The following is a 118,368-nucleotide window of genomic DNA, read 5'->3' on the forward strand; positions in this document are numbered from 1 at the left end:
TTAAATAAATCGACAGTTCATATTTAATGATTTAAAACATCACTTACTTCGTGTCTCTGCTCGCAGGCACTGTGGTGTTGCCGCAGCCGCTGTAATCTCCTCCGAAATCTTTCTGTCATTCTTCTTGTCACGTTTCGCGGAAAGCGCGCTCTGATATGGCCTATGTATACTCCACATGACGTAATGCTGCCGCAAAAAAGCATAAAACCCACACTATTCGCGTCCATACTACATCGCTGTTAGTATGCAGTTCGTTGAAAATCTAGTGCATTTGCAAATTCCAATTAATTTATGTGGCAGTTGTTGCTGAAATCCAAACATCGTATGTACTGTTTATTTACGAACGACTGCTGTGTAATTGTGATATGTTTATTTTATAAGTAATAAATTAATACAGTTTTTTAAAAGATATGTATTTTTTCATTGGCCAATCACAAAAATCACCAAACCATCCAATCAAAAATCCAGAGTTGTACTCTTCCAGCCAATAGAAAATAGGCTGCAGCACACGCCACTATCCTTTAGGGGGAGCTCAGGAGAATGAAGAAAACACAGTTTCGTCATGATTTGATATTGGAATGAGGACGTCTGAGAAATTTGCACAGCACAATGCCCAGCCCCCCTGGGGTCTAAACTGAGAAAAATAAAGTGAGGACCAAGATTTTGTCCTCACTTTACCAAAAGGTCCTCACTTAAAAGGTGTTTTGTCACATTTCAGTCCTCACTAGTATAGCAGTACAAACACACACACACACACACACACACACACACACACATCCTCACCCGTCTGTTTCTCTCTTCTCCACTACAAGAGTCCCAAATTGGGATCCCATCTGAAAAAACAGGGAGGCTCAGATAAGCGCATCGGCTTTGAATGATGCCGTTACGTTGATTCAGCGTCGATACAACGTTGAAGATAGCCAGGTGCCTGCAGCGTAAGCGGAGATAAGCTAACAATCGCAGACCGGACAAACGTTTGCTTAATGTAAGGCATCACGCTGGAATCTTGCTGGCCTAAACGTTTTTAACCAGATAAAAAGAAGCTAGGCTGGAAAAGTGGGGTGCTTTTAAAAGCGGCGAATGGCACAATGATAAAGTGCGTGCGAGTTTTGTGTGTGTGTGTGTGTGTGTGTGTGTGTGTGTGTGTGTGTGTGTGCGCAGAAAGGCAAGAATTTTTTTTTTGAAAAAGGGACTTAATGACGGCAATCACTGTAAAGAAGGTGCGAATTGGAACTGGCAGCAAGATCAAATCACAACGCCACAGGAGAGAAGGAACGAGAGAGAAAGAGAGAGAGAAAGAGAGAGAGAAAAAGAGAGAGAGAAAGAGAGAGAGAGAGAAAGAGAGAAAGAAAGAGAGAGAGAGAAAAAGAGAGAGAAAGAGAGAGAGAAAGAGAGAGAGAGAAAGAGAGAGAGAGAGAGAGAAAGAGAGAGAGAGAAAGAGAGAAAGAGAGAGAGAGATATGTACTGTCTTTAAGAAAGGGACAGAGAGAACAAAGAAGAAAGGAAGGACAGGAAACCACTGCGAACTACAATGAATCATGAGAAACAAACAGACAGAAAATCAGATGAAAAAGTAAGACCTTTACGAGTAGAGTTCACCCAAAAATGAAAACTAGCTAATGATTTACTTCATATGAGTAGATTTGGAAGGACAGTGTCTGGAAGGGAGTGAATCATGCATCTTATTTAAACCAATGCAGATTATTCACGGAAATTAATATGCGGAACAGAAAAGGAGTGATCACTTATCACTATAAAATGAATACATTTTAAATAAATAAATAAATGACAATATACACAACCTATACATAAATAAAATATATGTGTTATGATGGAATTCTGTGCACTCCCCTTATGGTCCGGGTCAAATTGACCCGCATTGGATTCAATACAATTCCTCAAAAATCACACTATGAAAAACAACAAAGATTCAGGTACAAACTGTAAACTTTTAATATCAACATTTGTCAAATATTCCAAAAAATATATATCTGAAGATATGATTTAATGAAAATGTTTTTTAACCATTTTTTAAAACTGTTTTGCTTTGACAAAATTTGAATATACATTATATTTATATATATTTGAATATACATTTTTTTTTTTACTTTTTTTTTTTTTTTTTTGCTTAGAAAATCATAACTGAACAATTAATCAATTAATCTGAGCTAATTTTTCCTGCAGTCTATGTCGAAGTCTCAAGATATTTCAGATATCTTGAATATATAATTGAGAGCTTATTTTACTATCTGTGTCTGTCAAAGATTTTCATTTGTAATTTGCAATTAACTCTGAACACCATGATGTAGCTTTTTCAAGTGTGTTTGGTTTGGGCTAGAGCACTTTTAGATACACTTACACTTTAGAACTGGAGTTGATGCCCAGTTGATACATAAAATAAATGTTTTTATGTTGTGTCTGTACAGTTGCTTTTGAATAGCCTATGGGGGTCAAATTGACCTGCGAACATCACAGACGTAATAGTAATTTTGTTTGTATATGTCAAAAAAAACACCAGCATGTTGAAACTTTGCATGCATGTTCATGAAGATAAATGCAAAAAAGTCACAAAATATCAAAAAAAAAAAAAAAAAGATTTAATATTATTTCAGGTAGCTTGAAAAAATAAATGATAGGTAATTTTTACCATCTGTGGCCGACAAAATATTTTTATATCAAGAAAAAAAACATAGGTTAACCAGTATTTTCAGCAACTATAAAATCTAAACGGGTCAAATTGACCCGCAACATAACACAAGGGTTAATAAAAATAATAAATATACATAAATAAAAAATAAATATCTTTAAAAATAAAAAATTATCAATATATATTTTGTCCCCTCAAAGTCTGCTTTATTTTTCATTTCAGTAAAAGTATTCAAGAAAACTTGTAAAACTGATTAATTAATGAATATGACATAGAAAAATATATAGTAAATTTAAAAGAGTAAATTTCAGGGGAAAAAAGGCAAAAACTACAATACAACAAAAACTGTCCGTATTGCACTTGTAAATGATCAGGAAAGTTATTAGTCATAGACACCTATATGTTTTTTTAATATATAAAATGAATAACTGCTGTGTCACCTCAGAATGACATTAAATCCCTTTGGTTCTCACGTTGTATAGGGACATGCAAATGTGATTTGATCGGAGAGTCAGAGTCAGAACATTTCCAGTGAAGGAAGTCGTACAGCTCTAGGACGAGGGCGAGTAAATTAAGCTTGAGGATTTCTTTTTGGGTGAACCATTCCTTAAAATAAGTCAAAATGTAACAGAGAGGCCTAGATGAGAGTGAAAGAAAGAGAACAAACGGGCAGGGAGGTTAAAGCCAAAGTCAATTGAACAACTAATGTGAATCGATCAGTTTCCTCTGCCTTGCTCTTAGGGGAGGGAGTGACATTTTACTGGCATATTTTATTATTGAGAGGAGAAAGAGCAGCTCCTTCTCAACTACTGCACTCACACCACGCTGACAGCTGGGCTTTTCCGGGGGAAAAAAAGACGAAACTAGGTGTGTTTGTCTGTCAATGTGTGCGTGTGTGTCTGAGTGTGAGTGTGTGTAGTAGATATTAGAATTATTTATTACGACTGAGTGAAATCTGGTAGCCCTCAGAGCCAGCCTGGAGCGAAGACGAGAGGAATGATGGGGGGTGTCTGGGTGCGAATAGAGCTCAATTAAAAATTAAAGCCCTTTAAAACGAGATCCACCCTGCTGCCAGGGGCATCGCTCCCAGAGGACGAGGGAGAGAGAGAGAGACAGAGAGAGACAGAGAAAAAATCTTTTCTTTAGTTCCCCTTCATATAGTTTTTTCCTCCAATGGTTAGTCAATAAGGCCTGTACACACAGTATGGAAGCTCAAACCTGCAGAAAAAAGTGTGTGTGTGTGTGTGTGTGTCAACTTGAAAAAACTAAAGTTTGAAGGAGACGCCGTAAAGACGAGCAAGAGAGAAAGTAAAAGAGATGGTAAAGAAAAGACAAAGGCAGAAGAAAATGGAGGAGAGAAATATTTGTGAATGCACGCATGTTCAAGGATGAATGCTTCAAAGACAACACAGATAATAATCCCTCACACACACTCTCACAGGTGCTCGCACACACAAACAGAGAAAATGAGAGAAGACGTACGTTCACAAACACACCACTCACTCTCTGTCGTGTGTGATCAAGTGAGAAATTAAATTTTTCTGATGAAAAACTTGTCATCCTTTCCCCTACTCCCCCCTTTTAATTTATTCACTTGTTTATCAAACGTTTGTTTCACTGGCACAGAAAAATGAAAGCCACGCAGCCGTGTGGACTATGTAATGGAGATACTCCGATTATCAATAGCAGTTAAAGTTAAAGCTGGAATGAACTGATTTTAAAACTCTAGGCATCACGTGCAGACTTTGCAAATGGTTACGGAGAAAAACTGGGTATCATACAGTAAACGACTGAGGATCAGACACTACCAGACTTTCAGAAACACGCGCCTCGTTGCTGGAAGATGCATGACAGTTGAAACAAACATTAATTTGTGCAGGATAGGGTGTAATTTGCGGGTGGGATGGATGGGACATGTCCCCACCACTTTTTCTCAGGATCGATATTGTCCCCCACCACTTTTTGAAACATTATGATGTACCTAATACAAATAAATAAAACATCTCCAGTTAACTAGTTTAGTTTGTTATTAAATAAGAGACGATCTAGCGCTGAAATGTGTTGTTTTTTAAATCAAGCTGAGCGCTCGTTGCCGCTGCTATCATTTGCATGGATACAATATATGGATAGTGTTCTCTTGTGGCTCGCGCACAGTCTTCACTCTTCAATCTTTCGCCGTTGCGGAGACTCTCTATTCGTTATAAAAACTATACGAGTGCGGATTAGAACCAAGAACCTCTGACACGCTTGGCAAAAGTTTTAACCACAAGACCATTAAAGTACACAAGCAAAATCACGGATCTGTGCATTAATTCACGTGAAAATTCTCGGCACTAACAATATTAGTAGATTTCATTAAAAGACTGATTAAACCCAATGTAACGTTACTATTGAAATTGATTTCTAGACATCGTAATGTTATTTTTTTCCTAAAATTGTTATCGTACATATACCCCCCTGTAGCCTGTAGACAATCAAAAGGATGTGACATTTACACTCCCGAGAGCCTCTCTTCCGTTCAATGACACATGAAGCGAATGATTATACAATGTTCAGGATAATGCAGAAAGAGCCATTCTGTACTATAATGTCAGTGTGTCATGCAAAGAAAATAGATTAATTCATACTGTCACACATAGCCAGATCTATATAGTCTATAGACTCAAATATACTTTATAATCAAACTATCATAACACTGTAATTTAATGACCTTTTTTAATGATGTGGATATGTTGTGCATATCCACATCGCTATGATCAGATGCTTTCTTAACTGCCGTTTTCTCACTGCTCATTGAGAGGAAAGTGTGCAGCACATATTTATATATTCATCTAAACGTCGCTCTCAGAGGAGTCTGGATGTTTGTTAACAGTATCTCACAGCAAAGGTATTTCAAACTTCTTTTTACCCCTAAGCGAAGAAAGAAAAATAAACTTTGCCGTGAGGATAGAGGCAATGAATCACATTCAGTCTCTTGTACGTTACGCGTGCACGAGTGCGTTCAGTAAATTGCTAATCTGCAGTTCACATAACGGCCACCGGTGTCGCTAATAACAAGGTTTCTGATTTCTAAATATAGCCACTTTAAATAAAGTCCAAAGCTGCCGTTTATACTGAACCTTCAAAATGTACCCATGATGTTCAAAAAAGTATTTTAAACCGAATGTTCTATGTCAAAAGTGCAGTCTAGGTTTTTGAAGCAGAGCCTAAGTGTGTATGAAGTGGCTCAGTTACCCCTTTTCAGCAATCTTGCCTGGCAGCAGCAGTGCACAAAACGTTACCCGTCGTCTCTGCAGATTACAACCGTCTCACTCCGCATCTTTCTTCCTCCCCCCCGACACACACACACACACAAGTGAACATATGCAAGGACCATGGAAAGCAGCAGTGGATCTTGCACTTGTGAGTGCGTTCTGCTATCGTTTCATTTCGCAAGGCATTGTTACCCTGGTAACAGCCACCGCACAGTTTTTAGTTCAGTGTCCTTAAACATGAAGAGCACTTCACTTGGTATAGGGAACTGAGGTGTATTGACGTAAATCTTTGAATGTGATGTTTGTGTGTTTGTCTATCTGTGAGGCATTTAAATATTGACCATGCACGTCACAGCCTACAGTAACTGTCGCTCTCACACATCAGAGAGAAAGACATAGTGTGTGTGAAACCGGTTTTGTTCCTGATTGACCTACACTGTCAGCATCTTACCAACACCATCATACTCAGATCAAAAGGGACAGGAACACGATGTGTGCTCTATTAACTCTTCTGAGGCAAAGTGTACGAGAGGGATCTGAAGAGCTGGCCCTAGAGTGGTCTCAAGGTATACATATGTTTATCAGTCCACCAGGAAAATTCATTGTGAATAAGCCCCTGTTTAGTCCTGGTATTAAGATGCGTTTTGGTTGATCGGATCACAAGTAGATGAGGGAGAAACCTTCCTGTTTACACCTGGTGTTTTAATCCAACTCTTTTGTCCACTTTCAACCACTTCTGATTTCTGTGAAGTAGAGGGTGTATGGGCAGGGTAAATGTTTGGGCTTTTTCAGATCTAATGGACAAAATATGCTCATGCAATTTACATATGAACGCACACGGAGACGATGGAAAAACATATAGAAAGCAGGTTTCGTTTCTGCTCTGACAGCCGCAAAATCACGCTGAACGCTGTGAGTGTGTGTTAGAAATCAGGAATGGTGAGAGAACATTGTGCTTGAAACGTTTTTCGTCTTCAAACCAAACTTGGGTCTCCAGCCAACAAAGTTTAAATGTTTACGCATCAGGTCAGTAGGAGGAGAGTAGACGGTCTTTTGTGGCTGTTTGAACACATTCGACGACATTAACGTTTACACTACGAAAGCAATCCAGTTGAATGTGTTTTCAACTACCTCTGGAAGTGGAAAGTGGACATGTTCAAAACGTTTTATACCTCGTTTACACCTGTATTTAGCGTCGTCCACTTGTGATCCGATCGACCAAAATGCATCTTAATACCAGGAGTAAACAGGACCTAAAATATGTGAGTGTTTTTAAAGAACAACTATTCACTCAATTTGCTAGAATTCATAGAATTAAATCTCTAAAGAATACTTAGTTTTGTTTGAGGTACTAGGTACCCAAAAAACTGATAACCAAGACCAAAACTGTATACGCCAAAGCTGTTATGTTGTAAATGTTCTGCACAAAGGTAACGGCTGAGAAGATTCAAGATTTGTAAGTTATACAAACTTGTTGCTCATAAAGAGGAAAACCTGAAAACCATACTTGAGTAAAAATACAGATGCCTTACACCAAAAATTACTTTATTACAAGTTACAAGTCATCAATTCCAATAAGACTTGAGTAAAAGTCTTGAAGAATCTGATTTGAACAGTACGCAAGTATTTTACTCATACTGATATAGGCACAAAGATGTACTAGTCCTCAAAGCCTAAGAGACATGCCAGTGAAAGACAGGCAACAGTTGAATTGAATTGTGAGGAGAACAATTGCATGTTTATTTTCTAAAATCAATTTAAAGCAAACCCCTCAATATTGCAATAAATCCAAGTCGACACAAAGCCTCCGTATACAAACACTCAATCCTCAGTTAAGCTCAAGCGATCAAAAAGGGCATAAGTAAACCAATATCTTTCAAAAAGTTCTCAATATAACAGATAAATAAAATAATGTTAAGTAAAATCAAAGGCTACTTGCACTGGACGTGCTGGTTTCGACCTCATCATCGACTGCAGTCCTAATCTATGAAACTATTGACAGTTACCTGCTAATGCACTCACATTCACGTAAAGGTGTACCTTCAATGCCCTGTACATGCCGATATCGCATCGAAATATCAAAATAAACTGCTACAGAAAAGGTTAAGTGCGATGCAAAATATAATGAGTAATTGCATTACTCATGACAAATGTGAGTAAAGAGTACATAAGAGTACATACTCAGTAAAAATACAATGTAGCCAAAAAGATACAGTAACTGGGGTCTGAGTACCAACAGAGGGGGCCAAAAAGGGGTTCTAGAAAGTTACAAATACATTTGAATTAAGTATGTAAATTCAAGTATGTTAAAATGTTTATCATTTTTAAACATTTAACAGTACAGATAATACATTCCAGATAATATTTTAACACTGTATTTTAAATTAATTAAATGAACACATAAAATGGCATTTATAAAATATTTATAAAACTTAATAATATCACATTTTTTACAGTATAAATAAATTTGCTTTTTTAGGAAGCGGGCTCCAAAATAATGTTTTCTCAGAGATGCCATAGAAGAACCGGGTTCCCCAAAGAACCTTCAGTGAACAGTTCTTAGAAGAACGCTTTTTTTTCTTAGTGTGAGAAACATTTGAATGAACTGAAGAACCTTTTGTGCAATGGCAAGGTTCCATGGGTGTTAAAGTGTTGGTGATCCAACAGTTAACGATAGCCGTCGACTTTCATTGTAGGAAAAATGAAATGGACAGTCTGGTTACCAACATTCTTTAAAATATCTCCTTTTGTGTTCAACAGAAGAAAGACACTCGTACAGGTTTGGAACAACATGACAGAGAGTAAATGATGACAGAATTTTCATTTTGGGGTGAACTATCCCTTTAAAGGTTCTTTATGTAACCACTGATGTCAGTAAATAACCTTTATTTTTAAGAGCGTTCTTCGCAAAAGGTTAATCATATTTGGAGTTCTTAGCATCAAAATGTTTAAAAATCCCAGCATTTGGGTAAGTCGCTAACAGAAAGTTGGATAAAGGGGGAACAAACACACTGTGGGTGCTACTTGGCCAGAACAAACCAAAAATTGGACCAAACTTTACACCGACAGTTAAAAACCTGGCTTTGCGAGAAGCATGAAGTGCCAGCTCTTCTGTACATCTCCTCATTTTTGCATTCTTGCTTTAAATAAACATCATGTGTCTCAGGAACACACTTCAAGCCATAACTTGCTTTCCTGTTCTCCGGCGTCTTCGTTGTCTTTCCTTCAAACCGTCTACCCTGCCAAACACGTGTCTGTCTATTATTCCCACGCCCACGTTCTCCCAGCATGCACCAGGCCCTGTTGCAGTGGGTGACTCTATGCAAACATACGCCCCCCCGCATAGCGCCACACTTCAGACTGCGTTTCGCCACTTTATAAACAGTGGGTGAACGGAGGCGGGGCCTGGGTTTTTGACGGACAGCTGCGTAGGCTGCGGCCTAAGACATGTTAAAGACCGCTGGGCTGCAATAGAGCTCGTTGACACGCTGATTGGTGGGGATGTTGTCGTTAAGTGGCTGTATATGTGTGTGTAGGTGGACGGCTCCATGTCCGACATGCTGCTCCTGTTTAGATTGGACAAGCCTTACACCCACAACATCCATGCCTGTCACTCTCCGCTCCCACTCCGGCCACAAGGCCTGACGAACAGGAAAAATCCCCTCCTGCGCCCCCTGTCAGCCGATAGATCAAGTCTGATTGACATCTTGTTTAAATGAGTTATAGAGCAGTCCTGCTCCATTGATCAGTAGACATTAAAACCACTAATCAATAGCTGGTCGTGGTGAAGAGAATGATGAGGGTTTTTTACCCAGCTTTACCAGTTCCTCTAAGGTCTCTAAGGTCACTCATGGAGTCATAACAACTACTTAAGCCATCAATCACATATTGAACGGCTGTTAAAAGCCCACAGCCAACAGCCAACATCACCCATCGTCTTTCTCTGCCCTGATCCCAGCTGGGATGATCTAATGGACATATACACATGATATATGACAGCCAGATTTATCAACCAATCAGTGACATGTCTGTGCTTTATGTAAGCCAATCAGAATGATTTATCAAGCCATTACTCACTGCTTAGTTATGCATCAGCTTAAAACAGAGGTCATTTATATGCGTTTTATATTTTATATTACATAAAATACATACACACACCGTGTGTGACCGAACCGTGACATCCATACCGTGACAATGTACCATTACACCACTAATATATACTGTGTATATACAATATGTATATTATATTTAAAATATCATGATTACAAAAAAGAAAATTTTTGTTTATCTTTAAATATACACAGTCATATTATTTTTATATAAGATACATTACATATACAATATATTTTTATGAATATATATCTCATTTCATATTAAAATATTTAAAAATGTTGTTTTTAATCATTGTTATTTAAATCAATGGTATTGAATATTTGCAGCTGAATATTGTAGCTCTGAGAGTGAGACATGAAAATACCCAGACTAATCTCTAAAGGGAACGAGGGAACTAATTAAGAACCTGCACATAAAATCTCTACTCGTTTTCATGATCTGTCTATTTACATCTGTCTATTTACATCAGTTTAATTCGGAAAATAAAGTGTGAGAGGCAAATCATCCCCTTATGGTCTTTTCTTTCACCCGGCACCTTATCTTCTTGGTTTAAACACAGAGCGTGACTTTTCTCCTCAAATGCTCGAAATGCAGTGAGTGAGAGGAATTGACATCTTAACACAAAGAGCAAAATAAACAGAATAACCCTCATCGTTATAATTATCTACTGCCCTGAGGCTCAACTATGAATTATTCATTTAGTAGGTAATTAAATGCATGTGTGAGGGGTGCAGTGACAGTACGTCGCAGCGACGTAACATTGATATGTGACGTTAAGGAAATAAATCTTTGTTTCCTGCAATCACACCCAACAGTCAGCTCCACGCAGCACGGGGAAATATGAATTATTCTCATTGTTCACAATTGTATTCACGTACAATAGCACCGAATATTTATGACTACCAAGTTTCATATCTTTGCAGAATAAGCCAAGCTATTCGGGTCTTGATTGCTAATATTATGGAAAAATTGTGGTCTATTACAGCCAGACAAAAGGTCACATGGGCCTCTTTTCGTGGTTTAATGCTTTGGTTTAGTCTTCACCACACATATATGACATAACGTCATCTCGCTCAGTCCACGGTGTCCAATACCATAACTCAGAAATATTACCATTAGTCACTACTTTTATATTGTCCTCAATAAAAGAAAGAGTATGTGAATAGAGAGCCTATTACGTTCAGACGTGTGTATGTGTGCGTGTCCAAGACCACTAATATCACGGTCTGGTCTGTACTGTAATAACATTACACTCCATTCACTTTATTACACATTACAGGGATTGTGGTCAGATTAATTTTGCCCTAATGGCATTTGGTGGGTTTACTAATCAGTCTCTAGGGAAGATTGTGTCTTCTGATCTCCTAGCACACACACACACACACACACACACACACACACACACACACACACACACACACACACACACACACACACACACACACAGCATCGGTACAAATCATGCCATCAACAACATGGAGAATCTTGCATCAGACCAGCCAAAGCATTAAAATTCTCCAGGGGCCGGTTGCACCAGCTGTGTGTAAGTTACAACTTAGCCTAGATTTGACGTAAATGGGAACTAAGTTACAACTTACACTCAACTAAATATTTTGCATTGCACCATTAAACTTATTTGAAGCATAACTTGTATAAACTTAATATTTACGAAAGCCTCCGATCAGGAGTTTAGGAGTGAAGTTCTTTGGAAAACCAGGGTCTTTAAAAAACTTGGTTCTGTATATGTTGAAGTCTACTTTTAAAAGTATGATTTCTAGACCTGTCATGTAAATTAATAAAATCTTAAAACTCCATGGACATTTTTTATAACAAAGATAGTATATTTATGTAGTTATCATAAGCTCTAAAATATTTTATAGAGAAAGAAATTGTTAGTAAAAAACAATTCTTAAAAATTGTTACCCTTCATCTTTTTCCAGTAAATCATCAACAACGGGAAAACGAATGTAAATTCATTGGTTAAAAAAGTAAGAATTATGAGAAAAGATCTTAAAACTTCTGGAATCCTGTCATTTCATTTACAAAACCTAGGATGTCTGGCCTTTGAATATTTTTGTCTACAATGGGGGCCTTGGAGTCTACAAGGTTGAGAACCACTGATCTATCAGGACTTTAAATCTTCAAACAAAACAAGTTCGCTTTTCTAGATAATTACATTTACTGATGCAGTCGTCAATCCCAAACACTGACAGTGTGAACATAGCCTAAAGTGATCAGCTGTGATTTTCAGCACGTTTTTCTTGACTTATAATTTGACCGCACAGCCAAAAGTGAACATGTTTACACAAACCTGGAATAAAAATGCAAAACAACCACATTACAGAGATGAAGGATGCCACATGCTAAATGAAACATGCATACAACATGATGAAGCCAAATGATGAACACAATGCTACTTTTAAGTGTTTATAGTTATATATAATATGTACTGCTTCATATGCCTTTTTTGAATAGTAGGGAGTTTACACCTTAGTCAGGGCAGACGCCATATTGAATTTTACATGGGAAAATACTATGGAAGTCAATGGGGTCCATAAACTGTTTGGTTACCAGCATTCTCCAAAATATTATATTTTGTGTTCAACATGAAAGAAATTCATTCAGGTTTGGAACAACATGAGGGTAGGTAAATTGATTTTTCGGTGAACTATCCCTTTAAAGTCTTTACAATGTCATGCACTGTATAAAGATCGTAAGGTTCAAAAACTCACAACTTCTTCAAAAAACTGTTTTATGGAATTTTTGTCAAGAATCTGCATTAGCCTGACTAAGATCTATACAGTATATACTGTGCATTGTGCAGTAAACTAGTATTCCAGTCTAAACATTGTGCATTTCATGCCAGAATCAAATTCAATAGAATTTCACTGGCGGTGAGTCTGGAATGGCTTAGTTTGTTCAGAGCACCTTCACACCTTCCACAGTAACCACAGCGCATACCTTTATTACCCACACACGTATCTAATGAACGTGAAGGTGTAAGATGATAATTGCAGCTGCATTCCAAAATTAAAAAAGGATGTGGCATGTCAAATCTCTCTTACATGAAACTCAAGGACCCACATAAACATTTGCAATAACAAAACAAGTCTCCACATGCACACAAATGTATCTCGCCATGAACAATTGGAGACACGAACACATAGAGGGTAACAAGCTCAAGGTTGAGCACCCTAGGGTCTCTTGGGTGGGTCTGAGACTCAAGACGGCTAATGTTCTTGGCTCTAAATCTTCATTACCGATTCCACCAACAAACCCTCACAGCCCTCGGTCCAGCTGGGTCTCCCGTACCGACAGACTGGCAGACTTTAAGATGCCCAGGTGGCACAGGAAGCCCTGGAACGATGCCTAGCTGAGCGGACGCGTGCAAATACACACATTACCGACACAGCGATTATAATACATTTTGCACACAAACACAAACCAAAGCGCCTCTCCACCTTAGCGCAATTAGCGCAGCACACATTGCTCGAGGCGCGAGAGGAAATGAGTTTTTTTGGGAGGCGTGGGGAAGATGGGGGAAAGGAGAGAGGGAGTGCAGGAGGATTAGGTAGGCGGTGGGGGTTATGCTTGGAGGAGGAAATATAATGCATGGTATGGTAGTATGTACTCAGTAAGGTAATCTCTTGGCGCCCGTAAAAAAAAAAAAAAAACTCTCCAATCCTCACACATACCTGACTCCATCTAGTGATCACGCTTCCCGGCCCTCACGTCGCATCTCTCGCGCTGTCACGCCTAATTACAGGGGAAAACGGGATGATGACAAAGCAAAATGCATTATAAAAGTGAGCTGCACTTAAACAGGCTAATTAACTACTGTCAGCAGCCTTTTACACATGCGACAAAGCACCGGGTTTAATGGGATTTAATTAAAATTTATCAAAAGGCAGTTCATTACAAACACTGTTTCCACATTATGAATCATACAAATTTCAACAAATAAATGTGTCACGGAAAGGACGCAGAGTTATTTATGGCGTGTAATACCGGCACACTGTGCAAAGGAACTCTTCCAAATCCAGAGTGAGATTTTGGGTTAGGACTGCTACTGTCAAACTATCACTGACACATCTGCCCGAACCGTTAAATGATCTTATGGGTTAGCCGAGTACATGTGAGATCTTGCACTCACTATCTCTGCAGCTCAGATGCTCAACCCAAATCTTATACATGCTTTAAATCCACTTTTAAAGGAACAGATCACACAAAATTCTGTTGCCGTTTACTTGCACTCATGTTCAGGGCCTGTGTCATGAACAATCGAGTATGCCTTGGAGCCCCATAGGGTAGCCATTTGTAATGCCTGATTAAACAAAACAAAAAAAACCTGTACAAAAACATATCATTTGCATTGGTTATTGGATAAGCTACAAGGCTAACTGCTAGTATGCTGAGTGGCCATCTTGCAAATCAGAAGCTAACAAAAAACACTAAAAAAACAATTGATTTCACAACCTATAGCTTCAGTTATATAAGACTATACACTAGATACCATTTAAAGGTTTAGAGTCACCAAAGAAGCATTAAATTGATCATAAGTGACAGTAAAAGCATGTATAATGTGACAAAAGACTTCGGTTTCAATAATGATCAAGTGACTCTAAAGACTGGAGTAATGATGCTGAAAATTTAGCTTTGCATCACAGGAATATATTACATTTTTAAATATATTAAAATAGAAAACAGTTATTTTAAACTGTAATAATATTTCACAATATTACTGTTTTACTGTATCTTAGATCAAATAAATGCAGCCTTAATGAGCATAATAAGAGACTTAAAAAATAAAAAATTGTGCCGATGACAAACTTATGAGCAGTAGTACATGTAAAAATGTAAAAGATACTAATGGACATATAACAGTTCAGACAACATAGCATCATAAAGCGATTTTCTGAGTTTTCTAATCAGGCACTGGATAGAGTACGCATTACATTAAAGGTGGGGTATGTGATTCTCTTTTTTGTCCATTTTTTTCAAAATCACTTGAAATCCTATTCCTAACCCACTTACAGCCACTGAGTTAGAAGCACTGAAATGAAAATTAAGCAATTTAATCATCTGTGGAACGGGCAGGACTCGAAAAACTCCAGCCAATCATTTCCAAGACCACCTAGAACCATTGGACAGTAAGTTCGTCAATCAAACGGTCGTACCATACCCCCATCCCCCCATCCCCCCATCCCCCTCCCTCCACATGAATGGGTGGAGTCAGGGCCAGCGTTGGAGGAAAGAAGGTAGGACCATTTGAGTTGTGTATTTTCAAAATCTGCCGGCCGTTTTGCAAATCCCATACCCTACCTTTAAGCTAACATATACATCATAATACACATCATTAAAGAAGCAGTAATCCTTTTGAAAAGATCTATAGTATGATACGCAGGGCTACACACACATATGTGTACAAAGGAAAAATATATATTCTATAGACATGAGTGACAATGAGCTGAGACGTGTTTGGCACATGGTACTCACAGCTCGTTTTATATCCTACTGAAATGAGGGAATGTCTGCTGGCCTTGTGCTGTGAGGACCCTGGTGTTCAGCTTACTTTGGCAGTATTGGGGTGCGCAGCCTGAGGCTTTGGAGGCCCCTGGCAGTCCGAGGTCCTGGGGCGTTGGGCCCACTGGCTCGATCCGTAATCCAGCTTTGCACATGTTCAAAACCCTATGACTGACTTTCTGCTGGAACACAAAAGATGTTTAGAAGAATGTTTTGAAGAATATTTGTCACTGAATTATTCATTCAACAGATCGCCGATTCATCCAGTAATGAAACAAGTGAAGTATGTAATTATGAGTGAGTCATTGAATCATTCATTGTTTAAAAAAAAAATGCAATTCATTCAGATTAATTTTAAACATTTTCAATAGGCTGCAGCAATTAACATTTAGTCAAAACCTAACCTACCTAACGTAAATTACGTTATTTTGTTTCGTGATCTCTGTTTGAAACAAATAATCGTGATTCTCAGTTTATCCAGAATCATGCAGTTATCCCACAAAACATTTCAGCAACCGACTAATTACTCACAACTCTAGTAAAACATAAATATGCCAATAAAATGAAAGTGGCGAGCAAGTAATGACTGAGTATGAGTCAGTAATGGCCGTCCTAATGAAAAGTATTGGCTGGGGAAGAGAAAGGAAAAGTCATTAGTGTTTTTCACAAGTAAGAATGGAGGGAGGGCCTGACATTTGACAATCTCCTCTCTGTCTTACACTTTCCCTCTGTCCTGTTGTGTCCTGATGGCAGATGGATACTGCATGACAACAAGGTTATGAGGTCACAACCACACGGGGGGCATGTGTGCGTGCACTTGTGTGTGTGTGTGTGTGTGTTCCCTGCCAGTCGGGTACATGGATGAATGTGAGCATTACATGTGTCAGCAGACGGGTGACAGCACGGCATTCATTAATAAAAACAAAAAGAGTTTAGCTCCAGTAGTGCAGAAGAGGGGCTCGAAAAGGGGGCGCACGGAAAAATGGGTGGGATAGGTTTCACAGACAGGCCTGAGTGTTCAATACTGACACGGTTGTGAGCTTTCTCTATCACTCTCCCTCTCCTTTTCTTGCTCCCTGACAGAGCCAACAAAGAGCTCACACTCCAGTCTATGCTGAGGTAAGCCAGATCATAATGAAGCTGAGGTCTCAAAGGGGATTCCCTTGTGTGGTGGCAAATCTTAGTCTGTGTGTGAGCGTGTGTGTGCAGCTACACACTATGAAAGTATGTACCCCTGAATATTATGTCTCCAGAAGTACGTTCAAACATCTTGGAGTGTTTAGTAGCTATCCAAACTCTCTCTCTCCATCTCCATCTGTCTGTTCACTGTTGAAAGGACCAGGTTTTCCTATCAGGCTACTCAACTAGTAAGCCTAAGTCACTCATTGCTGTACTAGTACACCAACTAGACCAGTACCAAAAATTCATTCCAGTGATAGGTCACCAAAAAAGGAGAAGTCTGTCATTTACTCTACGGTTTTTGTCCATGCAATGAAAATCAAAGGCAGGGCTAAACAATTAATCTTAATAAAACCGAAATCCTGATGTGGCTCAGCGCCATCCTTTGCGATTTGATAACTGCGCTGTGTTCTTTTACACGCAAGCAGCTCGTGATCCGGTGTTTTCAGCGTATCAGACTAATCTCTGCATCTGCTCTGAGTTTGGGTCGCTTATAAAGTGCATTTGGGAAGGCAACATGCGCCAACCATCTTCCCACAATTTTAATGAGAAACGCTTATAAATTGGTTGTCAAAGAAGAAAAGCTTTTAAGGGCTCTCTGTGGTTTTCCTCCAAAATAAAAGCTTGATGGTGTAATATTTGAAAGTGAATTAAGACAGCTGTAAATATTTCTATTGGACTTTTACAGCTGTATTACAAAAAAAATCATATAAATAAATTAAAGTGCTGTAAAACTGATTAATCGCATCTAACATAAAAGTTTGTTAATATATACAAATATGTCTGTGTGTGTATACTATATACAGTATGTATACATTTTATCATAAAAAATAAATAATAATAATAATAATAATAACTATTCATTTATTATTATATTCTTTTCTAAACAAATTGATATAATATCACCAAATGTTTGGCAAAATTGTGCAGCCCTACAAACAAAAAAGCAAACCTGGAGCTTTAAAAAAAATTGGACCCCATTGACTTTCTTTGTGTAGATCTTCTTTTGTGTCCCACAGAAAAAGGAAATTCATACAGGCTTGGAATGAAATGAGGGTGCGTAAATGGTGACAGAATTTTCACTTTTGGGATGAATTATCCCTTTTAAATTCAATGGACATTCAGTAATAGTATGTTTAAATGCTCAGCCTCCCTCCTGAAATATCCGTGTCTGTCAGCACACAGGACTGAAGCCCAGTTTAGTATTATAGCTGTGTGTGAAGGAGACAGAGAGACACATTATGCTGTTCAGAGACCCTGCACAGCCCCGGACCCTCGCGGACTGGAATGCTGAAAATGAACAAATTAGGAGTGGATGGAGGTGTACAGGGGGTGTAGTTACGATTGGTAAAAAAAAAAAAAAAAAGTGCGATCAGTTGTTTTTGGACATGCATCATTTTCCCTGCAAAGAAGCCTGGCAGCTGCTGCGTGAGCAGGAGGGGGGTGATGGGGTAGATGGGAGAGTTTGGGAGAGTTTGTGCTTGTGGACGAGAGAGACCGTCCTTCAAGCATTGTTTGGAGAGAGAGAGGAGGAGGGGATGGAGAGACTGAAATCAAAATGAAAAGGGAAGGAGGGGGTGTTACACAGAGACCACCTGTTTTGTTAAAGAGACAAACAAAAACATGCTTTGAACTGATAAATGACATCAAAACTGTTCCCTTAAATCATTACTAGTGATGCATGGGGATTGGAACAAATCCATAACCATAAGCATTAAACTGGCGTGTAACTCGTTCAATAGCATTTATGCTACAGACAGGAGTGATACCTCATGCATGTGTCAAGTTGACGAGAGGTGTGCTATTACTTCTCTAAGCAATCACAAACTAAACTGTGCCTGCTCTGAGACACCTCAGCTTCTAGTATAAAAGTTGATAGTTATAATTGCTGTGTAAATGCACTTGTGCCACCTCTGAGCATCATTAAACAGTCTGGGTAAAGATACCTAATTGCTACTTCAGAGGGGCCTCTGTGTCACCTCTGCATTTGGCAATAGGGACTTGGAGATATGTTTTCATTATTATGTAGTCAGAAAGAAAAACATTATTTCTGGACCATGATAACTGCAGGTAAGGTATTGAGTGCGTACAATTTTTTTTAATGTTTTTTTATTTCTTTTATGCTCAGTAAGGCTGCATTTATTTGATCAGAAATAGAGTAAAAACAGTAGCCTAATATTGTGAATTATTATAATTTAAAATAACTGTTGCCTATTTTAATATAACTTAAAACTTAATTTATTCTGTGATGGAATACATTTTCAGCATCATTACTCCAGTCTTCAGTGTCACATGATCCTTCAGAAATCATTCTAATAACGAATGCTGATTTGCTGCTCAAGAAACATTTCTTATCATTATCAATGTTGAAAATAGTTGTGCCGTTTAATATTTTATGGAAACCGTGATACATTTGTGAATAGGATTCTTTGATGAATAGACAGTTCAAAATAAAAATAAATTATTTGAAAAATGTAATTAATTGTAACACTTTTTTACTGTCACGTTTGATCATTCCAATGCATCCTTGCTGAATCATTTTCTTTAAAAAAAAGAAAAGAAAAAACACGTATACCAACCTCACACTTTATGAACAGTAGCGTACATTTATGCCAATCTACATTTATGCAGGCCACTATCTGTTAGTTTTTATACATAAAGTGCAAGGATTGATAGGTAATCTTTAGGGGTCGGAGACCTTAAAGGAATAGTTCACCCAAAAATGTTCATTTTCTCATCACGTACTTACCCTCAAGTTGTTCCAAACCTGTATGAGTTTCTTTTTTCTGCTGAGCACAATGTTGGTAACCAGACAGTTGACGGTTGCCATTGACTTCCATAGTAGGAAAAAAAATACTATGGAAATCAATGGCTACCGTCAACCATCAACTGTCTGAGTGAGTAAATGATGACAATTTTTATTTGTGGGTGAACTCTCCCTTTAAGGCTGTCACCCGAATATATGAAGGAAATGTTAGGTTCAGTTCAGCTAGGCTGAAGAGATTTAGGTTCTGATCAAAACGGGACCTTAAAGTAAATCACATCACACACACTCCTGGATGGTGGACATATATATCTGCCTCCACCACAGAGATCGATAAAGCCAAGTGTGTGTGTGTGAGAGAGAGGATCGAAAAGAAAATTACAGAGCTGCCCACATCTCCTGAAAACACACATTTTGAGGCAAAGCGTGACGGAACACCTTTGTCTGTCTCTGGCCCAGCTGCACAACCTGGACACACACACACACACATTCCTTCTCTGAATGCAGCATTTGGCAGTATTTGAAGCTGACACTGCTGATGTCATTTGCAGCAATGAGTCATTGGGCCCACACTCCTGCTGTGTGTACTGGGCCCCACACACACACACACACACACACTTCCAGAACCGAACATGAGCCCATCTATTTGCTTCCCTTGGCATCGGAAGTCGTATATTTATGAATGTGCCCAGACAAAACAAATATCCCTCATCTCTTTTTCTCTTCTTTTTTTAATTGAAACTCTATTTCTCCCTTCTCTCACTCTCTCTCCGTCGCCCTCGCCGGTTTAGCAAGCTAGCACGACTCATTGGCCCTCTGGACACACTCTATTCTGCCACTCTATTGTCGATCCGACAGCCTTTGTTGTATGGAGAAAAAGAGACCCCCGCCGTTCTTTCTGCCTCACACACACACACACACACACACCCACACATACTACACGCACATTCCACAAGCACAGAGGTCAAAGGGTGCAGCTGCCTCAATAAAGCAACGGGAGTGTGTGTGCGTGTCTTAAAAAGAGAGTAAGTGGGGGAGTGAGGGAGGTGGCGGATTCATTTTTACTTTTTTCCTCTTTTCTGGGCTGAAAGAGCGAGTGAGGGCGGGAGAAGAACAGGGCAGCTATTCTGCTGCTGAAGGACTCTTATCATTCGGGGAATTTTTGAGAAAACTTTTCAAATTGAATTTTGAGGCTTTGTGGGGTCCGTTATTGTCTTATTGTGTCCACTCGGCTAACGATTTTGTCTCGTTTTCCCGTGACATCTTTTTCCAGTGTTAACGAAACCCCACAGAATTGAACACTTTTCCTGTGAGACTTGAAAAAAAAAAAAAAATGAAGAAATCCCTCCAGACGGAGGCCGTATTGATTTTTGTTGTTGTTGTTGTGCTATCTCAGGGTGTTGAAGTGTTAAAGCAGGGTGAGACTGACCTCAGGTCACTGGGCATCAAAACAGGTTGCTGGGCCGTGAGATGGACGCTTGGTTTAGAAACCGCATGCTAAGCGGACGCTCTAGAGGCAGTGTCCTCCTGTCCAACCTGAAAGATACTAAATGATAATAGGGTTTAGAAACAGACAAACTGAACATACTGAATGACAGAAAACAAACAATAACAGATAAAAAGGGGGGGAAAGTAGTTCTGTTGGCTTCTCAATCCCTTCACTCATTCATTGTGACTAAAGTTTGATGGCAAAATACAGTAATATTGTGAAATATATATATAAAAAAACTGATTCCTATTTTCAAAATGTGATTTATTCCTTTGATGCAAAGCTAAATTTTCAGCATCATTACTCCAGTCTTCAGTGTCACATGATCCTTCAGAAATCACTCTAATATGATGATTTGCTGCTCAAGAAACATTTAATATCAATGATGAAAACAGTTGTGCTGTTTAATACTCCACCAAAAAACCATTCAGGATTCCACAAACCATTCTTTGATGAATAGAAATTTCAACAGCATTTATTTGTAACATTGCAAATGTCTTTACTGTTGCTTTTGATCAATTTAATGTGTCCTTGCTGAATAAAAGATTTATCTTTTAGAAAAACAATCTTACTGACGCCAAACATTAGTGTGCAACAAGGAAAAACTGTATTCTATCCATCAAGAACTGACTGGACCTTGAAAAGTGGGTGTTTAATACCAGAATGTCAATTCTGACATTAATCATAAAGGATTAATGGTATGTTTACACGACGATGATGTACTAAAAATAGTTTTTCGCGTACAGGCGACAACGCTGTCAAAGCGATCCCCGTTCACACGGATCCACAGAAACGACTAAAACGCTGTATTATTCATGCCAGGCCAGTAGTTGGCGATGTCACTTTGTAATGAAACACTACACGTCTATAGACTGAAAAAGTAACACGCATGCTCATGATGTCACCGTTTTCATAAATTCACGTTTTTGTAATTTACGTTGACAATAACCGGCTTTGAAACCCCCAGGCCTCCAAAATGCATTGTCATGAAAATAAATGGCTAAAATGTATAAAAACTTTTCCGTTTTTAGTTGAAAACAGTGTTGTGTAAATGGCCCCTGAGTTTTCGTCCAAGGAATCAGGCCATATTTATTTGAGCCTCTACCAACTGGGACACAAGATGTGCAGAATGAAGGTCAAGTTCACCCTTGAGAGCATATTGATGTATTCAGCCTCTGCTGTAACCTTTACATTTATGCAATTACATAAATTGATCTACAGTGCATTTAAGGAACACATTTTATTAGTGCATGAGTTCTCGGAGACTTAAACCCATAACTTGGGTATTGCTGCTGCACTGTTAAAAAAAAACAGTTGTTTCAACTTAAAAAAAGTAAGGGTACCACTTTATTTTACACTTGATTTTATCATTTCAATAACTGGGTAATAACTAAAGTCCCTTTAAGACGACCTTGCGGACGTGCAAGTGCAGCTCCTTGCTCTTTGAATGGGGAAACACCAAAAATGTTCGCCAAGCTTATGATTAAATTTCATATTTGAAATCATCAATGAAATCTGACAATAACTGTCTAATAAATTTTGCTTCTAAACGCTCGAATCATGACAGAAACGACATTAATTCAGGCTGGATCAAGCTAATGCGCATGCACTTTTCCCCATTCAAAACAATACGAGTGACGCGTCTTGTGTTATTCTATAGTCTTTGGTAATAACTAGGTACTAAACCTAAATCTAACCCTAAACCTAACCTTAACCCATGTAGTTACCTTATATTACCAGTACTTTCAAGTACACGCAAGTTCACATAAAGTGCAACCAAAGTAAATGTTCATGCTGCCTTAAAATGTTGAGTTTAGTCAACTCAAATATCCAAGTTGTCACTTAGCACGACTTCACATTTCAAGTTGACTTAACTTCAAATTTTAAGGAAGCACACTAGTTGAAACAACGTTACCTGAGCTCCAGGAACGCTTTAGACTGTAACCAGTTTTAAATTACGGCTTGGCAAGATTATAAAAATGCTAAATAATAGCCTAGAACCATGTCTAACTTGTAGCTATTAGCCTAAACACCGGTCTTAGTGACATCAGACGAAAAGGAAAGTCGATTAGAGACAGAGCAAGACTTTTACTTATTTTGAACCACTGATCACAGAGTACACGTTGTTCCGAAGAAGACCAGACACTTGAGGCAAAAGGACAATTTTGATTTCTCCTCGACTCGAATAACAAAAGAAACCAAAAGTATCAAAGATGAAAGAAACACTCTAGATACAATGTGAATGAATGATGGATGAGATCATGGGACCACCATGCAATTTTCTGTGTGAATATCCAAGGGCAAACGATTACCCATAACTCCCGGCGATGTTTCCGGATGCTATCATATAGATCTGAGGGGTTTGCGAAAGTAAAGTGGTAGAGAGAACATGAGACTGTGTGGGTGTATGAACTGTATTGTGTCGGATACTCGGCTGGTATCATTTTGTGTCGTGTTAATAAATTAATCATCTGAAATGAACACCCTTTAACGACCCCCCCCCCCCCTCTCTCTCTCTCTCTCTCTCTCCCCAGTTCTGTTGCTTTATCAGCGTCATTTTTGCCAGCCCAGCTGCACTTGTCATCGGCCCCATTATTAACTGTACCAGTTTGTTTTTCTCTCTCCTACAACATAAAAAATGCAAGGCTTTATCGAGAGAGGGAGGAGAACATGTCGAAAGAAGGAGAAGAAAGAGAGAGGGAGGAGAACATGTCGAAAGGAGGAGAAGAAAGGAGTGAGAGAGAGAGAGAATGCCGCTGTCAGAGATCAGAGCTGTGGTGGCTGAGACCGAAGCAGAGATTAAGCAGAGGGGTTCCTGGTGACGACTTAAAGACCCGTCTTTTCATCAGTCGCTTCCAGTCCACGCTGCCTACAGGTGCAATCAGAGACACTTGACTTTCAGCCCTCACCTTTCCTCACCTCAGCCTTTAGAAAGGAAAACCGGAGGGGAGGTGGCCTGTACTTCATCCTTCCCTTTCCTCTTGTTTCTCTCTATCGCTCATTTTGCGCATTTGATATGCAGATGACCGGCCGGCTATTCAAATGGCCAAATTGCAGGTGGCTAGGAAACCATATCTCGCTCTCTCTGACCTTCAGGAGGGTCCCCATAGCAACGCCGTCTTAAGGCTCCCGTGGCGACATTCAAGTCAAGCGCGCCGGTCTTCTGGATTTTTAGCCTTGCCGCCAAAACCTGTTCAAATCTGATTATAGAGGATTATCTCCTAATTGATTTCACTCCAGGCCAAGTTTGAGTTTTTTTTTTTTCTTTAATAACACAACTGAAACTGTGCTCTACTTCACAGAAAAGCACAGCTGTTGGCAGGAAGAAAGCATTATGTGTATTAATTCATGTTAGGTGTATTAAAAAGACTAAGTTACAAGCATATGTTTGTAAATTTGACAGACAGACCAACCCAAATATAAGTATACATAATTATACAAGGCAAAGACATATATGCGTGTAGTGTGTAGTAGAATTTATAAATTATATGTGTAAACATTTTCTTTAATTATAATGGTTTGTGTAAAAGATTGACTGGAGTTATGAAATTGCAGATCAAAAGTCTTGAGAATTAGCACCGTGCTGGGCCTGTGATGATAACTTTCAAATTTAATGCTTTAATGGCTATGATCCTCAGAAACTGCAAATAAAAAAATCCATTCAACAGAGGTATTACGGCATTGATATCATTATGTGAGACATTGGCCTACCTTGACAATATTTAGTATAGATCAAAAAGAATCAAGTGTCGCGCGCCTCATAAAATGACGTCATCAAAACAACCAGCTATCATTCAACTGTCATTGTCCTTGTGAAACACAGGAGATAATATTTATCTCACGCACCACAGTACTCTACTCACATTAATGGGGCACTGATGTTCTTGTGAGATCATGATGTCCTAGTACTTTGACTCGAGGCGCAGCACACAATGAATGAACATCAGATTTTGCACCAGATTTGGGAGAAAGCCTAACGGCTAACTTGGATCACGTGTGCCTTGATAACCAATCACATTACCGCCTCGTTCAGAGTAATCATCCCTGTCGCGGAGGACATTGAAAGGAAATTCAACACAGGTGATTCATGTTTCTTAAATATATTAAAATATAGAACTTTAATACAGGTGCGTTTGAATTGAGCAGACCGATCATGTAGTCTGAAAATTCTTTTGGTGTGATTTCAAACTGATTTTTTATTTATTTATTTTTTAAAGTGTATGCTATGTTGTTGCAGTAGGTTGTAAGGCCGCAAATGTCGATGCATTCATTAAATAACTATTAAACTGAATAAAATGTCTAATTGGAAAAAATATATATCAAATTAAAACTGTACCAAAGTTTAATTTTATTAAAAAAATAATTTTCTCTAAATAATGTGGTTATGAAATTCAATACAGCCTATCTTTCAAAGAAAGCTTAGCATTATTTGGTGTTTTTCCTTTTTTTTGTGGATTTATATGTTGCATGTTTTAGAGTTTAGCATATAATTAATATAAGTTCGAATAATCCTGTGTGTTCAACTGGAAAAAAGTAACCACTTAGAGACAGCAATGAGATAAAATGAGCTCAAACCTTTCTGGTTAAAATTCTTCTTTAAAACCTATTCATCTGAGCTATGCAATCCACATTCATTTTATCACTCAACTGACTGTTCGTAAGCAATTGCCATTTTATAACCAAAGAAAACATTGAGAAATTATAAGTTGAGAAATTCCCTGAGCAAACACTAGGCAATTAAACATTCCTCTGGGTCATTAATAGCATACAAGTTCATTTTAGAAAAATGATTACACAATAAAAGATGACCGCAGAAGCCTATAAGGACATTTTTAAATGTTTTTCTTTCTCTCCCTTGTGATCCAGAACCTTCCCTTTCGCACCTAAATCTTGTTACACCAATGAGAGGATTGGGGCTCGACATAAGCATTCCCAGGCCAATAATACAGTCCTCGCCTCAGCATCACCTGTAACTGCGTGCCAACCTCGCGGGGACAATCACTACCAGATTTCGTGAGTTTTCATAAATATGAAATTGTTGCCAGAAGGCAATGGTTGCTTTGGCAACTGAATGGTTTTTCGGAAAGCATACAGAAGGATCTAAAGGATAGCAATAAAAGAGAAAGACAGATACAGTCTTAAATAAATAATATGAGAAAATATATTTCTGTGTGCTTAAAGAACACTCTCATTGCTCTACTGGCAACGGATGGCGACTGTAAAAGCCAGTGTTTTACTTTATAGAAGATGAAATACCAGGACTGATGGTAGTGTGGAAAGAAAAATGAAGGGCTTTAAAGGGACAGTTCACCCAAAAATGACAATTCTGTCATTATTTATTCACCCTCATGTCATTCCAAACCCATAAGACTTTCGTTCATCTTCGAAACACAAATGAAGATCTTTTTAATGAAATCTGAGAGCTTTCTGTCCCTCCATTGACAGCTACACAACTGACACTTTGACGCTTCAAAAAGTTCATAAAGAGACTTGTATTCACATCTAAACATTGATCAGTGAACATAAACAGAAGTTCAACCGAACCTGCTTGACGTGTGAAAACAAACCTCATTGGTTCTTGCTGAAACTCAAACGTGATGCGTAACACGAGAATGAACCTCATTGGTTTTCACACGTCAAGCGAACATGCTTGAGCTTCCGTTTGCCACGACTGATGTGTGTGTTGATGAATGTTTATATGTGAATAAAAGCCTAAATTAAATCTGTTCATCATATAAAGCGATCGAGTCTCTTCAGAAATTTTGGACTAAACCGCTCAATTCATATGGATTAGTTTTATTAACTTTTTGAAGCGTCAAAGTGTCAGTTGTGTAGCTGTCAATGGAGGGACAGAAAGCTCTCAGATTTCATCAAAAAGATCTTCATTTGTGTTCTGAAGATGAACAAAAGTCTTAATTTTAATTTTTGGGTAAACTATCCTTTAAATTGTTCTCATGTTCAGTGCAAGTCCACAAAACTCAATGCATACAAACACGAGCACAGTAAAGAAAATCCAAGAATGCGTTGTAAAGATTTTTTTTGTGTGTTTTTTAATCAACATTTCTTCAAAGGAATGTATTAGTTGTTTAACCCTTTTAAAGGCATGTATGCAGGAGGGAAAACAAGAGAGGGGTCGTGAGAGGGGGGGAGATGGAGGAATGGACACAGAAAAGAAAACATCACACACAAACATGGTGTTTTACAAACGTCTGAACACATCACTGGAGAGGAATGGAGGTCTTTAAAGTGGCCGCCACCCGCTGGCTATTGGCACAGAGAAACACGTACACACAACTGAAGCGTTCTCTAAAAAAATACACACTTTGTGGTTCCGTCCCCGCTTGTGTCTGCGTACAGAATACTGGTCCCAGCGTTCGTGGCGAAAGCAAGTGCACAAAGAACCGCTCGATGTGAAAGACAGAAGATGGACCTTTCTGGGGCCAGATGTTCGATAAACGAGACCTAAAAAAGGGAGGATGGTGAGCAGAGAGAGTTCGTGTCTCCTCATGTGTCCTCGAACGTTCCCCTTCCACGTCGGTCCGTCTTCGAACGATGTCCACGTGTGTTTCGGACATATACGCACACCTGCACGCACACACACGTATCCAAGTCCATGTGCACAGGGGCAGAGACATGGCTTACGCTGATTGTTTTAGTAAATGCAACAGAATTCGAACAGAAACCGAACGCTTAAATATGTATGAAACAGCTCACGAATACAACAGCGCCGAACAAATGAAACACCTCCACATTTTAGGCATCTTGATATTGAAGTAACAAAATCCAAATTTGCGTGTAAGAAGAAAACATCAATGTGACAGGAAAACAATGTCGTCTTTTTTTTTTTCTCACAGTCTTGATGCACCAGAGTGATACAAAACTAAATGCTTTTTGAGAGACAAATATTGAAGCTTTCTAGGCAGATTGAAAACAGTAACAGATTGTTCAAGTCCCAACGTCACAAATCACATCTGCAAAATAAGACCCCTAACATATTTGGGTATGAATGGCTTGTTATTATGTGCGTGTGTGCGGTGTATTTCTTAGCGATAACATTCTTTTACACGCATACAAAACACACTGTGACAATGGCAGTGAAAAAGAACACAATTTGTACTCCCTAAGGCCAGAAACATATTCTACGCAAGTATGCGAACACGGATGCTAATGCCTGGTCAACACATTGAACAAACGTGAACGAAGCTTAGCTGTTTTCAGACTAGCATACTAGCTTACTACTCTTACTATGGAGCCCTGCTCATTGCATGCAAAACAAGTGGCAGTGAATTTAGAATTTCTTCCCATGACTTATTCATTTTGAGGCCATGTTTTATTAATTTGCATCATTTTTAATTAAATTGTGGTCATAATATTAATAAGATATTTAGTTTTTCCCCCTGCATGTCATTCCATAAAGCTCATTTTTCTCTGCTAATTAGCTAAAGCTAGAAAAAGTCTGCACTCATAATAGTAGCTTATTAGTATGCCATTTTGAATTTCAGAAGAAATAGTACATACTATATGATATAACTAGCCTAGTGAGATTGGCTGCGTCCGAAATACTCTCTTGAATAGGTACTTATTTTGAATAAGTAATTATTTCACAGCCGCTAAAAAAGTATGTTCTGGTATGAGAGTGTGTAGTATGAATGTAATCCGGATGTACTACATTCACTATGTTGTGATTATCATGTGACCTAGAGCGTAAGTTGTGTTTCATAAACATATTCACTCGCTTCACTGCCATTCATAAATCCTCTCCTGTGGCCTCATGGGATAGTAAAGTGAAGTCGGAAGGTCATCCGTGAACTTTCTGCCTACTCTTTTACGAGTGAATTCTGACATACTTCTTTGGTCACATACTGTTTTTCATCTACTATATAGAAGGGAAGTATGCAATTTTGGATGCAGCCATTGTTTCCCAAACTATTGATCTGCCGTGACAGAGAAAACTGACCGTAGAAGAAGACAGTTTATGCTAATACTTGCTATAGCGGCCACTTTGAGAATGCAATTGAATTCTGGCACATTTAAAATCACTTAATAATTGAGTTCTGGCACATTGCGGGATGCAACGACGTGCTAGGAGCATTTGCATTCACATACTTGCATAGAGTATGTTGCAGGCCTAAGAGAGAGATTTCATTGGCACTAACTGAGATAAACACACAGCTAGTTACAAAGCTGCAATGATTGTGTGTGTGTGTGTGTGTGTGTGTGTGTGTGTGTGAGAGAGAGAGAGAGAGAAAGGCAAAGAGAGGAGAGAAAGAGAATGCGAACGAACAATGCTAATCACGACGTTTGTTGGGGTAACCAGCATATACGCCCAATCAGAATGGCTTTTGATTGAGATTTGGAGGTGTGCATGTGTGTGTGTGTGTGTGTGTGTGTGTGTGTGATGAAAATCTCTTTACAAGAGCTTTTCTGTGTGCCATGGCCATTGAGCCGATCTCCGAGTGTGTGTGTGTGTGTGTGTGTGTCCGAACACGTCTACATTAAATTGAGACGAGCCCGCAGATACTCAAGAATTTGAAACGAGTCTAGAAATATTTCCACTTCACTTCATGTGAACAAAAAAGAGCACTGTGTGTCTGTAAAAGAGTAATTCTGTGTGTCCATCTATCCTGTTGTCCATCTGAGAGAATGAGTTCCTTTCTTCCCCTCATCTGTCTCTTTGTACCTCAGAAGACCACTGCGCCCAGATCTGCCTCTTCCACAGTTTCAGACGAGTTTAATAAAAACCTCTCTCTCTCTCTCTTTCCTCCTTTAAGCATCTTTCAACTTTTCTTCTCTTCCTCCACCTCCACCTCCCCTATTTTTTTCTTTTAATGTGATTCTTCCATAGTTTCACAGTCGTTCTAGAAGTTTCCTCGCTCGTGCGTTTGCTTTCCCAACAGGCGGTGTTCGCATTCTTTTCTTTTTATTTCACCCCCCTTCCATTTCTTGCCTCCTCTCTGGGTTTTTTCCCTTATTTCCAAGCGTCTTTAAAAATAATAATAAAAAAGCGTTCTCGGATTGTTCTACCTCAACACATTCACAAACGAGGTCTAGCTTCAAAACTACATCAGAGTACAAGGAGCTATAAAAATATATGTGTAGAACGGAGGAGACTCCTGGGAAAGAGGAAAACGAGGGGGAACCAAACAAACTTGGTGTCTGCAACACAATGAAAAGCATTAAATTAATTTACAACTCAAAAAGGGAAAGAAACAAGGTCAGCATGTCATAAAAAAAAAAATAGGAAAACAAAAATTAGGCCTAGCAAACTGTAACTTTACATGAAAAAAAAAAAATCTAAAAATTATTTTACGGAGTATTCATATATAATTATAATCTATGTGTTGAAAGCGATAAAAAAACTTTTTTGATGTTCGCTCATATTTTTGTGTTTTGGTTTTGAAACAGTCTAACAAACACACGCGCCCTTGCTCACGCTAACACTGTACTCAATCACACACTCATCCACGCACAAAAACACTTGCGAGTTGTATTGAAGCCCGCCGGTCGCAACGTGTGCGACTGCAGTGTTGGAATATTTATCCTACACACTCACAAAATACACACGTTATTAAAATATACAAGATTCTCCACGCCACTACAACTCCACCAATCAAACACATGGGTCCTAGATCACGTGACTGCAGCCCTGTGTGACGATTGGCTGAATTAATGGCCCCTCCCCCATCACGAAGGAGTTTAATACAAACTAGATTGCTATTTGTGAGTAGATGTAGCATTCGAAGTCAGAGTTCACGTGTTGTCTTTGTAGGTTTGGACAAGTTTTCCTTTTTTTCTTTTTTCTGTTTTTATAGTCTGTTTTTTGCAAGTACATCAGGAAAAGTTTTGATGCTTGTGCTCCAGAACGCCTCCCACAAAAGGAGTCTATGTTTTTTCAGTTGGGCTGAATCACTCCAGGAGGTTTTCTCTAGCTTTAAGAACTTTTCCCCATGTGGGACGTTAGAGAGAGGGAGGCCCTCACAACAGGACATCCTCTCTCTCTCAACAAAAGGCCGAAGTTGGGGGGAGTGACGAGGAATGATAACACACACGCAGACACACTCCACCAGGAATGGTTAGTGTGTCGGAGAAATGCGTGTGAAGGTAAAAGGATCTACGGGGATGCAGACTCTGGGGGGCGGGGCTTGTGGGGCGTGGTTTAGGTAGTCGTTTAAGGTGGGTGTGGTCTTGGCGGATGTTGTCGGTAAGGTCGTCTCCGGTTCTCATACTTTATAGTAGATGTTGGCAGGACTCTGAGGAGGCATCTCCTGTACGATGTAGACCGGATGGCCGTAGTCCCCGCTCACTTTCTCGTAGTGCGGGCAGTAGGCGGAGTCAGAAGTCCGCAGCGGGATGATGATGTCGCTAGGCTCGGAGCCGTTGTTGTTGCCGCCTCCTACGCCCCCACCGCAGCCCCGCTTGGGCGAGGTCAGGGAGGACAGGGAGAGGGGAGGGTGGTGCGATTCTGAATGCTTGGCATGTCGGCGCCGGTAGCACACCACGCAGATCACGGCGGTCACGAGCAGGAGGAAAGCCGAACCGCCGGCCGCACCTGCGATAACAGCGATGTTGGAGGGAGGGAGGGGGCCGTTTTCTCCACCGGGACTTCTGGGAGGAATTCTGGGATGTGTGTTGTTTCCAGCACCTGCAAAACAAAGTGAAGAATTTGATCAATTCCAGATATATAGGGCCCTATTTTAACGATTTAAGCGCATGGTCTAAGTGCACTCAGGGCGAGTCCGAATCCACTTTTGCTAGTTTAATGATGGGAAAAATGGTCGGCGCGCCCAGTGCATGGTCTAAAACGGTTGTCCCTATTCTCTTAATGAGCATTTGGTGTGTTTTGGGCTTTACATGCAATAAACCAATCAGAGTCTCATCTCCTATTCCCTTTAAAAGCCAGTTGCGCTCGTGCTATGGCAGATTCGCTATTTACATGGTGGAATTTGCAGCAGAAAGACTGAACGCTTCTCTAGCGAGGAAACGGATCTGCTCGCGCTCGAGGTGAAAGCGCGTGAGCAGACCATCTACGGGACAAAGTGTACGCGCGTTGTGGATCCGCCTACAGGCGCATATTACTAACGCGCTCTTTAAATAACAAAAACATTTTTGCACCATTGACTTTAGACCAGGTTTTTATTGGTCAATGGCGCAGTCTATTTCTGTTGCCTCAAAATATCAACGCGCCAGAACACACCTTGTTTTCAGACCAGCACGCCCATGGACGCACAAATGCATTTGCTATTCAAATAACGTGGTGCAGGACATGAAAATGATAACTGCGTCAGGCTGAAACTAGCAAAAAACACTTACGTCGTGCCAGGTGCCATTTTTGCACTGGGTGTATTATAGGGCCCATAGAGAGACTCCATATATATGCAACCTGCTCCATCATTTTGAATCATTATGACTCAGTAATAAATGATTTAGATATAATAATTTAAATGGTGGCTGTCATAAAAACTCTTTTGCTTAAAGCATTTTTGAATAGAGGTTAGAGATTTATTCTAACAGACTATCATCCAAATTAATACTTTCACTCAACAAGGACGCATTAAATTGATCAAAAGTGACAGTAAAGACCTTTATGCTGTTACAAAAGATTTCTATTTCAACTAAATGCTGTTCTTTTGAACTTTTCTGAACTTTTTATTTATCAAAGAATTTTATTTATTTTTTTACTTATATGGTTTCTATTCAACGGTAGTGTACATTGCTAACAGGTAAAAATAAGTAAAAATAAAATGCATATATTTAATATTAATGATTTTATTGATAAGCATTTTTTTAGCTAACTAACAAGCTATGGACGCTGAATTAGTTCCAGCAATGCAGCAATCTGTCACACCACATTTAAGTGACAAAACAACATTTATGCTCTGAATATCATAATAAAAAGGGCACAAAAATAACCTATTTTCATGCAACTTCCAGCAAAATGATGGAAGTCACATGTTGCTTCCTTGAACAAACTTCACACAAGTCCTGTAAATTGACGGCCCTTGGCTAAGCAGAGTTTTCTGAAGTTCAGTGCTTTTTGTCAGGGAAACTTTCTGGATCGCATTTGGTGATGACACCCATTAGTGAGATGACCACCTTTAACTTGTTCCCGTATTGGAGTGTGGACTCAGAGAAGTGCCCTCTGACACTTACATGAGTATTAGTCTGATGTAGCGGGTTCATTAGCGCAGCCACATCCTGCCCTCTGGCATCGCCTATCTCTCTCTTCCTCGCCATCTGATGGGCTAGTTAATGACTTTAACCAATCAAATGGAACAAATTAAACGGGACCAGTCATCTAACCCCTTGATTGGCTTGTTCATGTCCTTAACAGATCAGACTGAACCAATTAGAGCCCTCCGTGTTCACTCGAACTGTCAGAAATCGGAATAAAGTTGTTGTAATAAAGGATGTTGTAAAGTACTGGACTTTTCTATGAACTCGCTGACCAGTGACTCAGATCACAGTGAGTCAAGGTGGATTGGGTTTCCGCAAACATGCGCGTTTTGGCACATGTAAACCGGTGGTCAGCCGCTGTGGTCTGGCAGTGGAGACGTGAACCACAATCATCAGACCGTTGAGTTGAAAAAATGTGTATTTGGATACAGCATTAAGTCCTGTTCACATCAAGTACGAAATGCAGAAGTGACACAAATGGCAGACAAAAGGTCTATTCAAATGGAGAGTAAACTGGAAAAACTTCCCATAATCAGGCAAAGTTTTGTCTCCAGTATGAATAGTTTCATAGAAGTGCTCCCTTTTTTAATTCAAAGTTGTTGTTTTTTTTTAGTGAATATCCATGCTGAATATTTCCTCTGTGTGAATAGGCCTTTACAGTACTTGCAGACGAGGCTTCACCATGAATTATTCTTAATACAGCAAAGTTTTTTTTGCTGCCGAAAGTTGTTTATCGTTACAGATTTTTTGCCCTAAAAGCTGTTAAACACTCAGAGGACACACCAGGGAGCAGCAGCTCTAAATGTTCTCTTAAAAAACATAATACTGTAAATAACCTTTTTTTTCTACACATGGAAACATGAGCTGTGCTTTATGTGCTGCAGCTTTACACATCGAGTATTTAGCCTCTTCTATGAACAACAGCTGAGAGAGCATTTTAATAGATGTGGGATCTATGAGGCTATATTAGTCATTTATCTTTACATAACGGGATTATGGCGTGTGGGAGGCATTTCGCAGGGGAAATGAAAGCCAATCTAAACGCTGTGGCTTGATTGGGCTCTTTAAGATGAAGAACCTGAGCGAGTACAAAACCTCACAATAGAGATGTGCTAGATAACCACCACATGGTCATTCTCAAAGGTCAACTGGCTTACTATATAAAGACTTTATTGCTTGGTTTCACAGACAAGGCGAAAGCCTAGTCCAGACTAAAATGCATGTTTGAGCTGTTTTAACTGAAAGCAACTTGCACTGACATATCTTAAAATATGCCAGAGCTTTTGTTTTGTCTCAAGGTGCACATCAGGAATGTTTTTTAAGGAACATTTATAAAAACTACTTAAGTGGCCTAGTCCTGGCTTAGTCTATGCCCTATCTGTGAAACTAGGCCTATAGGATATTAAAGAGACAGTTCTTTAAAAAAAACCTGTAGGAGTTTCTTTCTTTTGTAAGTCCAAGCTGTTGTTTTGACACGCTAAATGACGCTAAATGAATGTAAACATATGACTTGGGAGGTATATTCAAAGTCTTCTGAAGACATATGATAGCTTTGAGCTTTAATTTAAGGGATTTTTGGAATGAAAATCTTGCCCTCCATCGCCACATCATGTTTGGTTGCAATTTGGTGACAACAAATTAGCTTGAAATGGCAAATTAAATTAATTTTCTTAGAATAAATACTTCTGGCTTCTTGATTGCAACATTTGAAACATGCTTTTTCCGGAATGCTGCTTTGAAACAATATGTAGTGTATTGTGAAAAGTTTTGAAATGAATTGAAATTGTGGTGTTCACACAAATCATTTGTATGGCTTCAAAAGACAAGAAATATAGGAGTTGTATGGACTATTTTCATGTTATTTTTGACAGCCCGTAGTCATTGTATACTTTTAGTGTATGTATGTTTAGTAATTGGCAGTTTGAAGATTCATAAAAAAAAATTAACATTTTGTGTTTCACATAATAAAGAATTGTTATTTTGGGGGTGAACCGTTCCTTTACGAAGGCTCACTAAAGCTCACGGGCAATGGGAAACACAGATTGGAAAGGTACAACCGGTTTGATTACACACACACTTTTAAATACAAGACATGGAACAAATGTCCATTGTGCTAAGTTAGCTGGACATGGCTGATGTTTCAGTGCGTGTATATGTGTGTGTGCAGTTGTGATCTCTACGGGAGACAATGAGAGCCCCTGCCGAGCGAGGGAATGGTCGGAAATACAGGGATCTGTCTGCAGGCGCTCTCAATTGGCCCATCATTATTCTTGACACAATTCTCTCATTTTCTCTCTCCATCCCTCACTCCTTTCCTCCACCTCCACCTTCGCTCCATGTCTTTATGACTGTCCGTGTTATTTGTGCTCGTAATGACCTGCAGCCCCCAAACCCACCTATACACTCCACCACTCCAACTGATGATAGATAGATAGAATGACAGAACGATAGAACGATCGATAGAACGATAGATAGATAGATAGAATGACAGAACGACAGATAGATAGATAGATAGATAGATAGATAGATAGATAGATAGATAGATAGATAGATTGAATGACAGAACGATAGATAGATAGACAGATAGATAGATAGATAGAATGACAGAACGATAGAACTATCGATAGAACGATAGATAGATAGATAGAATGACAGAACGACAGATAGATAGAACGATAGATAGATAGATAGAATGACAGAACGACAGATAGATAGATAGATAGATAGATAGATTGAATGACAGAACGATAGATAGATAGACAGATAGATAGAATGATAGAACAATAGATAGATAAATAGATAGATAGAATGACAGAACGACAGATAGATAGATAGATAGATAGATAGAATGACAGAACGATAGATAGATAGATAGATAGATAGAATGACAGAACGACAGATAGATAGATAGATAGATAGATAGATGAGACACACTGTAATTTTGTGTGTATATCGAAACGAAAAAACAGAATAAGACACGAGTCACCATTCTTGTGCTCCCAAATGTCATACGAGTGCAAACAAAGAGCGTGAGTAATTTTCTCATTCTATCATCATACACTAATCATCCTCCTCACCCTCCCATTTTCTGTGTCTTTCTTCCTCTCAGGACCAACTAAACCCGGGCCGCTAAACTAATGGCATTAATACGTCTCCGAAACGATCGCTCTCTCTCCTCCTCTCATCCTTTATCCTTCCCTGAGCGGCCATTACCTCCACCGCATTCTGCCTCCGGTTTACAGCTCAGGCCTCCGTGGAAGAGCAGAACAGTGGAAAACAGGGGGAAAATGAGGGAATGTGAGGAGGAGAGAACAAACAGAAGGGTGGAATATATCAAAAAGAACCCGAGCGCCAAGACGCCTGTTTCTCTCTATCCATCTGTCGCTTCCTTCCCTTGTTCCTTTGGTTAGTTCTGTTCTTTTATTAATGTTGTGTCTGTTTGGGATGAGCCGTATCCTCATGATACCGAAGGCAGCTGTGTTTACCTGGATTTGGGTTGTTGATTCGGCCCGCGGGGTCAGGCTTGGGAGATTTGGCCGGCAGACCATACTGACCTATGGACAAACCATTGAGAAAGAGTTTAGTAATAATAATGATTCAGAAATTGTAGTAACATTTCACAGTATTACTCTTTTTACTGTATTTTTGATCAAATAAATGCAGCCTTGGTGAGCATAAGAGACTTCTTTCAAAAACATAAAAAAAAAAAAAAATCTAAATTATTCCAAACTTTTGACCGGTGGTGTATATATCAACTCTATTCAGTACTGAGCAAGTTTACATTAATTCATATGCAAAGATGTTTACCAATCATCAAGACGGCTATTTGCATAAGTATTTCTAAAGGTCACAGAGAGGGTCCAGAAGGTCCTGTAAATTTAAATTACAAACTTTAGGGAAGATAAAAAATAATAAAAGTGCAGAGTGTGGTCGCTTTAAGATGTTTCACACCATAATGTTGCTGTTGAGGGGCTACCACTGAGGTTACAAACACTTTAGACAGCAGACAGACATTTCACACACACACACACACACACACACACACACACACACAGAGAGAGAGTCATCTCTGAGCTTATGGTGAGCTGTCACACTTGTCAAAATGCCATGACAGTCTGTGTGTGTGCGGGCACATCTCATCAGATATCTCCAACCGAAGCGGCTTTTATTTAGATGACAAACAAAACAGACGTGACCTTTCAGCCACGAAGCAGATAACAACTACAGTGAGAGAGCAAGAGTGAAAAAGAGAAACAGAACGGGATTTTTATGGAAAGTCAAAAATGTTTCTGGGAAAAAAATAATAATGCTTTATTTATAGATGGAGACAGGAAAAAATAAATAATAATAAAAAAGAAAAACAATAAAATGTTTCATAGCTATGTTGAATCCTCTTTCATTGAACAGTGTAGTGTGATAGGCATGACTGATAAATAACAATAAACACACTCTAAACTAAACAGACACGAGTGTGTGTGTGTGTGTGGTATACAGTTACGGCTCACGGAGTTGTGTCCACAGTCTGTTGGGATTCACTTACCGCTGTTGTCCTGAGTTTAATAATAAAAACTAACAAGGGTACGACAGAGTTTGTGTTTGTGTGTAAACAACAGCTATTGGTCACGAGCGTGGTCATCTGTGCCACTGAGAGAAACGCAAATCCAGCATCCGTAACTGTTTCAGGCGAACAACCCCCTGGCTTTGTCTGCCGATACGCTCCCGAGAGTGTGTGTGTGTGTGTGCGCGTGTGTGTGTGTTACTCACTCTGTCCCACTTTCAGCACCACCTTCATGCCCCGTGTAGCACAAACTCCTCCTCTCATGCTCTCCAGCCCCTGACGCGTCCCGTCTGATGTAGCTGTGAAAGAAAAGAAGAGATTTTATTATTTTTATATCATACACAAAGCAATAAATCAACCATTCAAAAAAATATATATATGTCTTAATGTTTTTATTTAGTCTTTTATGACATTTTCTCAAGTAAAAAAATAAATAAAATATACACAGAAATATATATTTTTAAAAAGAGATAAATATTTGAAATGCAACACTGCATTAAATATTCAGCATTGTTTTCATAGATTGTATCCTGAATATACTTCTATTTTTGTCTTTTTTTTTACAAGTGTATTTGTGTCTCACTGCAATAGCAGATTTTTTCACTTGTTTTAAACCTGTTTTTTACTTAAAACTAGTAACAAAATCTGTCAGTGCAGACAAAATACATTTGTATTAAAGATACGTACATTCTCTGAACACAAGTCTTAATATCTTATGCAGTGTTGCTTCTCAAGTGCGTTTCTCTCATTTTAAAGGGAAACTAAACTATTTAAGATTTTTTTGCAGTCTGTCTGAACTGATACTTCCACAAATATATCCAGAGATATTGTGCATATAACCTAGTAGAAGTAAGTAGTTATTTTGAATTTAAAATTATATTCTCAATCCAAGTTTGAGTAAAAATGTGGCAGTCTTACAAGACAGATGTTAACAATAGCAGGGCTTTTTCCCGTAAAATGAATTTTTGTCCCGCCAAAGCTTTATTTGGTAATCTAATGTGATATTTGAGATAACTGCTGTACTTGTGATGTCGGCATAGCAAGCTCTATTTACAAGCTTAAAGGTGCAGTATGTAAGAATGACAACTAGTGGTCGAAATAGGTACTGCAGTCGAATTAAAAATATCGGACATCGTCGTTTCTCCCGCCTCCTGCTCCTCAGACTGGACGGCGCTCACACGGGTTGCCAGTTTGAGCACACGCAACAAGAACGAGCGCAATGGACACAGACCAAAGCAAAAACAAACATTCCAGCCTGGAAACGCAATTTCAAAGTAAAATAACTGGCTGTAGAAGAGTTTTTCAGTGAAACGAGTATGTGGACTTAGCATGTTTCCTCAATATATGCAAACAGATTATGGTATTTTTATGCTTTAGTAGAGTGAAAAAGGTACATACAGCACCTGTAAGGCGTTGTGCTCTGGTTGTATAAAGCACATTTTGGCAAATTGTCATCTGAGTATTATATGCATACAGAAAATGTACCCAGTGTTCACTGTGCATACAACCTGTATGCTAACAAAAACAGTACGTGTATGCTGTCGTGAACAGACTCTCAGACACAGATCTGATACTGTAGTAATAGTTCCCACTGACACACATATATTTGATCTAATGTGGATTAACACGTAGAAATGTCACTCTGCATCATGGTGCTGCTCTAATGAGGCCTAATTTCCGGTCCCAGAGGAGGTCATTTAACTTCCTAAAACGCCTTTAACTGCATCCATCACTCACACACACACAAACTCGCTCAATCCAGGACTCATTTCACTTCCTCCAGAACGCTGACAGGATTTTGAGGAATGATATTGTGGACCTGCAGTAAGTGGGCCAGCGATGGCCGGTCCTGATGTGGAGTGGGCTACAGGTGATGCTGTGTGAGATGCATGTGGGCTGAAGTGAGCTAAGAGAGGACGATGGCTGGTTACATGTGGGCCAAAGACAGGACAGGACAGCTTGTCCTTGGTAATAAGGTCTGGCCATCTTAAATGAGAGAGAGAGAAATAATGACCTGATGTAAGTGAGAGTGCCAGATCTTATTTACTGAAGGATGGAGTGAGAGAGAGACTGAGAGAAAATGAAATGGAGGTCAGACACACCTCTGTCCTTCATGTGAATAATATTTAGTGTCTTATGATTCATTCATTTATTTGACTTTTTGAACAATTTTTTCTGTTTCTGAAATAAATAACCCTGGGCAGCAAAATAACATTCCTACCAATGACTGACGGAGGGTGTGAAAAAAAAGAGACCTTCACACTTTCATCCCGTGCTCTCAGCCTCATCGAAAGATGGTCAAGGTTAACTGTAACCCTAAAACATCTAGATATTCTGAGACAGTCTGTAAGATGGAGAGAGAGAGAGAGAGAGACACTGATGCTCTGTGACAAGCTGTTGCTGATGTGATTGAGAATAGAGATGATAGGAGGTGATGGAAAGACCAAATGTGTGAGTGGACAACAGAAAAGAAAGAGTGGAGAGAGAGAGAGAGAGAGAGAGAGAGGGAATGTGAATGTAAAGGTGAGGTACTGAAAGGTCTTGGAGCAGAGAAAAAGAAAAGAGGAGAAACAAAAGGCAAACAAGAACAATACTTGTAAGTAGCAAAGCTGAACCTTTGGCAATCCTTTAAAGATAAATGGAGCACAGAGAGAGAGAGAGAGATATAAAGAGGTAAAAATGGGATGAGAGAGGCTGATGGAAACACGAGGACTAGAGAGGGAGAAAGAAAGAATAGAGACAGGATGAGTAATTGAGACTATGATCGGCAGTGATGGCGGGATGAGGAGAAATGGAGGATGGAGAGGCGGAGGAACACCATTCTCCAAGTCTCATAAAACAGGAACAGAAAGAAACGAAGGGCAGAAGTCATGGAGAAACATCGCAGTCTTTTGTTCTTAATGACTGTGTGTATTTTATTCACATCAGTGTGTGTATTTCTCCACGATGAGAGTGAAACATTTGACAGTAGCAGCTGCATGTCACAAAGATTCAAGAGAGAAGAACTGATAAAAAGAATGACGTGTAAAGGCCAGAAGAGCGATTTATTGAACAAAACAAGGAACAAATGCAGACGAGGAGGCTCTGAGTGTGTGTGTGTGTGTGTGTGCGTGTGTGTGTGCATCTCCCACGCATGTGTTTATGTAAAGGGGTTCTGGGATGCCTCTTGTCGCACTAATGATGGTGATAAAGCGCAAGTCAGTCAGACGTGTGTGTTATGTGTGGGCGTTATCCCACGGCTATTATTGTGGAAGCACATTTGTGTGTGTGTGTGTGTGTGTGTGTGTGTGTGTATTTGTGTTGCATGCATGTTAGATATATTTTTCACGGCAGAGTCTAAATCATCATAAATATTCAAATCTGTGAGTTAAAGGAATATTTTGGAATTTGATTACCATAGACAAGCATTTTAAACCTCATAAATGAACATCCGTGTAAAAATTACGCTTTCATTTTCTCACCCTCATTTCATTACATATATGCATAATTTTATTTTTTTCCATGCAACATAAAAGAAGAGTGTTAGCAGAGTGTTCACGCTGCTCTTGCTCATACAGTGAAAGTAACGGGTGAAAAATGACCATATCAGCATCGTGAAAGTACTTCATATGACAATTTTTAAGTCTTCTGAATCCATAGATTTCGTGTTAAATACATAACATTTTAATATTAATTTAAATATTTGCAGCAAATCCAGTAATGTTATCGTTAACAAAATAAAACTATTAAAAATTATTTTTGTTCATTGAAATAAAGCTAAAAGAAAAGAAAATTAAAATATTAGATGAAAAACAAAAGAGGAAGTGCAAAATTAATAAAACTAAAACTGAAATAAATATGCATTAAAGTTAAATATAAATATAAAAAAGTAATAATGACAAAAGCACAAAGTAAAAATAATATTTTGTTTTAATGAAAACTGAAAATATACAATTAAAGCTAATTCAAAATATGAATAACAACAAATAATTCTAAAAAGACACACTTGAAATCTCATGAATATTCATGTGCATTGAAATATGGCACATCGAGACGTATCACAACAGCTTTGACATCAGGGATTGATTATAATGTGCCTTGAAACAGTTTTGAATATGCAAATATTTAAATCACACTGATGGGATTTAAGAGCTATGACAGAAGGTAAGATTTTCAATCAATACTTAAATTAGGATCTTTTCTATTGAATGTTTATGTTTCCTCCCGCCCACTTCCATTTAAAACTACATATATATATATAGAGAGAGAGAGAGAGAGAGAGAAAGAGAGAATCACATGTTTTTTTGTTTCAAAAGTGATAACGATTCTCCCATGATTCTGAACAGACAACTAAACAAATAGTAATTTAATTTAATTAATTCAATAATTCACCTGAGGTTCTGAAAAAATGTTAATTACTGCAGTCCATTTAAAAATGTTTAATTAATCTGAATGAATTACTTTTTTAAAAATCGGTTTGAATGAATGATTCAATGACTTCACATCTCCCATTACTGGATGAATCAGCGTTTTGGACTTGTTTGAGCGTTCGCTGTGATCGTACTTGTCAAAGGTTTATTAGACATAGCCGAATCATTGCCGTTTAGGAATGAGATCACGTATGTGTTTGAACCGAGACAGTGATCTTTTAACGATTAATCGTGCAGCTCTAATATAGGCTAAAAGCATGTTTCCTCCTTGTTACAGACCGAGGAACGGGTCAAAATGAATGATCTTGGCAATCAGCAACATTTCACAGATGCTGTCCATAGACAATGAGCAGTAAATAACCCCTAATTTTCCATTAAAAGCACCCAAATCTCAAAACATCCATTATTGAGCTGTAAAACGTGAAGTTAGAACTCAGTGTGTGAGTGTGAAATACAATGTGTTTTTTCTTTTTCTTTTCTTCTTCTCAGTACTGAACCAAGAGAGATTTGCACTGCTGTCCTCGGCCAACTATTTCCACCTTTGGCTCACACTTCATATTTCCTGAAACTAAATAAGACTCAATAAATCACCAGCAACACATTGGTATGGTTGATTTAAGCCATTAATGAAGCCCTCATAAGCAATTAAGAGAGTGCCGACAGCTAAAGGAGAGAAGGATGGTAGAATTTACCAAAAAAAAAAGAAAAGGTGCTACATTAGACTCAGCGCCGTCACGAAATCATAATGTTTTCCATTTACTTTAAAAGCAGGAGAAACACTGCAATATTCGTGCGAGGCACAATTCATGCCGTTATCCACCAAAACAACATCAATTTAAGAGGGAAAATGACTGCTGATGTCGTAATGATGGCACTTCTCTTAATGTTTCTGAGCGTTCTGATTGGTCAGTTTATGACGAGGCACAAGAGACAACGTTTCGCTGTAGACGACTTTCACCCTGACGTGTCTGACAAGACCGCGATGTCATTATAAATAGCTCTGTGTGAGTGTATGATAAAGAGCCGCGTTTGAAAGCCTACAGGCTAACATGAGATTGTGTGTGTGTGTGTGTGTGTGTGTGTGTGCGAGCAGGACAGATTAAGGAGCCTCTTGAGGTATGTATACGAGTATATCACACTGACAGTCTTGGCAATGGTGCATAATTGCAGCTCATAATGTCCCAGATGATCACACACACACACACACAGTAACACTAGAATACAGTCGTCAAATGCAAACATGTTTAAAACATAAATGACATATGAGAGTGTATATATAATCTACTCCCAAAACACACACACTCAAGCAGGGCCGTAGAAAGGAATTCTGGGCCCCTTGACTGTATATTGAGCTGGGCCTCAAAATGTAAGGACAATACATGTGCTCTAATTTTCTGATCCCATCAATAATAAAGTATTACAAAACTGAATATTTCTCTTGGGAGACAACGGATTGAAATATAAAAAAAAAAAGCTCAGTTTGTGAATGAAATATTTAAGGAATGTTGCTGGTTCAATACAAGTTCAGCTTGAGTGACAGCATTTGTGGTATAATTACCACACACACACAAATAAATAAATAAATGACTTTGCACTTTGCATTTTACACTACTGTTCAAAAGTTTGGCGTCAGTAAGAGGTTTTTTTCTGTAAGAAAGAAAAACATTACTTTTTAATAATTTTATTCAAGAACGACATGTCAAAAGTAAAAGTAAATACTTTTACGTTGTTACAAAAATATATTTCAAATAAATGCAATTTTGTAACTTTCTATTCATCAAAGAATCCTTAAAATAAATTGGCTTTTATTTTTATACTTTTATTTTTTTAATGTTAATTTTAGTTTAATTTCTCGTAATTTCATTATGCGCTTTTATCATTTTCTTAATTTTTTTAATACTGCTATTTAGGTTTATTTTATTTTTATTTATTATTTATTTCCAGATGATAATCTGAGTGCTTCAACTTAAACTTGTTTGAGTTTATTGCCACGGCAACATTTCTCATTTTCGTTTAGTTTCAGTTTTTCCAACTAATATTAAATTAAATTTTTATTTCAGCATCATTTCAAATAACAGAAATGTTTTTAATAGGTTTAGTTTGAGTTAATAATAATAAACCTTGTAGGGACTAGTGGAAATAATGTTTTGTGGTCATCAACATTATGGCCGTGTTTACACCTGATACTAAGATGCTTTTGGTCGATCAGATCACAAGTGGACGACGCTAAATACAGGTGTACACAGCTAAAACTTTTTGAGCTTGTCCACTTACGACCACTTCCAGAGGTAGTGGAAAACACATTCGACCGGATTGCTTTTGTAATGTGGTCGACTGTGTTCAAACAGCCACAAAAGACCGTCTACTCTCCTCCTACTGACCTCATGCGTAACATTATGGGAAGCGGCTAGACAGACGGGATTTAAACTTTGGCTGGAGACCCAAGTTTGGTTTGAAGTTTGGTTTGGTTCTCATCATTCCTGATTTCTAACACACACTCACAGCGTTCGGCTGTCAGAGCAGAAACTAAAGCTGATGCTCTCCGTGTGTTTTTCCGTCGTCTCCGGTCGCATTCATATGTAAATTGCGTGAGCTTATTTTATCCATTAGATCGAAAGATCTGAAAAAGCCCACACATTTCCCCACCCATAGACCCTCCCCTCGAAGAAATCAGGACAGAAGTGGTTGAAAGTGGACAAAAGAGTCGGATTAAAACACCAGGTGTGAACGGGAATGTGTCTCCCTCGTCTACTTGAGATCTGATCGACCAAAACGCATCTTAACTCCAGGTTAAGCTCAACTTGTACCAAATACCAAACTCGCAATATTCCTCATATTTTGACACAAAATGCATTGCTGTGGGCTCCTCTGGATCTGAATCATTTCCACCTTTGACCCCATTAGCCACAGCCCTGCATGATCTTTCCTGTATGCTCAATGACATTTTCATTTGTGGCCAGTTATTCACGTTTCTACCCATCGAGACAGATTACGGTCATTTCTTCTCTCGGGCACAGGGCAGCCAGCTTCTTCAGAGGGACCAGACCACAGACACGCAAGGACCACACACACACTTCCTCGTCTATACACACTCTTACAGTCCCAAAGCATGCATGACACCACACGCACAGACAGCGCATGCTTTTCCACGCTGTAAATGTATGCTGTAGTGTGTTAGAGCGGGAGTGCGTGAGGTTAAAGGCTCCAGTGGTCGAGTATGAGAGAAGCCTGGTATACTGGAGGCCTGCCAGACAGGCTTATGAACCACTAGAGAGAGTTTAACCTCTGACCTCTTAACCATTCCTTCTCTAATACTGCTCATGCCTCCGCCAGCCCATCAGCCTGTATGAGTAAACAAACGACATGAATCAAAACTCCAGCAGAGCAAGTGTCCGAGAGAAGAAAAGCAGCTTACGAGGGCAGGGGTCACAGAGAGGGAGAGATCTGAAAAGTCCCTCATCGTTTCTCCAGATAAGGTTGATTTGAGTCTATAAATAAGCGTGTAAACAAATAAAGCATTTGGTGGCTCATGTAATGAGATCAGACAGCTCTAATCCTGTTCAGACTGTAAAATCTGCTGGACTGTAAATCAGCTGTGGGATCTACTGTATGAATATCAACACCATCAACGCTCATAAAGCCTCTAAATGTATTACATAGAATACAAAACAGATTAAATATGAAGAGATGACAGAATACACAATGAGCTTTGATCCTGTTCCCTTTCTATACTTTATATAAATTAAAAACGACTCTAAATATATATGAAACATATGAAAAAAGAACTGGAACAAGGACAAAATCGGCCTGATTCTGAGATGGCGAACGGGAACATGGTTTGTGAAACATTAGCAACACACTATTAGCTGTTTGATAACGTAGTCAAGCAAAAGGATAATCATATTAATTACCGTTATGTGTTTGACGTTGCAGAGAGCATCGACTTGTAGACGAGCCTGTATAATTCACTCTTCCTCTTCTTCTGAAGAATCAGTTTCTGGTTTAAACATATATTGCTGAATTAAACCAGTATTTCCACTTGCCATTGTGTAGCGTTTACCACAGTAAAGCTGACCGAGTGGATTAGGTACTCTGAGCTGGTGTGAGTGAGTGGAGGCGGGGCTAATTTGCATATTTATGGATCCGCATATACTAAATGAAGCAAGGGTGTAGAGTTACATTCAAGCTTTTTTCAATTTGATTATCAAAGATGGGATAAAACTAAGGATGCACCGATATGAACATTTTGGCCGATACCGATAACCGATAATTCTTTATATTTGAAAGCCGAAAACCGATATATATTGGTTGATAAATCTAAATCCACATTTTTATATAATTTTTGAGAGCCTGATTACAAAAACAAACGTCTCAGCATTAAAAGCCATGTCCCAAGCACATAATTATAATAATGTTTTTCTCATTTTAATTTTATGTAGCCTATGTGACAGATTTGCGCTGCATGTTGCACTTAACTGTATTTTCCTTTTTTGAAGTGATTTCGATCATATTTCAAGCAATTCAAAACCATCATGTTGAACAGTGCACATCTGAAGTGTCTCAGCTGAAGGAAATAATACATTATTTATCGGCTTTAATATATTGGCCAAATTTTCTTATTGGGACGATAACCATAACATTATAAATGAACATATATCGTCCGATAACGATATTGTGGCCGATATATCGTGCATCTCAAGATAAAACTTTTGCCTGCAGGGGGACTTTAATAGTTATACCGTTAAAGAGCTTAATGATGATGAGCCAAATTATGTAACTGTTAATAGAAGTATATAATATAACTATTGCGCATAACTGTAGTTTCAAGTATTTATAAATATATACTGTATTACATTGTGCATTATATGCAAGACGTGCATAAAGCGTTATGAATTCTTCTTCAATGAATAAAGAATATCATAATGCATTATATATACTCTGGCTTAAGTGCTACAGTACCAACAAGCCTCTCCAGACACCAGCAATCTAGAAAACAACACTTCATCTCAGAACAGAGAGGAGAGGAGCAAGGCATGATGGGATATCTCTGCAGGACTCCTGGGTTATGTGGGGTTATGAAGAGCGTCATCGGTGCTCCGGCACGGCTGACAGTGAGGATGAGGTCGGAGAGGAGGAAGGACATCCAGCTTAACTGGGTCATGGCTGTGGGCAACAGATCTATGCTTTACTGCAACAGGAATCTGGATGTATCTATATCTGCTTACACTGAGTGGGTTCAATTCAGAATAGATGAGTCATGACTGCATGAGCCTAAACATCCAGTGCATTTTAATTAAAGAAAGACAAGAGAAAGAAAGAGTGAGAGAGGACTGGAGGAGATCAAAGTATTTGATGCTCAACTTTTCCTTCTGGCCACCTGATATCTGTATATCATCTATCTATCTATCTATCTATCCATCTATCTATCCATTCATCGGTTTGTCTGTCTGTCTGTCTATCCATCTGTCTATCTATCTATCTATCTATCTATCTATCTATCTATCTATCTATCTATCCATTCATCGGTCTGTCTGTCTATCTATCTATCTATCTATCTATCCATTCATCGGTTTGTCTGTCTGTCTGTCTATCCATCTATCTATCTATCTATCTATCTATCTGTCTGTCTGTCTGTCTGTCTGTCTATCCATTCATCGGTTTGTCTGTCTGTCTGTCTATCCATCTGTCTACCTATCTATCTATCTATCTATCTATCTATCTATCTATCTATCTGTCTGTCTGTCTGTCTGTCTGTCTGTCTGTCTGTCTATCCATTCATCGGTTTGTCTGTCTGTCTGTCTATCCATCTGTCTACCTATCTATCTATCTATCTATCTATCTATCTATCTATCTATCTATCTATCTATCTATCTATCTATCTGTCTGTCTATCTATCTGTCTGTCTGTCTGTCTGTCTATCTATATCTATCCATTCATCGGTTTGTCTGTCTGTCTGTCTGTCTGTCTATCTATCCATTCATTGGTTTGTCTGTCTATTTATCCGTCTGTCTGTCTGTCTGTCTATCTATATCTATCCATTCATCGGTTTGTCTGTCTGTCTATCTATCCATTCATTGGTTTGTCTGTCTGTCTATCTATCCATTCATTGGTTTGTCTGTCTGTCTATTTATCCGTCTGTCTGTCTGTCTATCTGTCTACAGTATCTACCTTTTTTACTGGTGTCTCTGTTCTTATGCTCCACTTTGACCCGGCACACCACACACTCAACATGTTAAATCAGCCTAGCCACACGAAACACGCCGCTGACGCAACACTGCCAAAACATTTGTTTGCCCTCCGGACAACTTTCACTTCAAGAGCGGAGACGGAGAAGTTGTTGAGGTGAAGGACAAAAGTGTGGAGGGAAAGAAAGAGCAAGAAAACAGGGAAGTGGGTCAATGGTCTGAAGGGAGGAAGGAGATGGCATTCAGTGAAAGAAAGCAAGAGGGAGAAAGAAAGAGAGATAAAGAGATGGAGAAAGAGGGAAGGAGGGGGTTGCTATATAAAGATGCCAGCAAGTATAAAACAGAAAAAACAGGAGAGGAGTAGCGGAGCGGAGAGTGTGGCTGAAAATTCTGGTGGACTGTTGGTTTCTGGGTCACATCAAAGCCAAACGGCAAACACACGGCACACGGGGAGACGGCTAAAGTGGTTTCAGCCAAGAGATGGGCGGGATCAGGAATAATTTCATATCACTGTAATGGTATATATTACAAAATAGTTGCTGAAAAATCAACAACATTTTTTTTATTGATTAAATTATTTTTATATATTTTTAGAATCTGCTGAATATTCCAAATAACAGGTTCCTATGACCATTTTCTTTCTTTCTTTTTTAACTTCATAAATGCATCACATAAGGTTATTCATAATAATTGAAGGATAAATCTGGCATCAGGGCCAAAACACTGATGATAATTAAATGGTTAGATCACCCAGGCAGCATTTATGTGATCAAAAATACACTTAAAACAGCAACATGTTCCCATATAATTACAATTCAAAATAACTGTTTACTATTTTAATATATTTTAAAATGTAATTTATTCCTGTGATCAAAGATGAATTTTCAGCATCATTACTCCAGTCTTCAGTGTCACATGATCCTTCAGAAATCACTCTAACATGATGATTTGCTGCTCAAGAAACATGTATGATTATTATCAATGTTACGATTCTTTGATGAATACCTCAGCATCCTTAGTGAATAAAAGTATTTCTTTACCCCACACCTATACTATATATATATATATATGCAAATGCAAATGCAGATCCCACTGTTTTGATGAAATAAAGTTTTTGCTCAGGTATTATGCACATGGTTACTGTCTTTATGACAGTTTTCCTAAAATTAGATGATCCTATCGCCATTAATAAATTAGCAATATATCGCCTTTCTTACAGTATCGCAATATATCGTATTGTAACCCCTGTACATATCGATACACAGCCCTATCACACTATTCACATATATGTATGTACAAAAACACTTTTCAACCTTACAGATGAGTCCTGCATGATCTCTGGCGCCCTGTCTTCAGCAACACAACACACAGCACTATTTCAGCTTGTGCCCAACATCTTAAACACTGTAATCACATTTCACTGTCGTTTTAATTACAGGTTCTAATGAAAGCAAGCAGAACACTGCCAACGAGCAAAGCAGCGAGAACAGCAGTGTGTGTGTGTGTGTGTGTGTGTGTGTGTGTGTGTGTGTGCCTATAAGCCAAAAATGAAACAACGTCTCCAAACGCTCACCGAAAAAAAAACTGAATCCACTTCGGCTCTTCTGTTTGACAGAACAGCCAGAACCGCACACTTGAAAAACACACACACACACACACACACACACACACACACACACACTCCAACATCTGGAGTACTTTAGGGTTGGACAGATTCTAGAGCCAACCATAATTCTCTGGCTGTGTGTGTGTGTGTGTGTGTGTGTGTGTGTGTGTGTGTGTGTGTGTGTGTGTGTGTGTGTGTAAGACAGACAGACTGAGAGACAAACTCGGGACAAGATGTTCGCCTTCTGCGAGATCCTGTCGAGCTTTTAGCTCTTCTTTTATCATTTGTGTATCCGAAGCGCACTAAAACCCAAACATCACTATCACCCGGAGAGCACAGGATGGAGGGGGAAAAGAGAACGAAAGAAACACAGAGAGAAAGGAGGAGAAATAAGAGAAACATGGGAGGTAGCCAGTTGAAATAATGTATCCTGACATCTGTGCCTGCGTAGGGCTCGAGGGAGAGAGAGAGAGAGCGAGCGAATGAAAAGGAGGAAGATGGACAGAAAGAATCAGATGAAATAGAGATGATGGATTGTGGGAAAGACAATGAAAGCAATAACTAAGATTTGTGTGTGTGTTTCTACTGTGACAGGAAATATGTTTGATTAAGGCTTGTTTGTGCGGTTTGTTTTGCTGAATGTGACATACTTTCTGTTGTGTGTTTGTCCTCAGTGGATTCACACACTGGAGCAGAAATAGAAGAATGAGGGTTTGGATGGCTGGGAGGAAGAGCTTTTGGATGTGTTTGAGAGAGAAAGAACGACAGAAAGAGAAAGTAATGTTGGTCTGTGTTTATGTAAAGGAACTAAATGAGTTATTCAAGCTTTTCCAAAGCCACACTGAGTGAACAAGAGAACGCTGGTTTTCTTAAAATGACAGGATGTGCAATTACGTGTAAGTGTTTTGATCTTAATATGTGTGTGTGAAAGAGAGACAGCATAAAGACAGCATTTAAAAGAGATAAATATGCGTTAGTTTCCTACGCAAACACACTGACTGTTACTGTTTCACTTTTCTGAAACACATTTTTCCTTCTGAAGACAAAAATACAATTCACTGATTCATTCATTTATACAGTACATAAAACATTTCAAATGTTGTACTTGTGTGTGTATATGTCACAAACAGAGACACATCTAAACACACACAAACAGTCCTAATCGATACAGCAATATTAAACATTTTTGGCAAATTGTTTCATTTGGGAATGGAAAAACAATTCACACACTGACCCACATATCATCTATAATCTCTCTCACAGAAATAGACATAATTGTGTAACACTGCAACGTCAGATTCATTTCTGTTCATTTAAATTAATCTTACAGTGAATAAAGTAAAAAAAAAAGTGCTACAAGAAGTCTATTTGGTTAAATATCTTCTGTATGTTTTAATTAAGATGTATTTCATCTACAAATGTTTGATGTTCACTCTATTTCAGACCTTTGTTTATGTTGTTCTCAAGATAAAATGACAGACCTGCTCAAATAAAGTCCGGAATAGGTGCGTTTCCATTACAGATTTGCGCGAAACTTTTGCGATTTTTTTTCTAAATGTCGATAAAAACTATTGCGAAAAATGACTGCGTTTCCATTAACCGATGTTATGCGACTAAAACGTCATTTTTCCCTCTCGCGAGAAGTCATTCCAAAAATCATGGCAACGAATGTTGGTAGGTTGTTGCAGCCGCCACACTAGCCATTATTATTAATCGAAGGAGATAGGCGTGTTATCCAAGTATTAATGGTAAGGAAAGACACTTATACTGTGAGCGGCACATATAGCCCGAGTATGAGGTGTTTCTGGGTGTTTCTTCCTCATTTCTGCTTTGAGGTCTTGGTTGTGCCATTTTTTTGAGGTTTAGAATTCAGTATTCCTGTAATTCTATTGTCTTTTATGAATTTAATAAAGAACTCTGTCTCGTATTCTGTCCAAACACACCGCGTCATTACGTCAGGTGACTGTAAGTTTTCCATTGCAGTTTTGCGAAATATTTATTTTTCGAATTGCCTGAAAAACCACCTCATGCGAGCGTGAAAACTTTTTTGCGAAAATTACGTGTTTCAATTAAGTGTATTTTCAATTCGCAATTTAAATTTGCGCAATTTGAAGGGTAATGGAAACGCGGCTAATCACAGCTTCTGCTTCACAGTTGCTTTGTGAATTGGTTCAAATGAATCGAGAAGATTCGTTCACAATGTTCAAAAGTAGGCTATACCTTTGCCCATTTCCTTCATTTTCCAAGCCTGAAGAGTTTCCAGAGCCTTCTAGTTTGAGAGCTGTCTGTTAGCTTGAGAGAAGACAGCGGATCCGCAAACACACACACACACACACGCGCGCAGAGTCCCTGGCCCCCATTATCTGAGACAGCTTTGTGTTTGGAGTGTAGGGCACAGGGATTAAGTCAGATCTATAACCGTGAATGGCGGAGTGTTGGGTTCCTCTCTCCCACAGAATTAATTACCCTAATTAGACTCCTTAATTGCATGCATTACAATCCTGGTTTCAGAGGGGAGGAACAGGCTTCACACATTGAGCAGAAGGTGCGGTGGCACAAACCCAGCTGAGACATGCATCTTCTCCTCCATATTAATAAACTCGTTCGCACAGCTGTAAATATATGGATGGAATATTAGCACTCAAAAGAGCTCATTAGTCAGAAGAAGAGCATATTAACCCATAGGACAGAACGTACCGTGTGGTAATGTCTTGTTTTTAAATGAACAACGGCTGATTTAATCTGTCCTGTGGTGAGGTTAGGGTTCTGTCTTATTCTATTTTCAGCATTCAAGCTTCACAGATTCGTTGATTATGACAGGAATAGTCTCGGCCTCAGACCGTACGGACGGATGCATATTGCACAAAAAAAGTGCTGAGAGCTTTCTCAAACTGGCGCGCAATTTTTGGGTGGTCGGAGTATAGCCTACAGGTTTTTATCTGATTCACAGGAACGTCATGTTTACAAGTTCCCAAACGTACATGGCTCTTACTATCAGTTCTTGGCCAGAATAAAATGCAACATGGAAGACTTAGAGGATTTCTTCAAAATGAAAATTCTGTCATCATTTACTCACCCTTAAGTTGTTTCAAACCTGTATGAATTTCTTTCTTCTGATGAACACAAAAGAAGATATTTTGAACAACTTGAGGGTGAGTAAATGATGACAGAATTATTATTATTTTTTTTTTAAGTGAACTATTCCTTTAATGCTGATATTCAAAAATAGTAAGAATAAATAATCCAAAAATGAAAATTTGGTTATCATTCTGTCACCCTTATTTCGTTCCAAGCCCGTATGACTTTCTTCTGCACAAAAGATAATATTTTGAACTATTTTTGTCCACACAAGAAAAGTTCAAACCAACATTGACTTTTAATGTACAGGCATTTTTTCAAAATATATTCTTTTGTGGTCCAGTATCTTCAAGAAAGACGTACGGTTTTGGCTAGAGGGTTACAGAACGATGACTGAACTTTCGTTTAATTTCTGTCATCTCCTATTTATGAGTCTGATGTACAATAAAGTAGGCAGATTTTTCTCCAATTGGCAATCAACAATCTGATTGGCTGGCTTGAAGCAATATCCGGGAGTCGCCGTACACAGGTTATATCAGTTTACTGGGAAACAAAGCCTGTTACAATGAGCTCTTCTGAGGAATAACTAGTCGCCGGATTTGCCAAAGTTTGTATAAATTTTGTTTGAGAAACTTACTTGGCAAGTAAATAATATATCCATGAGCGCATACTGCTGTGCTCGCTTGCCCCAAATATAAAGAAAAATTCTAAAAATAATCTAAAAAGTGAACTGAGATTTGTTAGTAATTAAGTAGTCGGTTCTTGGCCAAATGAGATGTATTTGACTATGTGTAAGTGGATCAGACTATGCAAAAATGGAGCAACTTCATGCACTTGCAAAGTAGACAGCTCTGTTGATCTAAGGCCGTGTTATAAAGATGAGTTTTGGTCGATCGGATCACAAGTGGACGACACTAAATACAGGTGTAAACGGGGTCTAAAACGTTTTGAGCTTGTCCACTTTCCACCACTTCCAGAGGTAATCAAAAACACATTCAACCAGATTGCTTTTCGTATGTGTAAATTGCACAAACTTATTTTGTCCATTAGATTGAAAGATCTGAAAAAGCCCAAACATTTCCCCACTCATAGACCCTCCCCTCGAAGAAATCAGGACAGAAGTGGTTGAAAGTGGACAAAAGAGTCGGATTAAAACACCAGATGTAAACGGGAATGTGTCTCCTTCGTCTACTTGAGATCCGATCGACCAAAAGGCATCTTAACTCCAGGAGTAAACAGGGCCAAAATGAAATGCATCACATCAATTGCTCTCGGTGTAGACGTGTGTAATGCTAACGAGGATCTCTGACTCTGCTATGACTGAGGTGGTGATCTTAGCTCAAATGCTCTTATGCACTTTAGAGGCGACTGCTACACACACACACACACTCACTCTAAAATGCCTGTGCGGTTTTGCATTTTTAACGATTATTAAAATCTTGGCACGCCAGCCAGAGCGCTTGGTGAATTATGGCTTTGGCATAAAGAACAGCAGAATGAGAAATCTGCCAAAAAGAAAAATGGGGGCCAAAACGGGGAAGCAAGAAAGACGACAGAAGAGGTCAGATAAGGGGAAGAAACTACTTTGTGCTGGTAAGATACACTAGCTTAAAAGAAAATAAATAAACTAAGATTAAAAGATTTATCCCAGGGACAGATGAGTGGATGAAGATCTGGAAGGAGATGGAACAACAAATGAGAGCAGAGAAGAGAGAGCCAAATGAACGGTGAGATTAATGCGTCCACAGAGAGGACTGAGTCTGAGTTAGTGTTGGGAATTAAGAAAATAAACGTATAAAACAAAGATGATGAACAGGCAGCTCATCTTTGTATTGCACTGTACTCAGCTGCACACAACAAAAATACAGCACAGTCAGTCTAGTCTGAGTCACAACAAATGACTCTCGGTTCTTTTTATTGAATCAGTTAAATAGACTCACGAATCAGTCACTCACAAATCAGTACTAAAAGAACTAATCTAACTTGCATAAGAGTGAAGAATTTCCATATGCAAAACTGAATAATTCAACTGTACAGCCAGAAATTGTGAACAGAATCAGTTGATTAGAATAAAAGACATTTTGCGGCCGGTATGATTTTTTAAAAATGTTTTTGAAAGAAGTCTCTTATGTTCACCAATGCTGCATTTATTTGATAAAAAAAAAGGTAAAACATTTTTCTATATTAATATATTTTAAATATAATTGTTTTCAAGGCAACCGTTACTCCAGTTTTCAGTGTCACGTGATCCTTCAGAAATTATTCTAATATGCTGATTTGCTGCTTAATAAACATTTCTTATTATTATCAATGATGAAAATGGTTGTGCTGCTTAATATTTTCAGGATTTTTTATTTAATTAGAAAGTTTAAACTTTTGAAATTATTATTAAATCATTTTGATTAGTGGAAATAAAAATAATCAGGCTAATGGCATCAGCCAAAAAAAAGGGGGGAGGGGGATGAGAGTCATTTCAGAAGCTGAGCAAGTTAATACATTTAAAAAAATAAAAAAAATAAAAAAGTGAAATAACATCTGCAAATTAATTCCCAATAAGACCAGGAATGTGTTTTAAGACAGTAAATAGGTTCCATTTTCGATTTTACAGTGAATATTCAACCGGAATTAAAAAGAAATCAGAATCTGAACCAGAGTTGTTCAATTCCTTGCCCGCTCGTTCAGTAGCAAACACTCTTCACTCTTTCTCTCTCTATCTGTTTCTCTCATGGACAGCTGGTCAACCCCAATCCCACCCCAACTCTTTAATCTCCCTCCACACACAGTAAACATCCTCTCTGCCTAAAGTCTGTTTACCCAAAGAGTGTGTTTGCCATGCGAGTGTGTGGTTGATGAATACATGATCTATGAAGATGATCTAGGGAGAATTACAACATGAGCTTCTGTGTGATTTGTGCATGTGTGTGTGGTTATTGTGTTTCACACACACAGCTGTGTGCATGTGTGTGTCTCTGTTCATTATTGCTATTAACGGGTCATGTTTGTGTGATCTCGCACACTAAATTGCGGCCATGTCGTCGTGTTTCTGCATTCGGCCCAGTGAGGCGATGTCAAGGGTCAATGGCATGGTGAGCGCTGGATAAGCGGACCCCCTGTTCCCGGGAAACACATCCCTCCACAAGTGGTTCCTCAGCAGAATGAGGCACAATGCTGGCTTTGTCTGCTACTGCATAGAGTGTGTGTGTGTGTGTGTGTGTGTGTGTGTGTGTGTGTGTGTGTGTGTGTGTGTGTGTGTGTGTGTGTGTGTGTGTGTGTGGTTAAATGAATCACACAATGTTAACTAGTTGGAATCCAATTAGTGTGGGCTTTTTTCTGTCTGACCTTTGGGGAGTATCTGTTCAATCCATCTATCCATCCATCCATCCACACACATAAACACACACACACACACACACACACACACACACACACACATTGGTTTCACTATATCTCACAGATTTTACAGATTTGCCCAACTGCAACTCTAAACCTATCCTAACCCTCACACAAATCTGTAAATAGTAAATTGAAAAAACACAAGCAAAATGTGAAAGGAATAGTTTATGCTAATTTTTAATTCAACTAACATTAACTAACAATGAGTAATACATGTGTTGCATTAATCTTTGTTTATGTTAGTTAATAAAATACAAGTGTTTGTTAGTTCATGCTAGTTCAGGTGCATTAAATATTATTAGATACAACTTTTGATGTTAATAATGTATTACTAAATTTAGAGATTAGCATTAAAGTCCCCCTTCAGTCAATCATTTTATACCTTAAAACTCATCTTTGATCACCAAAATCTTTCTTCATGCCTTAAAATAGCTTGAATGTAACTCTACATCCTTGCCTCATTTAGTAAACGCTGTTCTATGAATATGCAAATGAGCCCCGCCTCCACTCACTCACAGCAGCTCAGAGATCCACTCGTTGACGATCACACGTTGACCTGATTGGTTACAAGGTAGTTTGTGACGTCAGAAACGCCAGCGATTTCAAACCGTGTTTTTGAGACTGTCTTTGGTTCACTGCAGTTTTAAAGAGAAAATACTCAGCAATGGTGTCGACTTATGAATTTGCACGAAACTTGTGCTAATAATTTGACAAATGAAACCTTATTAGAAAGCGTTACCAAAATATCTTCATTTTTGTTCAGCAGAAGAAAGCAAGTCAAGTTTAGGACACGAGGATGAGTAAACTTACAGAATTTTCTTGTTTAGGTGAACTGTCCCTTTAAGACGACTTCACAAGTTGGTTTTGGCCATGCTGCACTATTAGGACTTTTTCAGGTAAGGTTTCCCTGACAAGTATAGACAGACCTGTACACCCATAGAAACATACACTGCACTGTTCTGATTCTTGACCTAAATTGGTGAGGCGAACTGTCACATTCACTTACTCACACTCCGCAAACAGACTCCTTAACTTTTCTTTCCCAAACCTTCTTTCTTCCTTCTGTCCCGCAGAATGTGCTACTAGAGCTGGGTAAAAATTGATTTTCAGATTAACCACAAACTTCATTTGAGCAACATCGATACAGCCTCTTAAAATCCCAAGATCAATCTTTTTTACTCTGTCAGTGTTTTCTGTACAGCTTTTCAACGGTGACGCAGAATCAACAGCCCAGCAGCAAAATAAGTAATATTTTACCTTAGTTTACAGTCCAAATTATAAGTGATATTATAAAAAGCCAGCAAATAATGTAAGAAACCCCGTCTTTCGATTAAGATGTCCTCACAGGCCTCCGTAGTAATCTGATTTAAGATACAATTGACTCTTAAGAGCCGATTCTTTTAGTGAATCAAAAGCATACGACGCTATTAGTTCAATTCACAATTGACTCATATGAACCAGTTCTTTTAACTGAATCAAAAACCAAAATAGTTCCACTCACGAACAAATTACTCTTATGAGACGTTCTTTTAAATGAATCATCCTAAAAGCCTCATAAACGTACTCTAAACTTATACTCTTTCATGCGAGTTCATAACTGAAATTATAATTTGCGTTTATATTTGTTAAACTTATTTTACACATTGTTATGAAAACTGTTGTACAAAATAAATGCTATTTAAATTTGATATGCACAGATCAGTTTGTGCTAAAAACGGCCAGTATGCCCAAATGAATCAGAATCAAAGAGAATCGGAACAGGTTCGCAATCGGAATCGAATCTCTGGTAGTTTCTACTGTACATGTAGGTGATTTGGGGTTTTAAAAGCCTTGTGACATTTGTTCGTCACAGTGAAGGCAAATCCTGACGTATAAACACATTTTCAAGTGCCATTCATCTCAGTGTAAGTGTGTCACAAGCTTCTGTTCAGCATGATTTTGATCAGTCATTCTGTCAGGGTCGATCAATATGGCTCACATGTTCATCTGTATCTGTGTGTGTGTGTGTGTGTGAGAGAGAGAGAGAGAGACAGAGAGAGAGAGAGATTCCTCGAATCCTTCCAGCCATTGTTATTCTGATCACTGTCATCGCTCAGGAATGGTTGTGCTCATCGGTCTGCACCAAAATGTTCTGATTGGCTAAAGCTGCTAAATGAGTTTCTTCTGATCCAATTGGATCGCAGGGGCCAGATGTGCACTGATAAAAACAACTCAGGCAAAAACCGCTGGCAGAACATACAGGCTGCTGGGAATTTAAGTGTAAAAAAATCTCTCTCCCTCGCTCACACACACACTCACACACACTCATTTACCTTTCTCTCCTCCCTGGTGTTTGTGGTTAGCTTTTGTCTCAGTAAGAAGGGAAAACTTCGGTCTGGGGGCTTTAAAACGTTCAAATATGCATCAAATATAGATCTCTCTAAATCCCTCGCTCCCTTTGCTCTTCGACCGCCTCTTCTTCTGTTTCTGTTTTCTTCTCTTTCCCTCCTTCTATTTCTGTCCCTCTGTTGTTTTTCTGCTCACTCAAATCTTAAAACGGCCGCCATAAAAGAAAGCAATTTATACGGATCAAAACAATACGGCACCACGAAACACGTAAAATAATCGCACGGAGAATTTCAGCATCTGCGTGTGTGTGTGTGTGTGTGTGTGTGTGTCTGAGCTGCTGTTCAGTGGAGAAACCCGGTAAACCCGTCTGTCCATCTTGTTCTCTCTTCCTCCCCCACCTCCCTCTCTCATCCTCTTTTCCTCTTGAGTTGTCTTGTCTGGGTTTGAGTGACAGTTAGCCATCTGTCTGTGTCCGCTGCCACAGCAATGGCACGCCGATAAGAAGCCCAGAGCTGCTCCTCAGTCAGGTACCCCAAATCCCTCACGCTGACTGACAGCAACATGTGTGTGTGTGTGTGTGTTTACAAGAAACTCTGCTGTAAGATAGATACTGGGATGACTGCAGAGCAAATAAAATCATGCTTTAAAGGAATAGCTAGGCCAACGATGAAAATTGTGTCATCATTTACTCGCACTCGTGTCGTTCCAAACCTGAATGACTTTTCTTTTTTTTTTTTAAATGGAACACAAAAGATGTTTTACAACAAAAGCATACGGTGAGAATAAGAGCTGTCAAACGGCAAAGGACCAAAAAGTACCTAAACGAGTGTATTTTGCTTGTGTGCTGCTTTCACTCTAAATTCAAAAATCTCCTCATTTTACCGACAGCTTTAAACAATTAGAGATGCACGGATATTATAACCGATTAATGTTTCATGTTATGTCCAATAACCAGCAAATGACTGATATTAGAAATATGTACTATTTTGTGTTAGAAAAAGTAACACTTTACAAAAAGGTTTCATTTGCAAACATTAGTTAATGTATTAACTAACCATGAGCAATACATTTGTTCTAGTATTTATTAAACTTTGCTAATGTTAGTTAATAAAAATACAGCTGTTCATTGTTCATGTTGCTTCAAAATGCATGTTAACAAATACAACTTTTGATTTTAATAATGTATTAGTAAATGTAGAAATTACCATTAAAAAAAAAGATTACTAAATGCTGTAGAAGTGCAGTTCATTGTTAGTTCATGTTAACTAATGTAGTTAACTAATGAAACCTTATTGTAAAGTGTTACCAATAAATAAATAAATAAACAACCAAAATAAAAATCAAGTTTTAACAATGCATCACAATATTATGATGGAAAGTAAGACAGATATTCATTTTGAGATGTGCTAAAGATTACATTTAACAGTGTTATTAAAATTAGCTTTAAACATATTTCAGTTGCATTCATAAACTAAATACTAAAACAATTTCTTTATTTTCATTATTTTAAATAAATCTGAAATAAACTAAAATATAACTATTAGATGTAAAAAGTTAGAAAATTGGAATTTTGCAAATAACTGAAATAAAATGAAAATGAAGCAGAAGATCTAAAATGACAAACTAAAACTAAAGAGAAACACTTAAAAAAATGATTAAAACTGACGAAATAAGATTACTAAACCTACTTAATTAAAACTACAATACAGTATATGAATAATATAGCACTGCAGATGCTGTCCTGTACAGTGCAGAAAGTCATACGGGTGAATAAACAATGACAATTGCTTTACAAATGATGATCATTTTCATTTTGGGGTGAACTATCTCTTTAAGTGTATGTGTGTAAACACTGTTATTAGTGACCTAAGGGCGTCTTCATGACCCATGTGATAATTAGACAACGAGATTGGAGCAGCCGTAATGACCTGTCAATGCTCTCTTCCACATAAACACACTCTCTCTCTCTCTCTCTCTCTCTCTCTCTCTCTCTCTCTCTCTTTCATGAATCATTCCTGTTCCAGCTCATTTGAGCTAGGCTGCATAAATTAGCGCATGTTAAGGTAGGTTAATTAATACCATTCTCCCTAAGGTCCAAATCTCTAATGTACACATACCCTTACACACACACACACACACATATGCGCATGACATGTCAGAAGCCATCAAATGTGCACTCTGTCGTAAAATAGAGCACCAACCGGTCATGACAGATGCACACACAACTATTTTTAGCATGTTCGCACACACATAAACACTAAATTAAATGTTCAATGACCCTTAAAATCACTTTTCGCCTTTTTTCCGTGTGGACATTGGTTTGATGGTTTCTCTCCCTCTTTCTCCATCTTGAGTGAGTGTGTGTGTGTGTGTGTGTGTGTGTGCACCTCCGACCTAGCATTTGAGGACTCATAGACTGGCACAGTCAGTCGATCGATTCGTCGGGCCTGTTGGAGCAATGATAAAGCCTGCAGCGTGTGTGTGTGTGTGTGTGTGTGTCACTGACACCTACGTTAAGGCTTAACGGAACACAGAAGAGCCCTGAATTCTGCCTGGCGTCCACACACCAGAAAACTCACACTTGTTTGTCCATTAAGGAGCCGGTGGAAAGAGCTCGATTCTTATCGCTGAGACACAGTGTCTGCGAGACCCGTAACTGCTAAAATTAGACAACACACCTTCACACATACTTTGCACATGTCATAAAAAGACACACAAAAATATGACCTCAGGCTCCTGAGCACAGACTATTTCTTACCTCCCGTATTTGAAATGCTGCTCAACTCATAATGCGGTTTTAAAAGTGTTAATGCAACTTGACTGACAGCTGACGTGCAGGAAATCTGACACATCTATAAAGCCATCAAATCTCTTCCGTCTTATCCGTTATTTATTTATTTATTCGTTTATTTCAACCCTTCTATCACTCTCTCGCTTTCATTATTTTTCTTTATGGAAATAAAGGGCTCACACACCTTTTTAGCCAATCAAATTCTATTACTTTTTATGATTATTTAAAAAAAAATCATATTATAGAAATTGCTGGGACAGATTTCTATACATCAGGTACTTGGAATTAATATATATTCAAGAAATAGATTACCGTTCAAATGTTTGGGGTCAGTAAGATCTTTTTTTTAAAGAAAAATATGACTTTTATTCAGTAAGGATAAATTAAATTGGTAACACTTTATGGTTTCATTTGTTAAGTTAACTTCATTAGTTAACATAAACTAACAATGAAAAAGCATTTATTAATATCAGTTAATGATATTTGCAACATTTACTAATACATGATTAAAATCAAAAATCTGTTTATATTATTTAATGGACATGAGCCAACATTGAACAGTTGTATTTTTATCAATGAATGTTAACAAAGATTAATAAGTACTATAACAAATGTATTGCTCATTGTTAGTTAATGCATTACTAATACTAATCGAACCTTATTGTAAAGTGTTACCTTTAAATTGATCAAAATTGACAGTAAATACATTTATAATGTTATAAAAGATTTCTATTTCAAATAAATGTCATTCTTTTGATCTTTCTATTTATCTGGGTGTAACAAATGCATTACGGTTTCCAAAAAAATATGAAGCTGCACAACCGTTCTCAACATTATTGATAATATAAATGAGTATCAAATCATCATATTAGAGTGATTTCTGAAGGATCATGTGACACTGAAGACTGGAGTAATGATGCTGAAAATTCAGCTTTGTCATCAGAGGAATAAACTACATTTTAAAATATATTAAAACATACGTATATTCACAATATTGTGAGCATAAAAGACTTCTTTCAAAAACATTTAAAAAATCTTACTGACTCCAAACTTTTGAACAGTAATGTGTGTTAAAAAGAAAGAGTACTGTTTACTTTGTTAGTACACATGGTTTTATTCTGCGCGATTCATTCAAACACACCAGGGTCGTACTAACATCCAATTTCATGATCCAATTATTTCCTGGCGGATACATTGAGCCCAGTCTTACATTTTTATATCCTGTTTGGAATGATATGAGGTTATAGAATCAAAATCGTTGGTTGCAAATGCAGTTTCAGCGTACAAATATGTCAATGAGATTTAACTCCTGAGATTTGAGTGTGTTTCAGTTGGGGATTGGGGAACACCAAAGAAACTAAAGTTCTATGAATTTTCCATAACTTTTTGAATCACACTCCCATGCTTTATAGATGAAATGAACCAATTTAATAATTGATGATCTTTACAATGGAACTGAATCAACACTGAACTGACTTCAGCTGAACGAAATGCATCATTTCCCTGTTATCCCTGTAAAGCCGCTTTGAAAGAATCTGTATTGTATAAAGCGCTATAGAAATACAGGTGACTTACAGTGACGTAATACAGTTTTCCATGACTGTGGGAAGAACAGATTTTAAAAACATGTGTTTTGGGTCTGAGCGTGTTGGGGCATCACTTTCTGTGTCAAATCTACTTTCTGAAATGTTGATATCGCCGGGCTTCCGTTTGCGCAGGCCTCATTCCCTCAACGCTACCGTGCACCGTTTCAAAAACAACCCCCAGTAACACGACCCGACGCGAGATGCTTCCACTCGATAAAGTCACAATCAGCTGAATCCCAGCAGAAGATTGTGGCTTCGTTGAAAAGCCCACTAGGCCTGAACTAAAAACACATCAAAATAAACGCAGTGATGAAATGCCATCATGCCATCTGTTCTAACCCTGATTACAACAATAAACAAGGGCGGATGCTGAATGAACACACGAAGTGCGAGCCTCTTCCAAACTAAAGATCTTTTCTACAACTAAAAGTGGTGTCAGACCACTAACATGCGCCCACTCACCGATGATGAAGTAGTCCTGATTGGTTTTGAATTCGTGGCCCCACAGGTTAGGCGAGTACTCCTGAAACTTGATGGTGAACCGCATGTCACTGTTGGGCTTGTCGCAGGTGAGAAGCAGGTTTGGGGCTCCGGTCACTTCACACCTGTCGGCCTGGTCCCGGGACGACACCAGGTACAGTTTGTAGAACTCGTACTCGGCAGGGGAGCGGGGGCCGGGCGGCTCAGACCCGGGGCAGATGAGGTCCAGACGATCCCCGATCTGAGGGTACAGGACGTAACCCTTATCATCACTGAACCTGCGGGAGGACAGAGAGGGAAAGAGAGAGGATTTAATGGCATGTCATTAGAAGCACATCCTTAAAATGTGGGTTACACTTTAATTTAATGTCCCTGTTACAGTGTAATTATGCATTTAAGTGCTGAGTAATATTAATTAACTGCATGTATAGGGTTAGGGTAGGATTTAGGGCTGGTTGATTGTAATTGTGCATAACTTATAGTTATTACTATAGTAAATGCATGTAAGGTCACATTAAAATAAAGTGTTACCAAAATGTGGCATGGCTAAAAACAAATTAATAATTAAGGTTATACTTTATTTAAAGGTGGCTTAGTTGCATTGTTCGTACTCCTATAAGTACTAATACTTATTAACCACATGTACTTGCTATAGAGTTATGCGTAGGGTTATGGTTTGTTTAGGGTTAGTTGCTTGTAATTATGCATAATTCACTGTTTTTACTATCGTAAGTACATAATGTGTAGCTACGTCACCTTAAATAAAGTGTTACACTAACTAGTTAAAATTATAATAATACAAATTTAAAAGATAAATACCATCAAAATAGTCTAAAACAACAATTCAAAGATGGTTTGATGTAAAATATAAAATTATAAAATGTTTTTTTAAATAAACACAGCAAAAGGACTCATCTATCTTCCAATTTCTAGGGTAATTTGGCTGTTTTGGAATCTCAGGGAGTTTCCTTTGAATTCCTTCTATGAAAATAAATGACTAAACGACTCGCAGACGCTAATTACCATTTTATCATCATCTCTGAACAGTCAGCCACACCAACGGCTATTTACATGTAAACAAATTAGGGCAGTTGGACTTTTTTTTTTTTTTTTAATGGGCTTCATATTTACATGTGAAAAGAAATGCGAAGATACTTTTACGTAATGACGGGTGGATCCATTTACAAATCACCATACATTACCATAGCATGCTAACCCAGGGCATGTTTATTAAAGCCAGTCACTCTTTCTTTTAAGAAACAAAAGAAGAGTGTGTGAAATCGTGAAAAAAGGCTTTTGTGTGTGTGTGTTTGTGTGTGTGTGGCATTCCTATGGGAGAAGAGTTTCCTGTCCTTGTCACACAGGTTAGCAAGGTTATCAGTAGCTCTTACAGTGGAGAGAGCAGACACTCAACACACACTTCACGTACTACAATTAGACTGACCGATAGCCACACACACACACACGTGACTTTAAAGGAATGTTCTTGGGTTCAACACAACTTTAGTATTTGTGGCATAGAAAATAGTGGCCTTTGTCTATTTGTTCTTTTCTCTTAACTTGTATTGACAGTAACACATTACACAAAAGGTTTATGTGTTCGTCAATTTCCGAACATTATAAACGTCTTTACAATTTCAATGCAGCTTTACTGAATATAAGTATTAATTTCTTTAAAAAAATAAAGTTAAAATCTTTGCCAAACTTTTGAACTGTAGTGTAGTGAACCGGGCCAGCGATCCAGAGGGTTTTAAAAACAGAAATTTGAGGGTCATATTCACTTACATTAATTATACTAAATGCATTTTCTATGCTGATGAACTCCTGGTTATGCATTAGCAGTGTAATTCTTGTGTGTTTCCTTTCAGTTTGTTGTAAACGGCCCTTTACAGTGCATTTAATTCAAGTCAGAATTATCATATTTACTAGTTGACATGAACATCAAGTCAAAATTACTAGTGGGGAACTCATTTTTCTTTAAAGCTCAGGCTTTTAGAGCTGTCATGACGTGTCATTTTAGAGAATCGCGATGGAAGCAAATTGCAATCGATCACAATCATTATCATCAATTGTTGGCAGCTAAATGTATGCATTTATACACATTTTGTGTGCTAAGTCCATTCAGCTTGTTTATGAGGAGACATGTCAAATCAAACTACATTTGCCATCATTCTCTACAGCAAAACTAATGTTAAAACACACAGATAAAACATCAGTTACACACATAATGTGCCGCCTTTGCACTTCATTAGGTTGCATTAGCGCTAAAAAGCTTCCTGGTTTTGTCAAACATTAAAAATAGAGAGCGAGAGAAATATGATAGTTGTCCTGTCAGTCCACGTATAAAAGTCTTGTGGTTATACTTTCAAAACGGTGTATTTTAATGTTCATTGTAAGTGCAGCTGCAATTTAAAAATTCACAGATAAAATGTTCTGCGGTAACACAAATTCTGTCGACTGAGTTTAAGTTAAAATCTTTTCTTTAACGTCCTTCAACCCAAAACAAAACACAGACATACCGTTGCTAAGTTGTTGTTTTTTTCAGGTAGACAATACACACACACACACCGGAAAGACCGATGAACAAAAGTACCAAAACATCCTCCAGATGCAAAAGACATTTTTTGCATAGGTAGGTATTTGTCAGTTTATCGTAGACACCGTCACAGTAGACTTGATTTGAAGAATAGACAGAACAGAGACAGACTGAGAGAGAGAGGGAGAGAGAGAGAGAGAGAGAGAGAGAGGTGTTGCGGATCAGAGGAGAGAATGAAAGGGTTGAATGAAAGATAAAACAGCTTACGAAACCGAGAGGAAAAGAGTAAACAGAGACGAACAATGAGGAAGGGAAAAACAGGTGGACAGAGAGAGAGAAGAAAGCAAGCAAGAGAAGGGAGCCGCTCGCTCAGTCCTGTTGACATGGTCACGCTGGTCTGCTTCAACCACTGAACTCTCTGCTGAGACCCAGACACACAGTAGAAGAATACTGTCCTTTATCACCACATTCACACCTTCTCTCTCTTTCCCTCCCTCTCACGCCCTCAGTGTCAGCGTGACTGAACAGCGTTTAGTCAAACTCACACTCACTGCTAGCAAACACTCGAGTACACACTGCAAAAAAGCTAGATCACTCACATTACAATCCGAGAAGCGAGTCCACGTTTTACTGTTTTTACCTTGTTTAAGTGGTATTGAGACAGATCGAAGCGAATTGTTCACACTTGTCATGTTTGGTTGGATTAAAACAAACTTGGTGTGATTGCTCTGTTAGTGCGGTTCATTTGAATAAGTGTGAACGCTGATATCTGAACCCTGGTGCCACCAAACAAGCGGACCGAGACACTGAAAAGATGAGTCTCAGTCCGCTTTCAAACGAACTCTGGTGCGGTTGGACTGAAATATGAACGCAACACGGACCAAAGACACATAAACAAACCAAAAACAGGACATAATGTCACAGGATGCGACCCTAAAAGAACAGAATGCTCAAGCACAGCTGTTTTTTCTCATTATAGACGCGATGTTGCCCATCACAGTTCGGTACAGGCATCAGAACCGCATCTGTGTGTGTGTGTGTGACGGAGGGATTCCTGCCGCTGTTTTGACTCCTTCACACATTATATAAACTCTTCACGAGTTCTCAGCTGGTCAAAATACCATCAAATTTAGGCTACGCACACACAGCGAGCGCATTTATCCACAGCACACAGCATTGTTTTGGATGTTCGGTAAGTCACAAAATATGCGTAATAAAAGCTGACCAATCAGGTTGTGAACATATCCCTATGCCTTTAGGTTCGGTGTTAAAATGGCAATGTGAACGCTGAGCACAGTAAGGTGAGTTTAGCATTTTCTGATGTTTCACTGTGGATGAGAAACTTTGTAAAATGCTTATGCGGACAGAGAGCATTTTGAAACGAAAATGCCGTTTTCAAATGTGTCCAGATTATTGTAGACGTAGACCAGGTGTAACAGATTATCACAAAAGAAAAAAAAACAGTGTCAGTAACAGTAGGGCAGGGTTTTGCTCTATCCATCTGCTGTTGAGTGGCTGGATGCAGATCTGAATTTGAGGTTGCAGTCGATTGTAAGAAAGGGACGGGGTTAATGCAGACAAATGACTGGAGAGCGTACGAATTATAAGGTTAAAAAAAGGAGCAAATGCACGGATGAATTGTTCACAATTGGATCAATAAGAAGCATTTAAAAAATAGTGAATTTCCATTTAATGCAAACTTTAAAATCTTAGATTTTTAAGCTACCTGAATAATAATAAGTACGTTTTGAAATGCATTGACAAAGCATTCATGTATTTGTTTGCATACGATCTAGCCTAGCGGTATTGTTCCAGAATAGTTGCATATAGACAGCATTTTTTTTATAGTGGAAGCATTCTGGATTTGTAAAAAAAATTATAAAAATAAACTGAAATAAAGAGTCGAATGCAAAAACCGTGATCCATCAAAGATCCTTTTAAAAGTGTGTGTGTGTGTGCGCCAGACCCAGTCACACAGCCTGTGTAATTACATATGTTTCAGCACTGGACCGCATTAGCCTTCGTGATTGAACAACTGTCAGCCGGCAATGTCTAATGAGCAAACTCAGGGTTAAGCAAGCACTCTGCAGATAATTAGAGAACGTTTGCAGAACCTCGCCAAAGAATTTCTGACCCCGTGTGTCAAGCTTGAAGAAAGAAAGAAAAAACTTGAAGGAAAAGGGAGCATGTTTAAAAATGTAGCCACAAAGTCAAGTTTGAGAGTGTGGAATTGAAGCTGGGATGAAAACACCAGTCTTGTACACAACTGAAAGTCTTTTGTGTGCGTGTTTGTGTTCGCAAAGCTCGACAAAAGCTAACCGCACACACGGGCAGGCCTTCAAAGCGCAGATTAAAGTGAAATTATACCGACATCTCTGTTTACTCTAAATATAAACATGATAATACACTCCTCCAACCATTCCTTCTCATCCCAAACACTCATCATTCCTGTTTTGCTCTCTCTCTCTCTTTCTCTCCCACCCACCCTGGGTTTCTCTCCCTTTCTCTCCTGCTCTGGAACAAAGGTGGCATTCATGGTCACACATTGAAACAAGGAGTGGGGGGATGGAGGGGGGCAGAGGTGACAGGAGTGTGTGTGCGCCGGCCTCGTTTATGAGGGCAGAAACATCATTTTGTCAAACTTGCCGACGCCCTTCCCTGACCCTGACAGCTCTTGAAAAGATCCGAGTGTTAGTTTCACCCCATCCCGCCCCCGACAGCACTGACCCCCAACACCCCCGCCCCCCCACACCCGAATCCACCTTCCCTCGTCCATAAAGCCCTCCACCGTCCTCTTGTCCCTCAGTCTTGCATTACAAAGATTCCTCTCGAGAAACTCGAGCTGTGTCCAAAAACAAGCTCGGGGCACAGGTGCAGAGAGGTGGACCTTTGTGTGTGTGTGTGTGTGTGTGTGTGTGTGTGTGTGAGTGTGTGTGTGTGAAAATGGAATGTCAGAGATGTTGGAGAATCTTTTTCATGATAAATGCAGAGGTTTCAACACACCCTAGATGAGGACATCATCCACAGATTTTGGCGTGAATATGCACTGTGTCTACATTAATAACACATATCGCAAGTAAAATCAGTGATAAGAGAAACTCTTAAACAAAAAGAAAATGAGTGGCGGTTGCCAAAGTGTTGCTATGCAGTTGCAAAAGTGTTTTGGGTGGTTTTTATAATGTTGCTATGCAGTCAAAAGAGGCCAACGCTCAGGTCTATATGACATCCCATTAAAAGTCAATGGGAGTCTATGGGATTATGGGATTTGCTCGTCCACCAAGCGAAAAGCTTAAAAAAAGTAATAAAATGAATACGTACATACATACATACATAAAAACATTTTAAAAAAAGCAGCATTAGGACTTATTCATGTTCGTTGCATTATGTAAGGATCTGTGATTTTTTTCCCCTTGTTTTTTCATACACTATGTGAAAATCTTAAAAATCAATCAATCAATAAACAAGGCATAATCTGAGGTCTCATTCTTGTCTGTTGCACAATGTAAGTCTGTGGGATGCTTTCATTGCATGTTTTATTAAATAAAAAAAAATAAAAAAATTAAGCACTCTCCTCACCAACACTGAACAAACAGTTAGTGCTGAGGTTTAATGCTTATGGTTAAAGATTTGCCACCACAAATGTCCTCATGAAGGCTCAATAACTTCTTTCCCACCAGCCAAAAAAAGCTTTCCAGATTTGAGAATTAGATCTTAGTTGGTGATTACATGTGATAACAAGCTTTCGAGCGAACACCAGCTGAAATCCTTCAGTTCCAATCACTCTGAAATGCCGTGAGAATGACTTTTGACTTCTGCTATTTCCACTTCATTTTCAGCTTGTGTTCCACCTCTCTAAGCTGATTCAGCTCCCAGCGTGCATTGATCTCATCAGGAGCGTTGGCATGGAGGAGCGGGAGTCGCGGCTGGAGTCCGGCAGACCAGTGGTGGGCCGCAGGTATCAGACCTCTCAGAGGAAATCTCACATCTCGCTTTCTCTCTTTTCTCTTCATGGCTTCCAGGGCCCGATTTAAACCCTGTCCTGGGTCTCCAGTGAGCAGACTAAACAACACCTACCAGCTCGACATGCGAGCGCTTATCACACCGCCAGGAGACCAGCCAAACACACACAGAGAGAGAGAGAGAGAGAATCTAGCTATTAAAAATAACAATGTATTATGAACTTTAAAACTTGAACTACACTGATAGCTATACAGACATATGGATACAATTATAAAAAGAACAATAGATAGAAGAGAACAATGGATGGATAGATAGAATGATGGATGGATGGATAGATAGAACGATAGAATTATAGATGGATGGATAGAACGATGGATGGATGGATGGATGGATGGATGGATGGATGGATGGATGGATGGATGGATGGATGGATAGAACGACAGAACTATAAATGGATGGATGGATGGATGGATGGAATGACAGAACTTATAAATGGATGGATAGATAGAACGATAGATAGAATGATAGAACAATAGATAGAATGATATGGATGGATGGATAGAATGATAGAACTATTAATGGATGGATGGATGATAGAACGATAGATAGAATGACAGAACGATAGATAGAACGTTAGATGGATGGATAGAATGATAGATAGAACGATAGAATTATAGATGCATGGATGGATGGATAGAACGATAGATAGAATGATAGAATTATAGATGCATGGATGGATGATAGAACGATAGATAGAATGATAGAACAATAGATAGAATGATAGATGTATGATGGATATAATGATAGAACGATAGAATGATAGATGGATGGATAGAACGATAGAAAGAGCGATGGAATGATAGAGGATGGATGATAGAACGATAGATAGAATGATGGATGGATGGATATATAGATAGATAGTTAGAACAAGCCTAAAATGACATGCAATGAAATGCAGCTCTTTTATTTACATCGTCTTCACTCCTTCATTTTCTGATGAATTATACAGTGAGTGACAGTGAATCTGCTCCCGAGACTCACAGGCTTTCGGGAGTCCAAGTTTGCCTAAACATTCCAGACCAAAACAGAACCTTTGCGACGCGGAGGATGTTTGTTTAGATCAACCGTCTCAATGCAGCGACGATCCCATCAGAACACACAAATATTTAACCATCTTCCTTTCTATTCAAATGAACTCTGTGCAAACAACACACACAACATTAAAAAAGATTACAAAAGCACACGCAGAGACTAAAAATGAGGTCATATTATGCCGATTATCATTTGACATCCACAGACAATTACGTGGTGTAAAAGGATATGTGATTGTTTGCAGATATTTAACGACAGCTAAAGGGCAGTATGTAAATATGCTGTGATGTTGACAATGAGCAGATCACATGTGGCCAATTATCACATGACCTCTGCAGACAGACTCTGAAAATGATGGAAATGAGGACAACGAAAACAGGTGAAAGGGGAGGAGAAGGAGAGAAGGAGCGAGAAGCTGCTGTGAAGAAAGAGAGAGCTGGAGGCACTGCTGGAATGTTTGTGGTGAGGAACAGCGGGAGTAATGGCTTCCATATGGGCGCTCCTGGCAGGAGAGAGAAAGCCAGGAGAATTACAGAGGGAAACAAAAGAAAAGGATCGAAAATTAAGTTAACATTAAGGAAAAAGAGGCTTGATGGAGGGGAAAACTGGAAAAAGATGCAAATGGAAGACAGGAAGTGTACTGCAAAAAAAAAAAAAAAAATCATATGTTTTACACTAAAACTTAAAAATCTTTAAAAAAAAAAAAAAATTTTTTTTTTTTTTTACATCAGACGCAAAACTGCATAAGATATTGTTTAAGAGGGGAAAATTGGAAAAAGATGCAAATGGAAGACAGGAAGTAAATAAGTAAATAAAAGTTTAAAATATATAGACACTTAAAAAAGAACAAAACAAAATTACTGGAAATTTAAAATTAAGATTATGAAGAACAAAGATTATAACAGCATATCAACTACAGTAAAATGACACTGGTCGCTATATAAAAGGAAATAGCATCAGATCTTCTCTTCCGTTTTGTGACGTACATCCAAGTGAAATTTATCGTAATTATCGCTTTATCAAAAAAGTACAAATTCACTTGGTTCTATTCACTGGCTGTTGAACAGACCTTTTACTGGAAGGATGAGTTATGACATTTTGATGAAAAAATTATGAGGTAAAAAAAGTTTGTTCATATCACTGTGTGTGCTGAGGAAGATCCGGAGCTGAAGTGCAGTTATGGTAATGGGCGTTTCGTTTCCGACACACGTAAGCGGTGGACCAATCATAATAGACTAAACCATCTGACCAATCAGAGCAGAGTAGACCAATCATAACAGACTACCGTTTGACCAATCATAGCAGAGTAGACCAATCACAACAGACTACCGTTTGACCAATCAGAGCAGAGCAGACCAATCACAACAGACTGGACCGTCTGACCAATCAGAGCATAGCAGACCAATCACAACAGACTACTTTACTTAAACAAGTATTTGTTTAGCTTATACTATTTCAGTCGATAGAGACAAAATATGACTTTATCTAAAGATGTTTTACTGGAAAGCAATACCTGGTGCATTTGTAAGCACAAAGCAGGTGAACAGAGAATGTGTGTGTGTGTGTGTGAAGGTAAGTCTGTCCTTGTCACCGTTACCGTCATGCCCTTTCCTGACAGGAGGCGGTCTACATCGCTCATCCCTCCACGCTGTACGCTTTCTCGCCAGACAGCAGAGAAGCTGGATCTCCTCGTCTTCCTTATTCAGACATCCCTTGTTTTCAACAGTGTGATCGTTTCCACACCCTCTGAAAGCATGCTGGAAAGTTTAGCATTAATCACACGTGAAATAAATGCTAATGAACGGCCAACCCCTTCCTTCCTTCTGGACGAAAAACGAAATCAAAATCCATCAAGACTGACAGAGAGAGAGAGAAAAGAGAGAACACATGCTTTCCTTCTCTCGCTGTCTGTATTTCATATCCTCAGATCAGGCCTGTATATTTATGCAGCCGTATGTTCTCAAAGCCCCCCGTTCAGAGAGATTAACATATGTGTGAGTCTGCATGTGCACATGAATATGATTCACAGCATAATGAATCATAATGCCGTTTAAAGAGGTGAGCGTTCATGCCGGATCAGAGAAACACACACACACACATAGGTGTGGATAAGTGAAGGTAAAATGAGTCTTTCAGTCCAGCTGGTGTGTGACCACAGGTCTCTGTGTCAATGCCTGTGTTATTCTGTGTGAAATTAGTGTGTGTTACTCTTAATGTGTGCATATGAATGGAATCTGTGTGTGTGTGTGTTAGTGTGTGGACTCCTTCCTCAAGGGAGACGGCTCCAGGTTAATCTCACTCTCTCAAACGTAACGGTCTGATTAGAGCGAGTCACCAGGGGTCAGAGGTAGACCGAGGGGCCACATACTGAGGGGCCTGTGGGGTCCTGGGTCAGACGCCACTGCCCCACTGTCCACCTCACACACTCCAGAGCATCCATGAGGCCTATAAACACCCCAACATGGGGCTCAGATGTCTTCGGGCCCCAGGAAACTGTTACTCAAAGGTTCACCTGACTCTGTGTGTGTGCAGAGATTATGAGCTACTGCATACGATTCCTGACAGGAGGAAACTGGAACGAGACAAGAAGCAGATTTTGAGTCTTTAAAGACAAGGAACACATTAAACAATGTGCTATTGGCTTTCAACTTCTACGCGCTTAATTATTGCTTAAGCAAACTCGAATCTCACATCTAGCTCCACTCTGGTGTGAAGTCCAGTTTTTCCAATCAAAATCATCCTCTCAAGTCTCTAAGTATGAACTACAACCAAATGGATATGAAAAATCATTTGGAAAGAAAAGCAATTTGTAAATGCTTAAAAGATATTTACATTTTTGTATTTAAGAGCACCAAAATCAATCATATTCTTTAGGAGTATTTTGAAAGATTTGAGAGAAAATATTGAAAAATCCTTGATAAATTTACTTAAAATGGATGCTACAAGCAGATAGTTTCACTTGTTTAAAGTGTAAGCTAATTAAAACACTAGTGGGAAAAAAAAACTTCAAGTAAACAAGTCTTGATGTTTTATGCAGAGCTGCTTAAGTTAATTAATCCTGTTTTAAGGATTTTTAGATATTTTTTTACGGGAAAATAGACGATAGCTAATTAAAAAGTAAGTCCATTTTTAAACACGGAAACTGTTTCATATCGCAATATACTGTATATTGCAGGAAAAAAAAATATCGCAATGTCATTTTTTTGCCAATATCGTGCAGTCCTACTCTGAATTGAACAGGGCCGTGTGGTGAGTGGGGCGAATCAGGGCCAGTGTGGAGTGACGACAGCCTGCTATTCCACACCCTGAGGCCCAACACCCAAAACAGCCCGACGCCTTCACAAATCAACCGTCCCAGCATCTGAAAGTCATTCCACTCTCTCACTCTTCCTTCTACACACTTTCATTTTGCCGTTTTTCCCTCTGACTGCCTCTCTTTATCTCTTCCACGTATACTCTCTCTGGTGGGTTTAGTGTGGTCAGGCCGGGGTCCCAGAAGGACCCAAAGTTGAGGAGCCCTGTGGTAAAAAATCAACAGCTAGAGACCCGAGAGAGAGAGAGAGAGAGAGAGAGAGAGAGAGAGAGGTGAGACAGATGAGACTGACTACTGCTTCAAACACCTCTGCTTCCAATCCTGTCAAGATGTGCCTCATGCCAGTTTCTGCTGCGAGTGTGTGTGTTTGTGTGTGTGTGTGTGCGCTGTACCATACGAATCTCATCTCCTTCACAGTGCCGAAGGGCATCTTTTTAGCACACAAAAACGTTCATCTCAAACTCATACAGGGTCACGGGGTCTTTATGACATTCTTCTCTCCCCCCAGCCAATCAGAAACAGCCTCTCAAACGGTTGTTCTCAAGAGCACTTCCTGTCGGGGGGGAGATTGACAGCTGAGGCTATGATTGACAGGCCTCGGGCGAGAGAGGCTTTGGAGCTGCGCGGTGGCCAACGGGAACGTTTTCTGCTGGCAATCCTTTCATTTGCATGAAGGAGGGATGCTGGATAAATAAAGAGAGCAAATGAATTTTGGAAGTGAAGTACGAGCGTCCTCAGCGGTTATGTGCTGAGGACCTCAGCGGGGTAGAGGCACGTTTCCGAGAGCGCGGCGACGTGTAGAGTCCCGTGAGAGGAATACTACGACAAACGCTCTATTCACACACACACACGCACGCATTGAAGGAAAACAACAACTCAAATCCACAACAACTACACTGTCACAAACAGGATGCGATCCATATGCACACTCATTCTGAAAAGATGCAGCAAATCCCTGATGATTGTGATAATTGAACATGAAAGGGTTTAAAAATAGCACGATTCTCTCCTTAGTATCGGAGAATTCTGAGGAGACCATTCACAAATGCAGCGAACATGAAAACGCTGGAGGAAAAAAAAGGAAAACAGAAACTCCCTATTCACTCTTTCCTGACTCTCTTTCTCTCCCTCAACCGTTCCCACCCCTCCGTCTCTCGGGAGAAAGAGAGAGGGAGAAAAAAAATGGCTGATCATTATTCCTATCAAACTCTCGGAGAAAGAAAGTTCACACCAACTTGCTGACTAGGTTAACAGGCTGAGTGACAGAGAGAGTTAGAAAGAGATGGGGGGGGGAGTGTGTGACGAACAAGAAAATGTGTTAGATGTTAAAATTCACTTGTCGAAAAAATCCTTTACAGGATTACTATCATAATTTAGATCCAATCCTAAAAAATCCTAATGGGATCAAATTAGAATCCCTTCTGGATCAAATACACACTTCTTGGATAAACTGATAGAAAAATTGTTTTAATGTGTTTGAAAAAAGTCTCTTATGTTCACCAAGGCTGCATAGGATCAACATACATTAAAAACAGTGATACAGCAAAATATTTGTACAATTTAAAACTACTGTGTACTATTTTAATATATTTTGTTTAAAATGTAATTTATTCCTGTGATGTCAAACTGCTGATTTGGTGTTTCACTATTATGCTATTTTAAAGGTTCCTAGTTTTTTTAAAAGTCTCCTAAAATAGATTTACATGCAAAAAAACATACATTTCTATTTACATTGCACATCACCTCATTTCCCAAAGAGTCTGAAAACAGTTCGTTTGAAGATTCACTCTCTCTAAATACCTCCTTTCCAAGAGCTACTCTGCTCTGATTGGTCAGATGGCTCAGTCTGTTGTGATTGGTCTACTCTGCTCTGATTGGTCAAATGTCTCAGTCTGTTGTGATTGGTATACTCTGCTCTGATTGGTCAGATGGCTCAGTCTGTTGTGATTGGTCTACTCTGCTCTGATTGGTCAAATGTCTCAGTCTGTTGTGATTGGGCTACTCTGCTCTGATTGGTCAGATGGCTCAGTCTGTTGTGATTGGTCTACCGCTCACATCGATTTTCGGAAATGAAACGCTCATTACCATATCTGAATTCAGCTCTGGATCTTCCTCAGGTCTTGATACACAGCGATACGAACGATGGTGTCGGTTTTTCTGTATCATTTACAGTGTGAGTCCTCGTTCTTTTGAAGTGCATCAAAGTGGATTCTCAGCGCTGAAAACAGCGTCTTCTCGACATGAACAACACGAACAAAACTCTTCCAGTCTCAGTGTTTGAGGGTTAAAGTAGGCGTTGTTCACGGACAGCCAATGAACAACATAGACTGGAATTATGCAAATGAGTTACATTGTTACATAGGTTTGTAACAGGAAGTGAGACTGGAATTACTGACGAATCATTTTAGCAGTTCAGAGTCGATTCTTTCTTTTAGGAGACAATAACTTTATTAGTCGTGCACTTTGATCTTTAAAACTTTGCAGAGCTTTTACATTCACAAACAGTGATATTACACGCTGCATGAAAGATAATATTCGGAAAATAATAATAGGGGTGCTTTAATATCATCAATGTTGAAAACAGTTGGATAGCTAATTATTTTAGTTGTATTTTAGTTGAAAAGAAGAATATCTGCACCAGTGGAAAAATCAGACAACCAAAGAGCCAGGGCAGAGCGGAGCGAGGGATGGAGAGACAGAGAGAAAAGATGGACACAGAGATGTCCTGCTGGGTTAAGCCAGGTGTCTTCAGCAGAGTGTCGCGAGAGGAGAGAGGGCAAGAGAAAGAGAGGAGAATAATTAGTCAGACCTCCAGCTGAGGAGACTGACAGGTAAAGAAAGAGAGGGAGAGAATGCTGAGGTAAGAGACTAAAAAGCGAGACAACTATAGATGGACAGAGAGTCTGAAAGTGAGAGTGCTGGAAAGAAGAAAGGATGAAAGAAGAGAAATGAGGAGGTGAGGGAGGGGTTGGGGAAAGAGAAAGAGCTTGAAAAATGCCCTTTGTCATCATTTTACAAAAGAACGGATGACAAAAGGAGACAGAGAGGGAGAGAAATCACAAAAATGCATGACCCCGGCCCCTTTTCGGACAACAATGAGCATTTGTCTATCCATCAGTTCAGCTCAGTGGTGTTTCTGGTGACCTAAACACACCGCAGAGATTCATTGTGACACGATGGCACTTCCTGTCAGCATCTGTCTTCAGAAAGCCCGTCTGAACTCAGTGCGTAAGTACACTGATTAGTAAAAATGTTGTGCTTAATGTGTCTCATGTGTTAGGAACTAAATCCCAGTAGAAACCATATTTAAAGGGGGAGATGTTAAAATACTTCTTCCATTCCCAACTTTATATGAAGAGATGGCTACATCATCAAGGTTTAAAGGGGGTAGTTCATCCAAAAAATCATGCTGCCTTCACATGCTATTGGAATAATCAGGAATATAAGGAATATAACATTTACCACTGGGAATCTCTGGGATAATTTCCTGAGTTTGGTGCCGTGACTGCCATTCTTTATCATTTTTTTCCACAACGACCTTGTCTTGTCGTTAAAGTAGTGTATATTTACAAATGTGGATAATCATTTGAAGCGTATAGTGTGTTTTATACACAATGAAACTAGTCTGTATTTGACCGAAATTCCAGAACTTATAACGTGGTGAACATTTATATGGTTGTCAATGAATGAGACGCTAAATATCTTTTTGGCTTTAATAAAATTTTCCAAATAAATAAGCAAGATTAAACCTGGCGTCCTCCATGATTCCTGTTCTTTCCGCCAACAAAGCACTTGAATGCGACAAGCTTGTAATCACGACTTCAGAAGTGGGAAGTACTTAAAAACAGCATTAAAATGCCTGTTTTTTTTGTCAATGAACCAAAATTTTGTCAATTACCAAAACTGTTTGGTTACCAACATTCTAAATTAGATTCAAAATATTTTGTATTACGTATAAAAAAGAATATCATACAGCAAAACAAAATGAGGGTGAGCAAATGATGACAGAAATGTCCTTTCTGAGTGAACCATCCTTTTATATCTCCTAAAAATATATATAAATACTGTGGCTCTAGTGTTTGTAAGAGAATCCTGAACAGCCAAACAGAACATTTGTTCAACTAACTGTTTGAAAAAAAAGAATCATAATTTTTGCAAATGAAAACTATAGCTTGTGGAAATTAGACATCAACATTTTTGTGTTTTCCATCTGATCCTTACAAAATGCCTTCATTGGTGTAACCCAACATAGTTAGGTTTGTTCAGTTACATTAAATACTTTCTTTGACTGAATAAAACCAGCTAAGTTAAATTTTTAACATGAATCACATTTTTAGGTTAATAGACAAAAACATTTTTACAGCGACGATAATGTGAAAATTACTTCTAAAGAACATGGCCGTGGAGAATCCTCAAGGTCACAGATGACTAGAATCAGAATCGGCTGCAATTTTGTTTTAAAAATATTATTTCCTCTGAATAGTTATATTCAGGACTGAAGACTAGCAATATATTTTGTTCTCTCCAGCCTCCAAATAAACAGCGGCGTTCACTCCAGAGAGCGTAACTCCATGAAGCTCCTCCATCTTCACCTACAGGTCCCTGCGGGTTTCATTTAACAGTTTGCCATTTGATCCTCAGATTCAGCATGTGTGTGCGTTTGGTTCTGAGCCAAAGGTCGTGTCTTGTTTTGGCAGAGGTTGTGGTCTGATGCCTCTAGATTGGTATTAAAGGGGCCGTGGCACCGCAGTTGGCATACAAAACTTCCCCTTTCCATTCAGACACCTTTAAAGTGATCAAGACATGGATTTTTTTAGTATTTTAATATGTTCCTTGAGGTTCACTTATAATGTTCATAAAGTTTTTTACACACACAAAAAAAACAAATATATATGCGAAAAACGATTATTTTCAACCCTCATTCTGAGCCTCTGTCTGGAATGATCAGTTTTTAAGGCACGGCTCCTTTAAGGCTTGTCAGTAAACGGCCTCTGTTATGATTGGCTAACGTCACTGCACCGTATCAACACCCACTCGCTACTGAACATGAGTAAGTGTTTTGAAAACATTATCCACATAAAACCATCATTTACAGATAAAGCATTATGAAATCATTTACTTCAGTTTGTGCTGCAGCTTCTGTCAGATTCAATACAGTCGCTGCTTTATCTTTCACAAAAGTTTCTTTGTGAACTCTCCATTACACTGAGCCTCATTTACTAAACAAAATGCCCCGAACAAACATATAATCCTTAGACATGATCCGGGACGACATTAAAATAAATCATCCACTTGTTTCTGACACTGCGATCCTTCTGAAGTCTGTACAGAGACGCAAACAAACTGTTTAAAGTACCAAGCGAAAGTTCTTTCACTCGTCTATTAGTCCTGTTGTCGACAGACTGTCAGAAACTGAACACACATCTGTAAACTGTATCAGTGTAGACAGCGTCAGGGATTATAATGGGTTTTATGTTTTTTACATGATGCTCACATCCAGTGTAGGCAAATGTCAGCTGTTAAGTGACTGAATGCCAGTGGGCAGACCCTATGGTGTGATGATGTTTAACTATTCGTCGATGTCTTGCTCTGGAGGCAAGCATATGCAAATATATTTGCCTGTGTGACATCACAGATCCCGCAATATCAAAATGAGCCTTTTTTTTTTTTTTTTTGATAAAATAAATGCTTCATTTCTAATGAAGAGGACGTTTTAAGCTAAGAAACTTGAAGAATTTTCAATTAGTACAAAAACGTCTTATGTCAAAAGATCAAGGCAAATTAGATTTCTCATGTCATGAGTCCATTTTACTGTAGGTTTAATACAAGAAAAGCTCAAATAGCTTTTGTGGCATAACGTCCATTCCTATAAAGTCGTCGGGTCGAAATAATTGCCTGCGGTAAAGCCACAAATCAGTAGAGCTTGAGATGAATTAATCCCAGAACATTTCTTTAAACTCCGAACAACATTCAACTTCTCACTGAAGGTCATGCAGGGACATATGCACTACGCTAACACACACAAACAGTCAGAACAAAACAATCGTTCACATTCATATCACTCCTCCTTTGTCTGTCCTCCACGCCTGCATCTATAGAAGCTCATCGCGGTGTAATTAATCAAGAGTTCTTATTAATTATCTATGCGCGAGGGTGTTCATTACTGCATCAATTCAGGCATAGCTAGCGCCGCTTGTGGGAGATCTGCCCGCCCTCTGCCTCCGCACTTCCTCCATACTTACATCTTTCACTAATCTCAAAAGTCAAGTGATGTTTTCTCTCTCCAGCCCTCTCTATTAAAGCGTCTTCACTGATGCAGGGACTCTTTTTATAAGGAAAGACTTTGAACTGGAATCTCAGAGCCAAGTTTCATTTCAGGATCAACTTTTCCTCAAATGTTTCTCTTAAGATTCCTTGAGAGAAATAAAAATAGAAACACATTAGACAAAGTAAAGAGTTCAGAGCTATAAAAATTAATGTGGATAGTAGCCAGGAGCGTAATCCTATGTCGGAAGAGGCACAATATAAAATTAATCAGCTCTGTTCATTAATATTAATTATGAGATGTGACATTCGCCAGGGGAAAGTGTAGAACAAATTCACGAACAAATTACTCTTATGAACTGATTTTTTTAGTGAATCAAAAACATACAGTGTGACCTAGAACTTCACGATTAGTTGAAATCATGATATGGTTTCATGCGATAACCAAATCGCAAAGGCTGTGATTTAATTATATAAATATATGCGCTGTATGTTTAAGAGTGCATCAGTAACGTCACAAACTCCACCGAAACACTATTTTACAGTGAAATATTACAACAGTAATAAGTATTTTTATCTTTATATTTTAAATATTTTTGCATATAAATAGATACGCACAATCATAATAAGCATATAATACAATAACATTTTACATTGAAATCACAATTTTTATCAGAATAATAATGGTGCACTAGTGTGACAAGTATCTCTGAAACAAACGACTCTTATGACCCGGTTCATTTGCATCAGTCGGAAACACTAGATTTACAGCATTAGCAGAGAGAGAATTTATTTTATATGCAAGAAAAATTAAATGTCTTAAATGTTGTTTCTAAATGCTCAAATCATGATTAAAAAACAGCATTTTTCAGGCTGGACCAGCAAATGCACAAAGAACATGTTTCAGCTGCGGCACTTCTCCATTGTTTTTCTATGTAAACACGAGCTAGACGGACGTCTTTAACCTTGAACTCCTCATGCATGGCACAGCGAATGTTTGTAAATGGGGAACTGAATCAAATTGGGAAATCTGTATCTTTTGAAAGCCGACTTTTGATTGAGGTGTCGAGCGGTTTTGTGAGATTTCTTCTGGAGACGCGCAAGATCTTTTCTCATGGAAAAAATCAGGAAAGCAGGAAACTTGAGCAAACGTCTCTACATTGACTCACACTGCTGTCTAGAAGAAACATGTGAGATCTGAAACGCGTTCTGGGCGAGATTCTTTTATAATACTGAAATGTCATTTGCCGTCCCTTTGTATGTGAAGACCAGAGTCCCCACATCAACAAGCATCGCTTCCAGAAACGAGGGCGCTGTAAAATATCACCCTCCTCCTATAACATGCGCACCACGCAATTACTTCCCGTCTAACAGGGCTCTAATCTCTGTCACTGGTCCACCTATTATTGCTTTTCCAAGTCTCTTTCCTTCCATTTTTTCCTTCAGCCTAACCTCGCTTTCCATTTCTTTTGCCGCATCCCTCTATTCTGAAAGCAAGAGCACTTTCCTCTCTTTCCCTTATTTTTCATCTCTCATCAGGCCAAAAGCTTTTCGGTGTACACACCTCTATCTACAAGAGTGGTACAAAAACAGAAAGAGAGAGAGAGAGAGAGGGGAAGATAAAATGAGCAGAGGGGAAGAAAACGAGAGAAGGAGAAAGGCTAAAAGTAAGAGAGGCTCTGACGTTAACAAGATAGCTCGTTAAAGCAAGGGGACAGGGAATGAGAGAACGAGAGAGTGAGCGTGTGAGAGGGAGGTGGAGAGAAGTGGATGTAATTGGTGGCTTTTTGAAAAGGAAAGACAGAAAAGACAGAATTAGGTTTTCCATCTGCAGCCCTGAGTGTGTGAGTGTGTGTGTGTGTGTGTGTTTTGCAGTAAGAATGACAGGCATGATGTCTGTGAGAGTTTAAGACATCAACAGGTCACACACAGAGACATAGCTATCAGTCACATTCACATTTATACACTACACAGGCGTCTACTATTTGGAGAGAAGCTTATTTAAAACATCTCAAATTTACCATCGTATTATTAAAAAATTGGTATTAAGAGAAAGCAGTTCAACACACCTGGGTTTCTAGCGGAGAACAGTTTACGCGACCATGTGCGTGAGAGAACTAAAGTAACGAACAGTTTAAATGCAAACACAGTTTTTGTGTCTTCCTTTTCGTTTTTCCGGTGTGTTTCCTGCATCACTTTTGGCAGTGGAGCTCCCTCGAGAAAAAAGAAAATATACAACGCGACTGGTGTAGAATGATTCTTGAATAAATTACTCTTGTGAACTGGCTCTTTTTAGTAAAAAAACATGCAAACACAGTTACTCATGTGTATTTTTACTCATGTGCTGGGTCACTCTTAAAAAATGCTGGGTCATTTTATTGGGTTATTATTAATATTTTTACCCAGTGCTGGGTAATATTTCTGTAACTCAACTGCTGGGTCATCAGATACCTATACCCAGCGCTGGGACAGTGTAACCCAATGTCTGTGTCAAACCGGTTAAAACTGGATACATTTGTCAACGGTCATTTTATTTTCTGTTTTCTGAGAGAAAATAGAAAACTGAGAAACTTGCCATTGAATAAAAAATACTGTATATGAGCAGTTCCTGTCCTATATATATAACAGAGATTTTAGAGTGCATTTTTATTATTTAAAATGAAAAACCTTCAAAATCAAATTGTCTGACCCAGCACTGCCTAAAAACAACCCAGCAAATGGGTTAATATTATAAAACCCAACAAGCTGGGTAAAAATAACCCAGCAAGTGTTTTAGAGTGTACATAAGCTTATGCTACGCTTACGTCATACGCCGGGTCAGAGGTCACCCTTCCGCCAGAACTCGACTCTCGCATGAACACGCGTACGGCCGTTGGATCTATTCTAAGCTGGGAAGAGCCAGGATGGCTTGAGGGTAAAGAGTAAATTATGGGATAACTTTCATTTTTGGGGGAACTATTCCTTAAGTCCTGTTCACACCAAGAATGATAACAATAACTAGCATCCACACATAACGGACACGTTCTGTTTAATACATGATCGCACTGACTGCAGTAATGCCGTGAGCCGCTTCACTGGAAAAAAGGCCACTCCAAAAATAAGCAAAAAAAAATTAATACAAGATATTTTTGCTTGTAATAAGCAAAAAAATCTGCCAATGGAACAAGTGAAAATTCTCTTGGTAAGATTTCTTGAAATAAGACATTATATTTAAGCCTTACAAGATATGAGTGATCTTGAAATTAGCTGGGACAACTCATTTTTAGCTATATTTTACTAGTATTGTGATGTTTTGTGTCTCATAATAAGCTTGTCATGCTCAAAAATAGTATTTTCCCCTCAAAAGTAGCATTTTTTTTTTTGGTCATCCTGTTTGTTTCAAGTGTATTTAACTAATTTTTAGTTCTATAATTGTTACGCTGTTCTAGATTTAAGTCACCACCAACTTGAAATAAGATTGGAAACTGGCATTTTTGAGACAAAATGTCTTGAAGTTAGCATTATTGACTCATATTAGGCAGTCCTCTTTTACCATAATAAGCCATAATTTACCAACCTGACATCATCTTAAGTGTATTTAACTTATTGTAAGCTCAACAAAAGTAATGCTGTTCTAGATTCAAGACATTTTACCTACTAGATTCAAGACATTAACTACTGTTTACTAGACAGAAAAAGTGAAAAATAGACTTGCATTTAACCTTTTTATTATTATTTAAACAGCAAAAAGTCCCAGAGGACTGCATAAAAGGGAAACAGCTTCATTTTCTCACTAAATCTCAACATTTTGGCTCACAGTATTTATGGAACTGCAATATGAAAACATAGTAGAACATTTTATAGAGTATAAATGTAAGATCCCTTAAAGGAGAAGTTCACTTTTAAAATGAAAATTCTGTCATCATATACTCACCCTCATGTTGTTTCAAACCTGTATGAATTTCTTTCTTCTGCTGAACAGAAAAGAAGATATTTAGAAGATTATCAGTAACCAGACAGTTTTTGGGTCCCATTGACTTCCATAGTAGGAAAAAAATATACTATGGAAGTCAATGGGACCCAAAAACTGTCTGGTTACTGATAATCTTCTAAATATCTTCTTTTCTGTTCAGCAGAAGAAAGAAATTCATACAGGTTTGAAACAACATGAGGGTGAGTATATGATGACAGAATTTTCATTTTAAAAGTGAACTTCTCCTTTAACCCTACTCCCACACCTAAACATAGCCATTTTATAGACAATATTAAAAGGATAAAACGTAATGGACATATGTGTAGGGAAATGGCAGTTTTATTAACAATATAGCATTAAATAGTAGTTTGAGCCACTAATCCTACCCCTAAACCTAACCATTTCTTATAACTACGTAAGGTTAGGCTACAATTATAAAGAAAGAAAACAGACATAACGTTACACGTTTAACGTTAATCACAATAATTTATTTAGTGAGAAAATTTCAAAACCGGTACCAAAAGTCGTTCACATGACGATGTGTCGCAGTCCTCTCTGGCAGTATGTAATAGTTGTGTATGAGGTAACGTTACAGAGCAGAATTTAAATTCTTAATCAATGAAAATGTTAATCCGGTCTCGGTTCACTGTTCGCTCTGTGAAGGCGCGCGCGCTTCTCCGTTTCAAATGTACACAAACTTAAACACGGCATGTCGCAATCTGTGACGAAGCATGCGAGAGCCAATGAGCGTTTGATATCGCTGCCGTAAAACATGTCGTAACGCTTCGGGCGCAATTTTTGAATTTGAATTCAATCGAGCGCGGGATGCCGGGATTGGACTTTTTTTTTTTTTTTTTTTTAACGAACTTTATTATGAGCAATACACAGGACAATAGGTACAGAGAACACTAAATACTGTGCAACCTGCTCAACAAAATGAAATGTACAGTATGTACCGACCAGAGGATAATAACATATTAATTAATATATAGAAGGGGAAAATAAAAAATTATGCAGATCCTTCAGGAGATGAAATGTTTTTGTAGTCTTCATATTTTGCATGTTTTCTATTGTTTTGTAATATGATTTAAAGTCCAGATGAAATACCTTAAAACAAGGTTGTGAATTAGACAATTTACATCTGTGAATAAGGTATTTTCCAAGGATAATAAACAGTTGAATAACAAAAATTAATTTTTTGGACAAACCACATAAATCAAAATATAACATGACATCAAAAATATTGATTCTGATGTTTACATTCAATTTTGTGATTATATATTCTTCCAAATCAGACCAATTTTTTTTTGGTGTACATACAGTGATAAAATAAATGAAAAATAGTCTCCAAAAAACACAAGACTCTTCTATGTTTATTTTAAATCTTCTTAACGGGATAATTTTTTACAGGATAAATTTGATGTAAAATTTTAAATGAAACTTCTTTTATTTTATTATTAATACAGTATTTATAAATAGTAGTATTTGCCTTTTCCCAATTTAAATCACCCATGGTTGAATACCAAAAAAACTTTGCAGCAGGTGGAACCGAGCACGAAATTTGATTTCTAATATATTTATTGGTGTATTCTTTTTTTGTAATGTATCTCCGGGATTTGACGTTTACTGTCTCTGCTGAGAGAAATGATGAAGATCGCTGGATAAAGGGCTGAATTTGGATCTGTTTCTTGCAAACAATTGGATTCTAAAGATTTGGATTACACCAATCAAATAAAATTGATGTCTTTTGTGAATTTATGTTGTGTTTTCTTGTGTCTCACGGTAAATAAACCAAATATTACAAAATGGTTAAACGATTAAAGAAGGTATTTTTAAGGTTTTAGAGTGTATTCTTGTTTAACACGTACCCAGACAGCACGCTCAGTCTTACCAACGTTGGCAATTGGTGGGCACCAGCGGCAAAGTATCATAAGGGGGTTTTCCCCTGCACACCAAACAACTTAGGTGGGTAAACCATCGGCGGGATGAGTCTACTAATCCTCCAAAACGAGTTTGCAGCAGAAGCACGAACAGAGCGAAATGTTATTATTTATGAGTAACGTTAAACTGTATTAATAAATGTGACTGAAAATTAAATTAATAAGACAATTGAATGCAATAGAGTAAAAACATTAATGCCACGATTTTAAGTTAAATAGGAATATGTACATATTTGTACGTCGGTAAAGTTTATACGTAAATAAATTGTTTTTTTGCTGTCTATATGTAAATATTATACGTACTCACTGTACTCTGCATTGTGAGTTGTGAGTTTGGCATGTTGACCTACAGTTTTCAATAAAGCAGATTTGTTGTCTCAATTCAAGTCAAGTCTATTTCTTGAAATAAGACGATTCATCTTTTACAAATAACACAGCAGCTTAAAAACCTTATGACATGTCAAAAAAGCTTGTTTCATCTGAGATATGACTCAAAACAAGATATTTTCAAGACAGATTCACTTAACAAGATATTTAAGATGCACTGTCTAAAAACAAGCTCCTTTATCTCACTTAAATCTTGGTCTTTAGGTGATTTTGTCTTATATTAAGTGTGATGAGATATTTTGACTAGTAATTAGAAAAATATACTTGGCAAGATTTTGAGTTTTTGCAGTGTTTAAACACAGTGGTGCCGAGAGGACGTCAAAACCCGGAAGAATAATTCCAGAGATGGTCTTATTGAGTGCTTCTCAAACGGAAAGCTGCATCCTAGTGAGGCCGAGTCCTTCCTACAGCAGTCCTTCTGAGGCTGGACTTCTCCTCAGCACCGAACGCTAGGATGAGACGGTCCAATCCTGCTCCTGAGGGCCACTGTCCTGCAGAGTTCAGCTCCAACCCCAATTAAACACACCTGAACCCGCTAATCAAGACATACTAGAAACCTCCAGGCAGGAGTGTTGAGGCAAGTTGAGGCTAAATGAAATGAATGCTATGAAGTGAATGGCAACCGTCTGTGGTCTCATAGTGTTTTACATCATTGGCAGTTTAGTGTCGAGTGATTAATTTACACCAAAACCAAACATAACACGTATGCCTTCATCTCTGAAAATATTCTTTTTGTCTTGCATAACGAACTTCAGTGTCATTTGTTGTAATGAATTGGAATGTGTGCAAAGGATTGTGGGTGATTGAAGGACATGAAGAATACACTTGATGCATCCTTCAGAATGAGCTGAATGAAGGACGTGAAACAAAGTCTGCCATCCAAGGATCCTTAAAACTGAAATGGCCTTCGGCGGAGAGCTCGAAGACGTGGCAGTCGAGATATGCAGCCTTCAGTTTGAGAAGCTCCCATTACTGGGATCACGTGTGCTTTGATAACCAATCACATTACAGCCTTGACGTCATTGAATTTCGCTCAGAATTGTGTGACAGTCAAATGTTTGCGGATGAGAAGTGCCGTAAACTAAATCCTACCTGTCGCGCAATTGTCCATGACTTCTCTTATAAAACAGCATTTTTTCAGTGTAAACTCAAAAAAATAGATCAATTCAAAATGAATGTTTAAGAGTAAACATGTTGAAGATTAGCTTATAGGCGGTCGATTCATTAAAGTCCCCCTGTAGTCAACAATTTTATCCCTTAAAACTCATCTTTGATCACCAAAATGACATATTTAAGCGTTTTTTTTATTACCTTTTTTTCCTTGATTTCCTGTTATTTATGCCTTAAAATAGCTTGAATGTAACTCTACACCCTTGCCTCATTTAGTATACGCGGTTCTATGAATATGCAAATGAGCCCCGCCTCCACTCACTCACACCAGCTCAGAGATCCACTCGTTGACGATCACTTGTTGACCTGATTGGTTACAAGGTAGTTTGTGACGTCAGAAACGCCAGCGATTTCAAACTGTGTTTTTGAGACTGTCTTTGTTTCACTGCAGTTTTAAAGAGAAAATACTCAGCAATGGTGTTGACTTATGAATTTGCACATGGTTTGTCTTAAAGCATATTAAAAACACCACATAGACAACATATAAACAACATTAAAAGCTTTTTTCGCAATTTTTCTATGTTTTTTATAATGGGGTTCTTCAATTTATAAGTAATATAAATCCTGTGGCAAACATAACTTGATGATACCTTGACGTCTTGTGAACTGCACACACTCACACCCTTAACTGTCTTATCTAGTATCTAGTTACTTATTAAAAACATAGTTTATGTTGTAGAACAAAAGGTATCGTCAAGTTGTGTTTACCATAGGCTTTATTTTACTAATAAATTTGTAAAAAAGAATTATAAAAAAAACATAGGAAGATCGTGAGGGAACCAGTGGCGAATTAGTCTCGCCGGTTTTGACTTAATACCTGATTTGACATAGATTCTGATTGGCTGTCAATGTTTTTCTCGATTCTCTGCTGGAAAAAAAAAAAATTTGTGATTCCAATGATATCATTTCTCTGTGTCATTATCGTTATAGTTATTGAGTGGACGTCTTTATTCTTTTATTGTTATCGTTATCGTTGAATTATTATTCAACTGTTTTTTCTATACAGCATTTGGTTGTATGAAAATCAATCAGAACTGAGTCTGTGATTGTAAATTTTAGGAGGATTGTGTGCGGCAGGCTCATTTTATGTGTGTGTGTGTGTGTGTGTGTAATTCTTCCTAATCCCATCTTTGATGGTCTCCTCTTATCCTCTTCTCTCAGTGCCAGACACAGCAACGTTCTGCCAACGACAGGAGCCAAGCACACATGCACCAACACTCACACAATATCCTGAAATATCCCTGCATCGTGTCTATGCCACAAGCGAGCGGCGTGACAAAAGTAGATCACTTCCTTTACAATCAACCAAGCCAAACTGCATATGTGCGAAGATTATAAAGAGAGCGATCCACTTTTGTCACTAGACGTGATGAACTTTCTAAAATGCACCTTCTTGGTCTTATTATTAGTCGACCTGAAAAAGAAAACGGACCATAAACAACCAGACAATTACACTAATAACAAAACCATGGCTTTAGATAAAGTGTGTTTCGGGGCTAAATGTGCACTAGTTCATTTTTAATTCATGTTTTGCAAGCGGCTACGACAGTCTCGGACACCTACTGACTCGCATCACATCACTCATGATGCAGAAGTCATTTTTTTGGCAGGGATATTTGTCACAAATGATTAATTTATTCCACAAAATGAAAGTGTTGAATACAATGCTGACAACTAAGATAAAGTGAATAGCATTCAGCTGGTCATGTGACAAATGTGGGGCCCCTTGAGAAAGAAGAACACTGTGTTACATCGAGTCTTGATATCACTACATGTCTTATATGTGGCATATCACTTTTGAAAATATGTTTGAAATACATAAAGTTACTTAAAGTGACCTAGAAATCATGATATGACAAAGACACTCCCAGAGTCACACACAGAGTTTCCTCCAACACCAAAGAAAAGCCGCACCACAATCCATCCTTATGAGAAGGAGAATACGAGAGAGAAAGAGTGATGATTTGACACAAAGACGCAGCCGGCAGCTCGCCATGACACGGCACTATGAAACGGTTAATGACGCAGCTTTCGGCAGGACGGATTATCTCTCTCCTCCTCTTTCCCCCGTTCTTTTATTGGCTTTTGTCTGATTGTGCTACACTATGGATCAGCAGTGAGCTGAGCTTAAAGGAAGCTGCCATTCTCCAGAGGAGACATAATTAATAACGCAAGCATATCCATCTGCTCAAGACTCCTATATGTTCCCTTTTCTCCTTCCTTCTTTCTCTCCATCACTCCTTCTTTTGCTTATACATTCCACTGTGAGTGTATTGTGTGTGGGGCTTCTCACTCTTTTGTCTGTGTGTGTGTGTGCGTGTGTGTGTGTGTGTGTGCGTGTGTGCGTGTGTGCGTGTGTGTGTGTGTGTGTGTGTGCGTGTGTGCGTGTGTGTGCGTGTGTGCATGAATGCATATGGAATGTGTGTGTTAAACAGAGAGGGAAAAAGCCTTGAGACCAGCTCAACATTAAAGTACTTACAACCACACACACAACATATGTATTATTTGTCTATGTATGTATATGTGTGTGTGTGTGTGTGTGTGTGTGTGTGTGTGTGTGTGTGTGTGTGTGTGTGACTTGAATCTGAATCTAGGTACCGTAGATAATTCCAAATTTTTTTTATTTTTTTTTATTTCATTTTAATTTAATATTTTAAATTACATTTCATTTTTATATTTTATATTTTAATTTTTAATTCTACCTAACGTTTTAGTAATTTTGTTGTGTGTTTTTGTCATTTTTTAAATATTTTTTCTTTTTTTAATTAAGTTTTAGTTTTAGCTGTTTTACTACTTCAACTAAATTAAACTAAATGAAAATTAGAAATGTTGCTTTGGCTATTTTTTACTGTCAAGTGAATGAAAATGTCTATATAATGAAAATGTATATATATTTTTTATTAACTTTTTTAAACTACTTTTGTGTATGTATGCACACACATATATATACACACACATATATATATATATAAACACATACACACACATACAAAATTTAAAATATATATATATATAAAAAATAAATTATATATGTAATATTCCATGTACAATTAATACAATTATACAAGAATTACAGTGTAAAATAGCTTTGGATGAAGCAATCACCTCAACTACCCAGAAAGGGTGTGTATACATACGCGTCTGGATCAATTTACTGTCAGGTTAATGAGTAAGGTAGCGTAAGGTATTTGTGTTGCAGTGTGTTTCCTGACACTATTGAACTTACGGCTTTTCTTATTTAGACGAGAGAGGGAGAGCGAGCGAGCGAGCGAGCCTAACTCTCACTTATGACTGTGGGTTTAATCAGACCATCAATCTCTAGCAGAGGGGAAGAGAATAAAAAACAAATCTAATTACAACGGATCATTCAGAAGATGAATTAAAGACAAAGATAACGTTACAGACAACCACGTTAAATCACCCTGCACTTCTCTCTCTCTCTCACACACACACATACCTGTTTTTGCAATAACTGGAAAATAGTCTCTCTCTCTCTCTCTCTCTCTCTCTCAACAAACTTTGTTTTAGCTGATTATCATGTTAACCTCCAGAAATTCACATTACAGATATTAGAACTACAGAAAGGTGAAGGAGAGGATCTCTTTCAATCTCTTTGACAGCATAATAACGTGTGTGAGGCCATATGAAGAAAAACGTTATTGCTTAGACGTAGATCTTTCATTGCTCAAGGCATGGGTTCTCAAACTTTCTGATGCCACAGACACTCAGATATTGTGTTGAAACACCAGACGACTCAAATGAGTTCTCAATTATGTCTCATTCAAGTAACTTGAACTTTAAAGTAGGAAAATAACACTATGGAAGTCAATGGGGTCCATCATCTGTTTGGTTACCGACATTCTTCAAAATATCTTCTTTTGTGTTCAGCAGAAGGAAGAAACTCATACAGGTTTGGAACAACTTGAGGGAGAGTAAATGATGACAGAATTTTCATTTTTAAGTGAACTATTCCTTAAGTTTCGAATATTGTGCTGGACAACAGGGTCAAAAAAGAAAGGTTGCGAGCCAGATCTAATTGAGCTATAAAAGAGATCGCATTCGTGATTTCTCCATCCTATGGATGGTGTTGGTCTGGATGAGTTCAGGTTGATGCCTGGCATCCTTTTTTGCAGTCCGCGTGTGTGTCTGTCACTGCGGTTCCTGGCACCGCTGAACGCCAGCATCCTTGCCAGACGCCCCTCCATCTCTCCGCAGAAACGAGGGATGAGGGACGAATGGGATGGAGAGATAGAGCGGACAGGCGCGAAGAATCGTTAGAGAAAGCGGCTTGAGAGGAAAAGCAGGTACGGTGAGAAGATTACAGCCAAGAGGTGAGAAAACCAAAGAGAGAGAGAGTTGTGTGGAAGCAGGAAGGCAGAAAATGAACCAAATTTAAAGACAGCTGCCAATGAAGGGAATAAGTGAATGAGATAGAGACACACAAGAGAAGAAATGAGGAGAGAGAGGAAGAAAGAGAGGGTCCTAATCCCCGAACAGACAGCTTTGTGGCGTGATTGACAGGCGAGTGAGCTCGACTGGGACGGCCCTGGAGGGGGTCTCAGAGGGGTGTGAGTGGAGGGGATTATCCACCCATCGCTCATACACCCCTAAGACAGGGTCAAGTGGTACAGGCCGTTGCCTCTTGTTTTCCCACTCACTTTCACACGTCCATTGAGCGACTTGCTCTGTTTTGTTTATGGTTTTGGTTTGCAAATGTCGCCTTAATATGGACGGATAAATCAAAACACCCCCTCTCTTCCCACCCCTGTCCTTTCAGCGTGTTGACATAATTATGTCTGCTTTTAAAGACACATTTGCTCAGTTTGACTGACTGTCAAACCATGTAGGGAGTCAAGACAACCACAACATTTTGTATAACTTTAACAGCAATTTCTAGCCAATGTTGATTTATAGATGCCTGAAGCCCAAAGAATACTAAATTTTTTTTAATTTATGTATATTGCATATAGTCAGGGCCTAAAATTAACACTCGCCAAGAGCCAAATGCGAGTAAAACTAGGTGTTGACCACTATATGAAATGGTGTCAATCGCCAGTTGGCCGGTGACATTTTCATGAATTTTCATGAATTGTAACAATGCAATGTTGTGAGAACATGAACAGATGTGAACGACGTCATGAAAGAGCAAGAAGACACGAAAGGAAACTCAATTCGTTTCTCGCGTGCTGTGCGGGAAGTTTCGTGTGTGAAATCCGCACAGAAATCGTCATCTCAGACAGCACACGGATACTGAACTGAATTCTCTTTCACGTCTTCTTGCGCTTGAACAGACATATTCAAAGAAAATTATGTCAGAATGCCCGTCTTGACATATATCCTCGTGAACAAAGTCAGTTATGTCTTAAGTGAACGTAAACAGTTGAGAAAGAAAGCGCATGTGTATCAGTATATTGGATCCGTGCATTAGCTCTTAAAGTGACAGCAGCCTAATAAACCTGCTGCTGTCTGTGTTTTTAATTGTAATCAAACAACAAAAGACAAAGAAAAATCACTCACTGCTCTTGACTTAATAACTTTTGTAACTTTAATAAGGATTAATCTAGATGTTTCATGGCTGGTAAAAAAAATATTTATAGCTGGTAAATTTTCTGGCCAATGGCAGGTGTGGCCGTTTAAGGAGTGGGGCCGTTTACACAACACAGTTTAAACTAAAAACGGAAAACTTTGTATGCGTATTGGCCATTAATTTACACGACAACAGCATTTTGGGGGCCTGAAAATGCAAACTTTCAAAGTGTACGTTTTTGTAAATGATACCGTTGTCGTCTCTGTGTAAACTACAAAAACTTGAATTTGTGAGAAGGTTACATCATGCGCATGAGTATTACGTGTTCAGTCTATGGGCGCGTAGTGTTTCTTTACAAAGTGATATTGCCAACTACTGGCCTGGCATGAATAATACAGTGTTTTTAGTCGTTAAGTATCTGAAAGCCTATGTGTTCGGCTGTATGTATAAGCTAGCATTCACATCAAAACTTAAGTATACTTTGGGGCTTAAGCTGACAAATATGATGGGGACAAAAAGTCAACATGTCATACTTTAGAGTATCATTGTGTCAATCATTTAGTCAATGAAACAGAGAAAATACATTGTTTTGATTGAGAAAAAACTAAAACTCGTCAAGCAGGATCTTTAAGATACAGTTCACCCAAAGATGAATGAATTTTGAAACTGAATCAGACATTTTCACTGTATGTTTCAGTTTTTTGTCACACAAAACTATTGTGACTTTGAGAAGACTTGAAATATACAGAGCTCCAGTTGTATGACGTTTTTGTTGTCGTGCTTTTCACTTTCACTGAAAAGAGCAGCTTCAAAGGTCTGCGAAAATCTTTTTAAAACTTTCAATTTTTTGTGAACTGTACCTTTAAGACATTACAACTCGCTTTAATTGTATCTCTCACAGCCTCGTTTTGACTTGCATCAAATAAATAATGCATTTTTCCAATATTGCCACAAATCTTAACAGATTTACTTTTAAAATTCAAGGCACGAAAATGACCAAAAAAAACGTTCAACACTTCAAAAAAATTTTTACACTCAAAACGATCACATTTCCACATCTTACAGAAGGACTTTATGAATCTGATCTTGTCTTTTTCTGTCTGCGCTCCCATTCCGATGTGAAGAATAAATAAATGATCTGCACTGCAGGGACTGGGGGAGAGTGCAGTTCTGTTTTCCTTCATGATGTGATATTTCCCTCAGAAGAGCGTTAGACGGCAGCACCCTGCGGCCTGAGATGTGAGGGAGGGAGAGGGTGAGGACAGACCAGTTTCATCTGCACCCCATTTCACTTCCGAACCCAAGCGAAACTCAATATCCCGGCTCCTGCTGAGTGCGAGAGACAGATACGGGGAACGCTGCTGCCTGACGATGCCTATCAAACCCCATTCAGCACAGATCTGGGCACTTATTCATGGAAAGAGAGAGTGAGAGACTAACATGAACCAGGTGGGTAGGAATACATGCACAAATGAAAACTTGGGAATGCCAGGCAAAGTAATTGATAGTGTGAGTTGCACTGTATGAATCAAGACACACGGTCCAGCTCATTGTAAGCGCGCAGGTCTGAGTGTGTTTGAGAGCATGTACGCAGATGGCGTAATCCATTCTCAAATTTACAGTGAATGCAACAAAAGAAAAAGAAAAAAGCCACTGATTAAGTGTCTTTGTGCATTAAGTCACAGAGTACAGTCTTTGTTTACAGTTTCTGTCCTGACTAACCAATCAGACGCATGCATACCTTCCTAAACACCACCAACATGTTCTTCTCTTGTTTTCATGATTGATAACCGCTGTCACTTCTTAGTACTCAAGCACACAGGTACTTGTGCCAGTAAAGTAAGCTAGATTATAAGTTTGAGTGTGTGTGTTGTTTTGAAGAAGAGGAATATACTAAACAACCTCTACAGGAGTCAGATATCATGAATTCATACACAAACAAACTGAAAACACATTCGATCCTGTCAAAAAACAAATAACATAAATCTTATAAACTAAAAAACTCCGACTATTCAGCATGGATCTAAACCAAAGACACACAGCAAATCTATATACACACACACAAAGCTCCATCACTTCTGTGCAGTAAAAAGCTAGGGGAGTCTTTGTCTCCGCCACCCTACAAACCCCCACACTCTTTCGCCTGGCATTTTTAACCCTCCTTTCTTTAGGTAGACGGACAGAAAGAAAACCTCTCCATCTGTTCTCCCTCCCGTGGCTTTGGAGTTATACTGCAGCCGAACGCCAACAGAGAGAGAGAGAGATGCAGGGGAAACACACTACTGGAAAAGGAGACGAAAAAGGGAAAGAGAGGCAGACAGAACAGAGCAGAAGGACGGGGTAAAGGAAAGGTAAAGGAGGATTGATTTTCTTCTTGTCCAGCTGTACAGCACTGAGAAGGTTTGAGTCATATGCTCACAAATGCTGCTAATTTACTGCAACGCTCTCTGAGAGGAGTTTTTCGGGGGGGGGAATAAAGTGAAAAATAATAAAAAAATTAATTAATTAATTAAAATAGTTTCATAAGTCAATTTAGGCATATTATAAAGTATGGTACTAAGAATAAATAATTTGTTAAACATTACTCTAAACAGTTTTATTAGAGTTTTTAAAGATTAACTTTAAGTGAGCGTCTAACATTGGCTGAATATGGTATAATAAAATAAAATAATACAAATTATTATAAAAAAATAAATACAAATTATTTAAAAAATAAAATGAAATAAAAAAATATATAATAAAACAATAAAACATTAATAATAATAAAATAATAAAGAATTTAAAAAAAATAGTTTTATATGGCAAGTCAATTTAGGCATCATATTATATTATTAAGTATGGTATTAAAAATAGAGAATTTGTTAAACATTGCCTCAAATATTTTTATTAGAGTTTTTAAAGATATCAGCTGGAATTCAATATGGTTCAGATGTATTGAGTTTTGACTTAACCAACTTTCCTTAAAAGGACTATTTTCCTGAAAGCATAATCAAATTCACAAAAATATTTAATACAGAAACACGTGAAGAGCATGAAACATGTAGAACTTTCTGACAAGGGCCTGTGTCTTTAAAAAAAAATCAAGATTATTCAAGAGAATGTGTGTGTGTGTGTGTGTGTGTGTGTGTGTGTGAGAGAGAGTGCTTTTGAGGTGTTCGGACTGGCACAAACCCGTCAAACCACCCGCTTCGGGGGAAAAAACACAGAAACAACTATTTAAAACACAAGCGACTATTTAAACACAGCACACACACACACACACACACAAAGTCTGTCCAAACATGTGTAACATGATAGAGCGGGTGGATTAAGAGACAGGAAAATTAATATAAAGCAAGAGTGAAAGAAGGTGGAAACAGGGGGAGGGGGGGTTCATTGAGCGAGGCATAATTTTTGGCAAATGATTCAGTGTTTAAGCGGGAGTAAATGTGTTAAGAAGTTTGTGTGTGTGTGTGTGTGTGTCTGTTTGAGGTCTTTCAGCGAAGCGCAATGGAGACCTCTTTTGTTCTGAGGGGAGGAGAGGGAGAGCGAGACTCAAGAAAAGCCAGTGAAACGCTACTGAAGGAGAGAGAGAGAGAGAGAGAGAGAGAGAGAGAGAGAGTCCGGCCTCCAAGGAAATTTAACCCCTGAAGTTGGATTTGATCCAGCGCTCTAAGCTATAACATTTTTTAAACAGACGTATGCGTTAAAGCTTTTGTGCAGAAAGAGAGCGCGAGAGAAAGAGTGAAGAAAAGAAGGGGTGAAACTCAAAGCCGACTGCACTCAGAAGTGCATCTCAAGGCTGGGCTGAATTATAGGAAACGCAGCCGAAATACTGAAGCAATATTAAAACATGGCATCAGCACCGGGGGCCAAACTGCTCATGAATACAGGGATCACCCCGCCACCTCGCCTGCAGTCGCTCTCAAACACACACACACACACACACTGACAAACACTCGAACGCTTAACGCTTCTCGCACTGTTGAGGAAACTCTTTGCTCTGCAACTCAAACAACAATGGTCGTGTCATCCGATAGTTTAGTCAAGTGATGCATTAGTTTGAACTTTAAAGGAAGTTTACCCAAAAAATGTAATGATTGTATTCAATGTTGTTTCAAACCGGTATCACGTTCTTCCTTCCGTGGAAATGCTGAAACTGTTCTTTACCATTCAATGAAGGCTGTCAAACTTTAAAAAAGCATCATATAAGGATTCATACAGCTTGAGCGCTTGTGGAAAAATTAAGCAATAATCCACTGAAAATCTGCATGTCCTGATTTTGCCAAGACATATTCCTTGATTAACATATTTTGTTGATCCTGGAACAACATTCCTGTCTGAAGATGTAGTCCTAACCTTATCCCTATCCCTAACCTTCCCCATAACTTATCCCTAAAACCAGAGGGGAATGATATGTGAATAACGCTGATGTAGAAGCACCTAACCCTGGTTTTAAGCCTAAACTTGACATGAACCGTAAACTTGTCCTTCAAATCTGACTGGTTGATTGGAATGTTGTTCCAGGATCAATAAAGATGTTGATCTAGGAACATGTTGCACTTGGTGAAATCAGGTTCTTCCTCAAACCGTGACATGTCAAGTTACATGACACCAGATTTGACCACAGTTGTCATTTGTTCTCATTATGGACATCAAACCTGGTGCGACTGGATGAGATTTGAGAGATACAGCAGAACATTTCCAGCAAAGCAGGACTTCATAAAAAATATTCATACACAAAGATATATAGCTTTTGTTTAAATATATATAGCACACAAGTTGCGTGAACAAATTTTTGAGTTTTTGCCATACTTGACAAAAGTTTAACAGTCTCAAAGCCTATTCTGGAAAAAAAAAAGTAGGAATGCATCAATATTAAAATTCAGGCTGATCCTGAGAAACCAAAAATTAAATATTAATGATATCATATATTATTAAATGAAAAACAGCATGGTATTAATATATCTTAAAAATGGCATAATATTATATCAAAAGTATAAAATAATTATGAAAAATGAACAGAACATTAAAAATAAAACACTAAAATAAATTATTTTAAGAGCTAGTGAATATATTCAGATAAACACTAATATTGGCCGATATGGTACACTACATTATATAATATACTAAGGCCCGGTTTCACAGACAGGGCTTAGATAAAGTCAGGATTAGGCCTTAGTTCAATTAGGGAATTTAAGTAGTTTATATAAATGTGCCTTAGAAAAAACGTCATGTGAATCTTGAGACATATTTTAAGATATGTGAGTGCAAGATGCTTTCAGTTAAACCAGCTCAAACACGCATTTTAGTCTGAGACCGGACTCAAGCCTCGTCTGGGAAAGCGAGGGAAAGTCTCCTTGGGTTCTCCGTGAAGACAGAAAGTCATATGTGTTTTGAAACGCATGAGGGTGATTAAGCGATGGCAGATTGTTCATGTTTGGATAAGGGAACTGATTCAGCACTGATTGCAACTGTTGACGGCAGTAATTGTAGGATCCGTGATTTGTTTTGTCCATCTAAAAAGCGATCAGTGACAATAGCAGGAAACAGCGCGGCTGGTGGGACTGGTTTATGTTTCCGAACATGACGGATTCTTCTAGATGAAGTGTGTGGGGAGTCGTGGGAGGGTTGTGTGTTCTCGTTAGGCCTAGTGCTGTCACCAACTGTGAGTGTGTGTGTGAGGCAGGAAGCCTTCGGGGTCGTGATCCATTGACCATCTCTCACACTCTGTAAGTAGGTCACGTCAAACCCCAGGCCCCCTAACTGACACTTACAAACTGTCACACCTACACACACGCTAGGGCATTTTGGTCATTTTGTCCACTCAAGCACTCCACGGAAAATTCAACTGATTACTTGAGAGGATTGAGGGGCATCTGCGCGGTTTTAGTAAACGTTGTTCAATTTACATTTGTCAGATATATATATATATATATATATACAGTTAAAAAGTTTGAGGTAAGTTTTTTAATGTTATTTAACAAAGTCTCTTCTGCTCACCAAAGCTGCATTTATTTGATCATATAAAAACAGTAATATTATGAAATACTATTACAATTCAAAATATCTATTTTCTAGTTTTATATGTCATTTATTCCTGCTGAATTTTCAGCATCATTACTCCAGTCTTCAGTGTCACATGATCCGTCAGAAATCATTCTGATATGATGATTTGCTGCTCTTATTATTTATCAATGTTGGAAATTTTCTAATAAAACTTGATACTTTTTCTCTGGATTCTTTGAGGAATAGAAAGTAAAAAAAAAAAAAAATTACTTGAAACAATTTTTTGTAACAAAGTCGTTTTTTACTGCCATTTGATGCATTTTTGCTGAATAGCATGTATGGTAAACTTTAGTTTAGGGTCCAATTCTCACTATTAACTAGTTGTTTATCAGTATGCATATCACTATAATATTGGCTGTTTATTAGTATTTATTCCCCCGGTTTCACAGACGAGGCTTAAGTCTAGTCTCAGACTAAAATGCAAGTTTGAGCTGTTTTAACCGAAAGGAACTTGCACTGACATATCTTAAAATATGTCACAAAATATTCACACCAGTAATGTTTTTTTCTAAGGCACGTTTGTAAAGCTACTTAAATGTCCTAACTAAACTAAGGCCTAATCCTGACTTAATCTAAGCTCCGTCTGTGAAACCGGGCCATAAAGCACATATTAATGCCTTATTCTGCATGACTGTATTCTACATCCCTTAATCCTACTCAATTTAACTCAACTACCTTACTAACGATTAATAAGCAGTCATTTTTAGAGTTTATTGAGGCAAAAGTCGTAGTTAATAGTGAGAATTGGGCCCTAATCTAAAGTGTCCAAACGTACTGTATCATTTTGAACGACAGTATTATAAAGGCCTATTTGGTCTTCCATTACACACAAACCTGTATTTGTTCTTTATATATTTCAATTTAACTTAACTGGTCAGGAGGATTTCATAAAGAGAGAGAACTTAGAGGTCCACAAACACACACTGTAATTTTAGCACAGGCATTAAAGGGGACATATCATGCCAAATGCACTTTTTTAGCCCTTAAATGCATTTTGTTGTATATTTGGAGTGTTTAGAAGTACAGAAAATATGAAATTATTCTCTTCAGGTGCTTCGTTGATATCTTTATATTCTGTTTTGGTCATATTTTTCAACCTGTTCTGATTTTTCTGTTATCTATGACGTTTTTTGAACTATTACGTCACAGTATTTGCAGCGGAACTGCCAAATAAGGACATTGACTTCCGGCCCAACACTTCGAGCAATCCGCCATTTTTATTTCTCGCTGCAATTTTGTAGTCCAAGCTAAAGGATGCAGAAGTTACGAGAGGGTAAGTTAAAATGTTCGGTTGTTGGATGTAGTAACCCACACGCTTCATTACACCGTTTAATGTAGATGAACTGCCGCGCTTGTTACAGGGCGCATGTTTAACTGAAAGAACGAGCAGAGAGAGAGATCCGGTCGCGCGCGCGCTCACTCTCTCTCTTCAGAGCCAGGCGAAAGTGTAAACAAGACATCACCGTCTCCAAACTAGACGCTGTCTTGCTCTCTCTCCCTCGCACATATTAATCAAAATAAATCGACACGGTGGTAAAAGGTCGGAAGACCAAAGTTTCATGTGTAAATACAGTACACACCATTGCGATACATCCATATGAAGACGTTGTTCTGCAGGTTCGTCGTCTTCATTTTGATCTCGCTCCTGCTCCGACTCTGGCTCGAACATGTAAGGCTGGCTGGACAAGTCTTCCGTTGTTGACATTTTGTTAATAACGTGTGAATAAAAAGTTTCTGTGCCGCTAGATAATCGTATCTCTGCTATCAAACTACAAAAATGGCCGAACGGGGTGGAGTTGAACCGAGTGTGGGCAGAGACCGCACCAAAACGAGTTGCTCTCAGACGCACATCAGAAAAGGGGTAGAAAAGGGGCCTGTGGAGCTATAATAATGAGGAATTCAGACCCAAGCATTGCAGTTCCGCTTTATATAGACTACAAATGTATGATTTATATGTAAAAAGGAACAATTTAAAAGCATGATATGTCTCCTTTAACACAAATCATAGGGCCTCAGTCAAAATCAGACAACACTTATCACTACAACGGCACAGTCAGACGGAGGACAGGAAAGGTTTAGAAATTGTGCACGCTTTGAATACGACTGCAGATGTCCCAGTTTCCGTTGATAACTGCTGTTCCTCTCCTGTCTTCTGACTGTGTGTGTTCTTAACTGAAGAGACGACGATGCAAATGTAGTCTGGCTCCATGAGTCTGTCTGCCGCACGAGTTCAGTCACCTTCGGCCCACAGAAACACACAGATATCTGATCCGAAACACAGCCAAACTGACCTCAGACGGTCTGTATCCTCAGATTATTATTGGGCAGTTGTGATTTGAACTACTAGAGAAACAATTCAAAGCTAAGGTACAGTATAGAGTAAATATAGTGCTATCTCACACAGATCTGAGCTCCCATTCTCTTAGATCTGACAACTTGCCGATCAATTGTTTGCCATATATCAGAGCTGATTCCAGATCAGAAGAATCAGAGAGGCAAGGAGTCAATAAAAGCTAATCTTTAGGAACATGAAAGATTTCCTCTGACTATCAAGTTCATCTAACCAACTCAGAGAATAGAGGAAGCCAGAGGAGGACGACAACAAACTCTTCTGATGGTGCGGAGACGTTGCCCATGGTTGCGGCTCAAGAAAAATTTCTTAATATTATGAAACAGTGATCTTTGATGAATAGAAAGTTCAAAAGAACAACATTTATTTGAAATATAGAACATTTATAATATAAACCTTTAACATTAAAAATGTATTTGCTGTCTCTTTTGATCAATTTAATGCACCCTGCACGCGGAGTAAAAGTATTCATTTCTTCTTCTTTAAAAAAATTGCATGATACTTAACGAGGAAGGAAGGAAGAAATTAAGGAAATAAGAAAGGAAGGAATGAAGAAAGGAAGGAATGAAGAAAGGAAGGAAGGAACTAATGGGAGAATGAAGGAAAGAAGGAAGAAAATGAAGGAAATAAGGAAGGAAGAAGGGAATGAAAGAAAGAACAAAAGGAGGAAGGAAGGAAAAAAAGAAGGAGGGAAGAAAAGAGAGAGAGAGAGACAGAGAGAGTCCCCAGAGCTGAGGGTGTGTGTGTGTGTGTGTGTGTGTGTGTGTGTGTGTGTGTGTGTGCGTGTGCGTGTGTGTGTGTGTCTTTGACCCCGGCTGGAGCGTATGGCAGCAGGAGAGGATGATCCTGATTTGTAAAGGCGATGTGTGTGTGAGACCAAACCAAATCACACACAAATACACAGCGGCCCGACGCTCATGTGACCCTTTAAACCAGTGAATGGAATTAGCCAAGAAAGAAAGAGAGTGAGAACAGAAGTGAAGGTCTTGACATCTGCAGCAGCAGGAGGACAGACCCTGATCAGCTTTATTACGCTTACTGTGGTGACAATACAGCTTTTAATGTTGTTTATATGTTGTCTATGTGGTGTTTTTAATACGCTTTAAGACAAACCATGTGCAAATTCATAAGTCAACACCATTGCTGAGTATTTTCTCATTAAAACTGCAGTGAACCAAAGACAGTCTCAAAAACACGGTTTGAAATCGCTGGTGTTTCTGACGTCACAAACTACCTTGTAACCAATCAGATCAACGTGTGATCGTCAACGAGTGAGTGGAGGCGGGGCTCATTTGCATATTTATAGAACAGCGTATACTAAATGAGGCAAGGCTGTAGAGTTACATTCAAACTATTTTAAGGCATGAAGAATATTTTTGTCAAGGAAAAACTTGTAAATATGTCATTTTGGTGATCAAAGATGAGTTTTGAGGGATAAAATGATTGACTACAGGGGGACTTTAAAAGAAATAAACAAACGGAGGAAGACGGTAGAGAATGGGTTGAACTGATTCTCTGTTTTGTATACGTGTTCGCTCTTCGTCTGAATATTACGGCTTAAGTCAGGAGGCCCAGTTTCCGAGAACTGTCATCACTAACCTGCACACACAAATACACAGATTCAAACAAACACAGAGTGATGAGAGATGTTCAGAGCGAGACCACACACACACACCACGCTGCAGAGGTTTAGAAGGCCCGCTCTCAGGAACGCACCGTTCCCCACACATCAGCATGAGTTTAACAATCAAACAGTGTGTGACAATCTACTTCCTTTCAAAACAGCTTAAATTATCGTCCCACAAACGTCTGGATGCTTTTCGGCACACAGAAGTGTGTTTGTGTAAACATGTGTTCCTTATATTTGCATCACACAGCCCCTGAACACACTTCTGGCTGTCTCCGCAGGGAAGGCGCCATTGTTTCCCCATTATATTGCCGTGTGTGTGTGTGTGTGTGTCTGGTCTGCAGGCAGGCCACAGTTATTCTGCCACATCAGCTGAGAGCCATTTTCACAGCTCCTGTTGCTGAGAGCTCGTAAAGCCTCCAGCAGCCTCTGCTCCACACACACACACTCACAGTTTTACCTATTTCTCACTGCAGGGTACTGAGCTGATGCCATATAAGAGCTCAAACGCTTTTTCATGCCATACACACCTTTCACACATACACACACACACACACACACACACACACACACACACACACACACACACACACTTGTTTACTTGGCTATCTAAAAGAGAAGATAACATTTTTATACTAAGCTGTTAATAATGAAAAACCCTAACCCTACCCACTCAAAAGAAAACTTTTCAGCAGGGACGCCTCAACATGTAAAAATCATTTGGAAGTTAAGTGTATCCGTTCGGATGATGAAACACTTTTATTCAGTAAGAACAAGTTAATTTGATCAAAAGTGACAGTAAAACATTTATAATGTTAAAAAGATTTTTTTTTTTAAATGCTTTTTCCCACTTTCTATTGATCAAAGAAAAAAAGTGCATCACGGTTTCCATAGAAATATTATGCAGCACAATTGATTACAATTTCGATAATAACAAATGTTTCTTTGAGCATCAAATCATCATATCAGAATGATTTCTGAAGGATCATGTGACTCTGAAGACTGGAGTAATGCTGAAAATTCAGCTTTGATCACAGGAATAAATTGCATTTTAAAATGTATTAAATTGTAATATTTCATAATTAAATCATAAATAATTTCAATATTTAAATTTGTACTATAACAGCAGACTCTACAAAAAAAGCAGACTCTCTCTTCCTTCTTTTAGACCACGGTGATTCTGCACACACACTTGAGCATCTGAACTCCCGGAATAAAACCAAATTTCCCTTGACCAAAAGAGGTGAATCCAGTCAGGAAGCTTAAATGGATCAACTCAGTTTAGCAAATTTACATGGATTCAAACCTCTAATCCATTCACAAGCATGTCAAAAAAAAAAAGTTTCTCTGTTTGTTTTTACATTGACATTTTTTTAGCAGAAGCGACTTGCAAATTAGGACTTTCTGAACACAAGCACGTATGTGTCAGTGACCTATTGAGACGGTGTTTATACTGATCTCATCTTCCAGGGACCTCCCTCCCGAAATATCCCTCATACACCTCGTCTTAAGCCTGCGATCGGCTAACTAGCGGCTATCCAAGCCCAATTAGCATGCTGTAAATTAATCATTAAAAAATCCAGTGGGGGTAATATCTTTCTTTGAGAGCGAGCGCTGATACAAAAGGCCCATCGCATGTACACACACACACAGACCCTGTGACATTTATGATAACACACAAATCTTTACAGTTACCCACAACCGCTCGTCTGAATTCATTATCGGAAAACCCCCCACAGGTCTGAGCAGGATCTGAATCTCTGAAACGCAATTACCCAAACGCACCGTGATTGAACACAGAAAGCTTCTGAGCCGTTACTAACCATTTGGGATCCGATAACCCAACCAGCGTCTTAACATGGCCGATCGTAAGAGTAACACGGCCCTCACTGACCGCCCCAGAACATCAGTCAGAGATGTGTTTGCTCATCCAGAGAGCGCCGGGAACCAAGGACACACAAACACACTTTGTCTTTCTTGTGTGTAAACAATGTATCAGGGGGTGTGAATGTCAGAAGGTGAAGGACGCTTCCCAGACAAGCTGGCTCACCGAGAAACACCACACAAAAAAAGAAACCATTTTTCATCTACGCACACTTAATTAAATATACATACCGAAACTACATTAAAGTGTCCATGAACAAACACAATTTTTGCTTTATAGATTTCCCCCCCCGAAGCAGACAATTTCAAGGTGATCTTTGTGCTGGACTTGCATTTTCTTAAGCCTAACTCAAACTGACATTCATGGCTTAGAAGATATTGATTTCTGTACATTTAAGGATGCGCCCCGCTGTTCCTCCCTCGTCTCTCGCTCCCTCTTTCCTCCCATCACTTCTCAGCTCTTTCTTCGTTCCTCTGAAAGCTACACATGTTTGTAATTTAGCATGTGGAGGAGAGTGGCAGCGCCGGCGTGAGAGGCCGAGACGGAGGATGGTAGCGATGGATATAGATGGGTGAATAAAACATTCTACAGGTGCAGGCCCTCATCTTCAAAGCACAGGTTCACTGATCCCTATTAAATATACAGCACTGCCAACAACGTAACCTTCGTACTGCTACTTTTAGTGCGAACAGAGCGGACTCCTGTAGCCTGGAGCAAAACCACACGGTGCAGATGTCTTGTAAGTTTGCAATGGCGTGAGCAGAGAAATTCATCCTGCATAGTGTTTGTGTATAGGTAAATCATGCTACCATGTAACACAATAAGCCATTACAAATAAACAAGACCATAACTTAATATGTCATTTATAGTGCTTAAGTCTTTCCCCACCAGCGTTTTTTTTTTTTTTTTTTTTTTTTTTTTTTAAGTTGTCAGCTATCGCCGGCATTTTTGATAATTAAAAAAAAAATTAAATCCCCAGAATATTTTGTTGTATGAATATCTGAACAAGCAATTTATCAACAGAAAGAACAGAGCCTCTACTTTTAAACAAAAGAACACCTAAATGTGGGTAAGTTTCATTAAAAAAGCAACATTTTTGATGAGAAAATGCATTTTGTCAAAGACTGGATCAGATTCAGGATGATGATCAAAAGAGATGGAGTAGATCTTGCACATTCCTATAGCGCGTCATGGGACGACATTTAATTTAGTAACATTAGGCAGTTTTGATTTATATGCTGTTTAATGTTGATGATCGCGTTATTTTACATAGGCTATGCCAATGATTACATATGCTATCGCTTGTTTCTGCTTCATCTTCACATGTCTTTTGATCAGGAGATTCTGTTCTCTTTCAGAAGATGTGTCACAGCGCCACCTAGCGTATAACAGTGAAAACATGGAAAGCCGGAAATTTCCATCAATGGCAGTGATGAGATAGGCCTAATATGTAGGATTTCATATTAATTAGCCCAAATATTAGGATTATAGATTAATCTGCCGATATTTGGCTAATTTGAGAATTACGACATGAGCCGCTGCTTCATTTGCCAATTCAGTGGAATGTCTGAAAATACATTTCTGATTTTCCGATTGTAACTTTCGATTAGTGAGTAAACCAATAAAAATGTTTGTGCATCGTCAGCATTTTAGGTAGGCTACATTTCCTATTATTAGCCAACAAATGGCATATAGCAGGGGGGGAAACATTTCAGTCTACCAGTAGGCTAATTGCTATAGGCTACATAGCCTACTTGCATCAACTATGACAATTACACACGGCCTGCAATGTTCACTTGAAAATGCCATTTCCCTAAATTGTGAGCCTTTCCACGGTGAAATGAAGTGAATTCAGAACATTTAAAGTGCAAATAAAGCCGTGAGAAAACCAGCGCCTACTGTTGATCGCTTTAAATCGACTAACGTCGATAACAAGTGATTGAATTGGTTAAAAACGATTATCGAGGTGTTGTGTCTCACTCCCAGGTAAAGGTCAAGCAGAAAACGCGCGTTCACAGACCCCCCACCTGCGCGCGCACCCGCTTCAAACGAGGTCCCACCACAAACCCCTGCTAGATTAACACAAGCAACACCGACAAGAACCCTCATTAAGAGCGTCTGCCAACGGCCACTGGGACAGAATAAACCCCCTCCACCCCCCAGCAGCATCTGTTGAAGCGCAGAGCCCGGTATATGCGCCACATGGACGCATTAAAAACCTATTCGTCTTTCAAGAGCTCGTGGCACCACTAATAGCCCCTCATAACCCACATACCGATTTAGACCGGGCACACAAGTGCTCCCACGACGCCGGGTGTCCATTTAAACAAGGCCAGTAATGACAGAAGGGCGAAAAAGAAAGGGGTCTGCTCAGCCATAAATCGTCGTTTATGTGCCGGACACGCAGTTTGCATTGGTTTCTTTGGCTCGCCACTAAATGAATTCACAGTTGCTGGGTTGCAGAAACCTCCCCCTTATTTACCGACACATACTACGAGAAATCTAGTCGTAAATTGCCCACTATTCCTTCCTGCGGCATGGAAAATCGTGTCACCTCCGTGACTGGAGTAATAAATTTTGCAGCGCGAAACGGGACTGATTGACCATCTAAAGTTAACACTTGCGTGTAAAACTTTTCGCTTCAGGTGTCTCTACGCTAACTAGTCCACTGGAAGGTGTCGACTATGAGTGAAAACTGACACCTCCTTTTGTTTTAACTGTCTTGACAGCAGAGAAGTTGCTAAATAGTCCACCAGTTTACATTTTTCAATTTCGTTTAAAACTTAAGTTGTCGACTCAAACGTTAAAGTTCGAGTTTACGCGGAGTTGACAACTATAGGCTAAATAAAAGTGCAGAGGCTTTTGATTCCATGTATATTTTTTATATTTTACGCAGCTGGTGTAAATAGGGGTCACGAAAAGTTAAAGTTTACCACATTGCCAGAACATAATTTTGTTGAACATGCTTTAATGACAAGAAGAGAAGTTGGTGACTAAAAATAGTCTCGAGGATTTCTACACGTTCTCACAAGTTCAGCAAGAACATTTCCACAAAGGTGACATTGTTTAGGCGGAAAAATGCTTGGTGTTGAGCAACTAAAACTCATGCCAATCTAACTGGAGCGTATCTGAAGGAAAGGCAGTGAAATAATAAACAGCGGCGGCTACTGTCGTAAAATTCCTCAACGCACACCGTCAATGAAATGTGGCATTTATTAGTCTGGCGACATTGATGCTCGTAACTTCTGCAGACTCGTGATTATCCACTAAGGGTATTGTCGGTGTAATAGCGCTTAACAGCTTTCTTTCCCCCCGTGAGAGACATTTCAAAGCCGTCCTTCAACGATTTGTGCGAAAACACGAGGCGTTTTGAGTGTCTCCAACGCAAAGCTCTTATTAAATAAACGGGAATAAACGCCGTGCCCAATGCCTTTAGTTGCGGCTCTTACCTTTTGTTCAAGGAATTCCAGTAGATGGGCTCCATGTTGGTCGCTGTGATCCCGAGTAAATCCACTAAGAATATCAGCAGAATTCCCAATCCATTTTCACAGCCTCGACTCGCCATTTGAAATCCCGAATTCCTTCTATTTACTCCCATCAAATCTGTGTGGGATACTCTTCCCAGAGGATGGGGATCTCTGGACTCGGAACAAAGCGTTCAGGTGAATCCGTCAGTGTGATTCAGGAACAACGTGTTTGGGGAGCCTGCATGGATATCTGCTAAACACGGGAGATTAGATTAAACAAAGGTGCAGTCTAAGTGGATTTAAGCAGATTTCCACACACACACACAAAAATCGTCTTTTGGGAAAAGTAGCTCGTGGACAAAACTCCTGCGCAATTCAATTCCCACAGCCGTTTTGCTGCTGTTTTCCTTGCAAAGAGTTTACTTTTCCAAAAATTCCCGATGCTTATTTTTTTCCCAAGGCGTTTAGGCTGGACAAATCTTTCCTATTCCCTTTCACTCCCACTTCATTCTGTTTCCCCGACGAATTAGGACGGGAATGTGATGGTGGATGGATGATGGTTTGGAGTGAGCTTTTCCTCTCCTCTTCAGAAGAACATGTTGATGCTGGACAGATCTCGCTGCTTCTCTTCCTCACCTCTAGTTCTCCTACTGGATTTTCCTGCTTGCCTCTGAGATTCCAGTAATTCCGCATACACACAAATGAAATGTTGCAATCCAGATAATTAACGGGGAAAAAATAGCAAAACTAATTAATGCAAATTAAAAGCAAGCATGAAAACTAATTTACAAATGTGTCGAGACTGACAAAATTATTGCCAGATTGTCCAGGGTGGAAAAATGTTGCAATCCTTATTCATGGGTTTCGGTTGCAGGGTATTTGAGAATGTGCTCGGATGTGGCAAGTCATTAGATAGTTCATTTCTCGTCTGTCCTGCTTGGATTCTCTCGATGTGTCTCTCTCACTGGCTGCAAATCCGGCTAGTGAGACTTGTTCCTAACGCTCGGCGCACACTGACAGACTGAGTTGTTTGAGAAAGAGAGAGAGAGAGAGAGCATGCGAGAGAGAGAGCCAGTATGGCAAGCCGTTTTCACTTTTATTCATCCCCAGGATATGAATTCTTGATATCATCAAAAAATTAATTTTCACTAGTAAAAATGTAAATTCTTGATATCAACAATAACGTCATCACTCACGGAAATGCGAATCATTGATATCAAGAACTAGTGAAAAGATAATATTTTCACTAGTTAAATGCCACCATAGGCTGTCATTCAAATTCAATTGTTGATATCAAGAATTGATGTCTTACTAGTTGAAATTACAGTTTCATATATCAGAAATACAATTCTTACTAGTAAAAATCATAATTGTTTACATCAATAATTACTTTGTTACTAGTAAAATTCCTGATATCCAGAACAAAATTTTCACTACTTGAAATCTTAATTCTCTGTAAATGTATTTCAACATGTTACATTGGTTATTTCTGATATCTGAAAATGTATTTCTGATATCAGTAATTAGGAGTAATTTCAGATATTTAAAATGGCTTTAACAATCACATTCATGATAACAAAAATTAACATTGTCACTAGTGACAATTGAATTATTGATATAGCCTACTTTTTTTTTTTTTTACTAGTAGCAATTCAGTTGTTGATATCAAGAAAAGACATTTGCATTAGTTACCATGTAATTTTTGAAATACAACAATTATGTTTTTTACTAGTAAGAATTGTATTTCTGAAATGTGATATTGTAAGTAGTAGCCTAGGACATAAATTCTTGATATCAACAATTGAATTTGAATGGCAGCCTATGGTGACATAAAAATATATTTACAGATATCAAGAATTATAGTTTTTACTAGTTGAAATGTAATTCTTGATATGATGAATCTGTATTTCTGCGAGTGATGACGTCATTGTTGATATCAAAAATACAAAATTTTAGTAGTTGAAATACTTCCTAATGTCAAGAATTGCCATTGTTACTAGTAGAAATCTAGTTCCTGATATCAAAAATGCATATCCTGGGAATGAATAAAAGTCTAAACGGCTTGCCATAGCGGCAGAGAGAGGGGGGATGGGGGTGCGCGCGCTCGAATAAGAAAAATCCCATCTTCCGGCTGGAGTGCGCGCTAACAGAGCGGATTTTTCTTTGGGGGATTTGTTTTTTCCGCATGTAGAGGTGCTATTAAATCACATCTGTCAGGAACACATCCATATACCATGCATGCAAACATATTTCCCAATGCTCACGTAAAGGATTCTCTATATCCATAAATAAATAATAATAGTCTCTGAGCACGTACATTTTATGACTGCTTCTTTTCCGTTTGATATGATGATCGTGAATCAGCCGATCACACCGATCACCACTGTGCATTCAGAAGCGACGGCTTACGGAGCCACAGCGCCCCCGGTGCACTCGCTGGTAACGGTGCATGTAATAACATTTCATGCTGGTGGTAACGACACTAATGACAAGCTTAGTAAGATATGCATCCGATAAAGAGCTTGTTTAATAAATATCTCTACCGTCCAATTGAATCTGGAATGATTTTCAGCATCCTGCGTATGTGAAAAAGCAGCAATTAACTGTGTTTGTATGCCTGTCTATTACATCTGAAAACAACAATTAAGAAGTGTACTATGAACTAAGCGCTGCTGATGGGACCCGAGGCGTGTGAACGGAGGACTAAAGTCTTGCCTACACTGACACCCTGTGGTCAAGGAATGACACTGCAGTCCACTCACACACACACTGCAAACCAAGACACTCCTTTGGACAGCCACATCAATTTTATGAAATATTAATATTAGTGCCAAAATACTTTAAATGGCATTAATAAATGACATTTAAAGAAGAGTAGTTGATAAATAACAGGCATTTTAACGTCTAGTTAAAAGGATACATTTGTTTTACATTTGTTTAGCAACAATACGTTTTATATTGTATATTTTTTTCCTGTAATATTTGTGCACATTTCTCATTATAGAAAGTTTCATAGAAAAAAAAGGATAAAAGGCAATTAAGCATTTATCATATCATAGCATTTCATACAACAATTACAAGTGAAAATTTTATGTCATTTGGATTCAGTGAGTAACATTAGTCACATTGTGTGTTAATGCAAATAAAATAGGACTAACAATAACAATGTAAGCTGCTCCAGGCAATTATTATGTAACAGTGTTGTCTCTGCGTTGTGTTGTGTTGAAATCAGATGGACACCAAATCGCACTTTAAGATGTTTATTCTGTTGACAGTGAATATAGAACAGCGGTGATCAGTTTCAGGAATCACCCTCGTGCATTCGCGGCCATTCTCACTCTCGACTGGCGCGAGTCTAAATGACTCTTTTACATAAACTACATAAACAGTAATTGATAACACATTTGAAACTGGTCTGTACCTGTTGACAGTGAATATAGAACAGCGGTGATCAGTTTCAGGAATCACCCTCGTGCATTCTATTGGAAGTGAACATTAAACTTGATATTACAATACATACAACAGTGACACAAACCCAAATCATACAACATACTTCTAAACACACGTATAACTCAGTATTAGCCCTTAAAATGGTTATATAATTACGAAAATATATTTAACACACGGAGCACTCACTCACCGCGGCCATTCTCACTCTCGACTGGCGCGAGTCTAAATGACTCTACCGGAACCAGTTCATAATTCTACCAGATCTGGGCGGAGAGTGCAATTAAAGGGGCCATACATGAAAATAACTGTAGCAAGTGGAAACACATATTTGACCTGTTACACTCCCCCCTGCTGAATTCCACTTGCTTCTACAGAGAATAGCACCAAAATAATGACCAAAATTACATCAGGTACAGAACCTCAAGAACCATATACATTAATAAGAGAGAGAAGAAAAAAAAAAAAAAAAAAAAAAACAAAAAAAAAAACATAGAAAGTGTTCAAAATTTCATGAAATTGTCAGTTCAATTCAGTGTAAACACTATTCCCCACAGGAATTCAAGTGGAAAGAGGGGTGGCCAATCCCCTAGACACTCTTAGATAAACATGCCCGTTACATGTTAGCTAAACAATGACAATTCCTACATTTGGACACACAAGTTGCTCAGCAGCGAGACGTCACTCCAGTCTCAAATTAATAGATCACAATCTCTTAAAATAACCAAAATACATCAATATAAACATCACAGTAACATTTGCATTAACTAATACCGCAAAATGTATACCAGAAAGAAGAGAAAAAAAAGAAAAAGATGAGTTAACATACAAAACTCAAGCAACATACTCATGTTTACCCCAGAACTTTTTGCTGGTTCATTATCTCAATGAATCTCGTCACTGGTTTAAACAATCTACCAGCCCTGGATCTCACACGACTTAGTGAACTTCCAGCAGGGAAGTTATGAACACTGATATTTGACACTGAATTGTTTTCCTCAAAACAACCACCAATAGGCGTTGAAACACTCAAAGAAACAGAAGCAGATTTATCAACTTGCTCTGCAGAGGATTCATGTACATTCCTGTCCATACTCTCAACATCCTCATTACCCTCTGGTCCCAGCTGGGTAGTGTTAGAGCTGTCAATCACATTATGGTCTAATTCATTAGCCTGAGTGGCATCCACAGCCTGTGTTGGTTCAAAAACATCTGTAGCTTCCTCCACATTATCCAAGTCTGCATCATCAGAAGGTAGCTGTGATACCCACTCCCGTGTTCTGTAATTGGTAGCATCCTCAGACACATCAGCAACCACAGAATCGACACTCTCTGAGCCACTCAGGTGGCTTTCGGATGGCTCACCTTCCAAGTCATCATCAGGAAGTGGAAGAAAGTTAACTGGCATTAGAAGGTTACGATGTACAGTCTTCACAACACCAGTACCACTGTGCTGAATCCTGTAGGTATGACTGTCTGCATTAAGACCAACAACAGTGTACACAGTAGTCTCCCAAAGGTCAGCAAGCTTCCGCTTTCCACGTGCTCCCTTGTTGGCAAGCAAAACTCTATCACCAACATCAATTGGTCCCCCCTTGACTCTCCTATTGTACAAGTCAGCATGTCTCTTAAGCTGTTTCCTGGCAGATGCCTGTGCAACACACATTGCCTCCTTCATATCTCTCCGAAGAGCCTGGACGTAATTGTCATAGTTTACAACATCAGGATCGTCTAGAACAGTTCCAAACACCAGGTCAATGGGCAGGCGTGGAATCCTCCCAAACATCAACAGGAAAGGAGCATACCCCGTGGTTTCGTGGATGGTGCAATTATACGCAAAAGTCAGAGATTTTAGTACTTGCGGCCATTTATGCTTGGTCTTCGCAGGCAGAGCACGTATCATATTGCCCAGCGTCCTGTTCATCCTCTCGCAAGCTCCATTCCCCATTGGGTGATATGGAGTTGTCCTCGATTTTTGGACTCCAGCGATATTCAACAACTCAGCGATCAAAGCACTCTCAAAGTTGGCTCCTCTATCAGAGTGGACACGGCCTGGGAAGCCATAAACACAGAAGTAGTTATGCCACAGTTGATGCGCCACTGCTTTTGCAGACTGATTTGGACACAAGAAGGCATTAGCCATCTTTGTGAAGTGATCTGTAACAACAAGAACATCCAGGGACCGGTTGGCAGAGTCCTCCGCTGACCAAAAGTCTATGCAGACGAGTTCAAGGGGCTCTGTTGTAATGATGTTCTCCAACGGTGCACGACCCTCCGGTTCTGGTGTCTTGCTGATCACACATCGACGACAGCACTTCACATACTCCTTCACATCCTTCTCTAGGCCAAGCCAAAAGAACCTTTGCCGAGCAAGATAAAGAGTCCGCTGCTGACCTTGGTGTCCTGCTTGATCGTGAATGCCTTTCAACACCATGGTTTTCACTGCTTCAGGCACGACATACAGGTAAGTTTTTTTCTTGGTGAAACTATTCTTTGAAACCCTATGCAACACACCATTCTTCATCAGCAGGTTTCCCCAGTGTTTCATAAACCTCAAGACAGCCTTCGGCTCGTTCATTCGTTCCCTCCTATTTGGCCTCCGTCCTCTCTCAACAAAGCAAATCACCCTTTTTACAACATTATCATCCTGTTGTATCTTCATTAGATAATCATGGGACAGCACATCAATGTCCGGCGATTCTGATGGCATTATCGCTTGTGGAAGGTGAGGCAGCAACAAGGCATGTGACTTGGAGTTATCATTATGCCTGCATGAGTGCAGAACAGCTTCCACTTCCTGCTTTGACATTGTTCCAGGTAAGGAAACTTTAGCTGTATGACAGGCAATGGCCACTCCTTCAGTATCGGAGGAACTGTCAAGGGGGTGAGTAGACCAACGGAAGACATCTTGGACACAGCCTGTGCGCACAGCTGCAGCTTCTGCCAGCAATTTATCATAAGGGACTCTTGTCAGACGATGGAGTACACTAGGGTGCACAAAGGGCTCTCGACTCAGGGCGTCAGCAACTACGTTTTTTGGACCAGGAATGTACTTAATATCAAACTGGTATGGTGCTAGTTTAGCAACCCATCTGTGTTCACAAGCATCCAATTTTGCTTTGGACAGAATGTATGTTAAAGGGTTGTTGTCTGTCCAGACAGTAAATTTCTGACCCCTGAGCCAGTGATGGAATTTGTCACAAATCGCCCATTTCATGGCATAAAATTCCAACCTATGTGCAGGATATCTCGACTGAGCATAGGTAAGCGACTTGCTCGCAAAAGCAATCGGCCTGGCTGTCGTCCCATTGCTAGGAACCTGTGACAATACGGCACCAAGCCCATTACTAGAAGCATCTACTGAGAGTAGGAAGGTTTCATTGAAATTTGGATGAGCCAATAAGACTTGATCAAGCAAAGCCTGCCTTAATTTGTGAAACGCTCGACTGCATTCCTCAGTCCAATCCGAAGCAGACAGCTCTCTTTGACACATTCGACGCTTCCATTTTCCACGAGGAACCTTTCTTCCAGCTGTAAGACTGAACAATGGTTTAGCAATGGCTGAACAGTCTTCAATAAACTGCTGGTAAAACACTACCATACCCAGAAAAGACCGTATTTTCTGCTGGCAGGGGACATTGGTACCCTCAACCATGAGATCATCCTCAGTGACAGAAGCAATGGCTGTGACTTTTTCTGGATCGGTAGCAATACCATCCGCACTGATGATGTGACCCAAAAATTTGACCGAACTCCGCAAGAGGTGACATTTCTTCGGAGCAAGCTTAAGATTGTGAGTCTTGAGACGCTTAAACACCATTTCCAAGCGCTCCAGCGCCAGCTCTTCGGTGGGTGCAAATACCAGGACGTCATCCAGATAACACAATAGACTGTTGAAATTCTGATCCCCGAATATAGTCAACATCATCCGCATGAAAGTGGCCGGACTATTACACAGTCCCTGCGGTAAACGATTATATTCGTATAACCCAAAAGGTGATGTAAATGCTGTGTATTTCCGGTCATCTTCATGAACTTCTACATTATAGTAGCCAGATGTGAGGTCCATGGTTGAAAAATAGGCATTTCCTCCCAAAGCGGCAAGAGCATCTGCTTGATGGGGAAGGGGATGCGCGTCTTTGATTGTTCGAGCATTAATCCAACGAAAGTCTGTGCATATTCTCAAATCTCCTGACTTTTTCCAGACTAGAACAAGAGGTGATGCAAATTCGCTACTAGATTTTCGTATGATCTCCCGTTCTTCCATCTCATTCAAAGCTTGCCGAAGTTTATCATATTGATTCGGAGCAAGGCGTCGATACGGCAACCGAAAGGGCTTGTCGTCACTCAGGCGGATACGATGAACAAAGCCTGTTGCTTTTCCACAGTCCAACTTGTGTCTGGAAAAGATAGAATGATACTGAGAGACAAGCTGCACCAGCTTTGTTTTGCAGTCTGCAGACACTTCACACGACTCCACATCCAAGTCAGCTAAGCCCAAGTCGTGTAAGACTGCCGTGTCATCAGCAGAACAGGAGTTGTTACGTCCCAATCTGACTGGTAAACTTAGAGCATCGGTTACACTCATCTCATCCTGTCTGTCAGTTAAAACATCAGCTGTTCTCTGAACTTTTTGCTCTAAATCAAATGAGGAACCATCAGAAGACTCAGAACAGTCAAAATCCTGCAAAGCCATGCAAGGAAAAGCATCAGCAAGTGTAGAATTCCTTTTCAAAGTCACTGCTCGCTCTGAAGGGTTTATCACTTTAAGCGGAACCCATCCATCTTCACGCATCAACGCTACGGTTTTCCCGACCAGCACTGTCCTTGGCCTTGATTTAACTCTACTGGGCTCCAAAATGACAGCACTGCCAGCTGAGATGTCATGAGTGCTTTGTAGTTTGGCCCAAACTAAGTTTTCAGTCATGGGTTCAAGTGACACTGCCTTTTTGATCTTTACCGTTCCCACTAGGTCAGGGACAGGACCATTTCTCCACTTCTCCACATTGGCTAGTAGATCAAGTAACTTGCTTTGCTCATTGATATCACACTCACGTTCAGACGCACTTATTAATAACTCTGAAGAACCTCTCAGCTGAAGAATCAAATGTTTCAAGAGATTACTGCCTAGGATAAGATCATCACCCTGGCCTTTGACTACCAAAGTTGGAACAGTGACATGACAGCCGTAAACATTCATATCCAGCTCGCACACTCCTAAAGGGTTAGTTCTGGTGCCTCCACATCCAACCAAAACAACATCTGTCGGGGCAAGTGAAAGGTTCGACAACACACCAGTACTCAGCAATTGAGGTAAGATCTTGGAGCTCATGGTGCAAGCCATTGATCCAGTGTCAAGCATTGCTTTTGCCTCTACCTTTCCACCAATAATCACTGAAGTGTAGAAGAGATCATCATATGGCTGAAGTTTCTGAGTATTTTGAAAGACAACTGTACATTGAGAACTATACTCTTCGCAAACACTTTTATATACAGATTCCTGATCGTAATCCAACAATGATCGGGGGTCATCATTAGGCCTTGCACTCACCCCCTCCACATGCAGGCCTAGTCGTTTCCCGTATGTGGAACAGCATCTGTCTCAGGCATCACACTAGCAGTGAAGGCTTTGGCTTTAGGACACTCTGCACGTGCATGACCTGATTTGTAACAAAGAAAACACAGATGATTTGCTCTGCAGTGAAAATGGGTGGTGTGGCCAACATCTCCGCACACCTCACATGGTAGAGTAGGCCTCACTCTGTTTCTCTGTGACTTAAACGCATACCGCTCTGTGCCAGCCTGACGACTTGATTGCCCATGCTCCAAGACACGTTCCAACATTG

General features: G+C 38.9%; 2 protein-coding genes across 3 annotated transcripts in view; both read right to left on the bottom strand.

The window, feature by feature from the left end:
• The window catches only part of LOC311079475 (uncharacterized protein), a 12,631-nt gene extending 11,875 nt beyond the window's left edge, over window positions 1-756 (bottom strand). Inside the window, exon 1 of one of the 2 annotated variants that reach the window (XM_084108927.1) lies at window positions 1-34. This exon is cut by the window's left edge and continues 778 nt beyond it. Coding sequence is in view for 1 of the 2 variants with exons in the window: in XM_084108928.1 (XP_083965054.1) it covers window positions 48-227 (180 nt within the window). In the remaining variant the exon portion in view is untranslated. The other variant, XM_084108928.1, reaches the window with a different exon arrangement.
• Window positions 757-29,764: 29,008 nt separating this feature from the next.
• On the bottom strand, window positions 29,765-110,062 carry efnb3b (ephrin-B3b). The gene is made up of 5 exons (XM_084107592.1): window positions 109,058-110,062; window positions 63,540-63,835; window positions 37,908-38,000; window positions 36,629-36,697; window positions 29,765-31,611 (listed from the first exon to the last, which is right to left on the bottom strand). Exons 1-5 carry the CDS (start codon window positions 109,204-109,206, stop codon window positions 31,190-31,192), a joined length of 1,029 nt encoding a protein of 342 aa, XP_083963718.1. The 5' UTR covers window positions 109,207-110,062; the 3' UTR covers window positions 29,765-31,189.
• Window positions 110,063-118,368: the final 8,306 nt, after the last annotated feature.

The sequence above is a fragment of the Abramis brama genome, assembly GCF_963993115.1.
Source record: "Abramis brama genome assembly, chromosome: 3".
NCBI classification, from domain to species: domain Eukaryota; kingdom Metazoa; phylum Chordata; class Actinopteri; order Cypriniformes; family Leuciscidae; genus Abramis; species Abramis brama.

Excerpts from the sequence above, each read along its gene's own strand:
- efnb3b (XM_084107592.1), bottom strand. The coding sequence starts at position 109,206 with ATGGGAGTAAATAGAAGGAATTCGGGATTTCAAATGGCGAGTCGAGGC. Across the intron at positions 36,698-37,907 it reads GGTGCTGAAAGTGGGACAGA|GTCAGTATGGTCTGCCGGCC; the intron begins GTGAGTAACACA and ends GTTTGTCCATAG. Across the intron at positions 31,612-36,628 it reads AATCAACAACCCAAATCCAG|GTGCTGGAAACAACACACAT; the intron begins GTAAACACAGCT and ends TTTGTTTTGCAG.